The sequence below is a fragment of the Cyprinus carpio genome, unplaced genomic scaffold (assembly GCF_018340385.1).
Source record: "Cyprinus carpio isolate SPL01 unplaced genomic scaffold, ASM1834038v1 S000006694, whole genome shotgun sequence".
Classification (NCBI taxonomy): Eukaryota; Metazoa; Chordata; class Actinopteri; order Cypriniformes; family Cyprinidae; genus Cyprinus; species Cyprinus carpio.
Genome location: NW_024879306.1, coordinates 95860 through 209845, shown reverse-complemented (window position 1 = coordinate 209845; position 113986 = coordinate 95860). Strand labels below are relative to the sequence as shown.

The window sequence follows — 113986 nt, the reverse complement described above, 5'->3', positions numbered from 1 at the left end:
CATAAAAAAAAAAACTGCAACTCAAAAAAAACACACAAAAATCAGAATAAAAAGTGCTCAGCAGTGAGCAACCCCACCCTCTGCTATGAAAACATTGTAAACGACATTGAGTCTCCCTACTAGTATACTCCCTAATAATTTTTATATTGTGTTGAAGTCTTTTATTTGATTATGTCATTTGTTATGATTTATGGGTCAGTAATTCATTCCCTCATAAAAGATCAATAAGCACAGCAGCCTTTTGAAGTTCACTTTTTTTGTTGTTGGTTGGCTTCCTTCATGACTCTTTGTTTTAATAAGGTTTTTTTTAAATCCCTTAAGTACGCTTAAATGTCTTAAATACTTGTCCCGTGGTGACTTTGGTGGTTTCAGTTTCGTAGTAAAATATGTTGACGTATTGTCATAGCTTTTAGACATATGTGACCACACACCCCCCCTGTTTTTTTTAAATGAACAATTTCAGTATTCATTTTGCTTTGTCGTGATGGGGCCTTGCTTCCTGGGCTTGCAAGCCATGTAAACATTTCCTCTAAGAACAACTGAAAAAACTAACACCCAAAAACAAATGTGGTGGGTTTTGCTTAGTTATGACAGGAGATCGCTGTTTGAGTTGAAAGCTTTACTTCAAACACTGGTTAGACAAGGATTTTTTTGTAAATACTTCCTGATATGACTGTTTTTTTTTAAATTATGCAGTAAAAATAAAGTGGTTAATAGGTATGTTTGTGTTAATATTACAGAAATCTGTGAAAGAGAGGGTTAACGAGAGGAGAATTAGCCTGCTTGTAAACCCTCAACTGAAGGTTTTGTTCAGATAGGTACTCAACCATATTCGATTCTCCTGTTTCTTTTTCTCTCCTTTTTCTGTCACCATAGACATAAGATCAAAAAGTGTAAGATTTTGCATAAATACATATAGATGAAGTGCAATGAATTGTCAGTGAGCTAACTAAGAATGTCAACATTAATTCATTCATACATTATAAAAACAAAAACTATGTAATAGTATACAAGTCTGTTAAAGAGTTGTTTGTAAAACTAGCTGTGTGATGATAATCATGATAATTACAGGAAAACATCCAGACAAGAGATGGCCTGCAAGGTTTGTTGAACCGTGATTGCGTCGTACACTATTGCTATCGGGAGAGGGATGGAGGGCGTGAGGAGGGGTTGCACTCGCGACCATAACGCTAAGGTGATCAAATCCTTATGGAATCTGGCACAAAGAACTATATGACAATTATGGCGTTTAAGTTGTTCTAAAACGTTTCGAACACTTCACACGTCAGAGCGGGGGATGGAGTAAATACGTATTTCACATTGCGGTCGAGTTCAACATGGACTAATACGACTCCTAACCCAGGCGCCTCTGACTAAAGCCAACATGGTACACGAAGCCGTGTTAGCAAAAACCAACCACTAAAACATCGAGGACGTCACAACGCATCAGCGTGAAGCGAGGTTTTTTTTTTTAACAAAGATTGTATCATCACGATGGCAACGAGTACGCAAGAGCGATGCAGCACACAGTGCATGCATTAAATTTGAGATGCAAAAGTCACAAATAAATGCAGTTCTTTTTGAACGACTTTTCTTTTCAAAATTAAAGACTCCTGAAAAATTGAGGAGGTTATGAGACACTATCTGATTAGAAACATTGACCAAGTATGGCAATGTGCACGTCTGTAATATACACACTTGCTTTATTTGTCAAATATTTGGATAAAACCACAATAAGGATGTTGAATGAGATCAAAAGTGGTTATGCAAATGTATGTGAGCATGCTTGCCCATGGTTATGAGACACAATGCCTGTGAAGATTGCTGTGAAACACACCAAGCATCAAAGCGTTTGCGCGCCTCGTCATGCAATCTGATTGACTGAGTCAAGGTCAGGTGGTTTGCTGTTTATTTTGTTAATGGGATTTATGTCATAATTTCTGTTTGTTCTCTTAGTTTCCTTCAGAATGGAGTGGCGCTGAGGTGAGAGAATCTGGAGTGTAGCATTAGGATAAATAAGCCGGCCCATGCTGGCGACTCCTGGTTGCACAGATCTGATTCTGATGTCTGGGTACTTTCTCTCAGTTGAGGTGAAACCACATTCATATCATCTATAAATAACCCTTTAGAAACATGGCCTCACCTAACAGTCTCATATTCAATTCAGAGAAAGTATCATACTGACATGAGGTAATACATGGACACCCAACAAGTGCAAATGAAGATTTTTTTTTTTTTGTTTTCTAAAAAAGCAAAGACAATTGACCATTCCTCCAGGGAATGAAACAGAAAGGGAAAGTAAAGTGGTATGGTGAGGTGGGGGGGTTGGATTGCACCTCTTGTGGTACACCTGTTAAACATCACAACCTAGATACTGAGACTGAGAATGAAAAGGAAGCGGTTCATAAGGCATCTGTACGACAACAGCAAAACCAGGAAAGCACTCGCTGGACTTGTTAGGGTTAGGGTTTATTGGGTCCTTCATTACAACATAATGCTAAGGGCTATTAGTAGCATTTCGCCAGCTAATGCACGTTCAGTATTATTCCTACATGTGAAACCTGGAATATATTATCTTAGCATGGTTCATAAATCACTTTTATTGCAGTATGTTGTGGGTAGATTGTTGGCAGAAATGTTGGACCTGTAAACATGTTCCTGTAGCATACAAATAGTTGTTATCTCTTTCTTATTATTTTTTTTTTCCTTTTCATTTCAGAAAAACTTTAATATCTTTTATTTTATTTTATAAACCATTTAATGCTTGATTTTGATAAGTTAATATTTCAAGTTTCAACTGATTTCTTCTTTCCATTTCTTTCATTTCTTGTCTTTATAATAACACACAGCAAACCTGAATTAAGCCTTGGAGAGAGAGTCCAAGTTGTATATGCTAAATGGTGCTTTTTTTTATTGTTTAAAATTGTTTCAAATATGTAATTTAACTTTTTTAATTAAAAAACATTAATAATAACAGATGCAGGTAATAATAAACAGACAAAATGCCGTGAGTTAATAGTTTAACATATAATTCCACTTTACATGCTATATTTAAATGATATTCCCTACAGACAGAAAGTTGAAGTTGTCCACCAGAAACTTTTTTTTAGTTGGGAGGATCACCCCAACAACGCTTAAAAATGAAGGGCCAAAAGCATAAGCAATTGAGATATCTTATTATGTGAATTTTTTTGCAAAATTCTTGTAAATGCATTCACAGTATTTCAATATCTCAGGGTTTCGCTTATGTTTAGTCACGTAATCAGGTATCACCATTTTATTGATATTTCTTTCTGTTCTGTGTAACAATAAAAAAGTTCTCTTTTTAAATTTTTGGGGTTCTATTAATGATAATGCTTTTATTGAGGAAGTCTGATGCTATCCTGTGATACTGCAACTGATATGTTTCAATAGCCATTGTTTGCAGATGTGACACAATATCTAAGATTTTCCTTAAAAAGTCTCATCTCGTTCCGCTCTTTCTTGACCAGATCTTTATCTTAATGTGCTGATGCTGTTGTGTTTTGATGCGCTGCATGGTAACACTGTCATATACCTCCTGCCTTCTGTGCAACAGCGGGCATGCCTGCATGGTCTGGAAAGGAACCTGGCCCTGAGCTTGAATGACTGGAAATTTGCCTTGAATTAACTCTGAGGTTAATCTATGAGTCTCCCATGGTAGTTCTGAGATGACAGCTGAGGGCAAACCCTGTTTACGATGTCTTTTTGTTATTGAGGGCCCATGACGAGTTCTCATTTGATTTTTATTATTTTTGGCTACTAAGATTATCTTTATTTTAAGAATGATATTTAGTGTTGCCACCATAACTTAAAGTGACCACACAACACAGAATTTTGTACATATTTTTTATGTTATAACGGAAAATTCCTGCACAAATGTTTGACATTGTCAGTAAGAATGGCAAGTGCAGATAACGCTAACTGGGTGTCAACGACTGCACGCGGGTTCTGTTTTTTCTGCTCATCGTCATTCTTGTTGATTTTCTATTTCATTCATCACTAGTCAACAAACACCAAGTAGAATTGCTAAAATTAATTTTCCACATATTATTTAGAAAAAATCGGACTCTCTCCCATCTTCCAATGGATCAAGAGCTAACAGATACTCCCGAGGCCAGTGCTTGCTGTATAGAGAACGTGATTGCCTCTATAATGCTCACAGGACACCCTTGTAAGAACATCGACCTGTCAAACTAGGAAGAAAAATTAACATAAAAAAATGTACACATTTCAGCTTTAATTCTTAGGTTTTGCTTATTCCAACATAATTGGTTTACCTGCAGATAGTTTTAACACTAGTTGATTTGTCCTTTCCGAACACCTTTGGTGACCGCCTGTGAAATATGTATACAACAAAAACCATTGCACATGCAGCAAAGCTTAAGCAAGTGTAGAGGAGAGGAAGGCACAACGCTAACCCTAGGAGACTCAGTTCCTCACCTCCGCTGATGAGAGCAGGTGGCTCCCAAAGACCTCGCAGAATAACCAACCCCAACTCTGGTGGAATATGTTGTAGACTTGAAACCCAGATGAATTGTAGGTGTGAAGACTGATAAACAAACCACCGACAGGTGCCTAAAACCCTAACCGCACAAAAGGACTCACGCACAGTGTGCCGGCAAATTATACTGTGTTTTAATTAAAACTAGCATTTGCATTCAGTAAAAAGGCTCCACATAACACACACAACAAATACATGAATATATATCAGAGGCATCAGATGGTGTATCCTGCCATAGAACTCTGCTTCTGTTGTGATTAGCAAAACATACGAAGAAAAGGGTCTAAATGGTCATTCCCTGGATCAGAATGACCTGTAATGGTTTTCTCTCAACTTGAGTATAATGTCAGATACGGATACCGACAAGCAGCTCAGCGGAGAGAGAGCTAACTGTCACATCATCATCTATGCTTTACGCTGGCATCTACAACAGCAAAATATGAAATGAAGTACACAATACATATTACATTTTTAAAACAAGATACAGAGTTTGTTTAGCTAGGGCCTAAAGACTATGTAACTATTACAATATATTAGCTAACCGTCTGAACATACTAAAACTACAAAACACATACAAACATATGAAAGTCTAAATCTCTTATAAAAATGATTTTGATATGTATAAGATGAAATGTAAACGACCATAAATACTGATAAATGTAAACATTTACCATCTTAGTGGTATAAAGGATTCAAATGAAGGCTAGTGGAAACTTTAAATGAGCTGAGTGTGGTAAGGGTTTATCTGTGTGGGGGCAGCCGTTCTACAACGAGGGATATTCTGGGGAGAGAGGGATGCTCTCTTACTTCCGTTTGCTCTGGAGTCAGTGGTCTGAAACACACTAGATGGCCGACATGAGGTTCTCGATGGTACTGCCCAAGAACCTGATTCTCTGATTTTAACTTGTCAGATTTTTCTTCTTTGGACTGCATCCACCCGAGCTGAGAGATCTACCAAACAATAAAGAGAAAGACAGAACTTAATGGCTTGTTATACAATATGAACAAAAGATTAAAGAACCCCGCATTAGGTTAACACTAATGTGACAAACCATAAAGCGCTGGTTACTTAACCCCTCAAGCATTATTACTTTGCAACTCAAGGACCTGGTTTTATAAGTCTGGTCTTCTCCTGCCCAACTCCACCTGATTTTCTATGTCACCTGGAACATGAAACTTGTGTTAGTTTTACACTTGGAGTCACTAGAAAGGTTACCTTAACACTATTAATGAAAGAAATAAAATAAAGTAATAAAGTTGTAAAAGGAAGGAGGAGGAAGACATTATGAATTTATTTGTATTTGCCTTTTTCTTGTTGCCTGTGGATCAACATAGCAAAATGTTTTAGCTATACTTTGCTTTAAATTACCCTGATTAAAGTTTTTTTAAAAGTGAGTATTTTTAGTTGGTGAAAGGTATATATTCTTAAAATCAAGGATAATAAAGATTTGAAGTCATATGCATATAAAAGATATTTTAAACACTATTATTTGTTAGTAAAAAACAATGTCAAGAAGTCAAGGGTTTGAAAATAGTACAGGAGATTTGTTTGGGGTGCAAAACTCTTTTTTTTATTTACTTTATTAAATAATTGTTTAGTAGATAAATTACAAACAATTTTTATTATATATTATATATAAGAATACATACAATTGTATATATTATAATTATTTAATGTATATATATTTTACATATGAACTATGTAGATAGGTATCTATGTGGTGGGCATTATATTTGTGTATGATAAATAAGCATGCCATTTGGAGAAGGGTAAGGTCGTGTTTCTACCTATGGTACAGTAAGAACATTCATTGCGATGATCTGTTGTATGAAGGAGGGAGAGAAGTAGTTGTTAAACATGAAAATCTAGTGACACATGTCTTTACCATGGTATGTACTATACCATAGCAAGAACCCGTGAGTATAGGGTTTCGGTGTTTTTCTCCAAAGATAATAGCTACTGTTTAATAATAGGTCGATTTGTTCATAGAAAAGGATCTTAATAATGCATTTGTTTCATCAATTCTATCACTTGTGCATAAACACTGTCAGTTTTATTATTGATATATTTAAAAATCCCCTGAAAATCTTGCTGCTGTTGGCTGCACTATAAAGCAAAGAAACTAAAGCTGAATCCACAGGCTGTGATTCCACACCCAGGGTCTCAAGCATCCATATCGGAATGTCCCCGTCGGAATTCATTGGCGAAATGCTCGTCTTATGCTTTGGAGAATGCAGGGCTGCGACTCGTGTGACCAACACTTCAGCATGAGACGCAAGGCCTGATGGAAACTCTGAAAACAGGGACCCGGGAGTTTGCAAAGAGGCTTTCAGTCATAATGTGATGTCTTTATTACATTGAATGCGTGGCAATGCTAGGGCGCTACAATATAGACTAAATAGCCGTGCGCAGTGTAACAGTTACCGGGGATTGTGTAATATAAGCGGTATTACGCGCATTGTGTAGAATTGCCTTAAGGTCAAGTACGCAGAATAAAACTCCAACAATAAGTTTTCACATCTTATCGTAAAAACTGCTGCTAGCTAATGTTAGGCTGGCAACACAGCTGATGGAGGTAAACAACAACAACACACTGTTCCATATACATTCACCACTGAAACAGCAGTTCATGTCCTGTCGCCTAAATGTAAGCAACATATACGCATCTACAAAATCAACATAAATTTAGTGTAAATGGACTTCCAAACCGTGTCGCAATGTGTGAAATGAGAACGGCAGCAACAGACATCCACAGCGACCACAGCGCTGTCTTCCTGCAGTCTGACGGTCATGGATTACATATTCACCCTGTGTAGGTCCCACACAATACATGCGTTTTATTAGACCTTTTAATAGATTCCTGAACCTGATTGAAAAAACAATTGAGTGAAAAAAACTAAAGATAAAAAAAGCTACAACACTGTTTGTACTATATTGGTGTCCTAACCTTATGTTTATTCTGTATTTATATTAGTTATGAGTGTCATTTTTTATATGAACTTCACGTCAATGAGTAGTATTCGTTTTCAAAAGAAGCGCTTGGCGCGTGAACTGGCTCTGGCTCATTTATACATTCATATATAATTTAATTTCCACTTAACAATAAAATATCAAATAAGCATTTATAAACGCTCATCGTACATTTTGTGAGAGTAGTAATATGTATTTACTTTTATATTCTTATTGCATGTTACAGACTATACAGCCTTGCCTTTTTCACATGCTCCGTACAGTGGGGGTTGGGGTGGTGTTCAGAACAGCATTATGATCATTACCAGAAGTGAATGTACTTTTAAGCCTCAGTTTCTCATAGACGCGAAACAAGTTAGTAAGACAGGGGGAGCTTATCAGTATCTAGGGGGTTATCGCATTGGGAAGGGAGGTCCTTGAAAATTTTTACCACATTGGGGTGTGTCTCTGCAGGAGGGTGCCATTGTGTTTATGGAAACTAGAAATACACGGACCCGCGGGTTCAACAGGAGGAAATGAAGAACGCGAGTTTCAGATTACAAACCCGAAAGCAATTAACGGGATGGCAGCAACAATATGTCTGTTTTTGAGTAAACACACACACGCTTGGGGCCCTATAAGAGTAACAAATCTGAGGAATGCAGGAATAATCGTTCTAATTTGTTATTATATAAGAAACAACACCACGTTCTAGAAATGTCGTTGTTCGCAAAAAGGAAAAAAAGTCATTTCACAGCTTGTTATAAGAAGGCCTGACAATAACGGATAACTGGGTGTGGGGGCTGGTTTATGCAACTGTGGGTGTGGAATTGAAACTGGAGGTTGTCGTATTATGTTTTGCTATATATATATTTATATTCACTTGTGCATAATGATTAGACATTTTCCAATAATAACACTAAATATAGGACATGTTCAACGGTTAAATGTGCATTGTACGAGGTTAAATGTGCTGGGGGTGTGCGTTTGAGGTTCGTGGGGGTGCAAGGTCAGTGATGACATCGGAGTGGGTTTTGGGTCAGTGTAGGCGCAGGTAGAAGCATGTGATAAAATGGCTAATATAAGAGTGAGCTGGAACAAGATAGTGGAAGTAGAATGTGCGGAGACGGAGATGAGTTGTCTTTGGTGTTTTGTGGATTGCGGCGTAGACAGGTCTCATGCACAGTTCAATAACATTATGTTTTTGTACGTACATTGAATGCTTGCTTGAACTGGTCAGTATCATCTGTGAAATCGTTGTGGTTGCATTGAAGCAGTGTGGGGGGATGTTGGGGTGGGCGGGCCTAGGCGGGTGTGGGAGGTTTTCCATGCTGTAACCAAATCATCGCTAAAGGTGGTTGTGCTGATAGTGCCGTTTGTTAGATATTCCACTCGACGGAAACGTTTCCCCTCAGGTCCCACACTCATTGACGGTCCGTTCACCGGTGTGGCATGCGCTGGTGCGGTCTCCAGGTTTCCCAAGAACGGCGGAAGCTGCGGCCCGCACTGGGCGGGCACCTGTTGGCCGCTCACGTCACTGAACCAGCTGATGACCTCGAGGGAATGGGGGGGGGGGGGGGGGGGGGTGGCGGAGTGGGTTGAAAGCGTTTGCGCGCAGAGTTCGCAGTGGTTCATTCTGCTCTCCCCCTGACTGGACGATTTCATGGCTCTTAGGGCTCCATGCGTGGCGCAAACGTGCTCTAAGGGGGCCGCACACGAGGAAGCACTGATAGTGGCCGCTCCTCTGCGCCGCATGGGTGCCTTGTGGCTGCATAAGGTCTAGACGTGGATTAAAGCCATTGCCAGCACCGTGCACAGAAATGCAGCATTGTCCCCACTCTCTCTCGCTCCTGACTCCTCTTCCTCTTCTTTGTTGGTTAGGTGGCTGCTGGGATTTGTAGTTCAGCAGGGTCCCTGCTCTATGTGACGAGGAACGACATTGCCTTCGGAGATCTACATAAACCATCAAGTCCGCTGACCAGCCACACCTTCGAATCCACACTTCTCCTTGATGACGGGCTACCACCAGGCCAGAGAAAACCGCTCTCCTCAACTTTCGCCAGGCTCCGCCCTTGAGGGCTGTGTCCAGTCCGTTAGCTCATCATCTCCCGCGTTCAGTGGTTCATCTCTGACAAGGCCGGCTGGCTCCTCCCACACTTCAGCAGTCAGCAGATTCAGGCACCAGCATAAGCCGGGCCCTTCTCACCTGCAGACCAGAAATGATGAGAATATGATCAAACAGAAGCACGTTAAGTGACAAATTGATTACTCAAAATTAAAATGCTAGAATGGCTTTTCAATGAGTCTCTTATGATTCCCGATGCTAGCATTTAATTTCTTCACAAATATAGTACAAACCATTAATCAAGTGAAATCTTATTACAGTTTTTCCCCTTAAAATATTTGAAAATACAATTATTAGTGAGTGTGATGGCAAGCTGATTTACATTCTTCATTTTATAAATCAGCAGTTCATATTAGGCCACAGCTGTCAAGCTCCAAAAAACACAATATGCACATTACGAAACAAAAAGTATCAATACAATGGTTTGGTATGGCAAAATTAAAAACTTAAGTCACTAAACGGAACGTGCACCCAAACAGTCGGTGTGCCCAATATACTGTTGATGGTTGAAAAAATGTGTATAACATTTTTTCAACATTCTCTCCTCTCGTGTTTTCCTGACAAAAACTAACAGAATGTGATTAGATAAGGACAACATGTGTGTTCCTTTACCCGTTAATCATGCTCACAGTGCGACAAAGAAATTATTAGCCGCTTTCCCAAACAAAGCTGGCAGTGCTCACCGTGGGTGGGACTGTGGGAGGAAGGGCTGGTTTCCACTTTGGTTCATCCTGTATAGCCTCGTGGCAGACAGCCCTCAAGGAGTCTGATCGTGTAGCCTTCCAGCCTTTAGCCAGTCCTCCCACAGACGCACAACGACCAAGAACAGAAGGTGTGAAATAAATTCACTTTGCTAACACGAAAACATTTGCTTTTAAAATAGATTAAGACATTTCAGACATGAATGAGGAGATAGTGTATCTTTGTTACTAATGTAACGGATTATTTTAACATTTACACAATGTGTTAGGGCCAATACAGGGTGATTTATTTTTGATTGACACAGGTTCAGTTGGTTGTCCTTCAGTGATGTGATCATATGTGATTCTGACTACTTGTGATTGTGAGCAGCTAAAGAGATAAAAATCCCATTGACCTTGTTTAACACTGGGAAATAGACACTGCCCCACTGTTGTGATCTGATCACCAGACAGATGTTACAATCATATGTAAATGTAGTCCTGGTATTAATAGTCAACAAGCACATTCATACTTGTGTGGGAATATGACCTCTTAAAAAGGATAGTTCAACCAAAAAATAAAAATTCTGTCATCAAGTTAAATGAAAAAAAAAAAATCCACCTCAAATTACACTACCCCAACAACAACAACAACAAAAAAAATAAAAAAAAAAAAAACAAAAAACAAAAAAAAAAAAAATAAACAAGACAATACAAACAACAAACTTTACAGAAACTACTGACTTTAACTGTCCCGGGTTTAGTGATCTTTGTTCATGCGCCTCTATCCATGTAGGGCTTTTGTCAGCAAGTCAGCCGTGCGCCATTATTCTATTTCAGAGTGACAGGTATGAGATTTTTTTTGAAAGGAATAGAGGGTATCCAAACAGTTGACAGGAGCTATTGACTTCCATTGTAGTTTTTATCCATACTTACAGGAAGTCACCATGGCTACCACGCAACAGTTTTGGTTACCTACATTCATCAAATATCATCTTCTTTGTTCAGCAGAAGACTGAAAATCATACAGGTTTTGGACAACAAGGTCGAGTAGAGAGAATTTATATTTTGGGGTGAACAATCCCTTTTAATAACATAATCTAGAGGGAAGGAACGATAAAAAACAGTAGAGTACTATAATTCTGGGTTATAATCTTTCGTGCAGTTTTTGCACTTGCAATAATCGACTAAAATATACTTTCAAAAGTCAGTTTGAATTTGCAGGAAAGGGGGTTTTCTGTTCAGGTACTTCTTCTGTCCATACCCCTCTGCATCTCCCTTTTTCCCCCTCCGCTCCCTGCAGTTGTTTTTTTTTCCCCCTCACCTCTGATTGGCTACTCACCTCTCCTCTTTAATGCTGGCCACCTCCTTCCTCTCTCCCTCCCCGAGACGCATATCTTGTTCCTCCTCCCTGCTCCCCCACCTCCACCTCCTCCTCCTCCAGTTGACAGATGGACACAGCAGGAACACGTCCCTCCTCCTCATCCCTCACTCCTCCAGTCCCCTCCTCCCAACGCATCAGCACTCCACTCCTTCCCATGCCTGCCTCCTGAGAGAGAAAATGATTGGAGGGGGAGAGAGGAAGAGGAGAACACGAGGGGAGGGGAGGAATTCAAAAGAGGAGGAGAGGAAGGCGAAGAAAACCTGAGAACTGAGGAAAGGGTCAGCCATTATGGTTTCCCACTCAAATTCTAGGCTGACACAAAATTCACGCTAAAACACACAGCCTCACACAATGATTCCCGAGTGGCCCAGTTGCGCTTACTTTGGAGATCCGTTCTGCGCGCTTTTTGCGCACGCCGTGTCGTCCGCGCCAAGAATAACCAGCCGCGCGCCGACTGGCCGCCCATGCCCATTGCCATATTTGCGTTCGGTGTCTTCTCAATTTATTGCTCAGTCCGAGACCTCAGTCTCAATTTTTAACGCTGCTTCGTTTTCTTTTCTATTCAGCCAGATTTCCACCAGGTAGTCGTTCAACCGTGTCCCTGAAAGTTTGGTTAGCCTCGCACACAGATGCGTCGGACCCACACTGTCCATGACAGCAAGTCCCCAGGTGCGCGTTGAAAGGTCTTTGCCGATTCCGCCATGGTTTTACTGTTTCACAGGTTCAGTCGCACAAATAATAAATATTGCGTCAACAAAACGGTTATGGTCAACACGCCCGCTCGCGACGCCCTATACCACCACCAGTTTAGACTTCATTTTTCAATCATCTGCTTTAACAATACTATAGCGTTAATTTTTAAATGCGTCAGAACAATCCGACACTCAACTATGGCAACGGCTGTGGTCACCCCGAAGTAACCCCACTTTGCGCACAGCCAATTGTTATGTAACCTCTGTTTCTCGTTCTGCGCTATCTTTACGCCGCGACCAGCCCCCACCAATACGTAAAAAGATGAAATTCCACTCCAGATGACGGCCCCATATATATTCTACGGCTAAAAAAGATCCGTGTTCAGGTTTTACCAGCGTGTTTACCGCGCTATCCAGCCGGCACAGTTTCGCGCGCCGAGTCGAGACCACCCTCTCAACTCAAGAGGTTTTTAAATTCGCGCCTACATATTTATTTCCGTAGTGTTCGCGTTGTTGCGCACGTGCTCAAAGGCTACCGCGTAATGACCCGAGAAAGTAGACGCAATAAAAGATTGGCTGGTTAGCTTTGGCATCTATTTCCTGCTCGTAGAATATGCGTACAAAATAAAATACGATCTGTATCCTGTTGAAAGAATAAGAATAAGTAGCTTTTGACATTTGTTGCTAAAATGCTGTGAACACATTAGCAGAGGCGCCAGATACACATACGTCCATTAAGAGGAATTTTGAAGAAAAGCAACGTTTTTGGTTGCAAGATTTATAAATATTTTGGTTATGTTTATCAAGATGGCGGCTTTTGTGCATTTTATGTTTCCAAATCTATGGAACACATTACCAAGTGAATGACGCCAACGTTGCTAATAGTTTTTTTTTGCAAAGAAAGCGTAAATGGTTTCTTTTTACCCTGCATCTCGTAACTGTTTTTCTGAAGTATTTATAATGTTGACTTTATTATTAGTATTGTATTGTTGTTGCATTTTATGTATATCGAGCTTTTAATCTTTTTAATCTTTTTATCTTTTATCTAATCGTTATAAAGTGGGGGTTCAGTTTTAAAATCTTTTTATATTAGTTATGGTTATTTTGCTTGTTGTAATGTGAAGTATATTGGTGCCTAGTGTACTACACAACGTTTTTAATAATACATTGTTATTTATTTTAAGCTGATGCTGTTGTTGTTGTTTAAATTAAATGTTTCAGCAGTGTTTTGAGGGCTCTTACCATGTCCATAAACTGTCTGCCCCCTTTTTCCTGGCCCCCCTGTTCTTTTGTTAATAGTCCCCCCTTATTTTTGTCTACAAAAACCATTGTACAAGTCCCTTATTATTTCATTTTCTTTTGTTTTCCTCTTGGTTATTTATATATGTGTTTGTAATAATTTTGTTTTAATTGTAACAATATTGTACGTTATGACTTTTATTTGCATAATACCATTTATTTTAATAAAAATAATAAAATAAAAATAAATAAAATCAATAAAATAAAAAATATAATCTAAAAATAATAACATTAAAAATAAATATATATATTATAAATATCTATACACCGAAAATATATCTATAAATGCATATACTATATCTATATACCTATATTTAATACATAAATAAATACATATATAGATATACTAATACCAGACATTAGATAGACATATACAAGATAGATATATAATACATATACATATATTTAAATACATATAAATAATATATTATATACAATACCATACATTAATATACATCTATATATATCTAACATAGAGACATATAGCCTATACATATTCAATAATATATATATACTCCTATTATATTATATATTATATTATATATATGTCGTATATATAGCGATAATTTTGCCCACAAATGTTAATTTTTCGAACTAAATGTAACTGGTCCTCGGGTTTTTGTTTGCCAACCATTGCTTCTTGCATTCCCGCATCCATGCCCAACTTTACTAATGAGCTTGCCAATGCGCCCAGCCGAGCAACTGTTGGGTTTTGCTTAACGGTTCCTGCAAAGCTTTGGGCCCCCAAAATTTACTGTTTGTATTTGGGGGTTCCCCCCCCATATGGTGTTTTGAACGGTAAACAAATAGCCTGGAAGAAAATACTGGGCATCGCGGGTGAGGGTGTAATTCCAACACCCCCAGCCCTTCCCACGTCCCCCCCCCCACCCCACCCTGGAATACATTCCCCGAAGGGGTTTCGATCCCTTCCCACCCATTGCCTCTATTTTTTTGCAGTAGAAAAGCACAGGCTGTCTCCCTTTTCTCTCGTTTGCAGTCATTGCCGATTGATGTTTCGTTGGTGAACACCAAAATGTTGCCAAAAGGCCGCGGTTTGGTTCTGCCTGAGCTGAGCTGCTGTGGTACGGTAGGGCCACAGCCAGGGAGCCCCTTTCCGCCAAAAGATGATGGGGCAAAAACCCGCACGCCCAGGTGACAGAACTGGGCAACGTTGTTTTTTCTTAATTTCCCTACGACAGAAGTAAATACGTATTGTTTATATTATAGTCCCCGACATGGGGGGAAAATAAGGGAACTGTGGAGTACTGTCCTCCGAGATAAATGAAACATTCAGAGATACTTAAACTCCTACAGTTTATCCTCCTTAACCTGTAATTTTGTAGGTGTTTAAAACATGTTGGACGTCCCCCGAATGTTAAGCTTAACCTAGTGGAATGGGAAAATAATTTCCCTCCAGTGTCTATGAAATCAATGGGTTTTTTTCGAAGAACCAGTTCAACAAGATGATTCAGTGATTGGTTTAATAAAAGCCGTCTTGACGGCACGGCAATTACGGGGGGTGACCGCGTTATACCCAGATCCCCAGGGTGGGACGGGTACTACTTGGGAAATAACATTTGTGCAAAACATGCCTGGAGAGGTCTAAGGCTTTCTTACCCAAACCAATATTTGCTGACCAACAAAATTAGAGAAATTCATTTAAAATAATCATAAGTTGTTACTCCCTCGTCTCATGATCATATGGTTAGTAAAGATTTAAAAAAAGGCCTTGTGTCAATGTGCACTTTCGCCTACCTAATGAGTTATTGAAACCTCATGTTAAGCCCTCATTGATATGTTTTGGCACTCCACTTGGTGTTCCAAGTTCATTTCGTGGTCTGTCTCATTTTGTACTATTCAATTATTCTTAGCAGAAAAATTGATAACAGATTTCAGTACGTTTTGGAAGGATTTTCCTTTGTGTGGCCCATTTATGGACCCACACACGAATGAAGACTTATGCCGTATGAAACTATTCTTATTAATCCATTATTCTTCTCTTGGTGCAAAATCTTTACAATTCCGTAAATGTACGGTTTGGCACATTCAAAACATTTACTTTCTCTTACCTGTGTTTTTTGCTTTTACATTTGAGGTCGACGCCAATAATGTCAACACGCTTACGGTATCTCGCTTAATCCAAGTGTCAACAGCACAAAACTGTGTGAAAGTTGTGGTTAAACCATTTGATATATTGCTTTGTAAGTACCGCAATATCCCCTGAGTGCAAAACATAGTGATGAATTGTGAGGTTCCTTTGGTGCTCGTTTTGTGTTTTTGTGGGTTTATGGTAAACTCTGTTGCATCTGCAATTTTTGGGAACGCTTGCACAATGCTCATAATTTCTTATAATGGAGATGACCGCTACTCTAGTAAAATGCTAGCACAGATTGCTATGAATACATACTAAAAGAAACAAAAAAATCCCCCGGTGTGAAGTATTACAAACCTAGTTTCACCAAAAACATACGCACAGTCACACTCTATCGCCTGATGTACTAACGTGATTGGGCGTATTAACAAAGTGTATTTCAGTGTTCACACGCTGGTTTTGACGCCATGTAATCGATTCTTAACAAAAGAAAAAAGATAAGACATACAAAATACATTACACGTATATTAAAATAATTTTTGTTCTTGAATATGTAAGTGGCTTGAAGAAGATCGCAGGCAACCACACTTAGGCGGATTCAGTGAACTGAATATTCAGACGCCTGTCAGCGCTTTGAAAAGATTTCCTGCTTCAAATAACTTACTGGCAGCATTTAACTATTAAACCCTTGTCCATTGGGTTCTCTTTGTAGTGCTGTATGTACAGTAAGTCCGCCTAGTACTACACGTTTCCATTTTGCGACCCGGATCAGATGATGATTTTGTTCGGGGGCAAGAGCAGATGCCGTGCGCAGCTCTGCTCTATCACCAGCATCGGAAAGGATACGTGGGAGTCCCAAAATAAAGTCATACCCTACCAAAACTTTCTTTAATTGGGCTTCCTCAAAAAAGACAACTGAGCATTTCACTTGGATAGGTAAATCCATGCATTATACATGACTGGCTGTCGTTTTGCATTCTACCAGAATATTATGCAAGAATATTTTTTTAAAATGACTTTCATTTGTTAATATACATATGGTGTCATGCCATTGCACTAATGAAAATTAGAAGATACGCACACTTTCAGACCTTTATGGGGTTTTTGGGTGGTGGTTGTATGTCCAAACTGCACACTTTTTTTTTTTTATGGCTTTAGTGCAAAGAACTGAGGTGGGTGGTTTTGATATTCATGTTGTGTTCAGGACTATAACTAATAAACTTTGGTTTGATTATCGTGGTATGGCACGACCCAATGTGGATTGGGAATCCCACGCAACTACACTTAGTCCTCTTCGATAAAGAATTCATGGGCTTTTTATGACTCTGATTTAAGTGGCGGTTCCTATTCCAGCTGTTCTTGGAGAAAAGCTGTTGGAAGCATAATGCTATATCAGTCGATTAAGTCTTAACACACAGCACTTACTGCTTACAGCAGACAACATCTTCCTCTGACAATAAAGGTTTCTTTAAACTGTATTGAGATGTTTTTTTTTTTTGTTATACATGCCACTTTAAATCACAGATGTCAGAAATATTTTAGCCACAACATGAGACTATATTCTAGACTATTCTGACCAAAAACTAGAATAATAATGATGCAGATTAAAGGTAGATCATAGAAGTCAATCAAAAAAAAAAAAGACTGACAAAACATTAACATTGAATACAGAGACAGGTAGAAGTCTAAAACTAGTCATTTCAAAATAGAACATGAACAAGACTTTGAGAGTTTAACAGAAGAAACAAGACAAGGTCTATTATCCAGTCTGGAGCAGCAGAGCCGATCATCAGGAGATTTTCCTGTTAGTCTGTTTGCATCATCAAGCTGACATGACTAGAGGGAGAAAATAAATTAGGAAAATTAATTTTATTGCCATTTACAAAGCTATAATTTGTTAATATGTGTATATATTTATATTATATTCTAAAGGCTTGAAGTTTCAGAGGATAAGACAGCAGAGACAGACAGGAAATTGGGGGAAAGAAGGTGAATGGGGTCAGAAAATGACCCAGGCCAGAATCGAGTCCCCGTCAGCTCTGATATGATAGGCCATCAGTCCTGTAATAAAGCACAAACAGAAACTACAATTAAGAAATGTATATTGGAAAGCTAAAATCATACTTACCTAATCACTTACCTGGCTTGTTGACTTTTTTTTTTTTGGCCTTGTTTTCGGATAGGACAGTAGAGACAGACAGGAAAATGGGGGAATGAGGTCGGGAAATGATTCAGGCTGGATTCGAACCTAAGTCCCCGACAGCTCTGATATGATTAGGCCATCAGTCCTGTAATAAAACACAAACCGAAACTACAATTAATAAATGGATATTTTAACTGGAATGACTAAAATCATTACATACCTGATCACCACGCACTGATCTTCAGAGCCATCCTTGCAGACCATTACAAGTATTGTTGAAAGAAGGCAAACAGATAAACATCATCCAAACCCAGATTTTAACGAATTTACAACACAATTAAAATAATCTGTCACAAATTTAGAATGTTGCTGCTCCAGTTTGTCATCTTTGATCTTATTATTTTCTTGAGAAAAACCTCCATCAATGTCAATGTTAAGATCCATTTTTTTTGGCATCAGTTTCCGTGTAGAAACCTTAAGTTTTTTTTTAATGTTTTATTGTTAAACAGATCACCACCAGAGGTCACATTACCGCGCCACTAATGGTCTGCACAAATGACTCAACTTTTGGCTAGGTTCACAAATATCAAACTTCAAAGATTCAAAAATCTAGACGTGGTAAAAATTACCACTTACAACTGTATTTGCTAGATAATTTAAACTGTTAAATATATGTAGAGGCATTATCCTAAGCTGTAGGGTGTGTGATTTTGTACTAGCAAATTTCGCGACCTTCGCAAACTCAGCCACTAAATGACGCATCCCTAAATTGACTCAGCAAATGAGAATGTGTATATATAATTACAGATGAAAACAAAATAAACTTACAAAAAGTAAACTCAAAGAAAGTAAAAATATAATTAATTGTGAAACAGAAAGATTTACAAAGCGTTAGAGTTTATGGAGAAAACGCAGCTGCAAACTATTGTTACTGTGAAAGCACAACGCGCGGTTCTTTTTTTTAAGCGAGCCGGCCGACTGGCACTTCATGATGGACCTCCAGGGTCTGATACATCGTCCAATCCCTTCCCCCCCCCCACTCCATTATAAAAATGGGGGGGCCCTTTCAGCTTCAATTCGCCTTTGTGCCGAACTTCCTCACATGTTACTAAATATTCTGACCATGGCCTTAGTGGAGTACGAAACAAGCGTTGCCCGTTTATTTTTTGATTATGTATAGCTATACTTTTAGATTTGGGGTTGTGAAGTTTTTTATATTTTTTGGCACTAACTGTGGTTCACAATTTATGAATCTATAAAATAGTATGAAAAGTGAGTAATTTTTTTTTACAATAAAGTTTACAATCCAATGTATTGAGTTCATTGTTTTTTTTTTTTTTTTTGAAGTGTAAATGCAAATGCATGATGAGACCATTGACCAGGACAGTATTTGTTGTGTGCTGTATGGGCAGTAGGATGTCCTCTTTAGAGAAAGCATTATTTTACGCCACCGCCATATCATGTGGGGACTTCCCGCTACCAGAATTGTTTTTATAGGAACGTTCTCCCAACAATGATCCGAGGTGCTTTTGGGTTCTGGGAAGCATGATTTTTTTTCCATTTTTCCTCAGACTTTAGAGAAAAGGAAATTTATTAAAATATGTTTGATGTTTCCGGGGGGGGGGGGGGGGGGGGGGAATGGGGGAGTGCTGCCCGGCAAAGTCGTTCTTTTCAACTATTTTTTACTTAAAATTCACATTGTCTAGACTTTTTTGTAAAAAATTTCAAACATGAAAAGATCCATCTATTGCCTTAAATTTTTTTAAGAGTCACAGAATCGGTGGGTATTTAGAAGGTATACGTATGATGTGTTCCGCTCGTACGCAGAGAGGGACATTCTGTAATCATATGTGAGAGCAAGGGGTCAAATCACCCTGCTATAAACAGCCTGAAAGAAAGAAGAAATAAGAACCGAGCACAGAACTCACCAGTACTACACGTTCTTCAGCCACACGCCTTAGATAAACTTGAAGAGAAAATACGTTTAAATCTCTCAAGATCTGATTCAACATACCCACAAACAGCATTACCAGACTTCAATTATACTAACCAGATTGACTTTACTTTCTGTCACACTGTGTCTACAGACAGTTCTTATTGAGCACAATTGACAGAGGTTTAGATGAGTCGGATGTCGTTCAGTGTAGCGAGATGGAAGGGAGAATTGTGTCGGTTTTTTGTTTGTGTTATGTTTGTTTGAGGTCACCATTCATTGAGAGCAGTGTGGTTTGCTTTAGGGTGGGGGGGTACACAGCTAGGGGTTGGGGGCTCGGCGTCTTGGGCGGGCTGCTATCCTTCTACACTAACACACGGAATGGGGGCCAACAGGGGTGTGTGGCTGAGGAGCGGAGTTGTCGTGGGTATCTCGCGTTTCGAGGTAAACATTTCGTGTATTATTGCTTAAAGTAAGATCAAGCACCATGTCTGCTTTAATACTAACAGCCGCAAAATGACTGCATTAAAAGTAGGTATTTAAATAACATGCAACTAGCAATGTAAAAAATAGATATAAGAAACACTGTTGTTGTGTTTCGAGCGGCGCACCATTTTTAACAGTGTACAAATATTGTCGTTGTTACTTTTTAAAAACATGTTTGTGTATCATTTACACTACAAGACATCACATTTGGCATATGAAACACATCAGTTGTGACATGCTTCTGTCCAGTTGCATACCTGCGAAACACATACAGAAATAAGAACACAGAGAGAACGTACAGATACTAAACAGGGCCCGTTAGATTTACTTTTTCCGAGCCTTGATCAGCGTCTCCCCCACATTCACGTTCATTGAACCTTTACGCCCCAAAGACTGTTGCGAAATAGTGAGAAAAATATGAGTTTTTATTGTCGTTAAGAGCACTTCGAACTCAAAAAGCATATTATATAACTGTCACAATTGAGGGGCCGTACTATTTTGCTACACCAGGCGTCGAAAATGAATGAGCAAGAATGAAACATATTTATTATATCTTAAATTAGTGCTGTCTGCCTCACCATATGTGGGGGTGGACAAGGGTGGGGGGTGACGGGAGGGGTGGGTCAAAGGCTGGGCCTGACTGTATGTTAAAAAACACTACTGATATGAGACTATCACTTTTTACACAGATGGCAGTAGAGAATAATTGTGCACCTCACGCAATCATTGGCCATCCTTTCACCCACTACTGCCTAGCAGTACCATATCATAACCATCTAACAAGGACAGGCGAAGTGAGATAGTCAGGGGAAGGGGGTTCGTCTTAAATCCTTATTATTAAATCCTGCCAAAAAATAATTAATACGATAATAGATGTCTTCCCATTTTTTTTTTGTTTCTTTTTTTACTTTTACATAACCGGACAGGATAGCATTGGAACAAAAATAAATAATTATAAATAAATAAATAAAAATATAATAATACATTTTTTGAGAGGACTATTGGTAATTTGTCAAACCATTGCAAATGACATCATCTGAGCGCGAACAACGACATCATCAGTGTGGCGGTGATGGTTTGTACAGTGATCTGCCGTCGCTTGCTGTAAAGAACTGGAGGGACAATTTCCAATAACAAGACGGAGGGGTTTAAAAAAGTGGAGTTGTGTATATAAATCCTAGAAATGTTACGGTAGCCATATATGTTAATGAATGCATGAATCTGCCCTGACCTCTTCATCTGTTTATAACTATATTCAACAAAGGGACTAAACCGTCGAACAAGCTAATTCTACCGGGAGCATACATTTTTGACCAACATTTTAATAAAAACTGTATTTGCCGAGATAAATCCAGAGGGGGAACGAGTTCAATACGGGGTATAGCACAATAATATGTTATTTTCCATCATCGTTAAGAATACACGTACCTAGCTATATAACGTTATACATTTTTTTGAACATGCGCCAATTTTTTCTGTCAAGGCGGGCGGTCTACGGCTCGGCGCCATGACTGCAGAAGCCAGGCCAGAAAAGGGGTCAGCGAGGATCCAGGCATGAGGGGTGCACGGAAAGGGGGTCTCACAGGGTGAGGAATCAGTGCTGGGGACTTCAGGTACACTGATTGTGATCTTGAGAGAGCGAGACAGAACGCGTTTTGAGTCGTAATAGCAGAGAGAACGAGTCCAGCTCCGCATGTTTGTTTGTCCGGTCTGGCTAGAGGTGTTACGGATCACGAAGCTCAACCGAGAATAAGAAAGTACACTTTCGGACAGGGCTCTATAGATTCGCTGTTTTCACCTGGCATAGCATCAGTGTGTCGCTTTTCAGGCAAGGACTGAGGTGAGAGAGAGTGTAAAAAGGGATGCCGATGGAGGTCTAGAATAATGACATGGATATGCTTAAATCACTTCAAAACATGCCATTCTGCCATTAATTATAGTTGGCTTATATCTCCACAAGATACCACGCCATAGCTGCTGTATCTCACACCCACGCAGCTCTAGAGCCCCCAGATGAGACGTTAGGCAGAGAAAGAAAATGAGAGAGGCCCTCGGGTAATGTAAACACATCCCATAACAGTTTCGTTTCTTTTATAGTTGGGGTAGTGGTAACATCATGAAATTAATACTTTTACGAAGCAAGGATGCATTAAATTTACTCACAAGATGAGAGTCGTAAATGACAGAAGAACAAGTCACTTTCTGGGGTAAAGCTGTAGAAGAAAAAATCGTATTGATGTCTGTGAGAATAGGAGTGTATGTTTTAAACATAACAAAAAATGTTTTTGACATGGCGGGTAGGGGGATAGGGCCTGACGTGGTTGAATTGAGATGGTTGACAATGGCGCTCTTGTTGTCTTACCAAGGAATGGTTGAGCGACCAACTGAAGTGGGAAAAAGTCACCAAGTTACGATCGCGTGATTGCTCCGAACTATGCTGTCGCTGACTGGGAAACGAGCGCTACACCTGGATTGAACTGGATGTGTCGGCCAAATCAGCTGTAGGTAAAATGACGCGACCTGAAACGATCAGTGCAACCCTGCTAAACTCCACATGCTTGTAGGAAATGAAGACAGGTATATGCGTGTTTTACTGTTATTGTCCATAGGTCTCTGTGCCTGGAAACTATGTCAGCTCGGTGCATCGAACGTCCTGGCTGATGTAGAAAGGCTTCTTCTCGGTGCAGGTCCACTTGTCTTTCACTTTGGCTCTACCACAACCAGGTGCGGCCAACAATAAATCAAACTTTAGCAACAAGGTATGACTGACAAAATTGCACTTAGGGTGTGTTTTTTTTGTTTAACACTATTCAGTGTTATACTGAGCTTTGGGCCCCATATGGGGGGGGTAATTATTAGAGCAGATTGAGCGTTGTCCCAAACCAGAAAGCACCAAAACTATCCATGGCACTGTGGGACTTAAAAAATCAATAATCTAGGCAAGGAGAACATGCATTAATCTTTTCTCTTAATGCAACTATACAGTCTGTGTCTTTCGCAGTTCTTAATAGAAAACAATAAAGTCCATTTTTATATGCAGCAACTGAAGAAAGTAGTAACGCACCAGGTGCATGATGGCATGACAATGATGAATCATCTTTTTGCATTTTTAAAAATCATTGCACCAGCAAATAGTTTTATGGGTATTACTAGAATGTTTACTTTACATTTACTTTATGTATGTTTGGTCTTTATTGTCTTTTTATTTTTAAATGAATAGTATCCACCTACTGTACTTCAATATTACATACTTCTTATTTTATAATTATATGTTATATAGATGATTGTGTTTTTTTTTTTTTCAAACACCTGCGATATTTGAGGAGAATATGGGGCTGCCTAAACGAAGAAAATAAAAAACCACAAAAACGAAAGAAGATAGATCCTTCCCTAAAGTCAAATAGCTGTCAATTATATGTTACACTACCATTCAAAACGTTTGGATGATCAGTACAATTGTTTATTTATTTATTTATTTTTGGCAAATTTCAGCTTTGCATAAGAGACTTCTTCCAAAACCATTCAAAAACTATTACTGACCCTCAAACTTTTGAATGGTAGTGTATGTCAGATTACAGAAGTAACATGACGTTGTGTGAATGTCATTTCATGTTGACTTATAAGTTCTATTCAGTATGCATCATCCAGACATATTAATAAAATGTGTGTTGAATGAGTCCTCTTTTTTCTCCATCTTTGGGTGTGTAGCTGACTTCCCAGCCTTGCAGAAGTGTTTTTTCCCCCCGCGCTGTGAGGGTGAACCGCAGGGCTAGTGTAGGTGGCCTGTATAATCAACACCTGCGCTTGGGTCAAAGGTTCGGGCTACCAGGCTCTGGTCCACTGCGCTTCAGCCTTCCAGGTGGATGTTTTGGCTAGTCCCTGGACCAGGAGCGTCTGTAATAATGAGCTTAAACGTGACCTGCCACACTTTGTACGTGTCGTCCTTCTGCCAAAAGTCCGGCGGAGATTGGTGGGAGCGCTCTAAGGACTGCCGACGAAGAAGACACGGGATGAAAAGATCCGGGAATACTTCTACGGCTTTCCGTGTGGAACTTCCTTTTACCCTCATGCCTTGTGATGTGCGTTTTTCAGAGGTGCGTATTTACAAAGATCGGTGTGCACCCTCAATTCCAGACTCCTGTCTCCCTCTGGGTATGTCCCAGGACGACACCCAGCTCAAACTCGTCCCAGTCAGCCCTGGCAGGGATTTAACCCCACCCATGTGCTGAGTGTGAGTTCGGTGGATGATGATGCCGAGGTGGGGTGCGGGACAGAGCAAGAGGGATTCTGGAGAGTCCCATCTGTGGCTTCATAGTTGTGACCGCAGTGGACACAGAAGCTAAAGGTGATGACGGTACTCTCACCAGCACCCCAGACCACTGCCGCGACACACTCTGCTCATCATGGACATTCGTTTTATTCGACATTAAATGAAGCATATACGTCTAGCAGAGATCTCCACTCAAAAGGGACACTATCTTGTCCCATCTGTTAAGTTCTTACAAAAATATTTATAGCTCTGTTTAATTTTCAAAGGGCAAATTTTAATGATTTTGTACATAAGAAAAAAAAAAATATGTATTTTTTTCTTTAAATAAATTCAATTGCAATTTCATCCTTCTGAACAAACAATAAAACCAAACCAAAACCAGTTTGACTGTTTATTCTGCATGCCCTTTTTTTTTTTTAATGAAAATTACATACTTTGAGCAAACAAATTGAGCAAATATTATTTTTACATTTTTATATTTATTGTGTAGACAAAAATCTCTTCCGGATCTTTTAAAATGCATGTTCTATACTGGTGTCCTTAAATGATGCTGGGGCCGGAGAAGATGATGATGATGCCTTGTTAAGGGGTTTTTATTTTGGGGCTTATCAGATCTCTGTATCGGATAAACGACTTGGGGAGTTTTCAGCCCCGGGCGTACACAGATCAAAAGCCTTTCCCGGGCCGCAGAAAGACACTGAGATTAAAGGAGAGAGAGGATAGAGAGAGCTGAAGCTCCTCTCCCATCAGATAATACCGCTGCCCCGGGCCGGGAATGCAGAAGAGAAACCGATTCCTCCAAATCACAGGACGTGTGAATAAACGCCAGCCATTTAAAGTACGTAACGTTAAACATTCGGGATATCCGACACCGCGTGAGTATATTCGAGTGGATGACATACTTAATATATATGTTGTTTAAATTGAAAGTCTTTAGGGCATGCCGCTGTTTGCTTTTGATCTGTTTCGACATCGGATCGATATCGCCGCATTTGCGCTTCTTTCAGTGTTGGCTCTAATAACTGGAGTCCGAGGCTTCACTTTGAGGCCTAGTTAAACAAAGCAAAAACACGAAGCGAAAAGTTAAATTATCGTCTTTTGGTGCGGTTTCTAAGTTAATTGTGCTAATATTTGATCAACGTGTATTTTACTCGTGTTTTGTAATCCAAACGGTCTTGTTTTACTGTGTAAGGTAGTATTATGGAGGGCGATATTATTAGCTGGGATGCTAAGCTAACCAAAAACGGGACACAACCGAAGAGGTTTTGACTGAGATTTAGCTTTTTTTTTTTTTTTTTTTGTGTGTGAAGTAGTTTTATGCTTTGAAATTTAATTAACATCTTGATTCAATTAACCCGTTTGGTTTGTGTTTTTGCTGTAGTGAATGACTGTGCCACCTAATGAGTTGCCTACATAGACAGCATTTTTAGGCAGTAACTTAGTTCTATTCAGATATGTGCAATCCACATACGATGCCCTGAAATGCTTTTTATGAAGATAGCTAGCTCACAGGGCTTTTAATTATAGATTTATTCTTACTCAGAATGCACTGCAGTCATTTATATAGTAAACTGGAGTTGACTTATAAACATCACATCTTGTAAGACTATTAAATTGTTAAAAAATGACTATTGTGGGTGAGTGACATCCTAACATAATTTTCCAGGTTGTTATTGATTATGTGGTACAATCAGATATCATCTGACATCCATCATTCTTTTCATTATTGATTCAAAGTTGATGGTCAGATATGATTTAACGTTTATGAATTAATCAGATCTATATATATTTCCCATGTGAAATAAAAATTGGTTTTCAGGTGGTACTGTGAATGAAGAGAGCAGGAGTAGCTGCAAGAGAAGAAGATTATGAGTGGTGTAATAAGGCTTTTGTGTGCGAGACTTAAGATCATGTGGTGTGACAGTAAACCCAAGGAGAAAAAGAGGATTGTAAAGGGGGGATAGGGTTGAATTGTATACAGAAAACCTGTTGGAAAAAACAACAAAAAAAGGAACACCCTTTCCTGGTGAGTCAGAAGTTGTGACACAGGGCAACAAAAAAGGTGTGATCAGGTTTCAACACAATGTGTGTGTACACAGATGTAGGTTTCACAATTCATTGCTGTATGTTCCGTCTTGTTCATGTGATCATTCGTATGATATTGGCTGCTTGGATCCGGTATGGAGAACTTCAAGAATGTGTAAGAACAGGTCATGAGTTCATATCTACGTGTTTAATTATCTTCTCTTCTTATAGATACCTCTCAGGCCTGTTAAGGAATCAGAAAGGAGGAGGGCGGCATTTTAGACTCCCCAGTCTCATCCTTGTGAGGAAGAAGGGCCTCATGGGACACTATGCAGGGTTAAAATGGTTTTGCACACTCGTGTGTTATCACATCCTGGAGTTTTCAACCCCGGACCCATACGGATCGTGTGCAGTTGCGATGGTGGACACACACTCTGGTGTAGGCGTACATTTTTTGCATATGGATTGCATCTGAAAAGCAACTTATCATGTGGATATCTGCACTTACAAGATTCATGTGACCTGGGAAACTTTTCAGCCAGTTTGTCTCTCTTCAAGTGTGAGCATAGATCACCTCAGAGTGGAGGATGAGCTCTTATTTAGGGCACAAGACATCAAGAGCTCTGTTTCATGTTTTGTACTCGTAATTACGGTCTTTTCTTAGAGGGACTGTACCAGAGGGAAATCCAGACTCCATTGAGATTGTAGAAAGAAAGCAAATTTTTTTTTTTTGTATTTTCATTTTTTTTTTTTTTTTACCTCATACTTTGTTTCACTGTATACCTCCCACCAAAACTATTTTTTTTTATCCTTTCTGTAGTCTGACTTCATTCTCACATGCACTCATCTGCTATCATGTTTTGAGAGATATGGATTTGGTCTCTGAGCGAGTACTGTATGAATGCCTGAACTCAAATTGCTGCTTCCCTTGAGCTCTTTTTGGTGTAACACGGGGCTTACCAGAGATTTGCACTAAAAAAGCATTGCTGTCACTTGATTTTCCTTTCATTGACCAAATCTTATTCAAGCCATATGAACTTATTTTTGATGAAACTAGAGCTATTTTTGTATTACAGTAAAAATAGAAATATTGCATATTATGTGTATATGAATTTAGTCTATTTTTTTAAGTATCAACACAGACGTATACAAAAAGACATCTGCACTATTTTACGTTAACGTTTGTTTTAGGAAAACAAATGCACCTTGATTTATGAGAACATCATCTATTTCATGAAATTCATTGTTATGGCCATGGCTACACACCATCCTCACTCAGGTGGGAGACGAGTTTCCTTCGCTCTCTGACGCCTCCCCCTCTTCCCTCGGTTTTTTGACATCTCCAAATGCCTGTGGGTCTTAGTGTGGGTGGGGCTCTCGGAGACCCCTCCCCATCCCGCCCATTCCGCCCCAGTCGCTATGTGCCTGTGTCCGCAGCAGCCGCCTTCCTTGTGGGGGCCACAACACTGTTTCTCTGTTTTACGTGAGTAGAACCTAAATACATTAATATAGAAATTCAATGTATCAGTATTTCTGTAAGTATAATGAGAGGCATCTCTGTGCAGGTGTCCGTGGCTGTCAGAGCGGTTCTCCTCCTCCATTCCACTCTATAATGTTGTGATCTTCCTCTTCACACTGGCCAATTTCTGTATGGCCACATTCATGGACCCTGGCATTTTTCCTAGAGGTACATACTTACAAATGTACACTGCTGTTCAAAAGTTTGGAGTGAGGAAATTCTTTATTTATTTTTTTTGCCAGGATGAATCAAATTGATCAGAAGTTACAGAAAAGACATTTTATGTTACTAAAGATTGCTATTTCATATAGATGCTGTTCTTCCAACTTTCTATTATTTAAGATATTTATTAAGAGTCCTGAAAATGTATCATGGTTTACACAGAAATATTAATCAGCACAACTGTTTTCAACACTGAAAATAATTAGAAATGTTTCTTGAGCAGCAAATCATCATATTGATTTCTGAAGGATCATGTGACACCGAAGAATTCAGCTTCACCATCTCAAATACATTACATTAAAAAAACATATTTTAACAGTTACGGTTATATACAGGTATTACAGTATTTTTGATCAAATAAATGCATCTGTGATGAGTGTAAGAGACTTCTTTTGAAAACATTAGAAATTTTACTGAACCTAAACTTTTGATCAGTAGTGTATTTTACAATTCAAATGTATTTTTTGCACATATACATTATTAATTAAAATAAACATATTACTTTAACATGTCATAAGTAAAAGAAACGCTTAGTGGTTCTCAAATTAGGCTTAATTTCTTATTTTTTGTCTTATAGTTTCGTGTTGATTTTGTTTTGAGGTATGACCTGGGCTTTTCTTAACAGTTTTCATGAGATTGTATTTTTTGCAGCTGAAGAAGATGAGGATAAAGAGGATGATTTCCGGGCTCCGCTTTATAAGACGGTGGAGGTGAGGGGCATTCAGGTGCGGATGAAGTGGTGCTCCTCTTGTCGCTTTTACAGACCACCGCGCTGCTCACATTGCTCTGTGTGTGACAACTGTGTGGAGGTACACAGACATTCATCATAAGTCTTCAGTGTTTGATTTAAGTCTTGTTGACTTGACTTGTGTTTTTTTTTTATTGTCTAAATGCATGTGTGTCTGTGTTTAGGAGTTTGACCATCACTGCCCATGGGTGAACAACTGCATTGGAAGGCGGAATTATCGTTATTTCTTTCTGTTCCTGCTCTCTCTCACTATTCACATTATGAATGTGTTTGGCTTCAGTCTGCTACACATCCTCCATCACACTAAACAACTGGACCTGGTCCACTCTGCAGTCACGTATCCTTTATACAAAACGCACTTACATATGCATGTGCACATGATGTAATATCATGAATACACATCCGCCTGTTCAGTTTTTTTTTGATTTCCTTAACACACTACTCAGTATGGCGGTGGGGTGTGTGTAGCTGGCCTGTTTTTCGTCCCAGTTGCAGGACTCACTGGGTTCCCATGTTGTCCTTGTAGCCAGAGGGAGAAACGACCAACGAACAGGTGCGTGTGTGTGTGTTCGTTGTGTTCCTTGTCCATGTTGTATGTGTTTGGTCAAACAGAATGATGTGATTTGTCTTATTTCTAAGAGTGTGTTCTCAAATTTCCTCTCTCTTCACCCTCAGGTGACTGGAAGTAAGTACAGAGGCGGCGTTAACCCCTTCACACACGGGTGCTTGAAAAACATTGCACACGTGCTGTGTAGTTCACAGGCTCCCAGGTTCATAAATCTTATTTTCTAACAAATAAAGATGCGTTTTGCAGATTGCGTTGGATTTAAAGTTCTAATTTTATGTGTATGTTTTTTGTGCAGGTATCTTGGTCGCTTGCGAAAGCCTCATTCTGTTCAGGTCCAGCCACCATTTCTGCGGCCACCTCTGTCTGAAGCTCAACTAGCAGCTAAAGTCCTGGATAATGGCATCCAACAGGTACAAACACAATCATACAATTTGTTTTTTTATGCTAACAGTCATGGTTGGCAACTGCAGTGCTTTGCAGTGGAGTAGGTCTGTAATGCTAGTTTTTTTTTTTTTTTTTTCATTTTTGTTTATAATAGATAAACAATAATATAAATTAAAGCATGTTATGCTAATTGCTTGAGCACTTTATACCATGTTTTAGAGGTGTAAGTGATATGTTCTACTGGTTAAAGATCTGGGATGCATTTCCCAAAAGCATTGTAAGCCTAAGTAGATTATAGAACCATTGCCACCAATGGTCTCTGCGATCAGCTTAGCTTACAAGGCTTTTGAGAAAAGCAACCCTGGGTTGCTGAGCAGCCAGTAAGTGGTCACTTAATTTGCTTAAATAATGAATGCTAATTCATATTATTTAAATATTTATTATGAATGTTATCTGTACCTGTTGTAGTCTAATAAATATATGCATACCTGTTTATATATATATATATATATATATATATATATATATATATAGGTTCTGCTTTTTTTGACATCTAAACAAGAATTATTCACATTATTCAAAGTAATTGACATACATGTGAAAGATCTCAGATAAGAGCAGGTTCCTAAAATCCCTTTAGATGAGTAGGCTATTTTTGTTAAAGAGTTGCTCTGTGTGTGTACTTCAGTCTAAAAGTAGTTTGGAGATAATGGAGAGTCAGTCCACTGATGCTGATCCCCCTCCACCACCTAAACCAGAGCACAGATACCCTGGGCTGCCTCACACACAAAATGAAGGTTAGTGCAAACACAGATGTATCATACACGTCAGATCATTTACAGTACATTGTCACTACAGCACTTTTTTGACCATTTTATAGATTTTCTTTTATATATCTTTTCTTCCAATCAGAGTGTGCAGCTTGCTGACTGAGACTCCAACCACACCTTCATTGTATAAATACAGGCCGGCCTACAGTAGTCCAGAAAAAAAACACATGGCCTCAACACATTCAAGCAAAGTAAGTCTAAGTGCAATACACACAAATACAGTTCAGGTACTGAAACTTTGTAAAATGTATTTTTTTTGTTTGTGACAACCATGATCTACTGCTCTTGAGGTTTGCACTGCATTTTTTTTGTTTTGTTTTTGTTAATACGTTGAATCCTTTCTTTTATTATTTTTCTTGAATATCTGAAATCACTGGCAGTCAGTGAGCGAGTAAGTTTAGTTGTGAGTTATCCGTTGTTATGGTGTGTTTTGCACCTTGCTCTTGTGTTTCGTCATTTTGACTCTGCAGTTGTTGCGTTTGATTCAAGCTGGACTCTCTCCTGTTGCTGTTTTCCTCTTGTTCTGAAGCATAACTTTCCTGGAATCCTTTCCTTCATCCATTCTGTAAAAATGGCATGAATTTAGTGTCAAATCCTCCTTGATGTTTTAAACATAATTCTTGTGCATTCATACATTCCTACAGAGGGGACATGGTGATGGGAAGAAAAATTATTTGCGTTCATTTCCAAAACTTTTGAATTTGATTGCAGTGTTTGCATTTTTTCTCACAAACGTTTTACACTCCAGTGAATATCAAATATTTTTTGTGTTTAAATGCATAAAAAAAATTTCACCTTGGTGGACAATAAAGACATACTCTACTGCAGCGGTCTCCAACCCTGCTCCTGGAGAGCTACTGTCCTGTAGATTTCAGCTCCAAATTCAATCAAACACACCTGAACCAGCTAATCAGGGTGTTCAGGGCTACTTGATAATTACAGACAGGTGCATTGGAGCAGAGTTGGAACTGAAGTCTGCAGGATGGTAGCTCTCCAGGAGCAGGGTTGGAGATCCCTGCTCTACTGTTTCAGTGTTTTGTGTTCACTCGCAAATCTTTTGCGTTCACCAGAGACACTTTGCATTTGCTTGTGTTGAAATATATGCTGTGTTCCATTCTGAAAAGCTCATCATTATTCCCTAATCCCTTCATCTTTAAAGGGTTTAACCTCCAGAGTGAGAGCTTTAAAGTGAGGAAGGATGTAAGGGACCAAAAACTGTTCCTTGGAATGCACTTCTCTATCATCTTGCTGGGCCAATTAAGGGGGTGCAATCATTGCACAATTAAACCTGTGGAAAGAATGATGGGAGCGAAGGTTTCATCAGTTGTACCCTTCGAAATCCTTTGTTCAGCAGGGGCCTTTTAAGTGGCAAGTTTTGAGCTCTTTGGTTTGGAACTGCCCTTAAAGGGGTCATATAATGAAATTTGAAGTTTTCCTTTTCTCTTTGGACTGTTAAAAGCTGTTCATGCATAGATAAGATCCCTAAAGTTGCAAAGACTAAAGTCTCCAACCCAAAGAGATATTCTTTATAGAAGTTAAAACTTGTTAACACCCTCCTAAAACGCCTCGTTTACATCTACATCACTGTGGGGGAAGATTTGCATAACGCTGCCCAAATGTTCACGCAAAGAAAGAATGCGTAACTTTGATTCCCGCTGTAGTATTGTTGCCACCAGCGCCATGTTGTGGAGACGCTGTTTCGTTGTGAAAATATGCTTTCACATGGTTTCACAATGCGTAAAAAGACAGTATAAGTCATTATAATTAGTAATTATGTCCCCACTGGATGCAATAAATGGCTTGTTTGTAATGGGTTTTATTGGTTTTGTCTGGTCGCACCTGTGTTCTGACCGGGACATGCATCACAGAATGGTAAGGGGCATAACATTTCCCCTTTCGGAACCATGAGCTTTGTAAAAATTGATGCATTTCAGAAAGGTGGAGCATAGAGGAGCATCAATGATGTACAGTATGTGGAAAATAATGTGCTTTTTTTAACCTTACACAGTTCATTACACCAAATACACAACATAATGTTCTTTTTAGCAACATTATATGACCCCTTTAAAAATGGCAGCCATGATTGTTCGTACATTGAAGTTCCCTTTGGAGGTGGATTTATCCCATTTGGAACACAGAGATAGTTTTTCCTCACTCCACATTAGTTCCATTAAATTTTTTGAGCAAACACAAAAGTTTTGCTTGGGACTGCAATGTTTTACAGCGGAACACAAGAGCATTGAAATGTAATTTGTCCTCCAATCTCATATTTTTTCCATCACCACATCCCCTTAGGAGCTCTGTATGTCCCTTTATAAGGTGTGATTTGCTCAAACTTTCAGTTGTGTGCCATCTTTCATCTCTTTGGTGATGCTTCAGCTGCTGGGGATGTTTGGTGTACCTTTTCTGTCTTTCTTTTTCCTCTCAGATGAGTCGAGGGAACAGTATGACCGAGTCTGCCTCTGTCCCCGTCACCAGTGGGCAGCCCAGCTACCGCTCAGACCCCAGTTTGTCAAGCCGAGGGGGTGCAGGGTGCCGTGGGGGAGGGGAGGCAGGTAGAGCAGGCCCGGGGGGCCTGGGTGGGGTCTCTGCGCTTGGTGGGCGATCTTACCCTTCTTTTACCGACACCCTACTCCAATCGGCAGCAGCCTCTTGCTCCTCAAGCATTCGCTCCGCCCATACGGCCCACAATGCCCTCGGGCCCCTCATCTCTGAGGGTACGACCTCCACTAGCTACAAGAGTTTAGCCAATCAGACACGCAACGGCAGCTTGTCGTACGAAAGTCTGCTGACACCCTCCGAAAGCCCAGAGTTTGAGTCTGCTGCTCACGAGCTGTCCCCGCCCAGACCACACCCTCCGCACTCTCTTAGCACAGCACCAGGGGCCCCACCTATTTTGGGGTACACGTCCCCTTTCCTATCTGCTCAGCAGAGGGAGGGCTCTCTCCAGGCCTGCCCTGCCCCCCAAGACCCTCCCCCAACAGAGCTTTCCTGCGCCCCACCACCTCACCACCCCTTCTCGGGCTCCCCCCCTTTCTCCTCGCGCTCGCATCATTGGGCTCCCCTCCTCCTGGCCCCGCCCCTGGCCATACACCTCTGGGCAAATCACTGTCCCTATGGAGGGTGGTGCCGGAGTTACAGCACCGCCCCTCTAGCTCAGGGGGCGGGACTCCGATGCCGAAGTGAGTAATGCCTGCAGATTTTAGCTGTCTCTCTCTTTCCCCCCTCAGAAAAACCTGCACGCCTGCGTGTGTGTGATGGTCAAGTAGAACATTGAGGTCAAGTGTTCGTGTTTGTATTCATTTGGTCTGGTCTTTCTTCTCTTTGTTCAGTAACACTGTCTCTTTCTTCCTGCAACCCATGGCCACTCTACTGTCCCTCGAATTTCTGTACACACCCTTCATCTTTCTCTGTCCTTTTTCCTTCTCTGTTCTCTTTCTTTACGTTCATTTGCTCTGTTCTGCCCTCCCCCCTCCTGCCTTGTGGCCATAAGGATGACTCTGTCTCTGTGCTAAGGTTCGTCTCATTTTGCTTCTGTAATTTTGAGGTCTTAAAAGTCAACATGAAAGTGAAATTATTTACTTGCCCAATACATTCTGAGTTTTAGATTAGTGCACAATGAAGTTAAGAAGTTAAGAAAAATCCATATTTTTTATGCTTTGATAGCGTAATGTTTTTCTGGTTTTCTAAGGGTATTTTACATTGTTGTGAATTTCCCAAATTATTATTATAAACAACAAAAAAAATAAGATTAAAAACAACAAAAATAAAAAAACATAAACAAAAACAACAATAATAACTATTATTATATTTTTTTTATTTAAATGTTTTTTAAATATTAAAATATTTTTGTAAAATATTAATAATATAAAATACATTGCTAAAAATAAAAAGTGATCATTATTTTGGGCCAGTGAACAGTTTGCAGGGCATTGACGGCAAGTGAAACAGAACCGACCTTTAGAACTAACCAGGAGAAAAACAATCCTTCCTCTTGAGCCCTGGTGATTATTGAAAAAAGGTTACAATGATAATAGCAAATTATACATTTGAAATAGAATACAGTATGTCAAAATGCTCTCAATGGTAAAAGTGACCTTAAGCTTCCAATCATTTGCTGATTAAATCATTTCACAATATTATGGTAATAAAGTGGCTTGTGAATGTCGATTCATGTTGGCTTTAAACCTAGTTAGCGAATGTCTTGCTTGCGTTGTCTCTGTTACATTTAATATGTATCCCTCCAACACTTTCAATGCATCCACAGTGTTTTTGGTTTTAAATTATTAGCTTTTTCACATGCATCCTTTTTAGGTTTACTTATGTCTCTCTCTTTTCCCCCCACCAACCATTAGCTCGACTATTAAACAAAACGTGGCCAATCATAACACCCACTCACACAAACCGCAGCAGGGGTGGTGAAGAAAGTGACTGGTGTTGGAGGAACGACCTATGAGATTTCAGTATGAATGACTGACACAAAAGAATCCGGATTCACTCTGCAGTTTTTTCCTCGATCAGATGGATGTAACGCTGCTCAACCACACATGCAAAAAAACATACAAGACTACAATGAAAAATCCTAAGTGTTTCCAAGTCCGACTTTATCAGTCACTGTGGAGGACATACGCTGAGAACATGGACCAGTGAAGACGAATCTTTCAGCATTTTGTTTTCTGAATATCAATATGGTACAGAAATACCACAGACTGTCTTTGTTATTTAAAGAATCATTTGGTACATCAATGTATTACCTACCGATTTGTACACAAGACTGTCCAATGATCATTGGATATTCAGCCTTGGTAGGCGGGACCATGCGAGACACACTGATGCCTCATTCAGAATGACGTCGACAGAAACCAAAAGCCTCTCAGCAGTCAGCCAATAAGCAACATTAATCACTGTTCAGTCTTGCATATTCTATAGCGCTTGGCACATATTTCAAGTTTCAAACCCTTAAAGAGACAGTTCACCAAAAATGACAATCTGTCATGGTTTAACACCCTTATGTCATTCCATCTAAACCCATATGACTGATTTTCTTCTGTCTTTTCTGTACACAAAAGATATTTTAATGAATGTTCACACTGCTCTTTTCCAGACAATAGTGTCCACATGCTTTCCAGCTCCAACAAAAGACAAAAAAAGCCAATAAAGTGGTCAGAACTACTTCTAAAGTCTTCTTAAGCAGTGGTTCTCAACCACTATGGGGAAACTTCCAAGGGGTCCTCAAGATTAATTAAAATGATTCAAAATAAGCAATTGAGTAAAATTAGTAAAAATTAAGATATTTCTTATTTTAATTCACCCACCTTGAAGAACCAGGATTCCCACTATCTTAAAAAATACCTTGATATACTGTATGAGGAAGCTTAATTTTTAAATGTGTGATTTCTACACCTGGAAAAGTCAAGAAAATCAATTAACTTGTATAACTCCATGGGCATTTTTAGAACGAATGTAAATTTTTTAGCCAAGTTTAAAAACAATCCTTATCCTTATAATTATTGAGAAAATTATGAAAGTGAAAATGTAGTGGTAAATGGGAGGCTTTGGAGTCAAAAAGGTTTGAGAAGCACTGTTGTTAAATCATATGATAGCTGACAGATGCAAAATGCAACAATTGTTGTGTAAAACATTCATGTGTTTCTATCACAGAACTGTCATTTTTGGGTGAACTATTTCTTGTTTTTTTTTCCATTATTATTTTATACAGGTACAGATATATAAGTATTAAGTTTGATAAAGAATATAATATTAAGATGCAGGCATATATGATGTATGATTGTTTGTTTTAGGTTGGATGGTGTTCGTCAGATTTATATGGCTGCATCAGCCAGATGAAATCCTCAGCCAAAGAGACTCTGTTTGACAGATAGCACACTCGGCAAGTAGGAATAAATGAAGTTACTAGGGCTCAACATATTAAGTAAAGATTATTTACATTACATACTGAAGATATCATATGCAAATTGTAACTTTGTGTCAGCGTGTCCACCAATCAAGAGCCATACTCTCTTGACACATGGTCAGCCAATCACAGAGAGTTTATTTATTCAGCTAGAGGAGGCCAGTGCAAGTACATCCTGGGTAGCACCATCGTATTGATTTTAAAAATTCATTCTATGTTATTTTAACTTTTTTTTTAAACTGGACATTGGTTAAATAAACAACCAGAGTACAGTGATTATCTCCTCGTAGATGTATAATATAAGTTTGATTGTATTTGTCTAAGTGAGAGAAACTTTATTTGAACCTACCTGACTGTTGTACAAGAGCACATTCCAACTATCCTTTTGGTTCAGATCTGAGGTCGTTCACAACTTCTTTTTTTTTCTGGTTTTTGAGGTCTGAGGACCAGCGACAGGTCAGAATAAGATAGAAACCACTTATGCAGAGACTCTTTTTTTTTTTTTTATTTTTTTTTTTTTTATCTTTTGTCATTTCCACCATGGCCTTATGATGCTTTTTTAACTGTTATCAAGGGTATTTCAGTATGTGTAATTGACTCTTAGAGATGACCGATAGAGGATTGTTGTGTTGACTTTTGGGTAAGAATGCAGACTCGTTTAACCCTTCTGTATTCCTTTAATGCCGCTGACTCTGAGTCACATGAGCAACACATTTTCAACAGAACAATAAACAACAGAATGAACATAAACTGGGTTTCCTCATTTTATATTTCAGTACCGTTTTGTCCTGATGTGTCTGATAATCTGCGGCTGGTTGAAGTGTAAATGAATACTTGTTAGAGAAGACTGTAAAACATTCAGTACAAGCACTTTTCTCATTAATAACAAACACCATCTGCATCTCTTGTTTAGGAGAATTCAGCAGTAACTGGTGGTTTAAGTACTTTTGGGATTTGGTTAAGTACACGTAGTAATCCTTTGGCAAAAGCCACTAATGCTGATATAAGTCTTCTAGTTCAGTAACTCTCTGAGGTCAAGGAATATTCAGACAAGCCTCAAGAAGCTAAGGAAAATAAAACGATTTTCTTATTCTCTCAAAGCAAATTCTTTTAGAATACTCTGGTCTAAATTAAATGTATTGTGAATAAAATATAACATTTTTGCCATTATTGAGTGGTTCTTGTATATGGAGGCCAAAAGCTGCATAAATTAAAAATAAATACATAAACGTAATAATAGGAAAATAAATAAAGGAATAAATGAATTGTTAAAACAAATGCAATTATTTATTTTTTACTTAAATGTAGTCCTATTTTTGTATTGTTTTCTTTATTTTTATTTCATTTATTTTTATTAATTTATGCATTCATTTATTTTTATATTTTATCCTCACATGTATTTATTTCCATATTTATCTCCATACAGAGAAGTGAGTAATACAAATAACAAAATAAATAATTAATTTTAAACTGAAAAATATACAGTTGCATTTGTGTAGGAGAGGTAAGCAATCAGCAGAGATATTTAACATTTTAAAAATATCATTTTCCTGCTTAATATAAAACAATTAATTTTGTGCAGTACTTTTCTATCTGGTAAAACTGTTTAGAGAAAAATATATTACACAAAATATGTACAAAAATCTAAATTATATGTGAACAGTCTGTATTAATATAAGACAATGACTAAGTTTAGTGGTTTTAATCAAAACAATACAATGTTAAACAGAACTTCATGTTTACACAGATCAGTCTCATTCACAGATGGTGACTATACCAGAGATTGGAACTGATAGTCTCAGAGGTTGAAATGGGAAAGAAAGGGAAGAGGAGGTTTACGTCTTTTTTGAAGGCAGAAGAGCCTTGAAAAGACTAGGGTTTCAGCAGCCTCTCTCCTCCTGTTGAAGGTGTTCATCTCCTCCTCGAAATCTCTAGGCTTCTCCTCCAGGCTCCTCTTCTCCTCCTGATGTGTTCATTTCAGCATCTCAAATCTTTCATGCAGCTTGAAATACAGAACAAGGGCTCATTTACTCAATCATTTATTTTATTTTTAGTTTTATTATTTCAATATAAAAAATTATTTAACATATTAACAGCACTAGTTTATAATGCAATCCTGTGTATTTAAGTATTTACTTAAATCAATAAAAGCTTATTTTGTATTACATTTTTTTTATTTTAATAAAAGGTGACACTTTTGAAGATTGTTTTATTATTAACTAAAATGTGACAAGTGTTTAAATTTTTTTTATTAAATATTTTATTATTTAATAAAGAGTTAATAAATGTTGTTTTATTATTTAATAAAAACTGACAGATATATAAAAATTTTGTTAATATTTAAAAAGTGACAAGCATATAAAGGTTTTATTTATTTTATTTAATAAAAAAACGTAGTGTTTTTATTTTAAAATTGTATAAATTGTATAAATAACATAATAAAAAGTGATAAGAATTTAGATATTTTATTATTTAATAAAAAAGTGACAAGTATTTAAAGATTTTATTTTATTATTTAATTAAAAGTGTCAAGTATTACATTTTCTTTTTTATAATTTTTCTCCAAAGCAGTTATAATGTTATTTTACATGACCATTTATATTAAATTAAGGCTTGTACAAATATAATTTTGTCAATACCAAAAATAATGTCAAATCCAGTGATTCTTACCTCTCTCCTGTTCTCTTTTAGTTCTGCTTCTGTCTCCTTCACTTTGCTGACAAACATCTGTCTCCTCTGCTCCTCCTTGAGTTGTAGCTCACCAATAAATCCTCTCCTCTTGGCCACATATGTTTCTTGCAGACTGTGTGTGAGGACATATGACTATGATGAGACAATTTAGAATGAATTTACTACCTCTTTTGTTACATGATCTTCTTAACAACAAGTAGCAGCATTATGTAAGACTAACCAGTACAAGCAAGACATTCATGAGCTGTGGAAGTGTGTTGCAGTACTTGAAGGGTTCGCTGTCAGGGTCTGTGTCTTTGAAGCCCATCTCCTCCAGTTTGCATCGGCGGTACAGCTCACAGTGTCTGGCGTGGGTCTGTTCCCTCAGGTCCAACATGTTGACATGAATTAGCATCTCTCTCAGCTTTACAAAGTCACAGTGACTCTCATTCTCCACTGAGGACAAAGCCCAGACATAACTTCACTAATAATCTGGTGTAGCTCTTATGATGCCTACAGTAATCAAGACACCATCTGCTACTTGTTTTGCATTAATATTGACAAACTACTAACAGGATACACTGTGATTATACCAGCAGCCATTAATAGAAATAAATATATATCGCAGTGTATAAGTATTCAGTCATCTGCCACTTTAATCTAAACGGACATACAGTATACATAATGCTACAATCATGTTTGAAATGATCGTGTTCGTGAGATGCAAATTGGTTGTAATTATGATTTCATTTTGAACGCAGACTGTACAATTAGATTGTATGCATTATGTGTAGAAGAAGAGACATGATATATACTCATTTTCACTACTGTTTAAGAGTTAGGGTCACCAAGATTTTGTAATGTTTTTGTAATGCTAACCAAGGCTGCATTTATTTGATCAAAAATACAGTACTACTGCAAAATATTACAATTTGAAATAACTGTTTCTATTATAATATATGTTAAAATGTAATTTATTTCTGTGATGCAAAGCTGAATTTTCAGCATCATTACTCCAGTCTTCAGTGTCACATGATCCTTCAGAATTCATTCTAATATGCTGATTTGCTCAAGAAATATTTCTCATTATTATCAATGTTGAAAACAGTTGTGCTGCCTAATATATTTTTGAACAGCATTTATCTCAAATGTAACAATGTAAAATTTTCACTGTCACTTTTGATTAATTTAATGCATTCTTGCCGAATAATGCATTAATTATGTGCAAGTGCATCCTTTGCTATTCATTTGGATTTGCTCTAAAAGGTTTCCTGTGTTTATCAGTATATAAAAAGAGAAAAATACAGCATTGCCCAATTTGTCCATTTTTGTCTAACTCAAAGTAAGACAATGATAAATATGTTTATGTTCTAGCAGCACTACCTACCCTGTACTACTCCCCATGGGTACTGCCATTTTCCTCCCCCCAATTTTAACCTCTTCACTGCTTCCAATAACAGCAAAAGGGAGATGTGCCTTCAACACAAGTCACTGGCTCAACATTTGTCTAGGAGCATACAGTGTGTATCTGTTCTGATCAATAGCAAAATTGTTACAAATCATATATCTGAAATCATAATATATATTTTAACTTGAGCTTCTTTTACATTCATAGAAGAGTTTATTTCAGCCACAGCTTCATCATCTGTTGGGAACTGGTAGATCTGAACACCATTGCTGACCAGTTCACTCATGATCTTGATTTTAAGCTTTTGAAGCTCGCTCTTGGATACAGTTTCTGCCTTCACTATGATGGGAATAATGTTGACTTGGTTGGGAAGGAAATATATGGATATACACTAATTCAACATTTCTATGTATATAACTTAAAATTTAATCAGGTAGCATATATAACATACTATCCATATTGCTATCCAGTATGTTCTGTGGCATAAATGCACCTGGCCTCTTCACTCTCGAACGTTGTGTTAAATAGTGTGTTCATTAATGTAGATTTGCCTATGCTAGTTTCACCTGTAAAAGAGGGCACATTCTTGCAATCTTTAATATTTACATACCAGGTCAGCAGTATCTTAAAAGCACTTCTTTCTCACCCACGCAGAGAATGTTGAAGCTGAATCCGTGGCTCACTGATTTGCTGACCAGCTGATCAGGAAGCCAAAACCGACAATGACCACTGAGAGAGAGAGTCCTCATCTCCTCTCTCTGAGAAATTACAACATCAAAACATTTGATAGTGTCAGGAATAATTGCTGCAAGCATCTTTGTAAAAAAGATTTCACCAAATGATATTTTTGTGGATTTAATTAAGCAAAAACATCTAACATTTATTTTTGTTTGCAAAAATAATAATGGCTTAAGAATCAATTAAACAGTAAATCTATAAATGTAATGAAGTTTACTAAAGTAAATAAATACAATTACATTTAAATATTAAATCTAATAATATATATTTTTGGGGTAATTCCTTAATTTTATTAAGGAATTACTTGATTTGATCATAAGTGTCAGTAAAGACATGAATAATGTTACTATTTTAAATCTTTTGACCTTTTTATTAATTAAAGAATCCTGTTAAAACAATGTATCACCATTTTTTACAAAGATATTACACAGCATAACTGTTGTGAACATGGAAGATAATAACATGAAATTTCTTTCCTGAGCATCAAATCAGCATATTAGAATGATTTCTGAAGGATCATGTGACACTAAAGAGTGGAGCTTCAGAAAATTCAGTTTTGCATCACAGAAATATATAAAATTTTTAAACATATTCAAACGAAAACAGTTGTTTTAAATGGTAATACTATTTCAAAAATATGATCAGTGCTCCATCACAAATTTATAGTCCACCCTAATGTGTCTATATGGGAGATACTGATCAAAGCGGAGACGCTGACCACCCATGTCAGTTTGTAAGTAACTGAGCTTGGTATGCATGGACCCGGGTTTGAGTGTCGATCACAGAGAAAAGCAGCACGCTGAGGTATTCAGAGCTCTGTACAAACACAAGGAAGTGTTTCACACAGCCTTCATCTGTTCCACTGCCCCATTATTCTTACACACACACTGGGACACAAGACTCTTTACGCAGCCTGTGTTTCTCAATAACTGAAGGTTTCCACTGCTTTTGCTCTTTAAGTGCTGAGTTCGTAAATGGAATAGATGGAATCATAAATGAACAGTATTAGGATGATACTACTGCATCAATGCAAAAACAGACTTGGGATGTATGATGACTGAAGCAGCAACCTGAAAAACCAAAGCTGATCTGCTTACAAGAACTAAGCTAATCGGCTTGAAATGACTTTGACAGTGGATTTAACCAGAGAAAGACCCCAATGTTAAACTATAAATATAAACAACTAACATGTGCATCTAGAAATAGTTTCATGACATGCATTATGAAGCATTACAAACCGTGATAAACAGCTGTGCTAAATATAATGCTTTAGTTAAACTCAGTCTCAGTCAGTTGCTTGATTTAAACTCAAGCACACTAAACCTTTTTCCTCCTCCACTGCAACCAGCAAACTAACTGCACATATTAGCATATAAATACAAGCAAACTATGAAATATGAAAAGTTTGAATCATCTTTGACCAACTAATCCAGTCTTCATACCTCTCGCTGCACACATTGCAACTTTATCAAGAATGAATATGCATGTCATACTGAGAATAATTATGTGCAGTAAATATTAGAGGCAAATAACTTACAGGATATGTGTTTACATCTGTAGCAGCCATGCAGATAAATGCGATAGCACTGACAGTAGCTCAGTATGAAAATGCTGTCCATGCCCACGTTTAGGTTTGTACGTTAGCATCTCACAAACGTCAGCTGGTTTTAGCCAGAGATACCTTGCTGATACACAAGATGACATTAACGTTCTGCTTGAGCAGATGAAAATTGTAACTTTATGAGAGCTAGATAACCAGAAAATGAATGTTTTCGTCTTCATTGGGATTGGGGTAGAATGCTTAGGGACAGTTTTCAATGTTTTGTTTGGGTTTAGGAAATGGAATAAGTGTTACAAGTACCCCAGGTACAATGTTTTCTAAATTTTTGTAGCATAAACACCATCAAACCAATGAATGCTTTGGATCTTCAGATCACAATATTATAACATTTTGTTACTTTGCGGACTGAAATGAAGACAGACAGTTTTTGTTTTATCCAGCTGTATTTATCAGTGAAACTTATAACTTCCAAGTGAAAGATATCAACTTTCAACTGTGATCAGCTGTGGTCATTTTGATTAGCTCAGCATGAAAATAGCTTTCCTGGAGCATTTCAGTCCTTGGTAGTGCAACTGAAGCAAACAATCAAACTATGGGTGGAAAGGCATTGTCAAAAAGTCTCCGGTTGTGGACTGGCACAAGCCAGGAGATGGATAAAAAAAAAACTTCAAAGGCTTTATCAATGCCTAGAAGCACAGTGAAGTCTATTATTAAGAAGTGGAAGGTGTTCGGTACAACACAGACCCTCCATGGATCATGACGTCGCTCCAAACTGGATGAAAGAGCCGGAGGAAACTGCTCAGAGAGGTTGCCAAGAGGCCTGCAGCAACTCTGAAGCAGTTGCAGGAATTTATGACAAAGAGTAGTCATTGTGTGCATGTGACAGTCACAAATTCTTCACAAATGTGGCTTGTATGGGAGGGGTTGCAAGAAAAGAAAAGGCCACATGCAGTCACGACACATGCCAAAAAACACACCTTGAAGATTCTGAGGCAGATGAGACTAAAATGGAATTATTTAGCCTCAACACCAAATGAGATGTCTGGTAGAAATCCAATACATCTCACCATCCAAATAATAGCATTCCTACAGTAAATCATGGAGATGGTAATATCCTGATCTGGGGAGTTTCTCTGCAGCAGGGACTGGAGCACCTAGAAGGAAAAATGGATGAGGCAAAATACCATAAAATTCTTGAGGAAAAACTGCTGCCCTCTGCCAGAAAGTTATAAATGGGAAGAAGGTTTACCTTCCAACATGACAATGACCCAAAGCAGACAGCAAAACTGACCACACAGTGGTTGAAGGAGAAAAGGTGATTGTCCTTGCATGAATGATCTAGTCAGAGCCCAGACTTAAACACCATTGAAAAACTGTGGAATGACTTGAAGACTGCTGTCCACCAACTGTCGCCATCAAATTTATCTGAACTTGATCAGTTCTGCAAAGAAGAGTGGGCAAATGTTGCAAAGTCTATATGTGCAAAGTTAGTAGAGACATATCCCAACAGACTAAAGGCTGCAATTAAATCAAAAAGTTGGTTCAACAAAATACTGACACGGGTGATACTTTTTCCAACTCAGTGATTTTTTGTTGTTGTTGTACAGTACATCATCTACAGATATCATCTACAGATTGTATATTGTTGTGTCTACAGTAAACTGCCTGAAGTGCTGTGTTCCAAGTTTGTCCAGTATGTGTCACCCTCTACCCTTTTTTTTTATACCCCTTATCTACAATCAGCAACAGAAGACACTTGGGCCACATTTAAAAGTTATGAATTTTAAAGATAACAATAAAGCAGAAACCTTTTAAAAAAATAATTTTAGAGCTTTTCTAAAAAATAAAAAAAAAAGGTTTTATAGGGTGAAGTCGGTTTCCCTCACGTTAACACAGGTGTAGTTCATCACATTAACCCCTTAGCATTCCTGTAAAATTGGTCAAGAGACAAAATAAGGCATACCCTAAGTAAATTGCATGCTGTTCTTAAACCGTTTTGGAGTATATGCATGATTTGGTCTCTTTTGAAAGGTGACACTCTGAGGTTTGTTCCTAAACAGAACCTCAGAATCACTGTAAGTCATTCCGGGTATTGAGTAATAGAACATTGAACACACTGGAAAAAAACAAAACCTTCAGCCTACATTTTTTTAGTAAACAGATGCCTGCAGATGACTATAGCTGGGAAACACAATGTGATCACAGCATGAAGCCTTGCTGGCGGTCTTACAAAGACAAGGATTGTACCTGCTGAGTTGATTGTATTTTAAATGATTTGCATCATTCCAATCACAAGAATATCAGCTTTCTAAATATGTTTCTAGATATGTGACGTTTCACGAAGTTAACCCTCAAAAACATGTTGTTATTTAATGCGATGACATTCATTCATGTTTAGGCATGAGTGCTGAATACTGATGAATAGCAGTTGAAGGTAAGTGAAGTAATGTCTGTTCATTTATACTGAGCAAACTGTAAGAAATAAAATTTCTCAGCCCCAAAATCTAGTGTGATATACACAAAAAATAAAGAAATAAATTTGCTATGAGGACAATCCACAAAATCAATCAATTGCTCAATACTCTTTATTTCATTTAGGTAATCCACACAGTACATTATATCCATTCACTGTAAAATAAGAAACATTTTTAAAATATTCATCTTTAAAATCATACACCCATCTCATTCACTGTAAACAAATTATTGTACGAAAGCAACTTGTTCATTTAAAGATCAGACCAGTGAGTTACACCTCCCTGCTGAAAAAAAAAACAAAAAAAAAAAACAGAAATCTTCATGGAAATTCTAATGGTTTTCACTACAAATACCATTACAAACATTACAAGCCATCAACTATTAACCATTAAAAAATGGTTTCATGTAGTGTGTTTTGGGACATATTCCACTGGGATTTAGTGGTTTTAACAATTCACCAATAGAAGCCAGCAAATTACCAGTAGAGACCAACAGGGACCATTACAGTTTCCATTAAAACCAATTCAATTGCCATTATATCCAATAAAACCATTACAAATCCTGTGATGGTTTCTATTGTTTTTTTGTTTGTTTTTTTCAGCGGGGGTCACCTCAGAGTATTCCCGTTTAGTTCCCAGTATGCAGATGTCTTGATTTATTGATTATGTAATGTGGGATCAGGAAACAAACAGTATTATGCTGTGTTCAATGCACAAAGGAATGTATTCTTGTCCAGGAAAACACTGCATTTCACTTATTATATAATGAATAAAATCAGCTACCTCATAAAGATCAAAAAGAACAGGTGTGCTGCAAATTCCGGTCTAAAGATCCTTGTGGCAACAATACTGTTGTGATTCTCCTGAACAAACCAGCATTTGCTTGTTTACATCAGTTATGAATTCATTTCATTTATACAAGATCTGTAAGTATCAAAGATTTCAAATGGAATAGGAAAAATCAGAGCTGAGCACTTAGGGCCATCATTAAGGGGGACAAAGAAATTTTTGAAAGTACTGTCCCGGGCCCTGTGAATATTGGAGATGCTGGCGACCCTGATCTGACCACAAAATAATATTCAACAAATTATAAACACCAAAAACTGTTCCTTAACCATCATCTTTCACAGATATCCGTAATGCATAACACTGAAAACATTCAGGGAATCTTGAAGAACAACGAGTGGCTACCAACATAACCATTCATATATCCACAGAAATGTACATGCTCTCAGTTTGATTTCATTACTGCCAACACTACATTCAAGAACTGAACAAATGTGGCACATCAACAAAGATCAGAGCGCTCAACACACAGCTAACTGAGAGCTGATACGCTCTCTTGGTAGGTTAGGTAGTAAACATTAAACATATTTAAATACCTCAACACATGGAGACTTAGTCAATTAAATGGAACGTTCACAAAGATTAACATCATCAAATCTAAAAATACATAACGTAACCAAAAACAAGGAACTATTCCTTTAAAATCCCAATCTCTAGATAGAATTTCGTTATGCAGTTGCATTAATACTTGTCATCATAAATGACTGAAATAGCCAAACCTATAAATTCACAGGAGCTGTCCACATACTTTGGCCATGTACTATAGATGGCAAACAGAAACAGGATTTATGGAAAGGCAATAAAAGGAAAAGTCACATTAGTTAAAAAAAAATTACCATTTGGATTGGGTCCTTTCTTTAAAAGATACAGAAAATGGCACATTAGCTTCCATTAGTCATTAACCTCTACACTGTTTGATTATTCTAGTTATTCTGGTAGGTTTAATGTAGAGCACTGTTTGTTACCTTAAACGTTACAAAATATGTCACATGAAAAAGTTTGTAGGCTGGACTTAAGTAAATGGGCTTTCATTAAACAGAAAACTGATGCAGGTTTGATAAGTTTATATTAAAACACTATGTGTTACCTTGAACTGCTGGAGGAGTGGACTTTGGAGCAGCCAATGAGAACACGTTTGAACTTTAACCTCACACTATTTTCACATTCAAAAAAGTTTGTTCATGCACCGTCGACAGGCAGAAGAAAATATAAGAACATACACACTATTCTTGTATAACATCCTAGTTAAACTCAAATACTGAGGATAGTAAAATAGATAAAACTCTTCTTAAAACCCATGCTGTAGTTTATCGCTTTATTAAACCTGCATCTAAGGAAATGTGCAGCAGAGGTTTGTATTTGGCAACTTTTTTCAAAGGATTGCACTATTGTCATTAAGAGGTCCCTTGACTTTTCTTGAAACTGAAATGAAATTTGGCACTAACATATAAACTGCAACCCTCATGGAGAGATGAAATACTGAAAACAACGATGCAATACAGACTAACGGAAAAGAAAAACAAGGTCAACACCAGCTATCTTTGATCCTTACTGAAAACGACATTGAATGGCACATTGAATAATCTGGCAGCAAACAAAATTATTTCAGAAATCAAAAAAAAGAAATGTACATGTATGTACAGTAGTATGTACCGTCAGACAAAAGATCAGCAAAAAAATCAACAACGACAATAAGGATTTAGCTTAAAAACAATTAAAACACAGTCAAAAATGTAAAACCATCTTACAAAATGACTGAATTGGGATGTCATGGAGAGGAACGGGTGAACTTTGGCACACAAAGATGGTAGGTGAAACCATTACAGCAGAGAGCAGATTCACTGACGCTTGTCTTTACAGTCCTTTGTTGAAGTAGACAGTCTCTACTCCAGGACGACAGGCTCGAATCTTCTCCTGCAGCTCTGGTTCCAAAACGGCTCACTGCCATAGAGCTGCACGATTTTAATTAGAATTATGAAGTGCAACAGAATGATTCATAAAAACAAAATGAATTCTTCTGAAAGAGTTTTGAGAATGTTCTCACCTCTTTTGTGGGAATAGCGCACAGCACAATGGGGTTGCGAACACAAGGCTAAGAAAAAAAAGAATGTAGAAAAGAATGGGTCACAAATTCTTGAATGCCTTTTAAGAAATAACTGTTTATTAGACGATCTATCTGTCTTTGGTAACTCACCAGAACCCAACCAAGCCAACCTGAATGGGTGCACTCATCCACGGAAACCTCTGAAAAATAAAGGGGGAGAAAATCAACCTGGCAACAAAGCCCATGATTGTATTGGGCTATTTTAAGGGCTACTGCATTCAAGCAGACCGGACACTGTAGCTGCGTGCTCTGCTAAGGCTAAAAAACTTTAATTTAGAATACTTCTAAGGTTTTATCATCATTCATGTAAACAAAATGTTTATAATGTAGGTTAGAATTTACCTTCAGGAAGGCCTTCTTTTCCAAAGAGTTCATTAAAAAGGGAGGGATGGCTATAGGAAGATTTAATTAGAATGATAGATTATTTATGTGTAATTACAGTGTCACAAACCAGTTATGCACTTTAGCATTGCCTGTGCATAAGACCTACAGTGTGGGGTTTTAAAGTTTGAGACCACTCATAAAAATCCTGATATTTTATATTCTATTACATATAAAATCCCTCAACATTATTACTAGATTTAAAAACTAGATTCCAGATTTTCAGTGTGGTCTCAGACTTTTGGACGTCACTGTACGTGCATGAATTTTATAAACATAGGTGCAAAGTCCTATTCTATTGCAGTCAGCTTAATAAAAGACAGATTCAGAGATTTAGAGTAAACGAACCCATTCCTGGAGAGGCCATGAGGATTCTGGAAACCACTACTTGTGTGATGGCCTGTTGAGCTGCCTTTGAAGATTCTCCTAACCGATTGTCATTCTCATCTGTTACTGGGATGCCATGTTTGAGTTCACTGATTCAAAAACAAAAGGAAGAACATAGTTTACATCACTTCATGTCTATTAAATCATGAACAGCAGCACACAATATACACTTCCGGTCAAATGTTTTTTTTGGAAATTATACTTTTATTCAGCAAGGATGCATTAAAATAGTGGTAGTAAAGACATTTATAATATTACAAAAGATAAGATTTCCATTGATGTATGGTTTGTTAGGGTATGACAATATTTGGCTGAGATTCAACTATTTGAAAATCTAGAATCTAAGGGTGCAAAAAATAAAAATATTGAGAAAATCCCCTTTAAAGTTGTCCAAATGAAGTTCTCAGCAATGCATATTACTAATCAAAAATTAAGTTTTAATATATTTACAGTAGGAAATTGAAAAAAATATCTTTATGGAACATGATCTTTACTTAATGTACTAATGATTTTTGGCATAAAAGAAAATTAAATCATTTTGACCCATACAATGTATTGTTGGCTATTGCTAATATACCCCTACTACTTATGACTGCTTTTATGGTCCAAGGTCACATATATAAAAGGCATGAGAGAGACTACCGAACAACCAATCTGAGCAACCCTAGTAAAATGAGGTCAAAGCTCTTCATGCAAAAGATTTGTTTTAGGTAATTATTTACCGTTGTCTCATGAGTGGAATATTAATACAGTTAGCAGCAGCTACAGCAGCGAAAGGAACAAAGCGTCCTATTAATGGAGACACATGCTGAAAGATAGTAAAATCATTTTTAGTTTAAACATGAATATTGATTAATACATGAAAACAAAAAGTGAGCACTGAGCAGGAAACATTCTAATATGTATTACTTTTCTGTGAAATTGTTACAGCCCTTAAACATTAGAAAGCAAGACCTTTACCTTTGCTAATGCATTTAGTCCTAAAGCAGTAGCCACGGCTCCTGTGGTCGCTGATACATACGCTGTACCAAGCTGGCTGCAAGGACATATAAGGAATTTAGGGATTTTGTAAATTAGGTCAAAGTAGAGCACAAGATAATTAATGCATTAAGTGAAACAAATGTTCATATGCATGATCTAAAGTCCTCTCACTTTTAGGGTTGGGTATCGTTTGAATTTTATTGATTCCAATTCTGCTTATCGATTCCCCTTCTTATCGATTCCTAGTTTTGATTCCAATAAGATAAAAAAAAAAATCCCAATAAAAAAGGTCAAACATATTTATTCTGTCTTTTTACAAAGCATTCTGTTGCAGCTCTATACTGTAACATGAGCAAAAATACATGAGCAGCAGCCTACAGAACACTTAGGCCCTACAGTTTTAACAAAAATAAACAACTAGACTAACATAACATTACATTGTTAAAGACAAGTACACAGTCAGTAATAAAATAGTAACAAACAAATCAGTTATTAATAGCATAAATATATACAACTGAACAAATTTCAAAAATTGAAATCAAATGCTTAAAAACACTACCGTTTTCTTTTCATAAATAAAATATAGATTAATCCTCATGAAAGTTACGAAAGATATTCAGTCAAGATCAGTGAATGATTTTCTTTAGTTCTTTGTTTAAAATGAATGACAGGCAGCTTGTTTATTAGGCTGCTGTCTCTTTAACACCAAACGCATGCGGATCTAAAATACTTATTTGTTTTCTTTCTCGCCTGTTTACGTTACGTTTCTCTGTGCTCGCGCTTCAGATGTGTGCCGCGCACACAAAACAGTACACAAGTTCTTACACTTCCTGCGCTTAAATCGTTTAAAATCACATTAAAATGCGAACACAGGAATCGTTAAGTGGAATCGAAACTCCCCGTGTCTTATTGAATACATGGTTAAGGGAAATTTGGAACCGGTTCTCGATACCCAACCCTACTCACTTTACTGTGATGGGGGGTCCTCTCCGCTCCTGTTGGTATAGTTGACTATTGCATTGAAAGACTGATTGATCCACTGCCAAAACAGAACTGCTGGAGTTGTTCTAAAAGCAAGAAAAAAATATAAATATTCAGCATTATTTGAAGACAAATCATTTATCCAGAAAATGTCCAACAATTCCTACAGCTACACTACAATAATGGATTACACAGCAAAATTCAGCATGATTTCACCTGTAAAACGTCATCATGCATCCAGTGATGGTCATGTTCATGGGGACCTGAGCAGACATGCGACCAATCAGGAGCATTTTCTCGCCTGTGTCTGGATGGAATGCGGAGTCAAAAACATACTTTGCCCTCCATAGCTCGTCTTCTGTGAGACCTGGTGTTACCACCCCTTTTCTTCAAAGAGAAATGATGATGATGATGATGATGGTAACGTATTTGTTATCTAGAAAACTATGTCGCATTTGTAGCATGAAACGCTATACAAAACTACATAAATAATGCAGAGAAAAATCTTACTTGTAATCCAGAATTATCTGACGTGCTTTTTCTAATTGTTCATTTGACAGAAGGATGTTTCTGGGGTCTGTGACGGTGAAGAAATGCTTTGCTCGCCCCACAAATGTTCCCTGATCCCAGCGTGGCTCTTTAATATTTATGGAGGTGGAGAGCTCAGCTGCCATGGTACACTGTGAAAACATTACACTGTTAAAAACACTTCTTTTTATCTTGTAACACACAAGTTATTTTTGATGGTAAGTACACTTCTGTTTTTTATTGTTTTTAAAAGAAGTCTCTGCACCTAAACTGTATTTACTTGTTCCGAAATACGTGAAAACAGTAACATTGTGAAATCTAATTTGAATAAATTAGTAAATTTTAAAATGTAATAACATCTAGTAAATCAAAAGCCTTTTTAGATTTTTCCCTCCAGAAACAAAACCAAATAATGCTTGCACATGACATTCTTCTTCTGGTTAAGCCACCGCTGAATCAGCATGTAGCTGCTAAAGACAGCTGACCAGCCAACCAAAGAAAAGAAAACATCAGTCACACTGAAAACGACATAAGGCTATTCCACATACAAAAAGCAGCGCCTCTGTGTATATACAGCCTGTTTTTCTATACAAAACTAGAAAAAGCAACAGATTAGAAATTGAGTCTCAGTGTATTTTAAATATGGGATTGGTTAAAAGGATCGTTCTCTCAAAAAATGTCATCAGTTACTCATTCTCATTTATTTTCATCTTTCTTCTGTGAAAGACAAAAGATATTAGACAGAATGTGAAGGACTGCAATTTTAATCAACATTCACTGTATCATTTTCCTTACTTCCACTTAAGAAAGAAAGCCATACCTGTTTAAAATTATACGAGGTTACTATTTTTGGCTGAACCATGCCTTTCCAATGACAAATAGAAAACCAGCTTCATTATCAAATGCTTCAAGGTTGAGTCCAGATAAAATTTTAAGGAGAAACAGAATTTAAGCATTTATTTACAAGTGCATATTGCAAGAAAAATCATTCGCAGTGGCAGAAATAAATAAATCACGCGCTTTAAATGTGCAGCTTGGTGACATTTTATCTTGACAATGCACCAGATACGGCTAAAGGAGGACAATAAATCAAACGCTTCAACGGCTGACAGCTACAAAAGTGGGCCCGTGTCTCTTTAAATCAAATCATGTGCATGTGTTTTGCACGAGATCACTTGATGTCCAGTTTGTAACGCGTCTGACTGGTGATAGCAAGACCGACTCAGCTGCGCTAATCGATTCTTTTGAACTGTTCGTTTCAAATAACCGATTCGAAAAGAATTCAGTGTGGCATATTAATTGCTAAGAAACGTCTCAATATGAAGGCATTGATTTTTGTTCTATTATTTTTACATTTTAATTCTATTATGTTTTATTAATAATAGTGTTTATGTAGATCAGCCATAATTCCCAAAAAATGTTTTCGAACTTAAAATGTGTATATACATTAAGTACTTAATTAAATTAATTTAAATATCGGAGCATGATTTTCAATTTAGTGAAACCAACTCAACTTTATATACAAAGTAAATATTAAAATATTTAATTTACGTTTTATATAACATGTTCTTCTATTTACCGATTAGTTTAGTTTAGTTCAGGTTTATTTCAAATTTGACAAGAGATGATTCAATCCAATTCGTCTACGAATCGTTCAGTCATTTTAGTGAATAATAGTTAGGGTTCAGACAGGCTCAACCGATTCGCTAAACAAAGATCCGACTCAAAAGAACAATTGATTCACGAATCGGATATCGCAACAAAACGACTACATTACGTTTCCCTACAATGAAAACACCACAACAGCGCGCGCACGTTATGGATTGCAGTAATAAGATAATGACCGATGCACGCGCCTCTTGATCTGAACTGAACTTTGAACAAAGACGCCGTGTTTTATGACACTTTCCCCCCAAACAGCTCACTTACTGCCCAATAGTATGCATTCATGACCATATATGACTCTATTTTAATAGCTTATTATTAAAATGCATGCACACATCATAGGTTATATTTTATATGTTAAAACAATGATGCTCTTTAAAGAGCGAACACTGCAGGATAAATTACATTATTTATATGGTGTCTCGTTTTGAAATCAGTTGTCAGAATTTCATCATTTTAGCCCAATGGCAAAGAATGGTTCAAAACCAGTCAGTACCGGTTAGGTGGCTTCCATTGGGGGTTTCAATATGTCATAAATCCATATAAAAAATAATATTCTGTTTAAATGTCATGATGAAAAATACTGCAGGGATGCTCCTTATGATAACAATCTTAATCAATGTAAGTTTTTATCTTTAAAACCATCTGTACAACTCCAGCTGTGCAGCTCTTTATCAACCTCTGGATGCCACATCACAAATCCACTTCCTGGCGGCATAAGGGTTTACATTCTAATTCAGCCAGTAAAGAAAAAAAAGGAAGAAGAAAAACATATCTGGCCGATGGCATCCGTGAAAATCTATAAAAAAGGTCACTTACAGTGCAAGAGTGCAAAGCTCGCCGTCAGACCGAATCACAGCGCTCCGCTGCAGCTATCAGTCTCCCGCACTGAGGAGGCTAATTCTGGATTTACGAATCAATGTGAAGTACGCTGCAGTAAACACCGCCCTCTGCCCAGCCAACCAGAGACGTTGTTCATAATAAAAGTTTTCAATAGCTTGGAAAATATTTGTAACATGGTAAAATGCGATTGTGAAAGTTTTCACAAATCGAGCTCGACCTAAAACAATGTTTTTGTATTCCAGCAGTCTGCGTGTTTATTGGTAATAGACTTTAAACATAAAGAACGCCTATCCTTCACATTCCTTACTAGCGGACTTACCAAGAGGTTTACGGACAAGAGCTTTGCTGTGAAAAAATTACGAAGGACAGCGTCACCTGAATTCACAAATCATGGAGAACGATACTCGGTATTATTTGCATGTTTGTGACAGCACATTTCTGTCATTTCTTAACTTAGGTACATGTAGTTTGTGTGTCACACAGGGTAACCTTTTTATTATTACTCTTTATTTAATTGAATCTCCACAGAAAGAGATGAATATGTTACATAATTACCTCCAAAAACTAAGACCATTTCAAAATGCCAGTTATTTCTTGGAGCTAAGTAAAACGCTTTATACTTAAAGGGTGAGTGATGGATTTCTCCACAGAGCTCCGTGTTAAGAATGTATTCTGTAAAGTACAGTTATGACGGGTCTAAGAAAATGCCCCATCTAGCGGATATGTTAAACACCAACTAAGTCATTCCTGTTATACTTTTCATTTTCATGAACGCACTTCTGATGTGTGAAATATTAAACTCAAGATTTTCAGTCATGCAAATCATTTTTGTTTTATCGCAATAACACATAAAGCGAACATAGGAGAGAATTTTAAGTGACACTTTTGTTTGAGTGGGTGTTGGACATTATTCCCTAACATTTAATAAGGAATATTGTAATAAATAAACTGTGTTTTTTTTTTTTGTTGTTTTTTTTTAAATGTCCCCATTGCAAACAAACAAACAAACAACATTACATCATGAGGAAATGTAGGATTTAAAAAAAATATCTGTTATTACAGAAAACGGTATGATTTTAAATGTCAAATAATTTCAGGTTGTCACCCTCATATAAGCAAACTCTGTAAATCTCACTGAGCAATTTTTTACTTTAGCTCTATATTTTCTTCCTATTACGTAGGTTCTATCCTATTTTTTTCATTGTCTAAATAGTTTCCTGAATTTGACCAGACCATATTGTTTTGAAAGTCTGCTGTACTGTAACCATTAAGATATAATTCTTTAAATTCCAATAAAGGCATATTCATTTTTTATAGTTAAAGTGCTCAGTACATTTTACTGCATAACAGGAATGACCCAGTTTGACAGTTAAAATCAATCAGCAACACTGCCAATATTTTGCAGCGTCCTACAGCAGGGGAAGAACAGAACATTACAGCTGCTGTCTTTAAAGAAACAGGCTTTACATAGATAAATAGCATGAGTCTTTATTGCCGTTCAAATCCCTATTTAATTGTGCTCTGATTTACAAATTATTGGGAAATAATACAGTAACATACAAAAGCAAAACAAACAAAACCACTGCTCTGTAAACTAAGAACAATAACAAAATACTGCATTGAAAAAAGTGCTTCAAAGACATTGAAAAGGGACTAAAACTAAAGTGTCTCATACCCACCTGCAACAAACACTGCAACAGGCAATCATTTAAAACAGCAGTCGGAAATTTGCCAGATGACAGCTCATTGTGTACCCGAGGCCATGCAGCATGAGAATGCAGCTATAATACACAGCACTATTTTAAGCTCATCACAACTTGTACGTAATCCAGTCATAAGCATTTAGAGTGTATATTCAAAACGTTATTCCACAGCGTTTCAGAAGAATGCACATAAACCCATTAGTCGGAAGTAACCCTTATATCCTGCTCAAAAACAAAACAGCTTTTTTAGTACAGAAGAGAGAAAAGTACACGATGCAGATGAGAGAGCACTGTTACATTTGTGTGTTTGTTGAGATGACTGCATCTATCTTATTGCAGTATAGATATGGCACGTTTTGGTCCAAGGACAGGGGTTTGTGTTGGAAAATTTGAACAGATGTCTTCTATGAATGATCACTGTCCATGGGTCAGATAGTGCTGCAATACTGTAATAAAAAAAAAACCCTTCCCATCTTACAGGAAATAATCTGGAGTGCGGCGAGTGACGTGAGGCTCTCCTCTGCGTGGTGCAGGGTCAAACTGTAAACTAAAGGAAATCATCCTGTTAATATTCATAACAGCAAAATTACTGATATATAACACGGGGAAAGGGGAGTTATCAATAAAACAGAAATAGTTTTATGCTTTATGTCATATACGTACAAGGAGTACTTAAGCGTGTCATCAAGTTCCATGATCGCTGCCTGGTTACCACATCGGTAGCAATAATTAGGTGCACTGAAGATTGTTACAACATTACGTTCATGACACCAGTTATAACCCTGTAGAAATGATTGAAAAAATATATTAGCCAGTACCTAATCAGTGGTAGGTAGGTATATTATTAAAACAAAAGTTATTTGAATATTTTTAGACTTTTGTGTAGTTTCAAATTTCTACTACATAGTTTGTTTCAAATATGCAAAATTTTTTCATGTTACAGTTTAAATTACTCATGTAAAAAACCACATTTAATATCTTCAACAAAAATTATATACGATAACATAATTATATACATGTACCTTTCAGATGATTATCTTTTATTGGGACTCAATTATTTAATTATTCAACTAAATTGTCAAAATACAATAAAAAAAAATACAATTAAAAAAATAGAATGTATACATTTCTTTTGCTAAAATTTTTAATAATATTTATATATTCTATAAATTGTCATTAATGTGAAATACTAAATCAACTATTTTATTTAAAATTCTATTTTTACAATTTAGTTGAATAATAACCAATGCGAACCAGGCAAAATTCCAGTAAAAGAGATTCATCTGAAAGGTAAATTTACTCTAAGACTTTTATATACAAGAATATAAATAGATACATATTAATTGTCCCTACTGTAATTGAAGATGTCTTAAGAGCAACACTATGAATGCAAATTGAATGATTTTGCTCAATTAGCCTACAGGTTTTAATGAAAAATGTCTGAAGTGTACATCTACTTCATGGAAATACTGATTAACAACCCTGTTACAGTTAGTATTAAATATAAAAATAATATCACTAATATAACATAATATAACAATAATATAATAACATGCCACTTGGGGCCTTCTGTGCCAACTCTTGAGGGGCCCATCTTACCTCAAGGGTCTAATTTGAGCTTTTTACTTCTAAAAATAAAACCTATAATTTTTACTCCAAAAATCTAGAAACATTCATTTGTCCAAAAATCCCTCATTAACAAATATTTATACAGTAATCAACTTCTTTTTTACCTCCATCACTAACTGGTGAGCTCGTGAGACCAGAGTCAAGCAGTTGGCATGGTTAAATGTTTCTGAGATGTCCTGGCCAAACGTGTACCCAGCCCCCCTGGGGGAAATCCCCCAACCTCCACGGTCATCTGGATCTGACCACAGCAAATCACACATGGGACCCTGCCAATAAGATTTCATAAGGTCCTGTGAGTAGTATTCACAGCTGCAACTCTTAATGATTTTGATTACTGTAACACTATACATCTTTCTGATATTCACAGGTGGAATTTATACCTCATGGGGAACTTCTTGGATACGGTCCAATGCGCGGATGTGATCCAGCGTGTCAATTGAAGGCGACAATCCTCCATGGAGACAGAAAATCTGTGCAGATGAAGCAAATAGAGTTTAGTTTAAGCTTTATGTACACTATACTATGCAAAGTCTTTGTTTTGAGTTGAGTATAGGGCTGTCTCGGTGAAGAAACTTTTCTTCATATCACAACATGCATTGTTATTGCCATTTATTTATCTATCTGTCTACATAATTAAGCTCACCGTTTTTTTACTAAATGTATAATAATATATTCCGATTCTCGAATCTGACTGGACAAGAGGCTTTCAGTGTTTTTGACATATCGGCAGTATGAGTACAGGGACTCATCTCTGCACTCATTTTACAGACTGTCAGTCAGAGCAGTTACATTATTACACAATGAGGTTGCGGCAAGCGACTATCTTTATGAGTGAGTCAACTAATACGTTTAAAAATGCTGATTCATTCATAATTGAAACAAGGCGTTAAAATTATTTTAACTCTGAGCGCCCCATTACAAGGCCCAACGACGATCAATGCGTTCCCTGGGTAATGCTGAAGTTGATGTTTCACTTCATAGAGAACAATGCCATCGATTCATTGCACTGAACAGTGCTGACGCAGTTGTGGGAAATCAGCTTAAATGCTGAAAGGATGCTATGACAATGATATCGCTTTCATCTTCTGATAACTGATGGCAAACTGTCCCCCCACCCACAAATATATGACTTGACTTGAAGAAGGTCAGATGCATGTAATCACGCATGCTCAGACAATCTCTCTCACTCTCGCCCTGTCTGTTGCAAATCTAAGTAACCTCTGTACAAATCCCAATGATACACAGCGTCTTAAAGATGTAAAAAAAGAGCTAGTTGGTGTAAAAATAGTACGGTACTCTCTTCACTTTTGTTTTGCAGTGTATTTGCAGTGTTGACCCTTCTTTTTCAAGACCTCTGCAATTCGCCCTGGCATGCTGTGAATCAACATCTGGGCCACATCCTGACTGATGGCAGCCCATTCTTGCATAATCAATGCTTGGAGTTTGTCAGAATTTGTGGGTTTTTGTTTGTCCACCCGCCTCTTGAGGATTGACCACAAGTTCTCAATGGGATCAAGGTCTGGGGAGTTTCCCGGCCATGGACCCAAAATTTGGATGTTTTGTTCCCTGAGCCACTTCGTTATCACTTTTGCCTTATGGCAAGGTGCTCCATCGTGCTGGAAAAGGCATTGTTCATTACCAAACTGTTCTTGGATGGTTGGGAGAAGTTGCTCTCGGAGGAAGTTTTTGTACCATTCTTTATTCATGGCTGTGTTTTTGGGCAAAACTGTGATTGAGCCCACTCCCTTGGCTGAGAAGCAACCCTACACATGAATGGTTTCAGGATGCTTTACTGTTGGCATGACACAGGACTGAAGGTAGCACTCACCTTTTCTTCTCCGGACAAGCTTTATTCTGGATGCCCCAAACATTCAGAAAGGGGATTCTACAGACAAAATGTCTTTACCCCAGTCCTCAGCAGTCCGATCCCTGTACCCTTTGGAGAATTTCAGTCTGTCCCTGATGTTTTTCCTGGAGATAAGTGGGTTCTTTTCTGCCATTCCTGAGCAAGCTCTGCACTGCTGGTGCCCCGATCCCACAGCTGAATCAACTTATGGAGATGGTCCTAGCGCTTGCTGGACTTTTTTGGGCACCCTGAAGCCTTCTTCACAGCAACTGAACCTCTCCCCTTGAAGTTCTTGATGATCCGATAAATGATTGATTTAAGTGCAATCTTACTAGCAGCATTATCCTTTCCTGTGAATCCCTTTTTGTGCAAAGCAATGATAACTGGACCTGTTTCCTTGCAGGTAACCATAGTTAACAGAGGAAGAACAATGATTTCAAGCACTACCCTCCTTTTAAAGCTTCCAGTCTGTTATTCTAACTCAACAGTGAACATCGAGGTTGCTAATAACAGCCCTAGTTGGGTACAGTTACAAGGAATGAAATACTGTTAATCACAAACCAATTTACCTGTGTGTCTACGAGGGCTGTAAGAGGAAGGTAGTCAAAGAGGTCTGTGAAATATTTCCAAACATTTGCATTTCCGTATTTTCTCAGGCACTCGTCATAAAAGCCATAAACTTGTGTGATCTGTCTACTTTCATGATTTCCACGAAGAATGGTGATTCTCTCTCGATATCGAACCTGGACGATTTAAAATGACAGAACAAGCCATTAACAATGCAAATGAACATTTTCTTGTATTAGTAACTTAAAAATTAAATATTAAAGCTGTCTCTATCACATACCTTTAAAGACACCAAAAGTGTGACTGTTTCTACTGAATAGTAACCTCTATCCACATAGTCTCCCATGAATAGGTAATTGGTATCTGGTGATTTACCGCCAATCTTAAACAGTTCCATTAGATCATGAAATTGGCCATGTACATCTCCACATACTGTCACCGGGCAACGCACCTCCTGAACGTTTGACTCTTTGGATAAAATTTCTTTAGCCTGCAATAGATAAAACAAGCAGGTTACACCACATAAGCACACAAACAATGATCTCAACTATTAACCACAAGTGCACTTAAAATTCCTAACAAACTGCAAGGGGCAACACTGACACGGACCAGTGATGAAAAAAAAAAATTGACATATGCTTAATGGGTCTTTGTTCTTGGAAATGGATTGAGAGGAACTGCTGTAAAAATGTGGGTCAGATAACCTTAAAGTGTTGTAACATCTTAACTAACTGGTAATAATAAAATAAAAATAAATGAATCATCACCATCATCATCATTATTATTATTAGTTATTTTTTATTTTATATAAATTAAATATTAAATAATGTATATTTAATGTATATTTTTCCTGGTACAAACTCAGTCACATCCCCTTTGTGATCCACAGAGGAAAGTCAGTCATGCAGTTAAGGAACAACATGTGGGTGTTGACAGAATTTTCATTTTTAGGTCTACTATTTTCAGGCAACAACCGCACATTTTTACTTATACATTGTGGAGGTAAACTTATAGGACATCAAAATTTTTGGTTTAACAGAATAAGGTCATACTGATTAATGCAGGTGGACTAATTCTAGATGCGCCACTTGAAATAATCTGGGCACTTTTAAAAAGAACATTAAAAATAACATTTTATATAACGCAAAATTAGGTTGTTTAGTTTTTTTTTTTTTAACTGATGCTGGTGGATCCGAACGTTTATAGTCCCGTACTCGCTTAGAAAGCAAAAGGCAAACCCAAAACTCTGCCTGACAACGAATAACAGTAACGTTAAAGTAGGCATAACCTGACGAGCTCTGGTTGCTAACTGCGCTGCACAGCCGACAACCAATAGTCACATTCATGGCACGGGGACGGCCAATAATAGAATAATTCGGCACCGCCATCTTCGGGTAAGCGGCCAGTAGGAAGGGCGCACTGCAACTGTATCTGAGCCGATAACAAATTTAGACGGCCTGCTGCTGCGCCCACGGGCCGCCTGACACAGCACGTGTTTTAACATAGTTCAACACTGACATAGGTGACGATAATCTTCATACGGAACTCACCTTCTCGCATAAGATTTTCACTTGGTTTTCCGACAGTTGCTTGCACTCGTTCAGTTGCTCGATCCATTGGTCCAGTTCTTTCGTGAATACCTTCTCGTCCATTCTCGTTAATTCCTCAAATCATTCAAGTAACGTTAATGCTAAAAAAATGTAAAATGACTCAAAACTAGGTTGTTTAGGTGTTTGGGGGGTTTGGCGTCATGCGTCAAAGTACGTTTATCAGTCCCAGTTTAAATTAGAGCTGTTGAGTCCTTTACTTGAAATACTTTAAGGCCGCAAAATAAACTAAAGCGCTGTTACTTTTACTCCCTCGAGAATAAATCGATGAGTTACTGTTCTCTGTAAGCAGTAAACGATTAAAACTACAGCCCGAAAGCTCCTTTGATTTCGCTCAGAGTCTGGTTATGATGATGCGCAGCAGCGACGAAGAATCCGCTCATGTAGGTTGACGTCACCTAATCCGCATTCAAAATAACGAATCCTACTACCGTGAAGGAGCCAGGCCCACTCCGCTGGTAGACTTCAACACTGAATCTTTATGTCCTAATTAATATTTATACACCAGGCGTTCGCAGTGGGATGGCTGTCAATGAACGTCAGCGTGACCTTATTAATATTGACCAGTTAAGTCTTCGCTATAGTAGCACTTGTCGCAGATATTGCTTTGTCTCTTGAGCGTTTAGTGCCGCCAACTGATGTACAAGGAGAATAACAGTTTTCATTTGTGAACAGCTACAGTACATTATTAGGTTTTAATAAATTAATATAGAAATAATAATGATGATATTATTATCATTAGTACTACTACTTTAATAATAATGATGATGATAATAATGAATTATTAATCATAATAATAATAATATTAACAATTATTATTATTATTATGCTCTGTTGCTGGGAAGTGATGGATCTTTTCCCCTCTGTGTTTCTGTGTGTTTTATGTGAAGGAGTAGAATTTATTTAACATTTTTTATTTAAATATTGTTATTCATATACTGCTTTAAATATTTCCTATCCATACATTGTTTTCATGTTCATAAATTATTTACTTTCCAAACATGAAATATTATCCTAATTTGTAAGTCGCTTTGGGTAAAAGCGTCTGTTATTAAAAAAATAAATAAATAAAAATAAGTTATTTCATTATTATTATTATCATATAGTTTACATATCTAACTGTGCTTTTTTTCCTGAAAGCTCTCATAATAAATAAGCTAATCATTTAAACACTGTCCTCGGAAAATTTACATAAATGAAGAGAAATAATTTTAAAAGTCCAGAACAATACACATTCCGTATGGACATAATGGCATGGTGACGTTTTCAAATGTCAGCAACACATGAATATATATAAATGAATACATATGGAGGACAAAAGTGGCGCGTGAGCTGAAACAAGGCCCTTCTGGTATTTGCTAAAGAATAGTATAAATTCCCACCACCAGCTGACGCATGCGTATTAGCTATTCTTACCATTTTATTATTTTTTCTAGTGAAAATGGCTGCCTTTCAGCTTTAAACCACAGCGGTTCAGGGAAAAAAAATATCCATCCCATAAACCAGAATTAGCACGCTCGTTTAGGAAGAAACAATCTTGCGGTTCAAGAATGTCCATATTCCTGCGTAAATAACATTATGCTTTTGCTTTCAAGAATGGAAGATAGAGCTGTTTCATGTTTAACCCATTATATTCCGTGATCCGCGTTCCAGATGAGGTAAAGTACTTTCTTCATTGCATCGTTTAACGTAAAATTACATCTGTTTCATATTAAATTTAATTTTATCTCCATTAATTAAAAGAATAATCTATATTAACGAGCGAATAGAGCTGGGGGGAAAATGATACAGAATAATAGGACAAAGACGGACTTGCATAAGTGATATTCCGCGGTCGTTGTACATTTTGTGACCAGACATTGTTTATTCAACTGTAAAGTGATGTGACGTACTTAAAGTGTCAGTATTTCCATAGTTTATATAGCAACGCCTTCCTCTGCGTTAACTTTCAGTGGTTAATTGCACAGGCCTGTTGTTTTCTTTTGATTGACGTCGTCAATCAATCACTTTCGATGCACGCGGTCGATGTAAGATGTTTGAAAAGTATTGCTATGCCTCATATTCAGTTGTTATTCCACAATACAGATATTCTTTTTATTATCCACTTTATCTCATTCTGTATAAAATGTTTTTAAATATATTTTATTTGAACAGAAAATGATGCACCAAGTAGCCAGCAACAGCAACGACTATGGTCTGGGTAGCATTGGGGATGATGGGCAACACCCAGCCAGTCACTTTGAGTTGTGCAGTTCACAGTCCAACAAATTTTACCCCACCGCCCCACCTCCGTCATTACAACTGCCCCTCCCAAACTTGCCACCCTTGCCACAGAGCATGATCAAGCCCATGTCCTGTCAGATGCAGGACTCTCAGAATGAATTTCACTCACAAACCGTTCGAATGAGGGCTGCAGATGCTCCAGAAGGCTCCAAGAAAAAGAAGGGCCTCGGAAAGTCGGGACGACGAGGCAGGCCCTCAGGTACCACTAAGTCTGCAGGCTACAGGACAAGTACGGGACGACCACCTGGCACCACCAGAGCAGCGGGTTTTAAAACCAGTCCAGGACGGCCACTGGGCACCACCAAAGCTGCAGGCTACAAGGTGAGCCCAGGTAGGCCTCCAGGCAGCATTAAAACTCTGGCAAGGCTTAACAAACTGGACTATGGCACATGCAATGGTGCACCATTCCCTTACACCATGATGCAGAAGAGGGCCTTGTGTGAAGCCACTGTGAAAGAGAAAGACACTACTACCACAGAGTGAAAACAGTTTTTTTATTTATTGCAAAAAGGGAGAACTCGGGATGTGGGTGCATGTCCAAAGTCACAGTGAATTGTGTTTGAGACGTCAAACTCTTGCAAGGAAGAAAAAAAAAGATGGATTTTGATACTTCAACTCATGTGTATGTGCCAGTGTTATCCTTTTGTGTATCTTTTTCCAAAGACCATTAGCATTACCTATCTCGCTTTGATGTTTGTTAACCTACTGTATAGATGTGCATGATGGTGGTATTGTGAAATAAAGTTACAGTATTGAACACATATTAATCTTTTCAGTCTCTTAGACTTTGCTCAAGTGAATTGTAGAAAGAACTGCAATTGTGTTGTTTTACATTTAACTTTACCTTTACTTAATACTTTTGATGTAAATTTACTGCTGGGAACAGTCTTCACCACTCATAGTTTGTCTCACTCTAGATTTTAGCACATTGCATTTGACATCAACAAAAATCTGATCACCAGTAACAACAACTCTGTTCCCCTGATGTGTATGTGAATGTGCTCTGTTTGTAATGTCCAAAGATATGTTTATCTTTTTGTTGTTATTGTATTTATGAAATGTCTGGTGCCCTTTTCAGACAGAGGATGATGTTGAATTTTGATAAAATGTCAAGTCACAGATTTCAGCAATGGCATAATCTTTACACATGCTCTTGTAAATATAACTGTGAGTTTATACCAGCCTGTGTGTTCTGTTCAACACAGAATTGTTTTGCTGATAAATGATCCTCTCTAAAATACCTTGTTTTTAACCACTGGACTAAAACAAGTCTCAGTTTTGTGTAATTGAATACACCTGATCTGATAAAATAAAAGAAAAGAAAAGAAACAGTTATGACTCCAAAAAAGTAAACTGTGTGGGGAAACTGCTAAAACCTTTTTTTTTTGTTCAAATTATTTATAAATGTATATTTTTTTCTTTACAGATCCATTAAGTTGGTATGAAAATGTCTATATTATCAAGTATTAATATATGACTGTAACTGTTTCAACAAAATAATGTATACAGCAAAAATATGTAACCAAATATATATAAAAAATAACTGAATAACTGCATGGGCTAAATAAAAAATACATTATTTACATGTTGTAAATATTGTAAGACAAAACCTGTCAAGACATAGCATTAAAATAACGCTATGAACGTTAATTACAATATGAACAATTAAATCAATTTCAAACACTGAATGCAGATAAGCTATAACATGGTCAAATTCTCAAAAAGGGAAAGATGACAGATTAGAATAGCTTTAATTGCAAATGTATTGCAACTTCTATATTTATTTCATAGTGTAATCTTAAGATAGGATGATAAAAAAAAGTTACATTTTATCTCTTGACACAATGGAGGTTGACGCATGGCTGTGGCAAGCCATTTTAACATTTAATCTAACTGCCATCCGTTTCTGTTAGTAGCACATATTAGTGTTTTTTAATGCTGCAGTCCATAAAATTTTTTGGTTAAAACTTATCCAAATTTTGAGGTTAAAAATAAAGTTGCTTTTGAAATTGCTTTTTGAGGTTAAAATGTTTTTTTTTTCTATGACATTTGAATGGTATGATAATTAGAGATTAGACTGTACAGAAACTGACATGTACAGATAAAGCTAAAGACTACATACGTGTAGTCACACAATGTTGATGTTCTTAACATTACTAATTTAAGAACAAAGTATAACAATAGTAATTTGCATAGTTTGACGTGATCTGAGCTAATTTTGCGATCATTAGATTTAATCAGCATTGGTAGCGCAATTTATTGTAAAATTATTGGTCAGAACAAAACTGGCAGACATACTTGTTCAGGTGACATTTTCTCGTGAAACTTGTGAATATTCACACTGGTGCATTGACTGACAGAGCGCACATACAACTCAAACCATTAGATTCATCCGCGCTGAGGAGCCATGCTGATGCACAAACCACGTAAAGAAGATAATTCCACAAATATCTGCAATTGCAGGTTTCAAACAGAGATGGCGACAAAGAAGCAAAAATTATGGACTGCAGCTTTAATTAATATTAACTACTCCTATAATGAATAGTATATTTAATTTGATTAATGTATTTTTTATTTATGCATTTTAATTTTATTTATTTTAATATGAATTTTTTTAAAACTTATCCATTGAATATTAGCATTTATTTTCTGCCACTATCCCAATGACAATTAGTATTCCATACTATTCATTTCAGTTACAGAAATAAATTTAAAAAAAAAAATCCCACCATTGCATTTTATGGTTAATATGTCAACCATTCACTAATATGCTTTGCAGTATCTATTCTAAGTTTAATAGTTAAGTAATAAACTTAATTATTAGACAGGCCTACTAGTACCTATTTGAGACACTAGCTTCTATCAAATTTGTAATATTTCTTATCTCACTGTTTTCTTGCTTTTTTACTTGTAATGTCACTGTCAGTGTGATTGATTTATAGGAATTAAAAAATCTTACTAGTAAGAATAAACACTACAAACATCACAATACAACCAAACCTATAATAACAATAAATATCACAAACATAAAAATTAACACAAAAGCCTTCTACACACTGCACGATTTTAGCAATCCTATAAGATCATTGCTGGTCACACTGTGCAACATGGATCTAATAAACTTGGGTACAACATGCATGTAGATTGTATAACAATGACACCTATTGACTTGTAGGCTACGACGCACGTTTCTTTAGAAGAATAAAATGTCATTAGCATGCGCTAGTGGTAAATAAAAGAGCATAATGAATCACATTTTGACAGTTGTAGTTTTTATGTGTGCTGAAAAAAAGTGGGAGTGGCAAAAGTGGAAGAAATAAGAGCCCGAGGTAAGCAGTTATATGTTTTAGCGCCATGTGCCATTGATTTCATGTCGCATTTTTACTGGTTGGTCAGCAAACGTGGGTCATAAATGCAAACACACTGTTCGATAAAGATGGTGAATTTCTGACACTGATCTTTGGTTGCAAGACTGTGACAACAGCCATCTTTGAACCTCTCTCACTGTACAACATAGGACCACCAATTAGGAGCCACGATCACAGAAATCACCACGATTGTTTCACGCGGCCAATCTTTTGTCTGGGACAGCCATAAATCGTGCAGTGTGTTTCGGGCTTAAGGCAGGGCTGGGCAACTTCAGTCCTGGAGACATTGATTCGCTTGTTCAGGTGTGTTTGATTAGGGTTTGAGCTAAACTCTGCAATACAGTGGCCCTCCAGAACCGAAGTTGCCTAGCCCTGTACTAAGGTTAATGTTAAACCCGCTTGCCATAATAGTCTGACATATTACACTTATGCGTGGCATGGCCTAATTTCCAACCCCCCGCAAAACGCGCAAAGAAAACAACAAAATCAAGCATATCGGAGCACGTGCCTGTTAACCCAGACCAATAAATTGTGTTTTCTGCTCATACGACTTACTGTGGTCGGCTACCTTGCAAAGCACGAGCGGTCTCTCTAAAATGGAGGAAGTTAACGTTACGCCTTTGTTAGGACAAGGAAACAAATGGCGTGAGGGTTAAAAAGCAAATGCTCACTGTTGTGTCTTCCATGCGCCCAACACGCACCACGTCAAGTGTACTGTATGCACGACGCGTTTGGGACAAAGTTAAACTTGCGCTTGCACATTGTCCACTTGGATTTTGCGTAAGTGAGAGATGTACCTGGGAAACAGTGAATCGGGTTAAGTGGATGTATACTGGGGGGTTGGGTGTGCTGTGCCGATTGGTCGCTCTCACCAGCATACACATAACAGGCAGGCAGTCAGGGCTTGTTTTAATACACATATGAAACCAGGGGCACTCGGCAAGCGGGGCAAACAATCATGTATTTCAGTAGAATTCGTGGCCGCTGAAAAACGTGCTTTCGATGCATTGACTTGGTGCTTCGAGGAAAAGTGACAGGCGCTCAGTTTCATTCTCGTTTATTTATTACTCTCCATTTTTGATGTTGGAGAGAGAAATGAGTGCCGAGGCCGGGCCTACTGGTGCAAATGCTGCTGGGATTTTGCAGATCCGCTTTCACAAATTGACAAAAAGTAACGCTACATGCTCGAATTTGAAGGGCTTTCCGGTGGTTTTGTCTTGACCGAGTCGTAAATGGTAAGAAACCGGCGATTTCTCTCATGTACCTTTTGTATTTGGTGCGTTTTTCATTTCCCCGTCGTGGGTGACTGTGTGTGAACTGTTGATGCACATGATGATAATGTAACATACTTTGCCAGCGTTTTCACACTGAAATCGCGGCAGAGGTCATTTTTAAACAGCCCAGTAGGAGCATATCGAAGTGTCTTTGACATAGCGATTTACGTTGAGTTTTTCAAGCTCTCTTATCTTTGTCTTGATGGATTCTTGACAAGACGGCCTACGAGGGTTGCGACTTAGACCCGAGTAGCCACTCTGTTTCAAAAACCAGTTTAAGATGCTAGCTATGTTTTGGAACACGGTAGCTGGTTTCTAGCCGGTTTGAGATGGTCATTAGTTGGTCGACCGGCTTCCATGCTCCAAACAACATTCTGACCACATTAAGCTGGCATCTGTTTAGCTGGTCAGAGCTGGTCTTCCAACTTGCACCAGCAGAAACAAGCTAGCAGTTTAAGCTGTGTTCTCAGCAGGAACATACTGCATGTGCATGTTGGTATTTTGCAGCATTTTTTGCTGTTAAAATGTCATGTTAATGTGGAATCAATGTGGTCTGCTTCTTAATTGTTTTGAATTAGATTGTAATGTGCTGCTTAATACACAACTCATTAGTGTTTTGTGGCCAGTTGCAACAAACCCCTTAGGAGTTAAGAAAAGCCTGAGTTATAATTCTATAGGCTATCTCATAAAAAACATCTTCTAAAAGCATTTCCATGTATTTTGTCGCAGGATGGAGCCATGACAACATGAATCAGTCCTACAAAGTGGCTGGCAGGGATGGCTCGGAGTGTCGTGGCGATCCACAGGAGACCAAGGCACTTGATAGCCGCCTCAGCTCCTGTGGATACCAAAGCACAAAGCGGCAGGGGAACCCGGGGTCTGACATGCATTTCTTAAACTCTGGCTACAAACTCTCCGCAATGCCGTTCGCGTACAATCCGAGAGAATCCACCTCCAACTACAGTCCGCTGAGGAGACTTCAGGACCTGACTACTATGGTGAACCATGCTGACATGAGTTTGCAGGACAAGGACTTTCACAGGCGAAACAAATTGCTCATGCACAATCCCACTGGTGGAAGTGAGTTCGGAATAGGCCTTTATCACACGTCCAATTCTCAAGGAAACACTGACAGGACTGCTATTCAGGATCTGGACAAAAATGGTTTTTCACCAGTAAGCTCTGATAGCTTGGAACATTTTCCATCCATCCCAAATGGAATTTTGCATTTCGAGTCGACCCTGTTTGATAGTGGGGACAGCAAGGATAATGATGAGGAGGAGCGTGATAGGGGTGATGTGGTGGCACCGTTTAAAGACACGTCAAAGAAATGCCAGAAACGAAATCTGGCAAACACAAAGGCTCCTAGCAGCCACAGGCTGGACCTAAGTAAAAACAAACATGGAAGTTGTAACCTTGTTTCTAAAAATACAGTGAAGTCTGACCCTCCTGGTAGTCTATCACATTTGCCTGTCGAGATCATGATGGAGGATTTTGACAGTATGGATGATTATTCAGACAGTGACTGTGATCTGCCCAGCACTGTAACCAGTGCTTCAATATTCAACTCCGGTCTCTCTAAAAGAACAAATTCACCCAGTGACTCCCATTCAAATCCTGTAAGATGTTTTTGTGTTCATCAGATTTGTTTCGTTGTCTTGATTGTTTTTTTTGTGAAGTTTATATGTATTCATGCGCACATACACAGTGGGGTCCAAAGGTTCAAAACCACACTGAAAATCTGTAATTCAAACCTTGAAATAAGCTATTAAATAAAAAAAATAAAAAATGTTATGACCTTCGATGAAGATTTTGAACAATTTCTAAGTCACTAATCTGGTAAACAAATTTGTGAAATTAATCATGTGAAGTCATATGTGTTTGTTTCCACTGAAGCACAAGGTGCTCTTTGGGATTTTTCAAATCATGCTGGATATCATGAAGATCAGGATTTACTCAAATATGTGGAGCAGCTCAAGTGCTTCTTTGATTAAAGCAAAATAAATATTTGTTTTGTTTTGGGAAATGGTATGCAATCAGAAAAATGCTCAATATAAGCATTTTCACTAGAGATTTTTGGACCCCACTGTGTGTATTATTAATTTAAATATTTTAGTATGCATTTATTTTGAACAAAAATTAAGAAATATCTGAAAGTCAAATGCGCAGTGTAACAAAGATCTTGGTACATTGTTTTTTAAAATTTACACCAATTAGAATGACTTCTGTCAGTTGACCACAGTAAAGGCTGATGCGGGAATTCCAAAATGAAATTTTGGTCCATCACTATAAAAGACTTTTTGTTTAATTTGATAAACAGTGCATTATATATGACATAAGGGCTAATAAGTAGCACATTATTTATATCACCTTAGTAATTGCTTGGTACCTTAGCAATTAAAAGTGTATTCTTTCTTAATATGCAGAAACACAAAACACTGGCACTATCAAAACATTGCTTTGCCACAACAACATTGGCTTAACCAGTATTTATGGATGCCACAATTACATAATCATTCAAAGTGGCAATTAATCTTTCAAAGTCCACTTATGTTATTCTGCATGCTTAATTATAATAACATTATAATATGCATAGTTTTCCTTTTTTATATTTAAAGAAGAAACCAATCCAATGTATAGTTGACACTTTAGGCTTAATACTATAGAAAAGCTATAACAGTTTTTCAGTCAGAGTGTTTTTAGGTTTTTTATTTTCATCTAAAAATTTGGCATGCGGTTACTTCAAAAAATGGTATTAACATCATTCAATGTGAATTGTGATAATTGTAAATAATAAGCGCAAATACAATTTAAAGGGAATAATCGACAATTATGATTTTTTTTTTTTTTTTTTTTACTCGTGCAGCCCTAAGTTAGATTGTCACACACAAACAGCTCTTTGCAAGGTGAGAGTATCTGAAGCGTTAAATGAGTAGCCTAAACAAACAACTCAAGCTGTCTTGACTCGTTAATGATGTTTAACGAATGATGATTAAACTGACAACTTTTTATTTTAACCTACAGTCCAACAGCCCAAAGAAGAAGCAGCTCCCAGGTATAAAGTACTCTGCTGAAGATGTCGTGTGGGCCAAATTCAACCGCAGACCCTGGTGGCCCTGTCATGTAACCACTGACCCACAGATTGAAGTCCACACCAAAATGAAAGGTAATATATTTTGTTTTGATCCCCTTTTGTATGACTATTTATAGTGGATGCCTAACTTCATGTGGGCGAGATGACATTCATAATGAGACATTCTATTGACATAATATGGTTATTATCGATTTAGATTTTTTTTTATGCACACGTTCAACTTTTACTTAGAATTTAGAGTGTCTGCAGACCACCTTTGTCCTAAAAGCAATAGAAGTTCTTCCACATGTATGTTGCAAGACAGATGACACACAGTGTAGAGATTTTCTTTTTGCTGTGTTCAAGAAAGTAAATGCTCATGTTCTAATTTATATTTCTGTTTAGCACGTAACAAGATATTTAGCATTATTATCATGGAAACCAAAATGTCTTATAAGTTAAAACCATTCTTAGAACTCATTGTTGTCATATTATCACAGAATAATGGCATTTTCTTGCAGACCCCAGTCGTCGGCCATGCCGTCTCTATTTTGTCAGGATGTTCGGGGAGATCATAGACCAAGCTTGGGTCCCGGCAAAAGCAACTTTTCCTTTTGAAGGAGGTCATCAGTTTGAAAAACTGCCTGTACTTAGACGGAGAGGAAGACAGAAGGACAAAGATTACAAATACACGGTAAAGCTTTTGTGTGTTGCAAACTTGTAACTTTTTTGCTGTTATATTTTGAAAAATGAATGTTTATGATCAAATGACATTGTTGCTTTTGATAGAAAGTTAATGAGTTTTGTTCATTCCACAGGTTCCTAAGCGTCTAATGCCATCATGGAAAGCTAGTGTCTTGGAGGCAGAGGCAGCACTGACCAAGCAGTTAAATAGCGAACCTCCATTGACTGTAATTCGTGATGTGCACATGCCTATCACAGAAGACAAGGCACCAAAAAGTCCTGCTTGCCAGACATCTACTACACAGTCCACATCATCAAGCTCACTTTTGTCCAATGGACTAGATGCATCCGTTAAAATCAAATCAAAACCTGGCACTGGAAGAAAAAAGAAGGCAACTAAGAAGAACAGCTCAACTGTAAAATCTCCCGTGAAACTAACTGAAAACTCTTTATCATCTAAACCATCATCAAACCCTTCATCAGACAGCTACAAACCTTCCACAGCCACTGAACAGCACAAACCAGACGCCATAGATAGTCTGTATTCAGATATTGACTCTGTCCCAAGGATTCTTTGCCCCAAACGTTCAGAGGAATTGCCGCAGGAGGAGGCGACAAAAGAATTGAGCACTAAATCTAAGAAAGTACAGCCAAGTAAAAAGACGAAAAAAGCCAACGTAGACAAGCCGGTGAAGAAAACAGAGGCTGCTTCAAAATGCAGAACAAACAGTAAGCTAAAGAAGTCAACGCCCAAAGAAAAAACACTTAGGGCTACGAACACCAGACAGAAGGAAAGCAGTTCCCCAGGGTCCTCAGATGGGTCTTTTGCCATGCACTCTCATTATTTGCCTGCCAGCAGTGGCTTAATCTCAAGAGCACTTGCCGCCAGTGAAGAGACCGAGGAGAAAGATATTAGTCAGGAGCCAGAATCTCACTCACCATGTGCTGGCGATGAACACTTTTTTTACAACAAGTGCTCATCCCCCACCAACCATTCTGAGTTGTCAAAACATCAATGGCAGGTAAAAACAGAGGCCAGTGAAGAGTCCACGGATGACTCTACCTCCCACACCCCCCCAAACCCAACTCTTATTAAGTTTACCAGAATCCGAAATGAGAAAAATGGCATTCATAATGGACCTCGACATAAAGGTTCCAAGTCAGATGTGAATGAATCCTCCCTCAATTCTGTTAAAATCAAAAACGAGAGCATGATTTTAGACACTTCGTCTTCGTCCATCCCGTCTCCCTCGATCTCTCCTATGGATGCTTTCCAGGATATGAAGGAGATTTCTTTCAGGTCTCTTGTCAAAGACGAATGCAGCTCAGGAGAACCTTCGCTCTGTGCAGATTCAAACTACAAATTCAGCACTTTCCTAATGCTCCTGAAGGATCTGCACGACAGCCGGGAGAAGGAAGGGAAACCTTTAACCCTCCCTCCCATGTCTCCATCCTCTCTCATCAGGGAAGAACCTTCTTTTATCCCACCTGGAGAAGAAGCAACAAATGAGGGGCTTTGTGAAAAGGACTTGAAGGCTTTTGCAGATCAGAACAGTCGGCAGGGAAAGACGTCAACACCAAACAGCTCAAAACAGAGCAAGGCCAAGCCGAAATCATCAGTGAAAAAGGAGACGCAAAAACACGATGGTGGGAACAATTTAGTTTCTCCACTGAAAAAGCAGAACTCATCAGTAGGTTTGGATGCACTTGAAAAGAGTTTGCCTCTTCTAGGGAAACTTTCCAACTCTCACCATGATGCTGTTCCTGATGTCTGTGGCAAGGGCACCATCTCCAAGGTTGCTCCTAAAAAGCGATGGCAAACATTTGAGTCTGGTATTGGGAAAAGCACCAAGCCTAAGAGCGATCCGGTTGATTTGAATCAAGATGTAGTGAAGGAGTCCACGGATCTAAATGGAGTTTTCAAAGACAGTCTTGAAGAAGCGGCTCATTCTGACTTCCCTGATAAAAAAGATGCTTCAGGTAACTTCAGGAGATATTAGATTAAGTCTTAGAAGTTAAAAATGTTTTGGGCTAAATTCAATATATTTTGAATTATTCTGTTCTCAGAAAACAAAAGGCTCAGAAAACCAAGCAAGAGGCTGATTGAATGCAGTGAAGAATATGAGCAAATATTTTCCATAAAGAAGAAAACAAAGAAAACTCCTGAGTCCTGTAAAACGGTAAGCTAATTTTACATTTGTTTTTGTTGACCCAATGGACCTCAACGTACATAAACCTTTTCCTTTTTTTTTTTCTGTATTGAAATTTCACTTTCAGTAACTTACCCAAAAATGAACATTCTGTCATTATACTCACTCCCATGTCATTTAAAACATATTTGACTTTCTTCCATGGACATAAAAGCAGAATTTTAGATGTTATAATATTTTGCTCTTCTCCATACGATAAAAGTGGATGCTATAGTTATCAGGCCTCAAAAGTGACAAAAAGGCCTATATAAATCGTAGTTTCTTTCGTAGTCTCATTCATGCTTGCATTGAATTCAAAATATTCAAATGCATGCAAGAGCCAATGATGTTTGTTGTCATTGACATTGACTTGTGGCACAATGCAACACAAGGTGCCAAGTTTGAATATACGCAAATAAGATTTTTAAAGCATCGGCTATAATTTAAGGGTGCAGCTTTCCATACAGAAAGTACTAAAATGATGTCATAATTCAGTCTTGGATGAGGTATTCTTAACATGTGCAAACTGTTTTGCTTTATGTGAATATTGTTATTTCATGCCTTTCCTGAGTATCTTGGATCGCTGACACTAACACTGACGAGCCGGAACCTGAGCAGATCGCACCTGATGCTATAAGCTCTTCACCTGAAAACCCTTCTGAGCAGGCCACACCGGAGGAGCAGAAAGAACCAGCAGATAATCTCGTATCAACTTCAACACCGTTATCGCCATCCTGTGAAGGCCCACTGCTAAACAGAGAGTTATGTGAAAAGAAATCTGGTAAGAATGTGTAGTTTAAGTAGGGCTGGACGATATGGCCAAAATTTATATCACGATATATTTCTTAATTTCGGTCGATACGATATAATTCCGATATCGATATGAACACTATAAAAAGCCTCGTAAAAACTGCCAAGAACGCCCACAACAGATGTCAGTGTATATACATTTATGAAAAATGAATTTGCCAAGTCTGACACCTCATTTAAAACCATTTAATATTTTTGGAAAAAAAAAAACATTATTTTTTGTATTTAGCCTTCATACAAACAATAAATGTGAAATCACTGTCAAAAAATCATTTCAGTCTCACCTAATTTAAATTAATATCTTTAACTTCAAACTATAGGCTAATATATACTACCAGTCAAAAGCTTTTGAACAGTAAGATTTTTAATGTTTTTAAAGAATTCTCTCCAAGCCTGCATTTATTTGATCCAAAATACAGCAAGAAAAGTAACATTTTGAAATATTTTTACTATTTAAAATAACTGTTTTATATTTGGAAATATTTTAAAATATAATTTATTCCTGTGATTTCAAAGCTATATTTTTAGATTACATGATCCTTCAGAAATCATTCTTATATTCTGATTTGCTGCTCAAAAATAATTTGTTGAAATCAGCTGAGTAGGTTTCTTGATGAATAGAAAGTTTAGAAGAACATTTATTTGAAATAGAAATATTTTTAACATTATGAATGTCTTTATCATCACTTTTGATCAATTTAAAGCATCTCTGCTAAATAAAAATTTCTATAATTTCTTTCCAAAAAAAGAAAGAAAGAAAGAAAGAAATGATGCTGACTCAAAGCTTTTGAATGGAATAGTGTAATCAAATCAAATGTAATCAAAATGTAATGTTACAAAAAGCTTTGTTTCAGATAAATGCTGATCTTTGGATCTTTCTATTCATCAAAGAATCCTGAAAAAAAGTACTGAACTCTCTTAAATATTGATAATCAGCAAATCAGCATAATAGAATGATTTCTGAAGATCATGTCAAGACTGGAGTAATGATGCTGAAAATTCAGCTTTGATCACAGGAATAAACTACACTTTAAAATAAAACAGTTATTTTAAATAGTAAAAATATTTCAAAATTTAACTGTTTTTGCAGTACTTTGGATATAGATTGAAACAAATGTGCTTTAGTCAGTATAAAGAGTATGAAGAGTGCTCTTGAGTTGCTGCAGGAAAAAAAAAAGCATGTTGCTGGAGCCGGGCTTAAATGCAAACTGATTGTCTGCCAGCAGGAGGCGCTGTGAGAGCGGTAGACCCAGCGGTTTCTCCAGTAACGGCTATAATCAAAGGAGCTGCGCCTATGAACGCTTCTTTATCAGATAAAATGAAAATGCCTTCGAAACTTTTCTGAAAACAGCTCGGTTCCCTTCAGAGATACATTCATATAAAACACCCGCGACATGTTTTGATTTTGAAACGTACAGTGCTCATATTTATTCAACGAAGTCAAACGCCACAAATAAATCAATGTATGGGGAACACTTGTATATCGAAATATCGGAAATGTGTTTAAAAACCATATCACCGTTATTGATTTTTTTTTTATCGCGATACATATCGATATTGAATTATTGTCCAGCCCTAAGTTTAAGACACTTTACTTCACTTGTAAATGTCAGCTGTAGGTATAAACATATTTTATATTGCTGTTGCAGCACCCTCGGATAGAAAGAGACCTCGTAAGACTGTGCAAAAATTTCTAGACTGCACTGTTGAGGGTGATTCTGTAAAGATCCCAAAAAAAGAGGTTAGTGTGAAATTTGTGGTCTCGATATGATTTCTGAAAAATTATGTATATCGGTATTTGTTTTTACTGTGTTTTTTTTTTTACCTCTGGTAAATCAGGAGAGTAAACAACAAGAAAACAGCCCAGATGAATCAGATGTCAAAGATTTGCAGGTAATGTTTTGGGGTGTGCATTATATGGAATGTATTTTTACAAGCTGATTAAACAATAACAATTAGTAAATTACAGTGGCAATGAAGAACTCACTATTTGTACATGATCTACCATTTAGAAACTGTTAATTCATCTAATAATAGATTTAAATGTACATAAGTACTTAAAACTACTTTATTATTGTATACTTTATATACACTGTACATTTTTTTACTTTGAGTAAATATAATTTTTTAACAGCAATTCAACCATTATAAAATAGTTATAATAATTTTTTTATATATATATATATATATATATATATATATATATATATATATATATATATATATATATATATATATATATAACTATTTTATAATGGTTGAATGATATATATATATATATATATATATATATATATATATATATATATATATATATATAATTTTTTTTTTTTTTTTTTTTTTTTTTTTTTTTTACAGAAACAGGAAGAGCCGGCACCATCAAGCCCGTGTGCTGCATCAGGTTTGTTTTCTCATGTGTGACTCTTATCATTACATTCTGTCATGTATTTGTTGTATTTAATTGAGAATATTGTTTGATTGATCCACCGTTCTATTTTCCAAAAATGTAGAATGATGTTTATTTCTGTCAACCTTAGCAGCAGCTCAAAGTGAGGATGAAATAAGAACATCATCCCCAATCCAGCAGGACACCCTCAGTGTCTGCCAGATCCAGCTTGAAGGAGAGCAGTGCAGCCCGGCAAAGCCTCAGGCAAAGGAGTCAGACACAAATGGCGAGGACTCCCTGATCTCTGAGGTCATTATTATTAGCTGCACATTTTTCATCAGCCTAAAATAAATATGATGTCATCACTCACTCACCCTCGTGATTCAAACCTTATGATATAGCTTCTTGTGTGTTTTGATTCATTGATTCATCATGCTGAGATACATCTCTATATATAGTTATATAATTGTTTTTTGTTTAATTTTCAGGTTTTTGGTGCAGGACTCAATGACAGTGCTTTTTCAAGCAGAGATTCTTTATCAGGTGATTTAACAGGGTTCTCGACCAATAGAAAATCAGGGGAGAAAGGTGGAGGTGCGTCATTGAAGGAGAATGTTTGCCAGGTAAAAATCCTATGTATAAATATGTTACTATATATAAAATGCTGGATGCAAAAAACATTATTAGATTTAGACAATATAATTTCACCTTCATTTATATGTTTAGTTTATGAGCTTTATTTTTTTTTGATTGGTTATATATTGATAAATAATACAGTTTTGCCTTCACTGTGATTTGTTTATTTGTTTTATTTTTTTAAAATGGATGCTTTTATTTAGTATAGATGGATTAAAATGATCAGAAAAGATAAAAGCCAATTTAGAATGTTTTAAATAAATGTTGTTTTCTACCTTTCTGTTCATAAAGGAATCCTTAAAAAAAGACCGTGTTGTGGTCATAAGAAATGTTTCTTGAGCAGCAAGTCAGCATATTAGAATGATTTCTGAAGGATCATGTGACACTGAAGACTGGACTAATGACTGCTGAAAATTCAGCTTTGCATCACAGGAATAAATTACATTTTAAAATATATTGAATTAGAAAAAGTTATTTTAAATAGTAACAATATTACTGTTTTAACTGTTTTGATCAAATAAATGCATCCTTGTGAGTTTTAAAACATCAAAATCTTACCAACCGCAAAAATTTTTGAATGGTAGTTTTTGTCCTAAAAATTCTCAGCATTCGGTGTAAAACTGTTTTGGGACTATGTGTTGTAGGTTTGTGAGAAAACGGGTGAACTGCTCCTCTGTGAGGGGCAGTGCTGTGGTGCCTTCCATCTGCAGTGCATCGGCCTCACTGAGACTCCTAAAGGCCGGTTTATCTGCCAAGAGTGTAAGACGGGTGAGTAACCAGCCATAAGCAATATATCAGCCAGGCTGCTTAATTGGCCCATATTTGGTCATTTTGAAATGGTCAGGATTGGTTGATAAGAGTCCTCTTAGCCAATTATCGAATATATTCTTCTTTGTGTAAGTTCCGAAAATCTACTGACAGCATTGCCAATGATTCAAATTGTTTTCTGTTTTTAGAATATTCTAGTGAAGTTTGAGTAAATAAGAATTAATTTCATTTTAGCAGTTATGTTTGTTAATTTTATATATATAGCATATATAAACTCCAGTTATGATATTGTGATGCATTGAAAAATCCAGTTGCAGTCCAAGATATACAGGTTGAACACCTTCATTTCTTTGTATGTCTTTCCTGTTCTTCCTCGCTGTAGGTGTGCACACATGTTTTGTGTGTAAAACTCCTGACAAGGAAGTCAGGAGGTGTATGATCCCTGTGTGTGGGAAGTTTTATCACATGGAGTGCATCATGAAATATTCTCCCACCGTCACTCAGAACCGCGGCTTCCGCTGCTCCCTCCACGTCTGTCTGGCCTGCTACATCACAAACCCCGCCAACCCTAGTATTTCCAAAGGTGACTATAATTCAGATATTACATTTGAAAAGATTACTTAAGAAATAAAACATGTTTCATTGTATAACAAAAGCATGATTTTGTGTCATTGATCATAACTTGTTGCTCTCACAGGCCGTTTGACACGCTGCGTCCGCTGCCCTGTGGCCTACCACGCCAATGACTACTGTATGGCTGCCGGCAGTGTCCCATTGGCCAATAACAGCTTCCTGTGCCCCAAACACTTCACTCAACGGAAAGGGTGCAAAAACCATGAACATATTAACGTCAGCTGGTGTTTTGTGTGTTCTGAAGGTGTGTAGTTCAGTCCTTTTGGATCTCTGTTTAAATTATTAGTGGTGCTTGCTAAGGCTATAATTTTCGAAGCAAGCAGACTTAATTAGTTTTTGCCTGGTGAGTGATAAAAACAGACCCTATGACATCAAGCATCAATTCGGCAAGTTAAAAGTGGAATGATTCACGATTTCGATAATTTTTGGAGACTTTTGGAGATTTTTGATCACCTTTTACTGGATCGCGCTCACTGTCCGTTCTATCCTTAACTCTCATTGAAACTTGTTCTGGGCAGCTTTCCATGCAATTCATGTTTGATCTCTCCGCAGGTGCAGATGGCAGCGAAATAGTTTTAAGTCAAACATGCACAAATCATTGATAAAGCTGCCAATGCATTGGTTGGCACTACTATTACCACTTAACTGAAATAAAATGCTTTAATTGCATGAAAACCTCGCCATTATTTTCTAAAAGAGAAAATACAGAATCAAGTCATTAATCGGAATCGAATCCTATTGTTGATCGAATTTCTACATTTGCAAAAATCTATGAATCGTCAATTAAGTTTTGAATGTAAAAATCTAGTTTGTGTTATAGTGAGTCAAGAGGACAGAGCAAAGATTTTACTATGGTTGTTAATTACAATGACATTTGTTTTCTGTCTCTCCCTATAGGAGGAAGTCTGCTTTGCTGTGAATCTTGCCCTGCTGCCTTTCACCGTGAGTGTCTGAACATTGACATGCCTCAGGGAAGCTGGTTCTGTAACGACTGTCGAGCGGGAAAGAAACCCCACTACAAGGACATTCTGTGGGTCAAAGTGGGCCGCTACAGGTTTGTGTGTCGTTTCACCAATACCATTCTTCCCTGAAAATTACAGTGCAATGTTCACTGATGTATTTCTGACTTTTTGTTCCAGGTGGTGGCCCGCTGAAGTGACTCAACCCAAAAACGTTCCTGAAAACATCTACCGCTTGAGGCATGAGGTGGGGGAGTTTCCTGTGCACTTCTTTGGCTCCAAAGACTACGTGTGGACACATCAGGCTCGCTGTTTTCCCTACATGGAAGTGGATGCAAACAATAAGGAAAAAATGGGAAAGGGTGCAGATGCCATCTATAAGAAAGGTAGTTTTACGCACTAGCAGTATTCTAAAATAGAGAGCACAATCAAACACCATTAACTAATTAGGTGCTATACTAACAAGCGACTTGTCTATTCACACACTGAGCTTTAAAACATGTTTGCTATCTAAAATACGCCTTTGTGGAGTGGGATTTTGGACAAATAAATAATATATGACGTTTTGAAGCTTGTTTGGAGAAACTTGACATGGACTTTTATAACTTGGAGGAAATCTGATTAATCTTCTGTTATCTTGACACGTTATCACATTACGATGCTATATGTCACTATATGTTTCTATTGAGGTTTTAATTAATGTATGCTGTTATGATGCCACTTAAAGCCTGCCAGTTGTAGCAACTATTGATTAGCATTTACAGTGTGGATTCTTTCAATGTTAAGAGTAAACTGCTTTAAAGATCAATTTTTCTTTTTCTCAGCTTTAAATGAAGCAGCCGTAAGATTCAGGGAACTGCAGGAGGAGAAGGAGATGAGACAGCTTCAAGAAGACAAGAAAAATGACAAGAAACCTCCGCCATACAAACACATAAAGGTAATAATAACAAATGCTCAGATAGTGACACTGATCTCATGTTGTTATCTCTTATGCACACTGATCGATTTTCACTCAGGTGAACAGACCGATAGGGAAGGTGCAAATCATCACAGCAGATCTGTCTGAGATCCCACGCTGCAACTGCAAAGTCTCAGATGAGAACCCGTGTGGCATTGACTCGGAGTGCATCAACCGCATGCTAATGTACGAGTGTCATCCTCAAGTGTGTCCAGCAGAGGAACGCTGTCAGAACCAATGCTTCACCAAACGGCAGTACACTGAGGTGGAGATCTTCAGGACGCTGTCGCGTGGTTGGGGTTTACGCAGTGTGTCTGACATCAAGAAGGTGGGCTATTTTTACACACACATTATTATGTCTCTCTTCTCCATTTAATTTGATTGTTACTCCACCATAGGGAGCTTTTGTGAATGAGTATGTTGGAGAGGTCATTGACGAAGAGGAGTGTCGAGCCAGGATCAAACACGCACAGGAAAACAACATCTGTAACTTCTACATGCTCACACTGGATAAGGTCAGTCACCTGGGGTGATTCTCAGTCCTGATTATCCTGATAACATGTTCCCCACTTACCTTGACACTGGACTCTGTTTTCTGTGTATGTGCAGGATCGGATAATAGATGCCGGGCCGAAGGGAAACCAGTCACGTTTTATGAACCACAGCTGCCAGCCGAACTGTGAGACACAGAAGTGGACGGTGAATGGAGACACCAGAGTCGGGCTTTTTGCATTAGAGGACATTCCTACAGGTGAGTTTGAATCTGAACCAGATAATATGGTGCTAGAAAGTGGGTGAATGTTTGTTTAATAGATTTGTTGGCTGTTCTCAGGCGTTGAACTCACTTTTAATTATAACTTGGAGTGTCTTGGTAATGGGAAGACGGTGTGTAAATGTGGAGCGCCCAACTGCAGCAGATTCCTTGGTGACAGACCAAAGGTATGGCATGCAGTGTGTATTTTATTTAGGTTTAAGTTGGTGTATCTCATTATTCAAATTCTGTCATACTCAATGTGATAACACTTTCTTTTCAGAATCAGCCCTCATCTGAAGACAAGGTGCGGAAACTGAAGAAGAAGGTTGCGGTGAAGCGTAAGAGCCAGTTAGAGGTCACCAAGGAGCGGGAGGATGAATGTTTCTACTGTGGTGATGGAGGTCAGATTGTGTCTTGTAAGAAGCTCGGCTGCCCCAAGGTCTATCATGCCGACTGTCTGAATCTGTCCAAGAGACCTGCAGGTGAATGACTCAAGAGCACAAGTCTCTTGTATCTAATTTGTTTTAAGAAGTTTTGTTGTCTTAAAGGGATAGTGCACCCAAAAATGAAAATTCTGTCATTAATTACTCACCCTCAAGTTGTTCCAAACCTGTAAGACCTTCATTCATCTTCGGAGCACAAATGAAGATATTTTTGATGAAATCCAACAGTTTTCTGACCCTGCATAGACCGCAACACAACTGAAACATTCAAGGCCCAGAAAGGCAAAAGGACATGGTTTAAATAGTCCATGTGTCATCAGTGGTTCAACAATAATTTTAAAACATATGATGTTTTATGTACAGCGTGCATCTTTTTCTGCTTGTAAACAAGGCGCAGCACATCAGATCGCCCGGTTATGCGTTAGCAGGACCACATGTATGCTTCGTTGTACTCTTGTAAACACACGTCGACTGACACGGAAGAGAAGAAATTGTTAAAAATGCACACATAACTCGTAGTTTAATAACATTACGGTTGAATCAGTGATGTCACATGAACTATTTTGTCGATGTCCTTACTACCTTTCTGGGCCATAAAACATTTAAGTTGCGTTGCTGTCTATGCAGGAGTCAGAAAGCTTGAAGCTTTAAAAGAAGTTTGTTATGCTTACCAAGGTTGCAATTATTTGACCAGAAATATAGTAAAAACACTAATATATTGTGAAGTATTGTTACAAAATAAAACGGTTTTAAATCTTTTTTCCTTTTAATATAAAGTTTTATTTATTCCTGTGATGGCTATTTTGAATTTTCAGTGGTCATTTCTCCAGTCTTCAGTGTCATGTGATTTTTCAGAAATCATTCTAATATGCTGATTTGCTGCACATGAAACATTTCTATGTATTACCACTATTGTTCCGCTTAATATTTGTGTGGAAATTGAAAGTTCAATTCTGGTTAAAACTATCAATAGAGGACAATAATCACAATTAGTCTCCTGATTTCTGACCAGTCTATAGAGGCAGCATTAAATGGTAATATAATATTTGAAAGGTTTTAATAAACTAAAATATTTAATATATTAAAATTTTAAAGCACACATATATATTTTTTCAGCACTTTAAATTAATTTCCTTGTTTTTTTTATGTTAAATAATGGAATAACGCTCCCATTATTGGCTATTTGGTCAGCTCAGGATTTTGTTCAATCTGAATCATAACTGAAGCTGCACTATATGCATTTTTCAGGCCGCTGGGAGTGTCCGTGGCATCAGTGTAATGAGTGCGGAAGGGAGGCAGCATCCTACTGCGAGATGTGTCCTAACTCCTACTGCAAACAGCACCGCGAGGGAATGCTGTTCATATCTAAACTGGACGGCAAGCTGTCCTGCAGCGAACATGACCCGTGTGGCCCCGATCCTCTGGAACCGGGTGAAATTCGAGAGTATGTGCCCGGTACGCCTATCCTACCCCCTCCGGCCAATATGTCAGTGTCAGGTAGAATACCCCTGCCTGCCCTACCGCCTGCTGCCCCGCTCTTCATTCCCGCCCCCAACAGACATGCGTTCCAAGCCCAAAGACACCCGTATGCAGACGAGGTGGTGGACAACATAGTTTTCCCACCCTCTTCTTCTTCTAAGGACATCAAGGAGGAAGATATGAGTGATGAAGGTGAGGTTATGGAAGGGGTGATCGGGGATGAAGGAGAAGAAGAAGGCCTTGAGGTTGTGGATGATGATGAAGAAATGGACTACGGAGGGATGGGATTCAAAGTTGAGGAGGAAGAAAAGGTGGACAGAGGCGAGTCAGAAGAGGACTGGGGAGATGAATTTGTGGATGATGACTTCGAAGACACTGAGGATTTAGGGGAAGTGGAGGAGGAAGACCAGGAATCATCATGGGATGAGTTTGTCGAAGGAGAAAAGTGAGCTCTCCTGGATTTCTGCTAGACGTGTACCTCTCACACAAAAACTCTCACTCTGATAGGCACAGAAGGTGACCTGTAGGGAAAGTCAACTGCCATTTTTCCGGTCGGTGCTCAGCTGAATGCAAAACAACTTTTGAGAATGATGGACATGTGCAACATTCCGAAGTTGGTGATGGTATCAGCTTGCCTTTTCAACCCAAGTCCTCTTGGAAAAGTCCATAAAGAGGGTTTGACCTGGTGCTGTGGGACTGTGATTCTATTTTCAGTCCTTTTGTTGGTATATAATTAGTGTCTGGTGCTCTTTTGTGCTTTTTTTTATTTTCCTCCTCAACAAGTTTACATTGTTTGATCCAAACAGAAAGATGACCTCACGGAGGGTTGAAATGGGGCACCACAAACCATACAGTTGTGTCTTGCTTACGAAATCAGAGGAAAGAGAATGCAATAAAGCAGCAGATAACTAATGTTCAGTCCCTTCACCGGGTGATTACACTGACATAGCCACATCATTAGGCCAAAAATGGCTTAAAGCTCGACGGGTCACGGTACTTGAAATGATTTCTTCATGTCTGTCTGTTTGTATCATAGAGTGGCTACAAGAGAATGAGTAATAGGAGTCCTAGTATATATTTTCAGCTGATTTGTGAATAAAAAAAGAGTGCTACTATCAGAAAGGACAAGGAAGTATGACATTCCCAGCATCATCCTGCTTGATTTCAAACATGCACTTTTTGTTGCATTTGTGTTTCTGTCATTTTACTTCACTTCTATGTCAAGACAATATGTCAAGACTGAAGAAACTTAGTAGTTGTTGTAAAGTCTAGAGGAGTGATTCTATCACCGTTCATTCTCCATGCTTGTGGCCTTTGAGTCTTGAAAGCTTTTAGGAACGATGAGTTTGTACTTCTTAGATGAGATGGATGTTGCATAAGGCCTAATTGTACTTTCCCTAGTTACTTGAATTCAGCCACCACCTCAGAATACTGTTAAAAAATCCCCAGATGCCTCACTGCAGTAACCCCCCACCCCACCCCACGTTGTGTTACAAATCTGCGGGTTCTGTTTTCCTTCTGTTTGTGTTTGTATGTGTCTATGAGCAGGTTAACTTTAAAAGGTGCCTCTGAATGTTTTGCACTCTTTCAGACTCAGAGATAAGGAGAAATTTCAAAGCGTCATTTATATTCATGATGCCCATAACTTTTTGCCATTGATCGATTCCAAGCTGTTCATTAAACATACTGTGTAGATCTGCCTGAGGAAAACTTAATGGCAATTCATTGTAGCTGCTTTGTCATCCTCCATTAAGATTTTGCGTTTAATATTTAAGGGATGCAGATGACCCCTTAAAAATACATATTTAGACAAAAAAATCTTGCCCCAAATGATTTTTTATTTTGATTAAAAATATTATAATACTGGAGCTCATCTTTGTTTCCAGTAGACATATTATGGTTTAATTTTGCAACATTTTGATTTATGAGCCTAGGTTAAAATTTCTCGTCACCATCACTTGAATCTCAAAAATTATGTTGTTTGCAACATCATTGTGCATCAGGTACAACCCCTGATTGAAAAACTGCCTCATGTAATGAAGTAATGTTTCCATCACTGATATTGTACAATATGTTTTCAATGCCTTTAGGCCTTACACTCATTATTTGTGGTTCTGTAACTCTTTGCAACCTAATCACATGGATGCTTTTTTAAAAAGTTTTTTTTTTTATCATCATCATCAACCTTAGTTCTTTTTTTAGCTCTGTGTTACTTTTAAAGACATACTTTTTGTCTCTTTGTATTTATGGTCTTTGTATAATCTTTCTCACTCATTTTTGTGTTCCTTGTTTCTTGTATGTTTGTTAAATCTGCTGCTGTGTTTCAGCGCTATGGCTCCTCAGAACAAGACATCATGAACAAGACGAAGTGTAGATGACAGTTTCCTGAGGACATTTGGGCAAAAAGTTTGCTGCCGTGTTAGAGACCCATGATTTTGTACTGTACCTTGTGCATAATAAATATTATAAGTAAAATTTTACAAATACAGCAGTTTCTTCTGTTTTTTTTTTTTTTTTATCAACTGTCCTTACAAGTTATATGTAAATCGAACCAGATATAGTAAATAAATGCTGAGCTTTTAAAATTAAAATGCAAAACAATAATTGCTGACAATTAATGTTTCCTTGATCAAATAATTACACAATCAATAGAGCATTGCATATTTGTATACAAATGCTATCTTAGACACTTTCCTTGTTTTTAACATGACGTGTTATTGAAGACCAGCGTGCATTTTCATACCACAAATAAAACTAGTGTTATAGTTGTAAAAACCTGTTATACGTTACAATATAGTAGTAGTAGTAGTACAACATAGCTACAAAAAAAAAAAAAAAACAATCCCTTAAACTAATTCCTGAGACCCGCTCAGTTAAAAAAAAGGCTCTTTCACTGCCTGTGGTAGGTTTTAAGAAACACTGGAATTCTAAATCTTCCACCTGAAGGCAAAAGTTTAAACTCGTCATACAGTGGGCGCCTATGATCAGACGTAATTTTCATAACTTTACAAAGGCATCTAGTTTGATAAATTTGTTCTAGGTATAACATAGAATTTGCTCACAACTTTTAACTTTCCTCAGCCAACTGTTTTTGTTCCACCATTGCATTTCCAAACCAGCAAGAGACACAAAAGTGAAAACACTTTCAATAAAAGAATTCTAAAATACTTTTAATGTGGAAGGCTTGCATTAAATTACACCAATGAACGTATAGTCTTTTCTGACCCCTTTTGTTCACAGCTAGTTAACCCAAGGTATTTATACTCCTCAACACTCTGAACGGTCACTCGCTGAGGATTCTTTCCTAAAATCAATACACATCTATCTCTCTCGTAGGGCCCTTGGAATGGTTCTAACCTCCCACCCCCACACAGGGCCTTGTATAGGGCCTTGTTTACATTCATTTACCTTTTAACTTGTCTTTGAATGTCCCTTTTGAGTTAGGACGTCATTATTATAATAAGCTACCTTCTTATTTAACAGTTGTTTTAATAACCTTTGTTTGTTTTGAACTAGATTTCTTATGGTGTGCTGGTCTTAGCTGGTTCACAGCCTGTTGACTGGTTTATAGACACTTTTCAACTAGTAAGACTTGGAAACCACCTAAACCAGCTAAGACCATTAAAACTGGCCCATGTGTCACTTGTACTTACCGTAAGTACAAATGACACATGGGCCGGTTTCATTTTTGTAACCTTACGTCTCAAACGTGTTTGTGCTTTGTCGATCTTACCATTGAGGTAAAACCATGTAGTCCTCCGAGCCGCAGGTGGCAGCAGAGCGTCGAGCAGTTAGTGCATCGCTTCAGGGACGTCTGCTGGTGAAGCGGTGTCAAAACAGGCAAGAACATAATGTATTATTTAATTTACGCGTTTGATATAGTCTTCTAAAAATCGTTCGAGGTCAGTACTAGACTGACATGATTTTAATAGCGTCGTTTGTGTCAAAATACATGCTGAATTTCCGAGTTTTAGACTCGTTGTTATGGCTAGATGGATTCCCGGTTATGCTAACAAGCTAACTGATTGTTTTGATCAAACAGTTTCTCATTTCAAGTCACATTTTTTAGTGATTTTTACAGTTTTCTTTAGTTAGACATAAATGTAATTGCAGTGTATTATTTAAACCGTTAAAACAAGTTGAGAATAATAGCTGTAGCTGTTGTAACTTACAGTTTTGCTGTGTTTAGGCTGCATAGCCCTGATCCTGGCAGAGGCTTTTATACATTTGTTTTAAACTAAATTCAAAGGAGTGTATTCATATTTATTTTCATTCAGAGTTCTTTATGACTAATTAATTATGCGATTATACAGTAATGCTTTTTAGAGTGACATTTTATTTCAGTTAAGGTTAGGTGGGTACAAAGCATTTCAGTCTTTTTAGGCTCTTTATTTTTATGACAACGGGCCTGCAAACCTAAATCCTTGACATTATATTTTTGAGTGATCTGCTTATTTTGAAACGACACTTTTAGGTGGTTGTCTATAATCAAGAAACCATGAGACTAGATTCTATTATTATTATTATTATTATTTGTTTGTTTTATGAGTCAGACTTTGGCTCAGATTTTTAGTCAGATCTTGTTATCCCTGGAAATCATTCACGACCCATTGGCTTGACTTAATCAGCACTCAGTCATGCAAACAAGTTGTCAGCTTTGGAGATTATTCATATGGTGATGATTCATATCATTCAAACATATGACACTAACAAATTAATTTGAAAAACAAGCTCTTCTGAAGAGCTTGATAAAAATCAAGCCATTTATAAAAACATAATTATTAAACTACTATTCTGCTGTAATTCTTTGTGTGTCATGATTGACCAAACCACACTGTTCGCACAGTTTGACAAGTTTATATTATTATTTTTTTTTTTCTAGTAATACCTGTAACGGACAAACTATAGAACACAAGATCTATGCAGGGTTTATAAAGAAGTAGGTTTTTAATCTTTATATGAGGTTGATTTATTATTTTTTTTTTTACTGTTTGCAGGACTTTGTGTGCGTATAAGCTGTAAACGCTGTGCTGATGGAGCAGTGTGCTTGTGTGGAACGAGAGCTCGAGAAGGTGCTACACAGGTTTGTCACATATGGACATCAGTCAGAGGAAAGGCTGGATGATCTTCTGAGGAACGTCTGTGAGCTGAGGAGTCGATTGGTTGCCTATGGTGAGTTTAGAATTCCTTTGGATACCAAAATTTTTGCTTTGGTACAATATGAGCATCTAGTAGTTCGGTATCTGTACCTTAGGCAATAAAACAGCCATGGGTAATTGATGAAAATTAAGGCATGGTGACTCATCTGAATGACTCACATGGCAGAAAAATATGTGAATAAGTATAGAGACACTGTGCAATATGAAATCTTGTTTCTTCCATAGGATAAAAAAGGTAATTGCAAACTTTATCTAACAAATCTTGAATTTTTTTTCTGTAAATTCTGAGATTTGTAAGTTTATTCAGACTTTTCTTCTCAGAATTTTGAGTTCATATCTTGCATTTAATAAAACACAGTGTTTGTGAGTTATCAATTTGTGTGATAGAGGGATTCATATGTCAGTGTGTGTACATGAAAACAAGTCTAAAGAGGAGGAGGACAAAGTCAACCAAGTGCTTTTACAGCTTTGTAAACAGCCAATTCAGTGACATTAAGTCATGAACAATAGGTGTACTTTAGATGCCTGCATAAATAATCGCCTGCAGTGCAAATAAACATACAAAAACACAGGGAAAACTGCATTTAGCTGTATAACCTCTAGCCCACACGTTAGATTTTGTAGATGGTTATATAAGCATAACTCTGTTATAGAGCTGAGTCACAGTAGCATATGTCTGTTTAGATCAAAGTTTACAGAGTTGCTATATTTCATCATACTCTTTCAACTCTAGGTGTTCAAGATACAGATTTATCAGTGCTCCATCAAACAATGGCCCAATGCTGCAAGGAAATCAAAGAAACCGTGCAGATGCTTGCCTCCAGGCACAAAGACATCCATGGCAGTGTGTCAAAAGTGGGGAAAGCAATTGACAGAGTAAGAATTAGCAATCTTAGTTGTTTACGCTGTTGTTTCAGTTTAATTCAATCAAATATTAAAAGAATATTACATTTAAAGGGATACTCCACCCCAAAATGAAAATTTTGTCATTAATCACCCCCATAATTACCCCCATGTCGTTCCAAACCCTTAAATGTTCTGTTCGTCTTCGGAACACAATTTAAGATATTTTGGATGAAAACCGGGAGGCTTGAGACTGTCCCATAGACTGCCAAATAAATAACAGTGTCAAGATCCAGAAAAGGTATGAAAGTCATCATCAGAATACTCCATCTGCCATCAGACGTGCAATCTGGGTTATATGAAGCGACGGGAACACTTTTTGTAAATGAAGAAAACAAAAATAAAATGTTTTATTTCAAATCAAAGCTAAATGCACGTAGAAAACCGTGCATCCTTGTGGCGCAGATGACACAGAAGAGTATACGCAGCATACGGTGATATGGAGAGACACAAAGGAGACTGTCGACAAAGGAATTGTTTGAAATAAAGTCATTATTTTTGTTTTCTCTTCTCGCTTACAAAAAGTGTGCCCGTCGCTTCATATAACCCAGATTGCACGTCTGATGGCAGATGGAGTATTCTGATGATGACATTCATAACTTTTATGGACCTTGACACCGCTATTTACTTGGCACTCTATGGCACAGTCACAGTCCTCCCGGTTTTCATCCAAAATATCTTAAATTGTGTTCTGAAGATGAACAACGCTTTAAAGGGTTTGGAATGACATGGGGGTAAGGGATTAATGACAAAATGTTCATTTTGGGGTGGAGTATCCCGTAAACAACAGTTTATCAGTCAGGGTCTCCCAAACTGGGGGTTGTTTATGAAATGTTGAGGAAAAGTGAATAAATATTTAAATTGTAGAAATGTAAAATTCAAATAAATAATTTTTAAATAAAAACAAAATAAAACGTACTAAGAAAGATAAAATATATTATGTTTGTCTGAATAAATTTCATCGAATAAATACAGGTGACATTCCCAATCCTGTTCTTCTTCTCTTTTCCCAGTCGTTTGTGGTTGCTTTCTACATTTTCTGTTTGTTAAAAGTGAAAAATCTGTACCTATTTGATGATAAAATTAGACTTGTTGTTTAATTTACTTTAGTACATCAATCACCTCAAAGTATTGTGTTATGTGGTTTAATATGTTTATTTTAAATGCTGTTCTCTTACACAGAATTTTGATGCGGAGGTGAGTGCGGTTGTAGCTGAGAATGTCTGGGACTCTCCAGAGAGGCAGAAATACCTCAGTGAAACCATCGTAGAACATCTTTATCGACAAGGCATGTTGAGTGTCGCAGAGGACCTCTGCCAGGTATCTTTTTTTTTTGTATTATTATTAAATACTATAAAAATTTGTCTGCATTTCTGTAAACATTGCTGTAATTCACATTTAGGTTCATAAGTTATGAGATTTTCAGATAGAATTTTATTGACATTTTATTCCTAGCACTAACATGTAGTGTTTTAATCTGACTTCACAGGAGTCTGGTGTAGTTATTGACATGAGCATGAAACAGCCATTTCTGGAGCTCAACCGCATTTTAGAGGCTTTAAGAACACAAGATCTCAGACCAGCTTTAGAGTATGTGTCGCATCCTGTTTTCTACTTCCCACTTTTATTTGTTAATTTTTTTTCCCTCATGTGCATGGCCTTTCAAAAGTTTGGGGACCGTAATTAAAAGTGACAGATATATATAGCAGTATTTATAATGTCACAAAATATTTCTGTAATAATAATAAGCAGCATAACTGTTTTCAACTTTGATAAGAATTTTTTTTTTTGCTACAAGTCAGAATGTTAGAATAATTTCTGAAGGATCATGTGACACTGAATACTGGAGTAATAGCTGCTGAAAATCCTGCCATCACAGGAATAAATCATTTTTGATCAAATAAATACAGCCTTGGTTAACATAATTGACTTCTTTCAGAAACATTAATTATCATGCTGACCCTAAACCTTTGGATGGTAGTGTATCTATCCACATCCTTTCAGTCTTTAAACATACCTTAAATTCTTTCAGAACAATGAATTTGATTGGGTATGGCTTGAATTTAAGATTACTAGTTGTAACTGTTTGTTTGGTTTTGTGATTGCTGTGGTAGGTGGGCGGTGACAAACCGTCAGCGGCTGCTGGATCTAAACAGCACCCTTGAGTTCAAGCTCCACAGACTCTATTTCATCAGCCTGCTCAACGGGGGCATCAGCAAACAGCAGGAAGCTTTACAGTACGCACGGCATTTCCAACCGTTTGCCTCGCAGCATCAGAGAGGTGAGGAAAGGTTCAGTCCAGAATTCATGGAAAAAACACTCTTGAACCACTATTAGGCTTTAGTTTTGTGAACACATGGGTGGAACTGAAGCACCATTGAGGCTGTTTTACCAATAACATCACTGATGCAATTATTTTGTTTTGTATTACACTACCCGACCCGTGTTGATGATATTTGACCCTTGTTTGTGTGTGCTTTCTAGATATTCAGATCTTAATGGGTAGTCTAGTGTACCTCCGCCATGGGATCGAGAACTCTCCGTACCGCAGTCTGCTGGAGACCGATCAGTGGGCAGAGATCTGTAACATCTTCACACGAGATGCTTGCGCCCTGCTTGGACTCTCTGTGGAGTCCCCACTCAGTGTCAGGTCCGGCTCTGACGTCCTTAAAATTTCTACACTTCCTGTAGGATTTGCAATATGGCCCCTAACCAATCATTAGATGTCTACTGAATTAATGAATTCATGTCTACTGAATCATTAATCTCTGCAAATTTTACATTGTGCTCAATAGAATGGAATAAAAACGCATGTGTCTCAAGGCATGTTTTTTAAAATGTAAACATTACAAAGTTTTAAACTTGTTCTTTTTCTAATGTCTATTCACTGCTTTACTTGTCTGCATAATGCACCATTTAAAAGTTTGGGGTTAGTAAGATTTTTAAACGAATTTGAAAAAAGGCTCTTGTGCTTACTAAAACTGAATTTATTAGTAAAGTTATCAAAAATAACTGTTTTCAGTTTTTAAATGTTTTATTTCCTGTGATGGCAAAGCTGAATTTTCAGCAGCCATTACTCTAACCTTCAGTAGAATTGCAGAATTCCTTTGATGAAAGTTAAAAGAACAGCATTTATTTGAAATAGAAATCTTTTGCAACATTATGACAGTCCTTTATTTCACTTTTAATCAAATTAATGCATCTTTGTTGAATAAAATGATTAATTGCTTTAAAAAATGCACTGACTCCAAACCTTTGAATGGTAATGTAGATTATCTTCATGGGTGGCTTTCCTCATCATATACTGACGTATATGTTTAACTGTAGTTATTTGGGATATCATATAATTAATTATATTTCAATTCATCGATTGACAGACCTATTCTGTTTTAGGCTTACATGTTTTTGAACTTTGTATTGACAGTAAAACCTTTTTCGTAGACTGATGATTTGATGTTTCATACTAAATCCTGTTTTGATTCTTTGACGTCTCCATCAGTTTTGCGTCCGGCTGTATGGCACTGCCTGTGCTCATGAACATCAAACAGGTTATTGAACAGAGACAGTGCAGTGGTGTTTTTGGACACATAAGGATGAGTTGCCAGTAGGTCTCTCTCTTTCCCTTTAAGGTTTTTTTATACAGTGATATGCCTTTTTCTGAAGGTTTCAAAATGTTTCTAAAAGTTTTTGTTCAAATCTGTTTCTTACATGAATTGTTTTTACGCTTACATTTAAATAATGGATGCACCAATTACTAATTAGACCATTTCTGTTAATCTCCCTATTCAGACTGTTCAGTTATTATAAATGGAAAACTGAAACACAAATGAGTCAAGATTTTGATTTTGATTACAGCTGACTTGACTAATTGCTCTGTCTGATAGGTGCAAGATACTACTTTTTATTGGCCAAGAATTGGCTGATATAGCTGTTAATTATAATTATTAATAAAGAACAGCTGTAATTTCAAACACATGAATGCTTTATCTGTTCATCCCTGCTGTGTGTGTGTTTAGATTGAAATAGATCTGGGGAAGAAGTGCTGGTATCACTCTGTGTTTGCCTGTCCTATCCTGAGGCAGCAGAACATCAGAGAGCAATCCACCCATGAAGCTCATCTGTGGGCATGTCATATCCAGAGATGCGCGCTTAAACGGCTCAAACTCACAAAAAGCACTCACCAATGCTGGAAACGTAAGACTCTGATACATGCATTACATTCTAGACATTACATTTAAAGTTTCATCAAACAGACCCCGGACCTAATGGTTATTTAACAAGGGTTAAAGTGCAGTCTGCAGTTCTTGTTAACAGCAGTAGTTGATTGACAGATTATTGCAAATCATTTTTAAGTTTTTAAGACTGTATGAACAGGATCCCAGCTATAAAGCATGTCACACTCTGAGATCTCTGTTTGTCATTAATGTCAGACTCATTAAAAATGTACATATGCAAAAAGACTTACCCGGAGGTTTACTCATCAATCATGACACGGTCGGTGAAGGTGAGCCACCATTCACCGCGCATAATTGAAATGGTGGTCTAGCAAATAAAAAACTCAAACAAAATCTCTAGAGTTAACTTCGATCATGGCTTGTCTTGAAAGAAAAAAATGAAACAACAGAGAGTGTATGTAGAGCAATTGGTGATTTGTGTCGCATTAATTGCGTCATCACTTTCTTTGCTCCTAATGTTTTCTTTGATTTCACGATTGTCGTATGAGAAACCTCTCAACTTCTGACATGGGAAGAAACTCATTGGAGGACAGAATTTTTTGCAGTGGGCATTAATTAGCTGTTGGCAAACATGTCAGACTAGTGATCAAAGACTACAGGTTTTGGCCTAGAATTTTAGGATTTGCAAAATCCATCTTAGATGGCCAAAGTGTGCCACTGTATTCATGATTATACTGACACATTCTCATGTCAGTTTAATGTGCAGAGACAACAGGGATTTGATGATCTCGTAAGATTCAGGAGTTGGGGAGAGAACCTTTTTGACTTGGGACCACCCTAGCAACAAATTATGCAGATCACTTTAGCAACCACCATAGCAGTGCCCTGGTATCCATTTTTTGTGATATAACTTACTCAGAAATGTACACTTCACCTTTAAAACTAATTTCAAGGGCTTCATTCATTGATGTTCTTCAATGTTGTTTTCAGTTAAAAATAAAATAAAGGTTACACTTTAGATTAAGGTGACATGGTTACAGTGTAATTGCACAAATAAGTACTAAGGGTAAGGGCTTGGTTTAAGGTTAGTTTTTTACTTGCAGTTATGCAAATTTTCACTGTTTACTATAGTACTAGGTCACCGTAAAAAAAGTGTTACCAAAATAAATGTATAGAAATTAACCTTTTATGCAGTATTGATACTGATATTCCTTGCCTTACAATGTCTTAAAACTCTCTCTTCTCAGCTAAAATGCCCATATTGTCCAATGGAGCAGAATCCCTCAGATGCCAAACAGATCTTCTTCTGATGTCTTTTTTTGGAGCGTAAGCCGAATGTTGTGTTGAAGGCCTCTTGGAGCCGCTTTTTGAATGATCCTCATTCACAGGCATGACAAGCCTTCTGTGGCGGCTTCTCCCCCGCAACGCCACCTCCCTCTCCAAAGCTTTTAGTTTACAGAGGCCGGTGGCCCACACGGCAACATACCTGTAGAACCCGAGTCAGTAAGTGTACCTAATGAGGGAAACGATCTTTGCGGATCATTCATTTGTTTAACACAGCCTAGTATAAACAGGCTTTTACAAGTACATGTGTGTGTGCACATTTTGCTTCCTCTACAATTAGTTTTAATATGCCAGAGTATTTTTAAGTTTCCATAGTAGAACGCCTCTCTTTTTTCTTTCGTTGTGACTTTTATTAAGCAAATGGGCGTGATGCATCTGTGTGGGTGACTTCTTGACAGAATATATTCACGATTTCCCTCTTTTGAGATCACATTTAAAATACAAGACGGGGGTTCTTTGCACGGTCTCTGTACATGAATAGAAGTGGCTTTTCAGTATGTATATTAACAATGATATAAGGACTGGGGTGGACGGGCTGCCTGTTGATTATAAATGAATCACGTCTCCTTTCCAATATCAATAAAGGCTATAATAAATGGATTGAATGGCATTTTGATTACTGCATATTCATCTGAGGATTTGTTTGTGCAGATGTGATCTGTTCTTGCGCCGGTCTGATGTCTGAGCAAAAACCTCCTTGTTTCCAAGCCATGTGTCTTGCTCTGTGTATTTTAAAAAAAACCACAAAAAAACAAGTTGAATTAACGTATACAGCAGTGATTTGTGGTGGGTACAACTTTTCATTAGTATAATTACCTATGTAATGTATTTAAATGCACACACGAGTTGTTTTATCACAGAGTTGACTGGACTGCTGAATTAAGCTCTCACAGCTCAGGCGTTTTCTGCTGTACAAAGGATCACAAACAGGTCTACGCGTTGATTGCGAGAAAGCGTTTTGAAACCTTTGCCAGCGAAAACGGACTGAAACTAATGTCCATTACGGTACAGTTGATGGTAGACTGACTGTGTTTTAATTTGTGCCTCATCAAGATGAGCAGTTTCAGATGTTTCTCATCATCCCTGAATGTAAAGCTCCACTCTGTTTATCTCTGTATAGGTGAATGGAGAACGGTGGAAAAATATTCAACCCTCAGGATGTTCTTTAAATGCTCCCTGGCTTTAACCACACTGTAATTGCTAATTGTTCCCATTCCACTTTAGGAATCAAATATCTCAAAATGTGCATGCCGAAGTGGAATGTGTGGTTTGTAAATGCCCTTTGGCAGTGATTGAATGGAAATGAAAGTTTCGAAACCTTGTCCCACAACAAGCTTTTCTGACGGATGTGATCCCAGACCTGAGACCCAGAGAAGAAAACCTTTACCAGTGCTCTTTGACATTCTCGAAGGGCAGGCATGTACCAGCACAGCTACATTCTTAGCGAATGATGTCTGATAATTTTAATTATAATTTAAACCTTCAATAGGTGTTTGGTAGTGCTGTGGGGGCCACGACGTGTGATATATAAACGTTGTCTGTGTTTTACTTTTAGTAGACAATCCTTATTACCTCCCGGAAATTTGTAAGATCAAAGCAGAGTACTGTGTGTTGTATACATGAGTTTAAGGAAGTGCTTTTTTGTTTAGTTTTTCATTCAAGTGACATTGAGGAATGACTTCTGCTTTCCTTCCACTAAACACTGCAAACGGCAACTATTGTAAATATTTTATCTTCTAACAGTACAATATGTTTTATTATACTGCATCTAAATAATAAAAAAAAATGTTATACTCATCTTTTGAGTCGTCTTGCCATCTCCATCTACATACACAGTTCACTGTCTACAACAAATTTTTAACCATTAAAAGTGTTAAAAGTAATGGCTGAAGTTGGTGAAGCATTAAGTACCTAATTTTTTTTTTTTTTTTTATCATATTTACGTATGCAAGATTACATATGCAATTTCATTATGCTTCCTAAAATTAAGATGTTAAAACAATTTTTGCAAAATCTTCCCATTTCAAATATATTGCTGTTTTTATACTTCTCGTATTCATCAAAACTAATAATAAAAAAATGCTGTCATGGTTTCCACCAAAATATTAAGAAGCACATCGTTTTTCAGTATTGATAATAGTAAACACTGAATACTTAAGTGATTGCTGCTGGAAAATCAGTGGAAAGTGGGTTCCTTTGTAGTGAACACAAGAAGAAATTATTGCGAAAACAGTTATTAGGGCCCAAGCCACTAGGTGCAGGGCCCACTTGTTTTCTATGGATTTTTGTTCCCCCCATCATCTTTCGGGCTTTTTTGGGGGCCTTAACATGATCAAAAACTCTTGAAAATTGTCACACACACTGGAATCACCTGCCATTAGGCCGCAGCTGAGGCTGGTACCCCGTCGTTGACACAGGGGGCACTGTTGGCGCCCCCCTGGAACGTCAGTCAGAAAAACGTTGATGTACTATCTCACACATACTTCGACGGATTCATATGAATACTCAATACACATAGATCTCATTGGCGGAGTTTTTGAGCTGAACAACATTAAGCATGTATGCCATAGCTCCGCCCAACAAAGAAGTTGCTATTCAGGGCGGTGTAAAAAGCACATTCTCTGGGAATTGATATACTAGATTTTTTACCCGATTGGCACCACACTCGGTCAACGTGATCTAAAACACGGGTGGTGATTGCGCTGATGGCTGGGGCCTGCCATCATTGCTTGCAGCTATATTTTAAATTGTAATACGATTTTACAATCTTACTGTTTTTACTGTATGTGATCACATAAATGCAGCTCCATGATGAGCATACAGAAGACTTCTTCGAAAACATAAAAAAAAAATTTACCCGACCCCGAACCTTTGAAGGATAGTGTGTTTCCTAACAATTGTTTTTAGGTAAACTGATTTAGGGCATATTGCTATGCTTGTGTTGAAATTATGGCTGACATAAAAATTGTAGAATTAGAATTCGGACATGCAAAATACCTCCATGCTGAACACTATTGAAAATAATATTAAGCAAAAGTTTAAATGAGATGTTGACCCTTACTCCCCGGCAAGAGGGAAACCTCAGTGCACTGGGGAAACTGCAAGAGCTCAAACGGACACAAAGACCATACAGCAATTTATATAAATAGCAATAGATTGGAAGACTTTTTAATTAGTCATTGTAATAAAACTTTGACAGTGCTGTCAAAATTGCCTTTGAAACTGTGATCACAGTGATAGTAGAGCAAAGTTAATGTTTTTCTCTTCTATTTCTCACTCTACAACTCGACATCTCACAAACTCATTTTTTAAAAGTTACAGTGTTTTCACCTTTCAAGATATCAGTTTGGCCACTGAGTTGGGTCCTGGAAACACCTGTTTCTTGCTTATTGAAAATGAGACCCTCCTATGATTGCCCACACATAAGCTGTTATATGACCTGCTGACTGGCTTTTAAAAGAGTTGACTATATAATGAACACTATAGGGAGCAAAGACATGCATTCAAGAACATGATTAAACAGCAGGATTTTTTTTTTTCTTTTTGAAAACAAAGTTCCATGTTTTTATGTAAGTTTTTTTTTGTAAAAAAGTAAACAAAAATAGTTTCAATAAAAAAATATAAATAAAAAAAAATAGGCATCTAATGACTAAACTGACCCTGCTGTTGGCCTTGTTCTCAAACTTGATTTACTTCTTGCTCGTCTAAGTAAACTGCAACTTAAGTTTCTTACCTGGAGTTGTACAGAAAGAGACTCCTCTGATTGTCCATGTGACAAGGGCCCATTTCCTTGGTCTATCAACGACACGAATTCCTCTCCGTAAAGCTGGGAGCTGATGTGCAGGGGCTCATGGAGTCACATTCTTTTCTCGCGAGAGGCAGCGTGACCCACATGGATTTGCAAAAAACTGCCCCTCTTACATGTGGGATGGTTTAATTTGTTTTTTTGGTGGCTATTTTTAATTAGGTTTATTATACTTTGTCACCTACACTACTAGCATTACCTGTTTTTTTTGGTTTTGTACTGTCCAAAAAAGTCTTCAAAGTCCCTTTGAAGTTTGAATTGCAGTTGCAGATAATTTTACAGATTCTCAGCCAAATCAGATCATAAAAACGTAAAGTCCAAACCGTTTTTTTATGAGGCTGGACCGACTAATCTCTATAATAGGTAAATTAATCTATAAAAGAGGATAACAGTGGACTGGATTTCGACGGAATGTGCATATTTTTTGTTTTGGCTTCTTCTGCGTCCACCCAGTTAAAGTAACACTACTGTAAGGTTATGCGATCATAAAGGTTGAGTAGGTATTCGGTATGACTTTAATTAACATAATCAATATGGTGCAGTGAAAGAAGAAACCACTCCACTAATTGGAAGACACCATTTTAAAACTTTTATTTTGGCACTAAACCGGAAGACATTGGATAACCCCTTATCTTTTCCCGTAAGAGCGGGTGCGGCCATTTTTGTCATTTTATGTCGGCGTTCCCGGTCATTGGCTTCCAGCGATTTAAAGCTGTACAGCTTCGTTGGTGCTTGATATTGCAAAACTGGTGTGTCTTACCATATAGTTAAATTGTAATGTACCTTAAATCTTGATACAGCTTGGGAACACCTGTGGTTTGTAGTGCAAAAAGTTTTACCGGTACGTACATGTTAGGTTCTCTGCGTTGCCCTACGCTGTGTGCTTGGTCAATTGGTTTGAAGCCCCTAGCACGCCGCCAAGTGAACCGGCACCCTCCTCGCAACATCACAATAAACTTACTGAGCATTGCTTGAAATAAGGTGGATAGAGCCTGGTTTCTACAGAACAAGGGAAAGAGTCTTAGTTAAACATAAGGGAAAAGTTTCAAGGTTTACCGCGACTTTGAGGTAAAACAACAACATACCTGTATACGTACAAAGCTATACAATTAATACATGAAAGGGAAGATGAAAAGTCAGAGGTGTTAAACAAGTCACAGGATATAGTTTGCTATATGAAGATATAAAGAACGTGGGATCTAATGTTATCCTTACGATCAATGACGTTTCAACAGTTGTCTATGGCACAACATTGGCATTAAACTGGACAGAAGTGGAGGTGCACATTCCTGCAGTTATAAACATCTTGGGTCAAAAGAACAAAAGCCCACCAGCGCACATCGCAAGTACGGAGTAGCAGAAATGCTTCTATATGGATCTGCGTTTAAATACCAAAAAAAACCCCCATCTAAAACGCAAAGGACAAACGTATAATGTTGGGTGCTGTTAAAAGGCAAGCATGCTTTATTGAGGGGAATGCACCAACTTCTCATCATATCGGCTCTTAAAAGAATGGCCCCGCATAAAAAAAATATGTTATGATTGTTGATTTGTGATTTGTATCGACCGCTGGAACTTGTCATGATGAACAAATCTTCAGCTACCTAAAGCATGAAATAGACAGCACTGAATCACATGAAAATAAAAATATAGTACTTAGAACACTCATTGTGACTGTTGTAGAATCTAAAAACAAATAGAAATTTATCATCCCACCGACACAATTTGGGGATGAGTCGATGTTGCCCCCCTTTAGAGATGCAAATTTATTTAAAGACCCAAAACAACCCATACAGCATGCGTTGCTCCTCTGTTTTGTACACTTTTGGTCTCAACAGCTTATAAGTATAGTTGATTATATTTTGGCTTTAAAAACAGTGTTACGCAGACAGAGGAAACCCGGGGGGAGGATTTGAACAAAGACTGTTGGCATCAAGCGATAATCTCCGATGCAAAGAGACCTTTATTTGCAAAGTCAAATTGTAAGAAGACTCAATCCTCTCTATCCATGGCAAGACCAGTGGGCGGCTGTGCACCTTCTTTACCCAGCCCCGCCCGCATCACATCCGCCCCCTGAGCCCACCTCTTCAACTCTTGCCCATATGCCCACCCCAGAGCTGCCAGTTCTCTCTCTAAGGCCTCATTCTTGTGGTACATCACCAGGGTAGCTGGCCTGCAGCTCCTTCTGGTAGAGTAGCGTGATCACCTTCTCCGCTTACTCAGGCTGCAACGTGCTCCTCTCCATGGTTCAAAAAAGCGTGAAGCCTGCGCCTCATTCGGCCGCCTTCCAGCAGCAGTGCAGCTCTGAGACTTGCTCCTCAGTAACACTGAGGGCTCCATCAAGGTTCTCACCCGCTCAGCGCGATAGGGTCAATCGAAAGCAGGCAAGGGGGCATTTCCGTCGGGAGGCACGACCCTGTGTAGGGCCAGCTGTAGCATGTCGATCGACTGGCCTTGCTCCGGATCGGATTGTGCGGCCTCATGCAGCGGAGGTCCCTTTAAGAGGAAGATTTTCACTCAGCTTCTGTGTAACTCTGCCTGAGGAGTTCCGAAACTGTTGCTTTCAGTAAAGAGATTTCTCCGCAGACTTTTGGAAAGCAGACCTATCAAAGCAATACAGTTTAGTGTATTTAATTACAGGCGGCTAACTATACACAAAGAACAAGATATGATTTGGAAAAGATTATGTTCAGAACAAGGCTTTCAGGGATGGTAAAGCTATCCTTTGTTTAGCAGCCACACAGCACTTTGTTCAGACAGGCAACTAATTTGTTTGTTTGGGGGGCAAACCATTTTTAAACACATTTCTGATTTAAATCCATTTAGAGTGTCTGTAGTCCGAACTGTGGGAAACCTGCAACTCCATATGTGGTTGTGAACAGCTATAAATGTACCAAACTACCAAAGTATGTAAAATTAAAAGTAAAACTACCAAGTATGCATGAGATGTTTTTCTTGCAACTAAAATCTATTTCTTTTTTATCTTTTGCAAACTTTGGTGGGAAATCCCTGGAGCTCTGGACAGATAGCTCTGACTTGATGCATACCTCCCATTGGGTCTCTTCCAGCTGGGGAGAATGTTCTGGCGTTTGTGTTCGCTGGGCTTTGACTTTTTCAGGGGTCTCGCACTCCAGCCTGACAGAATCCAGCTCCTCCTGCAGCCGGTTACGTTCCTGCTTTTCCTTATAGAGCTGCAGCTGCAGGTTTCGTTGTGAACGCTGGGACTGCTGGGATACCTGGCGCAGTTTGGCATTGTACAGGTAGTTTCAGTTCTGTGCCCTTCCTTCTCCCAGAGGTCCGCTGTTGTCTCTTCAAAAACCTACAGCAGAACAAAAGGAGTGTGTGAATTGTAATGTAGTTTTTGTGTTTGGAACAGAATGTTAAAGGTAGCGAGTTATTTTCAGTTTGTCGTTCATTTTCAGGTTGTTCTTATGTTTTCTGTGTAGTGTCTTTGTTGTTTTTTACGCTTGTACGAGTTGGGTCAGGTCCTCATTCTTTAAAAGTATTGAAATGGATTGTTGGGGTATAAGGAATTGAACTTTTGTCAACAACACAAAAACACAGCTCATTACGCAGCAGAGAAAGCCTGGAAAAATGTCATTATGTTCCAAGAAATACATAAGCAACAGAACTCATCTCTATATTAGTAAATAAGAAGACAGGGTGCTTAGCAACAATCAGCACTATTCGAGACAGCATGCCACGCAAAGACGGAATAAGGATGCTTGCCATTACAGGAGAAATTACAGGTGTAAACAGTAGTCCAATGATAGAAACAGGTAAATTGTATAATATGCACATTTACTGTAAAGTCGAGTGTAGAGAAATGGCAAGCCCTGGTGGAGCATAAGAGATTAAATAACCATGTTTAAAAACTCAGCTTATGATGCTGACCTTGCACAGGCAATCTAGCCCGCAGCCAAGTTCCTCCCATCGGATTAGCGGCTGCTCTTTTTCCGCCTGCCACGTGCCGCCAGGTCCCGCACACGCCCCATAGAGAGGGGACCAGTTGTCGAGGGTGTGCGGGCCATCGCTTCCATAGCACTGCAGGCGGTTCACGGAGCCATACCTGACAGGACAGTCGTGACTGCAGGAGCGCGCCCTTGGAGCCCAGCGAGGTGCGATCTAGTGAGCCGATGTGGTTGATGTGACCCATAGAGGCACTGATTTGTCCCAAGTGAGGACGGAACGGTGGCCGATACGGCGGCAGGCTGTTCATAGAATTGTGCCCTGAGTCAGACATGTTCTCCTCTTCCTGGCTGAGGCCCCGGGCTGCTGCTAGCACGCCTTTGTTGACAATCGTGCCTGGCCGTGAAGGGGAGGAGGACGAGGAAGAGGTGGACAGTGATTTGGACAGTGATTTGGCCACTGCTTTGGCGTAGGACAGATGCATGCCGTTGGTTAAGCCACTCTCTGACTCCTCCGACTTGGAGGGGTAGAGATTCTGCATTGAACTGAAGTTTTTCGGGGTGACTGGTTTAAAGGCAGAAGGCCTGAAACGTGGCTGTGAAATGAAAAGGATAAGTCAACTGCAGCATGTGCATCAGGAGAATAGATCTCCACTTAAATACTGGAGCCATGCCAAACAACAAAGTAATTTAATGTACCACTGTACTTCCCAGATTTCTTCCGGCTCCCTGATTGCCTGCACATAAACACCTGAGGGACCCTATGTGGATGACAGAGAACTTGAGCCATCATAGCGTCAGTGGTCTACCTGCTGGCGGGCCTAACAGTGATAGAGCGAGTTGCCCGGTTGAGACGGGGGGAGCCTCCAGCCATAAGGACACGTGCCTCACAAGAATATTGCCGTTATGAGCGTCGACTGGAAACATGGTCACAATTGCTTTCTCATTGCATGGGGGACAGCCAGTGAACCAAAACGAGAACAGAGTTAGCGGGTTGTAAGTACAGTATGGTAAGGCGTGTGTTGAACACCTCGGCTTCTCGAATTTTCGTTGAGAATGACACTAGTGCAAAGTAAATGCGGATCGAGCAAAAAATCAGTAATTATAATAATGCCTCCTTGCTCTTCACTACAAAAGGGGTTAAAACAACTACTGAACGGTTTATTCTTCTTACATTCCTTAATGAAATTTATAAATTTTTATAATTATATAAACTGCTGCTGGCCAGGGGTCATGTCCAAAGTACCAGCGTACTGTTTATGTTTTTTTAAATGACAACTCGGTTGTCACCAGGCAAGCAGTGGATTAGGATATTTATTATTTCCTAAAAGGGGCTGTAAATTCCTAATAAGAAAAATATAACAACAAAATACTACTACTAATAAATAATTAGTGTATTTTAAAGAAATACTTTTGTTAATATTGTTTATTACCTCATGGGAGGGGGTTTATTGTTGTTTTTTTTTTTAACTTATCATATGGTTGTTGATGACAGCAAAATGTTTTTTTTTACTACATTAATTTCTCAGATTTTTAATGTGCTGGGTTTACATAAAATGGAGAAGTAAATGGAATGGTGACCATTGGAGGTTTTTAAATATTCTGTAATATCAAAGAGTATACAATTTAAAAATAAAGATATAAATAGTAGTTTGGTAAGTGGGTCTTCAACTTAAAGATATGTAACCTGGCAGTTCCTTCCCGCTCCTAGAAAACCTATAAAGCTGAGGACGTAAGTTCTGCACCACCGAAACGGAAGCAGGAGCAAACTACTCAACGATGAACCAGGTTGCCCAACACGCCCTGCGTTCGGCCACGGGCCAGAGGTTCCACCAGGTAAGGGTGAAGCACGACAACCATGGAAAATTGTAATGACTGGAGCTGACAGGCCATGGATGAAGCATAACCGATGACAGTGGGGACCTTGTCAACTTGCCACCTATGGGAATAGGGCGCTGCCCCAAATATCACCCACGTTTCCGTCCCGGTGGTAGAACCGGAGTAGTAGTGCCGTCCCGTCCTCCCGCGCGCCTGTGCTCGCTCTTAGAGAAGGATGTCCCAGAGAGGGAGGTTCTGCGTGGACCTTTGCCTTCTTCTTGGTTAATGTTCAAATAGTTACGCAGCTCTCTTGGGGGTGAAACCCTATCATTGGCAGGCCGTGGTGGTCTGTTCCGTCCGGGCACTTGTGTAGCTGCGCTGTTTGCTATGGGTGTGGTGACACGTGCCTGGTTTACCTCAGATGTATTTCTTCCTACACGTCCCACGACGCAGGCGTCTGCCTTGAGGCCAAACGCTGCGCTGGAGAACCGGACACAGATAGCTTTTTGCGGGTCCTGGTTTTCAAGGACATGGGGGCCCCTGGCTGTTGGCCATTAGTTTACAGGCTGAAATGGCTCCAATTGGGAGCTCTAAATTGAAAGAACCATTGAAAATACAAACTAGGAAACCCCTTCATAAGATCAAATAAGAAAACCTGAATATTCTGACATTTCAACAAAAGATCGTTTTGCATACATCCTTTGTGTTACCCGTCAAGAAAGAAGACATTTTAAAATAAACTAATATTACATCAGTTCTTAATATTTGATGATGTCATACTGCCTTAACCCTGCGTGGCACTGCTTCACAAAATCCATCTCCGCATAAACACAGGTTCATAGTGGTAGTCTAGCAAACCCAGTTCGATGTAAACGGGGGGGGTGCTACAGACAAAGAAATCGTCAAGCTTCTGCTTTCCTCTGTTCGCGAAATGAGAAACTAGTGGTACACACAGAAGTTCACAACGTATGTTAGTATAACGTGAGATGATACACGCTGGGGAATTGTCCTGCATGAGAGCCAAAGACCCCTGAAATGTAGGGCAGATGCCTCTGGAGCGCAAAAAAAACCCACTGTTTAATTTACACGGCATACTGCTCCTACTGCTAGCATATAAATGTCCTCTGGGGAATCACGAAGTCCTTCCCGACAAAAAAACCCTAAGTTTTGTGAACATTTCCTCTCTTTCAAAGTGAAGGTGAGCTCTACTAACATACGTGCTCAGTGCTCATGATAGAGCCCTGCTTCTGAGCAGGTCTGGGATAGCAGTGTGTCTGTTTAGTAGTGCCATCACTCTTTCTTTTTCTGTTGCGCTCTAACGCCGTATCCTTCTCAAGCACTTGTCTGTTGCAGAGCACCTCATTAAGAGCCTGTATTGATGTTTCAACCTCCATGACCTTCGCGCTCCTTACATAGAAAATATAGCCACGGGCCTGAACACCACCTCAAGACAAATGCACTCAAGAGTTTGCTGGTTGTTGTATATACAAACAAACGCGATTGTACTCCGAAAGTACATCTGGCGCTCTGGAGAGATACATGTAGGACGCATTTCTTGGAACTAGGGAATACAGATGAAATGTGGCCAGGCATCTGAAAAAAAGTCATAAATATACAATGACCTTGTCCTTCTAACAACACTGTAGGCCTAATTTGGAACTGCAGTGGAAGCTGAGGCAGGAAATGGATCCTGCCTGTGAGCCTAAAATCTTCTAAGCACTGTCTTCACCAATCACTAAACTCAGCACCTCTGGTCACGCTTGACGAGCGTCTCTAGTGTTGTCCCTTTATCCTTGCTCACCCTTCACCTCTGGCATCAGTCCACCCAAAGCAAACATTTACCTCCTGGTTACCTTACCCCCTGTGCCATGGATCTGGCAGTAAAGGGCCCTTTTTATTAGAAAATGTCTATTATTAACGAACATTTTTTAGTTATCTAACCCTGGTGTTGGCTGTTTTTTGGTTGGTGTTTCTTCCAGAACACGAATAGCACTTCTATCCGACCCTCTATAGTGAGCAGTGCATTTTGTGCTTCTGTGCCAATCGATCTACGCAGAATGTCAGAGAGGTATTCCTCTGTCGCCTAAGTTTCCAGAATAATTTTTATTTGCATTAAACGTTTATTTTTCCAAAAGTTAAATTTCTTATGATGATTCGCCTGGGATACCACAGTAATATTGCCATGAAAATACATTTTTTGTTGAAGCGTCGCAAGCATCTCTGGGGCTTGTCATTTTTCAATGAATGCGGAAGCACGGATTAAAGTCCTGTAATCAAATTCAGAGAACTAATTTATATTTATTCCCCTAGATTATTTCGTATTCTTCGATTAGTACACAATCATTTTAATAAATCCATAGTTGTCTGGTTGTCCATTAAATATCTCTAAACATCTTGAACACAGGTCCCTGTTTTCGAGACGCGGTCGGGGATTTAATATCTTTTAGTTTAGTCTCTATTCAGTTTTCGTTTTTACGGAAGATTGTATTAATACTTAAAAACAGTTTGGGTAAAGGAAAAAAAATTCTTAAGTATGTCTTTATAGGAAAAAATTAGCTCAAACTACCGGCTTGTTAAAAACCTCACAGCTACTTTATTGTATGACCCGTCACGGTATGATTTTATTAAGACTTACATATTAGAGCTTAAAGACACGTAATAAAACAATCTTGCACATGGAGAAATACAAAGAATAAGATACAAGGTACATAATATACTGCACACACATCGCACTCCAGGCTCTCCTTATATCAACACTAATTAGCATTTACCAAGTCGCCGTCGCTCTGGGTGAGTATGCAAATTTTTGAAAAGGCAAAAGGTGTGCATTTAATGTCAGGCTTTTACCCACGAAAAGATCAAAATTGCACCTCATGAGTTGAGGCCTGAGATGTGGCGGCGAATCTCCATCAGTTTTCTTCCATCACACAGCACGACAGCTAAATAACAACACTTACTGACACGATACCTCGCATCTGCGCAAGCCTCCATTACAAAAATATGCACTGACTAAGAAAGTACATTATAAATTGCCGGGAACTTACAGATAGAAATTAAGTGCCTGCTCACTCAAATGTGTGAAGAGGAAGTGGGCGTGTTGGGAAATAATTATTATAGTAGGTCTGACTGGTTGAGGTCATTTCAGGGTTGATATGCATTGAGGGGGCGTTGCATACAAAGTGAGAGTCAGCCCTGACTGTTATGCTTATACTTCTATATGCTTATAAAGGGTATGGGAACTCGGTAGGCAGCCACGCTTATGTTCCGGATAATATTCCCTCTTAAAAAGTCAAATGAACCCAAACAAGTGATTTATCACGGAAAACACCAGTCAACGCGTCTACTGATTAGACAGATAATTAAAGGTGTTTAAGGAGGGAGATGAGATTGATGGACAGGTTAGCAAAGGTCAGATCAACCACCTTTAAAAAAGTGGCCACAAATCTTGAGACGGGGAAATGTTCAATCCGTCTTTTTCCTTAATGCTTGCAAGACATTGACGGCCGTAGTGATTGAGAGACCATGCTTGAGTTTACTGCCTATTTGGCCCTTCATACATGGCCCTGCAACACTTTCTCAGTTCATTCCCCCCCGAAAGCGGGTAACGACGCCTGGCTCTCCGCACCGTGAAGGTTTAAACAGCACGTGACATGTTTTATTTCCTCCTTCTGATGCTGTTTTAAATGTCTTTATTTGCATTAATGATTGTAAATTTAACAAAAAGACATCCATAAGTCGAATCTGATGTTTTCTGTGAGGAGTCAAATTTACCTGGGAGTCTGGATAAAAGTTAAAACATTTCCCAGTGAGAGGAAGTCAGAGCTTCTCAATGTAATATTAATAATGATAAGGGGTGCCCCCCTAATAGTCGACTACCATTAGTTGATAAAAATTTTATTAGTTGCTTATTTATTAAGTTTGCATTTAACTTAAAATACTGTGTCATTTTTGCTCATATAAAGAGTAATACATCTTTTGAATTTGTAAAAAGGTTTTTTACTTTTATATGTGTGGACTCTAAATAAATTACAGAAACACCGTGCTTGCCTCACAGACATGAAAAATCTATCTATAAAAAAGCAAAATGTCTCCTTGTATATTAATCAATTCAAATGGAAAACAAATATTTTTTATATTATGTAATCTGTATGAACATCCACTGTGGAGATGCAGAATCAGTTTCGTCGACTTCAGCACTGCAGCTGAAAATACAGAAAACACTAGATATTAATGAATTATTATAACGTTAAGGCAGTCCTTTGACACATTCATAACCATTACTTCTGCCAGTGTGCTGTGGCAAGTTTTATACATTTTATGCATAGGCTATAGGCAATTAAAGGCTCATTATTATGATTATATGGTTTATTAATTTAAACGCGGTGATTAGTTGACTAATTGCTAAAAAATGAATGACTACTAGTTGACTAGAAAAATCTTTAGTTGAGGTCAGCCCTAATAGCAATAAAGTAAATTCTGCAACTTTTACTAATGTAACCACTTTTGAACCAATATACTTTCTTTTATTATTTGACCCAGATATTTACATTAGAGTATAATGTCTTGGCCTAAAAAACATATACATTGGCTAAATAGCTTTTTTAAAGAAGTGCACATGTAAGGCATATAAAGCTTAAGCAGGTCTCAAAGATCCGTCAAATTCCAAACATACTTCTAAAAATCAAGTATAGACCTGTAGTCTCTCTCATCAATACAGTTCCCTGTCTAACATGATGTAGCTCTAAAAAAATATTAGACATTTACTTCCTTCTTTGGGCTCTTAACATTTCATACTGCCTTATTCTTGCTTTGTTTCACATTCTTTTGCACAGACCAGCACAACCTTGTTCCAGCACAGACAAGCAGGTGATGTTTGGAAAAGCATACTTAACATACTTCTCTTACTATTTCTGCGATATGCAGCATGGATTTTCCTGGGTGACTACATTTGCAGATACCTGCTGTACAGAATATGCTGTGTGTAATGCATCCCACAGTGCAGTAAGCTCAAAATATTATTAAAAAAGTGATATATTGATTATAATCCTAACATCAGCCTAATATTGTATTTTTAACATCAATATAAATATTTAAAGAAATAATATAGTGTATACTATGCAGTAAGTAGTATACTAGTATTCCATTCTGGACAATGAGTTTACACTTAAAAATGAATTTCGTGTCCCATTAATTGTTGAATTTAAGGACTGATCGCTGGCACTGTCACAGGAAATGACACATTTCGTTCCACAAGGCATTTCCAGTCAGCTTTCCTTTATGTATCATCAGTCAAAAAACAACACACAGGGATATTTATTCACTCATAGCTTTCTGGTCAATGATTTCTGTTACATCATAGGCGCCATGTCGTGATTACTATCATTTAGCCAGAGGCCATGGACAAACCTAGACAAACCCTTCTGCATATGATTGCATTAATGAACATGACCAGTTTGCCCTGAGGACACAAACTCTGTTCCAAAGCCTGGTAAGCTGCCTCAATGTCTACTAACTACTCTCCCAACCGGGAAAGTGCCGTCATAGACAGCAACTCTATAGGAAAAAGAAAAATGGATAAAATTTATATTTAATATTTACATTTTAAAAGTAAATTTATATATAACGTTTTTGTCATCTAATGCTCACTTTTAGAATGCTACCAATGCTATATAACAACTACCACTACTATATGTAAATTATAAGCCAATCTATAGGGTGAATATGATTTTTTTTTAATACTATACAATGTTGTTACCTAAATTCACTTAAAATGACTGATTTGAAATTTTAGTGTTTATTTAAAAAAAATGTATTTAAACAAATCACTTAACATCAACCATTGGTTTTCCATCCAACAAAACATAAAAATAATTATAATCTTTTTTGTACTGGTCAGAATTTTAATATCAGTGTCCATAGTCTGCCATTCTTTTTTTCTCTCTGCAAAGGATACATATCGTAATACCTTTTTAGAATTTACCTTTCGCAGTGACTCTCCCCCCTTAGTTACTGTTTGCTACTGTTACTGCAGAAAAAGATAGAGCAGGTTACTTTTGGTATGAAACAAAGTCTCAGCTTTCAAATTTTATCATTTTTTTAGGAAATTCAAACAATAAATACCCCTTTGTGGCTCTTTCAATGTGTTGTGACAGATTGCTGTAGCGCTTTAGTTCAAGTGGCATTTTGAACCGATGCATCTCTTCCTCTTTACTTGTTATAGCACAAATTAAATGAATGACATCAGAAGATATCTTATTTCAACTGCGGAAAGACGGCAGTACCACACAAGTACACACAGTCCGACAAATGGCAGGATTTGGCATTGGTAGTTTGTCCAGATCGCCTGTCAATCAAACTTCTGGTAAAGGGTCAATTGTGCCAAAAATGTATAAGGAACAATTATTCTGCCTACTTTTTTTTTCGGAAAAAGGCATCTGTGTTTATGATGCCTTAAAAATTCTCACCTCTATACGCAGCTCACTTAATGTGTGGGAATATAACAACAGCCTCTTTTCAGGTTAAACTACTGTGGAATCCTTGAATGAAAGAATCATATTTTTGTAGGACCTAAGGTGACATTAGGCCCCCTGTCATTATTCATCCAATTTAAAGTCATTTGGCTGAATATGAGTCTTTGTGGCAATATGACAAGTCTAATGGTAGCGCGCTTCATTCGATGAAAGGCCCTAACTTAACACTAGCTTTTCTTGCTATAGAGGATTGCATCACATTTGTTAGAGGACTGTATTTTTGGCATAGAGCACCATTCATTTTTCACAGGCACGCACATACTGGAGACATTCTCTTAAGTGAGTACAGGGTCCGTTCAGTCAGGGCCATAGGGAAAGCGCCATAAACTTGCCTCTTCGGGGTTCGAAAGCCAAGGGTCAAACAGAGAGGGCAAAAGTGTATGTGAATGTCTTATCACAAAATAAATGGCGCTGAGGGCCCCACAGAAAGTTCTCTTTCCGCGCAATGGTGCTAAGATTTAGAGTGCCATTAAGCTGAAAAGCGGGATATGTCAAACTACTAGAGTGATTTTTTGAGATGATGAACGCATTCCCCATGACCAATGCGACTTATAGTATCAGTGTCTAAAGAAAGTTGTTTTGAAAAAAAAAATATAAATAAAATAAATAAAGAAAATTCAGCAAGTGAGGGCAGTCATTTAAGAAACAACTTGTATTGTGCGCTGCAGGCAGTAAGAAAAGTAGGAAAATGTGGTCTGGATCAGAACCAAGCCATGTGAAGGTGTACAACTCGCGCAAGCGCTTAATGTAGTTGAAGATTCAGCTTGCGAGGAGGTCCTTTAGAGGAGCAATTTGAGTAGAGTTATCAGATTAGCGCTAATGCTGTGAAGTGCCCAGTCACAGACCTTAAGCCGTTTTGTTTCCCGAACAGAGCAAATTCTTGTCCCCCGGCTCTGGGCTGAGTGCAGTCAATGACTGACTCTAAACCACTGTGGTCAAACAACTACATGAGAAAGTAGTGCCGCAAGAGATTCAGATGTTCCATTATTCACCTGCAACGCGGGTAACTGAAAGGACACTTGTGTAGGTGTGGTACCGGAACGCATTGGTAATAGGCCCTCGAGCAACGGAAATGGAAACTTTACACCTACCTTTAGAAACTTGCAGGAAATATAGCCAGTTAATAAGGGCTGATGCCTGGTGACACACACAAAGCCTTCCCTTGAATCAATTTATACATTGCTTTTAAATGAAGCAGCAGGGTTGATCAGCATTCAGAGGGCTGGGGAAAAGAAGTAGCTACAAATATAGTCCAACAACTCTGCATTATGTAATTAATGGCACTAAAAATAGTACCGAAGAATGTCCCGGTTTACCGTCAAAAATGGAGGCAGGGGGCACCGGTGTTCACCAATGAACTTCAATACGTGTTCCTCAGGTGTGATACTAAATGAGGATGATTGAAAAGTGGGAGAATCATAAACAGGCACTATATGAAGGATGGCGACAGTAACGAGGGTATAGCGGAGTGGGGGTGTGTTTAACGCTGGCGTCCTAAATTGAGTTTTGCCAGGGGGCACCCTACCAGGGGAAAAAAAAAACCGTGGATTGTCTGAACCAAGTCAGATTTAGCATGTGAAGAACGAAAGCAGGGTCGGCGCGGGAGGTGAGGGGGGCAAAAGACCATGGGCTGAAGGGGTAAATCATCGCTCGAGCACCGACATTGCACAGGCACGACAGTGCAAAATGACTAGTTGCACGGCCAAGGTTTAAGTCGTAAGGTCGGGGTGAGGAGGGCAGCAGGCGAATGGATAACCAGTCGTTTTTCTGTGTCTTGTCTCAGTGGCGAAGATGACCCGTCGCGTGATCTGACCCGTGTCATGCATGCCGGGCACGGCCAATGGGACATTCTTCGTTCGAAATACGTTAGGATAAGAGGTAAACATTTCGGGGTAAATTAGATAGAGAGTCGGTCTTCAACGGGGGGGCTGGATATAAGACC

At 38.0% G+C, this 113986-nt stretch overlaps 4 protein-coding genes and 5 pseudogenes across 8 annotated transcripts; 5 read left to right on the top strand and 4 right to left on the bottom strand.

The window, feature by feature from the left end:
- Nucleotides 1-22647: 22647 nt before the first annotated feature.
- On the top strand, nucleotides 22648-24736 carry LOC122144470 (annotated as a pseudogene).
- A 1903-nt stretch (nucleotides 24737-26639) lies between these two features.
- LOC109066282 lies at nucleotides 26640-35917 on the top strand (annotated as a pseudogene).
- A 2627-nt stretch (nucleotides 35918-38544) lies between these two features.
- On the bottom strand, nucleotides 38545-41613 carry LOC122144469 (annotated as a pseudogene).
- Nucleotides 41614-47784: 6171 nt separating this feature from the next.
- On the bottom strand, nucleotides 47785-54482 carry sfxn1 (sideroflexin 1). Its single transcript, XM_042755400.1, is given in 13 exon segments — nucleotides 47785-48415; nucleotides 48417-48435; nucleotides 48528-48575; nucleotides 48678-48727; nucleotides 48930-48979; nucleotides 49317-49444; nucleotides 50078-50163; nucleotides 50316-50391; nucleotides 51303-51319; nucleotides 51322-51403; nucleotides 51534-51704; nucleotides 51828-51997; nucleotides 54330-54482. Coding segments are annotated over 12 exon segments (969 nt in total). The 5' UTR covers nucleotides 51992-51997; nucleotides 54330-54482; the 3' UTR covers nucleotides 47785-48337.
- A 1343-nt stretch (nucleotides 54483-55825) lies between these two features.
- On the bottom strand, nucleotides 55826-62291 carry LOC109065576 (serine/threonine-protein phosphatase 2A catalytic subunit alpha isoform-like). Its single transcript, XM_042755398.1, has 7 exons — nucleotides 61649-62291; nucleotides 60379-60588; nucleotides 60101-60274; nucleotides 58066-58155; nucleotides 57790-57951; nucleotides 56720-56838; nucleotides 55826-56603 (listed from the first exon to the last, which is right to left on the bottom strand). The coding sequence occupies exons 1-7, from the start codon at nucleotides 61748-61750 to the stop codon at nucleotides 56531-56533; spliced, it is 930 nt and encodes a 309-aa protein (XP_042611332.1). The 5' UTR covers nucleotides 61751-62291; the 3' UTR covers nucleotides 55826-56530.
- Nucleotides 62292-63116: 825 nt separating this feature from the next.
- On the top strand, nucleotides 63117-65319 carry LOC109065591 (UPF0461 protein C5orf24 homolog). Its single transcript, XM_019082562.2, has 2 exons — nucleotides 63117-63363; nucleotides 63860-65319. Exons 1-2 carry the CDS (start codon nucleotides 63322-63324, stop codon nucleotides 64469-64471), a joined length of 654 nt encoding a protein of 217 aa, XP_018938107.1. The 5' UTR covers nucleotides 63117-63321; the 3' UTR covers nucleotides 64472-65319.
- A 2497-nt stretch (nucleotides 65320-67816) lies between these two features.
- LOC109065513 (histone-lysine N-methyltransferase, H3 lysine-36 specific-like) lies at nucleotides 67817-86888 on the top strand. 5 transcript variants are annotated; one of them, XM_042755393.1, is made up of 24 exons: nucleotides 67817-68136; nucleotides 69360-70249; nucleotides 71655-71796; nucleotides 72225-72397; nucleotides 72522-74367; nucleotides 74455-74567; nucleotides 75147-75357; nucleotides 77036-77127; nucleotides 77217-77279; nucleotides 77745-77787; nucleotides 77924-78081; nucleotides 78261-78395; nucleotides 79053-79176; nucleotides 79559-79759; nucleotides 79874-80053; nucleotides 80707-80863; nucleotides 80949-81154; nucleotides 81593-81705; nucleotides 81785-82054; nucleotides 82125-82241; nucleotides 82336-82477; nucleotides 82559-82665; nucleotides 82761-82962; nucleotides 84172-86888. In XM_042755393.1, exons 2-24 carry the CDS (start codon nucleotides 69377-69379, stop codon nucleotides 84849-84851), a joined length of 6348 nt encoding a protein of 2115 aa, XP_042611327.1. In that variant the 5' UTR covers nucleotides 67817-68136; nucleotides 69360-69376; the 3' UTR covers nucleotides 84852-86888. The 5 variants fall into 5 exon arrangements, with proteins under 5 accessions (XP_042611327.1, XP_042611328.1, XP_042611326.1 ...); XM_042755394.1 differs by lacking the exon at nucleotides 67817-68136 and adding an exon at nucleotides 68146-68591 and having other exon boundaries at nucleotides 77927-78081; XM_042755392.1 differs by lacking the exon at nucleotides 67817-68136 and adding an exon at nucleotides 68146-68591.
- A 1223-nt stretch (nucleotides 86889-88111) lies between these two features.
- Nucleotides 88112-96091, top strand: LOC122144486 (annotated as a pseudogene).
- A 5689-nt stretch (nucleotides 96092-101780) lies between these two features.
- On the bottom strand, nucleotides 101781-104307 carry LOC122144468 (annotated as a pseudogene).
- Nucleotides 104308-113986: the final 9679 nt, after the last annotated feature.

What these genes read in the sequence shown, in the direction of transcription:
- LOC109065576 (XM_042755398.1), bottom strand. Translation starts at nt 61,750, where the DNA reads ATGGACGAGAAGGTATTCACGAAAGAACTGGACCAATGGATCGAGCAA. An exon ending in CAGCCCTCGTAGACACACAG is followed by an intron (nt 58,156 to 60,100) that starts GTAAATTGGTTT and finishes TCATCTGCACAG; the next exon opens with ATTTTCTGTCTCCATGGAGG. An exon ending in GACACGCTTAAGTACTCCTT is followed by an intron (nt 56,604 to 56,719) that starts GTACGTATATGA and finishes GATTTCCTTTAG; the next exon opens with TTTACAGTTTGACCCTGCAC.
- LOC109065591 (XM_019082562.2), top strand. Translation starts at nt 63,322, where the DNA reads ATGTTTAACCCATTATATTCCGTGATCCGCGTTCCAGATGAG. An exon ending in TGATCCGCGTTCCAGATGAG is followed by an intron (nt 63,364 to 63,859) that starts GTAAAGTACTTT and finishes TTATTTGAACAG; the next exon opens with AAAATGATGCACCAAGTAGC.
- LOC109065513 (XM_042755393.1), top strand. Translation starts at nt 69,377, where the DNA reads ATGAATCAGTCCTACAAAGTGGCTGGCAGGGATGGCTCGGAGTGTCGT. An exon ending in TAAAGATCCCAAAAAAAGAG is followed by an intron (nt 77,128 to 77,216) that starts GTTAGTGTGAAA and finishes TTTTTACCTCTG; the next exon opens with GTAAATCAGGAGAGTAAACA. An exon ending in CTGCCAAGAGTGTAAGACGG is followed by an intron (nt 79,177 to 79,558) that starts GTGAGTAACCAG and finishes TCCTCGCTGTAG; the next exon opens with GTGTGCACACATGTTTTGTG.